This window comes from Cnephaeus nilssonii, assembly GCF_951640355.1.
Source record: "Cnephaeus nilssonii genome assembly, chromosome: 12".
Taxonomy (NCBI): Eukaryota; Metazoa; Chordata; class Mammalia; order Chiroptera; family Vespertilionidae; genus Cnephaeus; species Cnephaeus nilssonii.
The window spans coordinates 36,278,237-36,408,585 of NC_137083.1; the positions used below are offsets into that span (position 1 = coordinate 36,278,237).

Consider the following 130,349-nt stretch of genomic DNA (forward strand, 5'->3'; position numbering starts at 1 on the left):
GCCCGTCCCTCCTGCAGGGCTACGATGGAGTGGTGAATAACTTTCCGCTTAAGGATAGAGATTTTAGGTAAATATTTATTTTCTCGGACATTATGTCCTGAAATAGGACACTATACCACAGTGGCTGGGTCTGAACTCATGCTGACTTACCAGGAAGCAAAGAGCACAGAGATGTTCTTAGAGGGTAAACTCAAAATTCCACACGCTCTGCCTCCCAGCAGCTGATCATAGAGTAAACTTTGCTGCCCTGCTGCAAATTGCCTAAAAGTTTAATAAAACCAAGTGTTCTTGAGGATGTGAATAAACTGCAAGGTTTATAAAATGCTGTAGGAGTACAAATAGTTACACCTTCCCTGAGAAACTATTTCACATCAAGATGTGAATATGCTTGTACTCAGTACTTCTACTCCTTAAGTATATGCTCAAGATGAGAGTATGCATGGCAGCATTGGCAAAAGAAAGGGAAATGATTGAGATGCTCAGCAATGGAGCATGACTACATAAATTATGTCATACAATGGATTAAAATTCATCAGTGAAAATAAATGAACAAGAACTACACATGTCAACATGAATAAATCTCATAATCCTACCTAATAATAGACAAATGTGCAAATTGACCGTACCTTCGCTATGCCCGCGATTGGCCAGGAGGCGCGGGGGGGCGGGACTCGGGGTGGCTGGGGTGGCCGATTGGGCCGGCGGGACGCTGAGCTTGCATTGCCAGTGGCGGCTCGAGCTCAGCGTCTGCACCATGGCTGTGCTGTGGCACAGAAGGGGCCTCTGGGGCAGCGAGCTCACGTCCCGCTGCGCGGACCATCAAAAGCGGGGGAGCTGGGTGCCTGTCCGCTCAGGCACCAGGCCTTTCAGAAGCCGCTGGCAGGGCGGAGGCTTCTGAAAGTCCTGGTGCACCAGCGATCAAAAGCAAAAGCGTGGGAGCTGGGTGCCTGTCTGCTCAGGCACCAGGTCTTTCAGAAGCCTTTGCCGCGCCAGAGGCTTCTGAAAGGCCTGGTGCACCAGCGGACAGGCACCCAGCTCCCCCATGATCGAAAGCGAAAGCGTGTAGGGGACCCTACACGTGCATGATTCAATCATGCACTGGGCCTCTAGTATTAAATAACAACAAAAGAAAGTCATAGAAAAACACAGTTTGAAGCTGTGACAGTAGGTAGGTATTAACAAAGAAAGGGAACAAGTGGAATTAGATATTAAGCCTCATTAAGTCGGGAAGCTTCCAGATACTCCGGGGATAATCCCATTGCCCTGCTGAAGGGATTAACATCTTTCCCTCCCAAGTAGAGAGCAAGACTGGCTTCCCAATCTTCACAGGAAACAAGTGTCTCCTTCCCATAGACTACCAGGGGAGGGGGGACCAATAAAGGGGAAATTCCTTTGCTGGGCACAAGCACAGTAGAAGTCGAGATGATGTAGGAGGACGTCCTTCTACTTTGAGGCACGAGCAGTAGGAGCCAAAATGGCAACACAAAGGGAGGAGTCTAGCCTGGGAAAATGTGGGAAAGAATCAGATAGGATAAGGGTACAAAAACCCAGAAGATCTAGGAAATGGATTGGTTTGGGGGAGGGCTCAGCACAAGCCCTTGAAGAATTAGAAGATTGGTTAGTGTGAAAGAAAGCTTAGCCCTTCCCAAACCCAAGGAGATAAAATCAAATTTTAACAAAGGCCTGGGGCTTGCTTGTTTACATGCTTACTCTCCATATCAGCCATGCAGGCCCAAGCACCATTGGGCCTTCAGTAGACATACAGATGGGGAAATGAGATACAGAGAAGTTCTGTATCTCTGGGTGTTGGACCTCCTGGACCTAACAAGCACAGGTGTGGGTCTGAGGCTCCAGTTGCTGGACTTCTTCTGCAGCAAGATGGAGCTGAGCCACCTGCTTGTGGATGAGACATCAGCACGTGGGGCAGTCCTTTGTTTTTGCTCCAATAAATCTTGCCAGTATTGCTCACATTCTCCTATGTAAATTAACAAAGGATCCTGGTTAGCTCTGGAGGGGAGGAGAGCTATGTGATCAGAGACAGGCATATTGGGGGGAGGCGTGCTCCAAAGATCTATATATATATAAAAGCCTAAGTGACAGTTTGCCTGTTTGACCAGTAGTGCACTGACCACCAGAGGGCAGATGCTCAATGCACAGGCATAGAAACATGGAACAGACTGATGAATCTCAGAGGGAAGTGGGGGCAGGTGGGAAGAGATTAACCAAAGATCTTATATGCATACTAGAGGCCCGGTGCATGGATTCATGCACCAGTGGGGGTCCCTTGGCCTGGCCTGTGGGGATTGGGCCAAAACCCGAGGGGTCCCAGATTGTGAGAGGGTGCAGGCCAGGCTGAAGGACCCCATCGGTGCACAAATTTGTTTTGTTATATCAAAGATATATATTACAGAGAAACATGTTTGTTTCATTCTTTAAACCAGACATATGTTTTGTGCATACCCATCTACATTCTCACACACATATATTTTCATGATTAAATTACTTTAAAGAATCATTTAAGTGGGCTCTGTAGTTATATAAAAGCAAGTCTAGTCAATAGATCATGACTCTCTCTTGCCTCTTAGCAAAATTCTAGAAAAATGAAGAATTATTTACATAACAATCTCAGGGGATTTCTGAGAGAGGATAGGCCAAAATACCAGCTCCTCCCTAGATTTTCACAGCCAACAACCAGAGACAATTGTGATTTTTTAGTCCCAAACTATTTTTTTCCCAAATTATTAAAATTTGTCATGGAGAATACAGGATTTAATGCAATTAGTAAAAATGATAAAAAATCCCATAAAGAAATGAAGATCTATCAGAATAAAATTGTTAACAAAATCGCCTTGGCCATTGTGGCTCAGTTGGCTATAGCATCCTCCTGTGTACTAGAAGGTCGCAGGTTCAAATTCCCAGTCAAGGCACACACCTAGGTTGCCCTTTGATCCCCAGTCAGGGCATATGGAAGGCAACTGATCTATGTATCTCTCTCACATTGACATATCTTTCTCTCCTCTCTCTCTCTCTCTCTTGTCTCCTTCCTCCCTCTCTAAAATCTTATCTAATAAAAGAGTAATATGCAAATTGACCATACCTCCGCTACACCCACAAGCCACACCCACCAGCCAATCAGGAGCGAGTATGCAAATTAACCCAACCAAGATGGCTATGGCCACGGAGCGAACAGGAGGCTTGGGTTTCCCCGGCAATGAAGGAAGCCAAGCTTCCTGCACACCCTGGCCAGCCCAGGCCTCTGCTCAAGGCTACAAACTTTCAATTATAGAAGATAAATAAATCCCAGATACCAGGGCCTCTGCTTGGGTCGCCAGGGGGCATGGCTGGCCTGAAAACCACCACAGGCCCCTCGCCTAGGCTGCCCCATGCCCCAAGTGAACCCCCACCCTGGTCTGGGACACCCTTCAGGGAAAACCAGCTGGCCCCCACCCATGCAGCAGGCCTCTATCCTATCTAATAAAAGAGTAATATGCAAATTGACCATCACTCCAACACACAAGATGGCTGCACCCATGTGGACACAAGATGGCTGTCACAAGATCGCCAGCAGGGGAGGGCAGTTGGGAGGGATCAGGCCAGCAGGGGAGGGCAATTGTGAGCGATCAGGCCAGCAGGGGAGGGCAGTTGGGAGGGACCAGGCTTGTAAGGGAGGGCAGTTGGGGGAGATCAAGCCTGCAGGGGAGGGCAGTTAGGGGCAATCAGGCTGGCAGTGAGTGGTTAGGGGGTGATCAGGCTGGCAGGCAGAAGTGGTTAGGGGCAATCAGGCAGGCAGGCAGGTGAGCAGTTGGGAGCCAGCAGTCCTGGATTGTGAGAGGGATGTCCGACTGCCCGTTTAGGCCCGATCCTGGTAGGATCGGGCCTAAACGGGCAGTCGGACATCCCATGAGGGGTCCCAGATTGGAGAGGGTGCAGGCTGGGCTGAGGGACCCCCCCCCCCCATGCACAAATTTCATGCAATGGGCCTCTAGTTATTTATATATATACATATATATATATATATATATATATATATATATATATATATATAATAAAAAGTGTTAACAAATAAATATAAGAATGATAATAGAAAGGAATATTCAGAAGTAAATCATTAAAATTTAGTTAAGATGGCAGAGTAGCTGGAAAAGACAAGGAAACATATTCTACCCTAGAGCCTCGGGTATGAAGGCTAACGAGCTGGCATGCAGTCCTGCAGACCAATTTTAGAGTTCTGACCTCCAGAATTGTAAGAGAATATAGTTGTGTTGCTATAAGTCACTATTTTTGTGGTGATTTGCTACAGCAGCAAGAGGAAACCAATATAGTCTTGTTTGGATGTTTCTACTAGTATTTTCTGCTCTGCTGAAAACCAAAGGATAACTTGGCTTTCACCCTTCCAGTTCCGTTTCAGGAGGAACTTGGCCAGGAAGAGAGAAATGGCGTAACCTTTCTTACCATTTCTTTTCGGGGTCAGTTTAAAAGTCTTCTTTCATGAGGCCTTAAGTTCATCCCAGCTTCTTAGATGAGGTTGCTCTTATTTACAGGGACCATAGGTCAGTTCTGAAGATGCAATGGGATGACGTTAATAGCTAAGCTAGGAAAATGGGTAAACAGTATCTGTGCTAGGATAGGTGGCCACCCTGCTTATACTATTCTCTCTGCAGTACTCATTTTGTTTTTCTTATCAATTATAAGTAAATCCTTACTTCTCTGTCTCCCATAAACCCTTCCTCCTTCTGACAGAGGTAAGAGAATTTTTCCTCTGTCTCTATTCTCCATAATATATTTATCATCATCATTACCATCATCATCATCATTACCATCACTCTCATGATTGTTTACAATAGTTAAAACTTCCATCTTCCTATGTATTGGGTACATCGTGCACATTATGTGTAATAACTGATTTAATCCTTGCAACACCTAGAGGGAAATAGCACTAATGTTATCATTTTATAGAAAAATCACTGAAGCATAGAGGCTAAATAACCTGCTCTAGTTCACACAATGGGATTTGGCAGGACCAGAATCCAGCTTTAGTCAGTCCTGCTTCATTGTCACTATTGCCTCCCCAAATAGGACTTTTCACAGAGAAGGTGTAATTGGTCTTTTGAAAAGTTAAGAACACCTATGTTCACACACTTATACCCCTAATTCTAAATACCAATGGGAAAAAAAGCCTTTAGAAAACAAACAATAATCTCAACATAGTAATTTGTGTTCTACTTAGACCTTTGTCTATAAAGAGGGGCTGGCAGCTCTGTTTTCGTTAAGAGGTCAAATGCTTGCCTTTTATAATAACTCTGTCTTTTATAATAACTAAACAGAAAGGGCACTTTTGTCATAGGCTTAAGGAAAAGAGGGATAACATTTAATTACAAAAATATGGAACATTTATGTGGCTTATAAGGTAAACTCTTTTGCCAAATTTGAGATAAGTCATGTTGAGAAGTAGCCCTGGGCTCGGGCTGCCAGCCAACTATGTAAAGCCTTCTGCTGCTTAGTAAACAGAATAACTATTGATTTTGATTATCGGCACACTTATGCCAAGAAAAACCACAGGCCTAAAAGATAAAGTTGGAGTTTAAGAAATTAGGTAGCGAGATTGCTGCTGCTGCTGCTTCTTTATGGAAAATTACTGGTCCAGTGTGACCATGATGTAGTTAAGCAAAGGTAAGTGCGTTCTACTGATCTAGTGACATGAGGGTTTCACATCACCAGAGTGAAGATAGGACTTGTATTACTATAAGCATGATGATTTCATTTTTTAAAAACCGATTCCTTCAAACATTAGATTATTTGATATAAAAATTATGGATATAAGTTTATGTGAATCTTTATGCCTTTATTGGACACATTGTCATTAAATCAAGTGATAATTAAGTTGATATAAAACCTAGCCTTTTCTTCTTCATAATTGTCAGAGCAACTAATAATTTAGGCTCTTCCAAACTTAAAAAAACACATTAGAGATATTTCTAAAATGTGTCTGGATAATTTCAACTAATTGTAAATGAAATTATAAACATATTTCAATATAGTTAACTTCTATTTGGTGCATATTGTGCCAAGTAGAAAATTGTCATATTTCTCATGGAAAAAATATATATGTATACTCTCATGAGAAGTATAGATAAAATATGTACATATATAATCCCTTTCTCAGATTGATAATATTAAACTAATGAACTCAAATCCTGAGGGAAGTTTGAGAATCTAGAAAGCTTAAATTATACAGATAAACAGATGTGATTTTAGTGAACCTTAAAGAACAGATGTGATTATATTGCTGCTTTCTTTATCAAAAGCCAGAACATGAATCTAAGGCTTTGGAATATTTGATACCCTGTGCTGAATCCAGTCCCACAGAATGTGAAATTCCTGTCCTCCTCCACAGTTCCAGGGAGCTGCTCTTCCTGAAAAAGTTTGGAAGCTTTTTAATGCCTGACTGTGCTCAGCCAGTCCTGTGGGAGGTATGGAGGAAGAAAGGAATCTGGCTGGGGGAATTGTAACATATTAAAAACACAACACAACACAATAACAACATAAAACAAACAAACAAAACAACAACTAATCTTGTACTTTGGCTAAACAACACCAAAGTGATGGGTTAGTAATTTTGTAGTACCCTCATGGGTCTACTCTTACTCTATGCATTGGAACTAAAAATAATGATACAGCTAATTTAACCCCCAGTTTTAGAGTATGTATTTTAAAAAGTATATGGTTCTCTTTCATTACAGCTGACATATTTGAAGTGTGAATGAAACTCCTTATCCCCACAGTAAATACCATATTATATCAAAACAGTACAGCATTTTAGAACTGGATAGTTTTCAAATATTAACTTTTTATTCATGGTATCTCCTTCTCTAAGACTTGGGAACTTTTCCATTAAATACAAATAGAGTTATGCAAGACAAAAAAGTTATTTGGTTTTCAAATCGAAAATATCATGCAAGACGTTTGAGTGTTTTATATATTCTAGTATCCAAAATGTAAGAAGACACAGGTGGAATTTAATTTATTTTATTATTTTTTATTTCCTCACCCAAGGCGATGTTTATTGATTTTATAGAGCAGAGGGAAGGGGGGGAGAGATAGAGATAGAGATAGAGATAGATAGAGATAGAGATAGAGATAGAGATAGAGAGAGAGAGAGAGAGAGAGAGAGAAACATTGATGTGAGAAACACAACCAGTTGCATTCCAAACGCACCCTTTGTTGTTTCATGGGAAAGTAACCGAGGATAGAAGCAACCTAGGTATGTGCCCTGACTAGGAATTGAACCCACAACCTTTTGTTGTACCAGACAATGCTCCAACCAACTGAGCAGCCCAGCCAGGGTGACACAGGTGGAATTTAAGATATATTTAATTGAACCCACTATATCCAAAATATTAGTTTACCATGCACCTTCTTTGTTTATATGTCTTTGAATTCCTGTGTGCATTTCACACTAGCAGTTCATCTCTATTTGGACTGGCTACATTTCAAGAGCTCCATGGTCACATGTAGGCAGTGGCTGCTGTGCTAGAGCAGTTCTAGTGTGTGTGAGGCTGTAGATGAACACATACAGGCTTCTTGACTGCAGGGCTTTTCATAGCTATTGGCATGCCGACATACACCAGGCACCCTTATCAACTTGGGCTTAGGCAATGCCATTTGGGACCTGCTGAGCTACACCATGTGGCACTTGGGCAAAACTTGTGTAAGCCACTGGATTTTGAAGACAAAGCTAACAAATGACTTACAACCCTTGCTTTTACTCCCGTCTCTGCCACTTGGTAGTAAACATTATTCCAGATATTTAGTGTTTCTTAATTTGTCGCCTCCTCTGAAAAATAAAACTTCTACTGATGTCTAAATGAGAGCATTAATAAAACACCATGAGGAGGGCCTGCACACAGTAGGCACTTAATAAGTGTATTACATATGCATTTTTCCACATATTTATGATATTAGAAGGGACATTATCTGTAATATATTTGAAACTATATGCGAGTTTATAGTTTTGAATGAAAAATTTCAGTAGGATTTTTCAAGGGACATATTTCTAAAATGTTTCAAGAGCACGTACCTGGTTTGCAGGCTAGATCCCCAGCCCTAGTTCGGACTCATGCAGGAGGAAACTGATAGATGTGTCTCAGATGTAGGTCTTAAAAGTTGGGGTGTCTGATGTGGAACTCAAATCCTTTGTTCCTCAGCAGATGCTCAGGGTTTGAGTTCTCTTGGGATTGTGGATCACTGGTTTTGGGGTTATGGTAAGATTGTGTCTCAGTTTCTCCTGCCCATGTCTATGTGGGTGCTGTTGTTCTTTCCTTATTCACTTGATGCGTAGAAGGCACTAAGCTAGTTTTGAGAGTTTTTACAAAAAAAATTATTCCATATGCAGTTGTACCTGGGGTGCATGGGAAGAGGTGTGAGGTCAGGATCTTCCTACATTGCCATCTTAAACTGGAACCCAGCACTATTTACTAAAAATAAAGCCAGTGTTGTGGAAGTAACTTTGACTTCACTCGTTTTTTATCTTTAAAAGTAAGAAAAGGGTCAAAGGTGAAATTACTGTTACCGAACAGAAACAATTCATTTCCCTGGCACTAGTGGAGTCAAACACTAACCACAGGGAATGGCAGTGGAGAAATATTGGCTATTTTACTATGAATGGCACTGTTCAGGAGAATGGGAAGCTAATGCTCAAAAGCCTGAACTCCCCCATGGTGGGTAGATTACAGATTCTTCACGGCAAAATCACAGGGCACTGGGGTAGGAGTTTTGGGGTTGTGCTGGGAACTGATTAGTCTGAGGCGAGGTAAGGGTAAGAAAGCATTTCTTTAGGTCTCGGGGCCAGTTCAGACGTCGGTTCCAGGTCCCTCTGTCATTTCACGGGAAAGTAGCCAGGGGATCATTTATCTTGGAACTCAGGAGCTTAAACGTAACTTAAGTGAAGATGTTATGTTTAGCCTGCTAGAAGTCGAGATCTTGTGATCATTAGTCAGGTCTCTGCTACTGTCTTATGCTGGCTTGAGACTTGCTAATGGGTTATCAGTGAGAAAGACTAGGTATCTCAGGGGTTCAGACAGAAAAGAGATGATTTCTAGAGTAGGATTTAAAGCTAAATTTAATTAAAAGCATAAGGACCTTTGGTTTCATTACTGTAAAGTTTTCACAGGAAATAATTAAAATTCAAGAATGCATAACAGAAAGTTCCAGGTAATAGCCAATCTTCACAATGGCTTATGTTTCAAGACCAGCTTTACACTGAATTGTAAAAAACATCTGTCAATTTTTTAAAAAAATATATTTTTATTGATTTTAGAGAGCAAGGGAGAGGGAGAGAGAGAGAGAGAGAGAGAGACATCAATGAGAGAGAATCACTGCTCGGCTGCCTCCTGCACATCCTCCACTGGGGATCAAGCCCACTACCCAGACACATGCCCTTGACTGGAACCGAACCCGGGACCCTTCAGTCCGCAGGTCGACGCTCTATCCACTGAGCCAAACCGGCTAGAGCAACATCTGTCAATTTAGTAACAATAAACTGCAAAATCGTAGATCAAAATTAATTTTTAAAATCCTAGTAAGGTAGAGAATACATATATAGCGTGTGCAGGAATAAAAAGAATTTTAAGAATACTTTCATGAATACGGCAGTGCAAAAGGAATTTCTTTGGTCTTGATTCTTAGGTTCTCAAGAGTCCTTCTTCAGGTACTTCCTTTAGACGAAGCACTACGCAGTTCAGGAGGAAACAGCACCTTCCTTTACTAACAGTGGCACTCTATCACCTGCTAAAATAGTAGTGAAAACCTGCTTTGGTCTTCTATGCATGTTTTGCCCATCATATTTTTTTTTTTATCAATTACAATGCACTCATTGTTTAAAGAACTACTTTGCAATGGCAGTGTCCAGTTCACTTTGTTGGTATGGAGACCCAGGAAGATGGCCAGTAAACAAAAAAGCTGGAAACATTTGAACTATTTATGGTGCTTGAGAAGGTTTATCTGATGGTAGGACTGTCCCAAGGCAGACCTCCTCAGCCCTCGTCTGCATGATTGCAGCACATTCATACTTGTGCATATTTGGGTGTTTCTGGACTTGTTGAAATGTGTTTCATAACTTTTAAAGTAACTAAAAAATTGAAGTAAATAATAGAAATCACAACAGACACCAAAGCCAGGGGTTACGGGTTAAGAGAAAATCCCTGAGAAATAGGTCAATGGAGTTGTGAAATATAAAACTCTTCATATAAAGGCATTTTAACTAGGAAGATAGGATTTTAAAAAGAAACCACAAGAGAACTTCCAAAACTAACTTGAAAATGACATAAACCTCCCATTCTCAGGTTCTTGATCCATATCTTTGTCAGCACTTATTTCTTTTCATTTTTGTAATAGTCATTCTAACAAGTATGAGGTGATAGTTCATTGTGGTTTTCATTTACATTCCCCTGATGATTAGTGATGTTGAGTGTTGAGTACCTTCTCATGAACCTGTTGGCCTTTAGTATGTCTTTGAAAAAATGTCTATTCAGATCCTCTAACCATTTTAAAATCTCATTGTGTTTTCTTGCTATTGAATTTTATGAGTTCTTTACATTTCTTATATATTAACCCCTTAGCAGATATATGGTTTGCAAATATTTTTTTTTCCATTCTGTACGTTGCCTTTTCATTTAGTTGAAGATTTTTTTTTCTTTCTGTGCAGAAATCTTTGTTTGATGTAGTCCTGTTTATTTCTGCTTTTGTTGCCTTTTGGTGTCATTCTAAAAAAATCATCACCAAGACTGATGTCAAGGAGCTTATGACCTATGTTTTGTTCTAGTTTTATGGTTTCAGGTCTTATGTTTAAACTTTTAATTCATCTAAGTAAATTTTAAATCCTCTGAATTAATTTTTGTGTATGATGTAAGATAGTGGTCAAGTTTTTCCAACATTTATTGAAGAGGAATTCCTTCCCCTATTTTATATTGTTGGCTCCTTTGTCATAAATTAATTGACCATATACGGTATATGTCAGTTTATTTCTGGGTTATCTATTCTGTTCCATTGATTTATATGCCTGATTTTATGCCACTATCAGACTCTCTTGATTATTATAGCCTTGCAGTATAATTTGAAATTAGGGAGTTTGATACCTTCAGCTTCATTCTATCTTATTTTTACAGTTGACACTAAATAGCATAATATGGGGGTTAGGGATATTGATCCCCCACACTCTGTGCAGTCAAATGTCCACATATACATTTTCATCCTAAAAAAAACCTTTACTAAAATCCTACTGATGACCAGAAGTCTCATGAGAAAACTTGGGGCAGGGAAAAATCAATCTTCTGGGATAGATGAGATGATAAAAAGCTGGCAAAGATGAAGAAGAAATGAACATACTATCAACTGATACTTAAATCCTAATGCAAAAACATGTGTTTAGTCAATAGATTTATAAAATTTTAAAAATTTAAATTTATTAGGATTTATTAATAACAGTTACACAGAATAAAGTTCAGAAATTCATCAACTATGATCACCAATATGTGCTTCTTTGTGGCTTTTTAAACTATTTGTCATGATTCAAATTTATTCATTATAGTTGAAATTCATACATAGCTTCACAATATGGATATTACAGGTCTCCCATCAGTAAAATTAATGAAAACATATCTTTCATGATAAAGGCACATAAAGAATCTAAACTAACACATTTAAGAAATTTTGATAATTTTGAATTTCTTCACATTACAAAGAAGAAAAACAAATCCCCAAGATGAAACAGATATAAATGCAGTTTGTGGTTACCCACCCCCTCACACACATATTTCAACAAATATACTTCAACAAAATGACAGAAACAACTTACCCACAGCTTACTGAAAGGCTAACTCGTTCAAGATGAGAGAAAAAGACAAGTAGGGTGGGGAATGCTGTTCATTTTGATGAAGCAAGGTCACAAGATACATCATGAGTAATCAAAAGAAAAATGACTATTGACATTCAACATCTAGCTGATATGTAACACTTGTTTGAACAGACATACAATCACTGACTTTATTAAATACTATTACTCATTTTCTAAGTGTAATTGCCTGCTTCATTATCAGAAATAATAGTACAATTAAAAAAATAATATAGACTTAAGCAAGTGGAGGAAATTTGAATAACCTAAGGGAAAAAAGTAATTTTTGTCAAGTGTGATAATTAAATTTGAAACTAGTTACATATATGAATTAAAAGCTTGCATTATACCAGCAGCAGAATATTTAAAGATCTTTCTTGTTATCTTCCAAACAAGGAGCTATCAATATATGCTAGGTACAAGGGATTTCCCAAAGGAAATACACAAATGAATGTCACAAATTCATTATGCTGATATATTTTTTACCCCAAAATGCTCTCATCATCCACCTAAACTTAGTTATAAATAAAAAGGTAATTATTTAAAGTGTATAAAAATTAATTTGGCATCATCTTTAAGTCAATGCCTGAATATCATCCAAATATTAAAATTCAAAGTGAAAACAAACCAACTGAATAAAAATTAAGTATTTATAAGTCTAAGAATAGTAAAATATGCAATTTTAGTTCTTCAAACCAAATCTACTGTAGAAGATCAGCATGAAATCTTAAAAGAAAAAAAATGTGTATGATGTTTAAATAATTAATCCAAAGGAAGTTATATTCATCCTCTTTAAGAACATTTCAGTAAAGCATTAAATTTAAAGAACAAATCATGTTATTAAAATAGTCTGTGCAATATTTATACAAATGACATTTTTAGGATTACAAGATAATCAAGATAAGGGCTGCAATGTTTCCTAATATTAATTGCTATACTTAAAATTTACAGGGCATGAATATAAATAAAGCTGTTCAAAACTGGTTAACGTGGCAATAGTCTGGCACTGAGTACAAAGTACTTAATATTTCTGTTACTCCCAAAGCAATCACACTAGAATTGTAAGTGGCGACTCTTAAAACCTAAAAGTAATGTGGAAAACTAAAGTTATAAATACATGTATACATACATTTGCATATTTACACTTACACAGAAATCATCAATACACTAGAGCCCAGCTTTAACACTGCCCTTAGGTTCACAATGCAGGACCACCTTTCACATTTTTACTTAGGTTATAAAACAAAACAGAACAACTTTGGTCAGGTCCAGATGTATTTGCCGTATACTACATTCTGTGTTGCTGCAAGACCCTAGTCTAGAGAGATCCACATATAAGTACTCATTTGGTTTGAGAATGCATTTTAACCATTCACGGCAAAACTTAGAAGAGACCACAATCTTTTAGATTATTTTTTATGATGACATCTGTTACGGCATCAAAAACAAACTGCACATTCTTAGTATCTGTGGCACATGTGAAGTGGGTGTATATTTCCTTTGTGTCCTTTCTCTTATTGAGGTCTTCAAACTGACATTGAATGTATGCAGCTGCCTCTTCATATGTGTTCGAGCCTGAGATGGGAAAGGAAAAAGCATAAGGAGAAAAGTTAAAATGTGTATACAGCTAAGAAAAATGGGCCTTAAATATTGAAATCAGTTATTTAAAACAGTTGGACTCCATAACTGTATTTTTTCCTTATAGAATAAGAGAAACTATTTATTCTAAATGAAAAACACCCCATGTTAACTATCTTTTAATGACTAGGTTACCCTTTAAGGAAAACCCTGAAACAAAAAGCATTCCACATGATTTTTGTTCCTGCTTCAATCTCCAAATACCAGATCCCTCCTTTTTCTTATTCCTTATACTCTATAAATCCCAACACAGAACCACTCAGTTCCATGATGGTGGCATGTATGTCAGTTACAGCCTAGTGGCTGATCAAGAAATGCTGGCTGAATGCTGATGAATATTTTTATTCCCTTTCCTTATTAAAAAACTGTACAAGGGTCTACAATGTGGTTTATGGCTATCTCGTTAAAAAAAGGGAATGACACACTCCACCTTTCAGGTAACTGACTGACTAAAGACTTGTGAGTACAAACATGCCAGAAATTGTTTGGCAGTATCTAAAGATGATCACATGCATAGTTTGTGACCCAATAATTCAGTTTCTAAATGTGCCCTTGACATAATTATATTCATATGTTCACCAGAAAACATATGAAGACTCTTAATAGCAGAAATTCTAGTTTAAGAAACAACCCAGCTAATTCTGGTATATTCATAAAACAAGTTGCCATACAGTAATGAGAAATGAGAATGAAAGTACTACTGCTACCCACAATAACATGGATGCGTTTCATAAACACACTATTGATCAAGTAAGCCAGATACAAAAAGACTATATACTGTATGATTCAATTGATGTTTAGAAAACAGTTAAAGAAGGTTGATACCTATCAAAATTAATCAATGAGGATAAGTCATAATAATAGTTACTCTGTGTGTGTGGGCGGGGCGGGGGGAGCATGATGGTTCTTCTGGGAACCTGGAAATATTCTACCCCTTGACCTGAGTGATAAAACATCAGTATTTCTACTTTTAAAAATTCAATGAACTTCACATTAAATGCTGAGTATTTGTGTATGTATATATTTTTACATGTACATAGTTAATACTTCAATCAAATGCTCATTTGAAAATAATTATTAAATCTCTCTCTTGCAGTAATAACACAACACTATTTGCCTGGCTTTCAAGGTCCTTTATACTCAGCCTGCTCTCTCCCACATTTGAGGTTCACTTTATGGCATGAGAACGCAATATACAAACACCATCTGTGTTACTGCAGCTTTCACTGAGTGCCTAGCTCAATTTCCTGTATATATTCTGGGTAGCTAGTTATATTATTCAATCTGATTTTAGGTCTTACTAGTAAGAAAAGAATGGCTAGTGACTTTGAGCATGTGTTCATATGCCTCTGGGCCTTCTGTATGTCTTCTTCCAAAAAGTGTCTATTTCGATCCTTTGACCATTTTTTGATTGGATCGTTTATCTTCCTTTTGTTAAGTTGTATGAGTTCTCTGTGAATTTTGGAGATTAAGCCCTTATCGGAAATATCATTGGCAAATATGTTCTCCCATGCAGTGGGCTTTCTTGTTGTTTTGTTGATGGTTTCTTTTGCTGTGCAGAAGCTTTTTATTTTGATGTAGTCCCATTTGTTTATTTTCTCTTTAGTCTCCATTGCCCTAGGATCTGTTTCTATAAAGATACTGTTATGACATATGTCTGCTATTTTGCTGCCTATGGAGTCTTGTAGGATTTTTATGGTTTCCCATCTTACATGTAAGTTCTTTAGCCATTTTGAGTTTGTTTTTGTGTATGGTGTAAGTTGGTGATCTAGTTTCATTTTTTTGCATGAATCTGGCCAAATTTCCCAACACCATTTATTAAAGAGACTGTTTTGACTCTATTGTATGCTCTTGCCTCCTTTGTCAAATATTAATTGAGCATAATGGCTTGGGTCAATTTCTGGGTTCTCTGTTCTGTTCCATTGGTCTATATGTCTGTTCTTGTGCCAGTACCAGGCAGTTTTGAGAACCGTGGCTTGGTAATATAGCTTAATATCTGGTAATGTGATCCCTCCAACTTTGTTCTTCTTTCTCAGGATTGCTGTGGCTATTCGGGGTCTTTTTTTATTCCAGATGAATTTTTGGAGAGTTTGTTCTAGATCTTTGAAATATGCCGTTGGTATTTTAATGGGGATTGCATTGAATCTGTAGATTGCTTTGGGTAGTATGGACATTTTAATGATGTTGATTCTACCAATCCATGAACATGGTATGTTCTTCCATTTGTTTATGTCCTCCTCGATCTCTTTTTTCAAAGTATGAAGTTTCCTCAAAAAGTTAAAAATGGAACTCCCATTTGACCCAGTAATCCCACTTCTAGGACTATATCCCAAGAAACCAGAAACACCAATCAGAAAGGATATATGCACCCCTATGTTCACAGCAGCACAATTTACAATAGCTAAGATTTGGAAACAGCCTAAGCGCCCATCAGCAGATGAGTGGATTAAAAAACTGGGGTACATCTACACAATGGAATACTATGCCGCTATAAAAAAGAAGGAACTTTCATCATTTGCAACATGGATGGAACTGGAGAGCATTATGCTAAGCGAAATAAGCCAGTTGGAGAAAGATAAATATCACATGATCTCACTCATATGTGGGATATAATGATCAACATAATTTGATGAACAAGAATAGATCGATCTAGAGACAAATGGTAGGGGAGGGGAGTTAGAGAGCAACCAAAGGACTTGTATGCATGCATATTAGCATAACCAATGGACACAGACACTGGGGCAGTGGGGGCTTGCCTGGGGTGGGAATGGCTGGGAGGGCGGTCAATTGGGGAAAAAGGAGACATATGTAAAACTTCAGACAATAAGAAAATAAATAAATAAAATAAATTTAAAAAAAAGAACCAAAAAAAAGAATGGCAAGTATGGGGGTAGGAGAGAATGTATTAGATATTTTCTAACATGTGACAGAAGTGTCCTAAACAAAGCTAAGTATAGATGATAACCTGGTTCAAGAATGGAGAATTGGGCCCTAGCTGGTTTGGCTCAGTGGATAGAGCGTTGGCCTGCAAATTGAAGGGTCCCAGGTTCAATTCCAGTCAAATGTATGTACCTCAGTTGCAGGCTCCTCCCCGGCCTGGGCCCTGGTCGGGGTGAGTGCAGGAGGCAACCAATCGATGCTCCTCTCAAATCGATATTTCCCTCTGTCTTTCCCTCTCTCTTAAAATCAATGGAAAAAATATCCTCAGGTGAGGATTAAAAAAAAAAAAATGAAGAATTGGGAGGTTTATGATATAATTCAAGGGAGATAGAAATTTGAGAAAAACAAAATACACTGAGTTTAGTTTGAGTTTCACGTGCTAAAAAACAAGACTGTGCTCAACAAGTAGTGGGAAATGCAAGCCCAAGGCTCTAGAGAGAAATTCAGTTGACAACAGAATTTCACCTGAGAATAAATATGACCATAAAAGGATGGAGCGCTAAATGATTAAAGGATGGCAGCTAGAATGTGGTGAACTGCCAACATGTAGATTGAAAAGCAGAGGGGAAGATAGAAGCAGATGGAGATAGACATGAACTGAGTAGTTGAAGTCTACATAGGTTTCTTCTATAAAAAGCAATAGCCATAGGAATTGAGAGTTGAGGCTGAAGCAAGAGGCACCTAAGTCAATAATTAGGGCATGCAGTGAAGATTAAATTATTATATTAACACTAGGAATGATAAAAAATTCTGAGATTAGCGATTCTTATCAACTTGACAACCTAAGGGAAATTCTTGTACATACTGTATACCTGGCAAAGAAAGAGCTAACAAGCATATTCCTTGTTGCTCTGAAATCCCTGTAGGTATGTGATTTCTATCAATGCATTTGGGTACTCTGGTAATATTAGTACAACATGGCTACTTCACAGTAGAAAATGACAAAAATAATCTAAAACACAGATGAAAGTAAGGGCAAAACTAAGCCACCTTGATTCTAGATAACTTCAATCTTGGAATTAGTACTATAAATAATTTTATTCATAATAAACACTAAAAGTGTTTCGTTATAAGGGGACTTAGGATACTATAACTTTCAAAAAGAAAATAGAAGTTTTAAAATAAGAAAATGTGTGAAATTATTTTGAATTGAAGTATAACTTTGCAGTATACAAAAAAGGGCTATAATAATTAGTGTGCTTATATGTATTGCAACACCCTCTGCCCCCGACCCCTGGTTCCAATGAGAATTTAATTAATGTTAGTCTGGTGGTTAATGATGCTGGTCTGGATTTGGACTCTGTTACTTCCTTTAAGTCCTGGGAAGTAAGAGCACTGATACCACAGGGTTGTTTTAACATCACCTGTGAAAAGGCAGTGAATACTTACCATACAATTTCCTCAATACAAGACCAACTACATTTTTGTTTATAACCAAACAAATTCTTGAGACTTATTTTAAAACAGGAAGAATGGGATGAAGGTAACTTGAATAAATTAGCTACCTTAACCAAACTCTTCAGAAATTTTAGATTTAGAGACCCTATAAACCAGTGATAGTCAAACTGTTTCTAAGGCACAGAATTCTCTTCATTAAAATATTATTCAGATGAAAGCCAAGTTACTCTGCTTTATTTCCCTTCCTTGCACCCACTTTCAATAGCAGGAGTCCAGGTGTTCCAAAAATCAAACTGAACCATAACCAATGCTTTAGCCCACTTCTGATTGTAAAGACGGGGACTGAGAGCCAGCTACATTAACTGCTTTGTTCAAGATCAAAGAGCTCATTGTGGAAAAGCCAGGACTCTCTCAGTCGCCTTTTCTCACTGCAGATCATTTTCTTTAGTCGTAAAAGTAAAATGCCATTAATTACCTCATTACCCAAGTTTTGGATTGCATATGAAACCTTCCCTGACTCCTGCTTTGTTAACTCACAAATTCCTTCTTCATTTTTACCCCTTACATTTATTGTTCGTGTGCGTGGCCGCATGCTGCACTGCTATTGTTTGTCTATCGTACATCTGTCTTTGAGATGAGACAAGAAGCAAGACATGTCAACTAGATGAAGAAATCCTTACTGTAAATGTATGAAGAACAGAAGTCATCACAAAAAAATGATTATACAGCTTTTCCATAAAATGAATATGTTAGTTTCAATAATCTAATCCACATCCCAAATAACTACTTGTGCTTGAATGTAGTATGGTAAGTAATTTCTTTTAAAGGAAAGAATTACTAAACCAAGGGATTAAATCAACAATTGAAATCTTGTCTTAGGGGAACTTTCACTTGGATCTGTATGACTTGACAAGTTATTCACAGAAAGTAAAATACCTGCATATTCTGGGTAGCATATAGTGAGAGGGCTCTTTTTGATTTTTTCTTCGAAGAGATCCTTCTTGTTTAGAAAAAGTATAATGGATGTTTCTGTAAACCATTTGTTGTTACATATGGAATCGAACAACTTCATGCTTTCATGCATTCGATTCTGTAGTAAAAAGGATACAATCAGTTTGTCATAATGGCAAGAATTTTGAGAAATACTACTTTAAAAAAAAATGACAGATATTGTAACAAGATAGAACTTAGCTATAAAATAGATAACATACTCCAAAAATATTTTTCTGGCATTTAAGAACAAGCACCCTTTGATTTGGGGCGAGATGAGTATCTACCTCAGTCGTTAATTACTTTTGCATTCAACAGTACTCGCTGGGTACCCGCCATGTGTCCCTGTGCCTGCGAATGCCCTGCCGGGGGGCCTTGCTATCTATCTAGGGATGCCAAGTGCAAACATTTGAAAAGATCTGATAATTACAGAGTTAACTGAACTTTCCATTAAGAGATAAGTAAAGTCTTTTAAAGATTAGTAAATTAAACTGAATAAGCTGAACCACAATTAGCCTAATACCCTGACGATAAAGGTATGGTAGGGGAAGGAAACATTCCCGTTTCCTGCCTCCCGGTATGTGCGGTTCCTAAAAGGGCACTGGTGTATTTCGTAGTGCCGCCGGAAAGAGGGAACTCCTGTATGAGGCGCACTGCACCCACTGCGCTGTGACTGCGTACACCTGATTTTAAACAACAGAAAACTGACATTTCTATCTTCTTTTTTCCAGTTTGTACTAAACTTAACTCTTTCGTTTAAAATTAAGTTTCTACTTGAGTTGATACTTAAAAAACACTTTCCCCAGATTAACAGTATACTGGAATACATCTGAAAATTACACAAAATATAACATGGATCAAAGATTACTGAGCTAGAACTGGCAGAAGTAATACGTTAAGGAAATTAAGCCTTGACTATTATGAAACAAAGTTTATTTTCATTCAGTGTGTACATACTGCCAGACAGAGGAAATGCAGGTAAGCACAGAGGGTTAAGGGAAGATAAACTCTGTCTTTTCTTTTTTCTCATGGTCCACCTGTGTTTCTTTATTATAGTTCCCATTTAGGATGGAAACAGAAAAATTAAGAGAAAGGAGCCCAAACTTTCAAATAATTCAGACATGCACAAGAATTTTTCTTAGAGAAATTCCTGCCAACATCTTCAGCCTTTCCTATTTCATGCTCAATCTCCAACAGGGGTTGTACTTGCCATTTCTTCGTCTTCAGCTAGAACCAGGTCGTAGTCACTCAGTGCCACACAGAAAATGATGGCGGTCACTCCTTCAAAGCAGTGAATCCATTTCTTTCGCTCGGACCTCTGTCCTCCCACATCAAACATTCTGGAAGAGGAAAACAATGACTTAGACATCACATTAAGTGTCCAAAAGCTCTGAGTTCTACAGCATCCACAAAGACTGCAGGGAGAACGTGGGATGGGGAGAAAGGAGGAAAGGACTTCATGGGAGGAAAAGAATGTCAGAAATGAAAAAAAAGTCTGATTTTTAAAAACTTTTGAGTCAAGAGAAACAAAACAACTCAAAATACCTTCAAAAATCAACATATTAACATATAAGAACACTTAGAAGAGAACATTAAAACAAATCCATATGAATGGGCTGTACTATGTGTAAACACTAAAAATTCACATGAAGCAACGAGGAAATGCAGAGAGAACAGAGTATATTCAATTTGCCAATGTCACGAAAGATTAGAGGCAGAGGACACGGTCCCCTCCTCCCACCACAAAACGCTGTTTTCTCTCAGAGGCAAGAAGCAGCACTTTGACGTGAAGGAGAAACCATTCCAGGTAAGAAAAAGCTGAACAAGCAAGTCATATTTAGAGTGGGGCCAACAGGTTGCCTCAATTAAAAAGTAAAATCAGGGGATAAAAGAAAAGGTGAGATGCAATCTGCAATAAATGGGCGGCCCTAATGAATAGTCCTAAAAATTGGAGTGAAAAAAAAAATACACCATTTTTACATAATATATGACAGCAGACCATTGTAGGTTAGTGTACAGGGTAGCAACATAATTAAATAGTATAAAGACAGTGATTCTTTCCTCTTTTCCTTGTAGGAGTTTATTAAGTTAAGCAAAAGTTGAAATGCACATAGGGTATGTTATGCAACATAGCAATGACCACTTATATAATGGAAACACTATGCAAAATGGTACATTTCTAAAGCCTCCATTTATCTAGATGGTGAACTAATTAAAATGGTCTCTATTTAAATCTCAGGCAGCAAAAAGAATTTTCCCTGCAGAGCAGTATTGGCCTATAAACCAAATCTGAGTACATCAACCAGTCTTGTTTCTTTTATCATCATTTAAGGGGCCTGCATTCTATTGGTTTAGCTAATAAATTGTTGAGTTTAAGGATACTATATAAATATTATTCTATGATAAATGAAAATGAGTAAGATACAAAAAGAACAGCTGGTGATAAAGATCAAACAAGAACAAAATAAAATTAAGTAAAATGATTACACATTTGTTAAATTGCCAAGAAACACAATCTGAAAAGAACTTTACCAAAAAGTTAATATATTTTTAAAAACTTCTCTGATCAAATGTCACATATTTCCTGACCACTCAATACATACTAACAATCACTTATGTAATGGAAACACTATGCAAAATGGTACATTTTCACTATAGTAATTATCATCCCCTGAATATTAAATATTTATATCACCTCCCCTAACAATGTAATTTTATTTTAAACTCTTTATATCCCCTACACTGAACACAGACAAGTACTTATTTGTTGAATAAATAAGTGAACTGTGTCTACAGAATATTTTTAAATGCTTTCAAATAATAATAGACTAGCTTTACCATGTTAAAGTACCAGATCTTCCAGTTATGCTGTGGGAATGTTCAATAAAAAAAAGCTGTAACACGATAATTAGGACAGCTCACAAGAAATATCTTCAATTTGTTTAAAGCAGAAGTGAATGAGGGTCACTCATATGCTGGTCATAAACAAAGATCCTTTACTCTAAGCCAGTGCTTCTCAAACTTCAGTGCTCAAATCGCCTGCTGCTGATCCCAGGACCCTGCTTTGAAAACCACTTGCCTAATTCTCAAGCCAAGGAGAAAAATGACTAAGAACTGATACTATAAGCGATAGGATTGTGCAGAGAGCATTAGTCATTGTTTCACACATACATTAGAATTACCTTCAAATTCTAAACTTCTGTTATAAAAAATGTATAATACGTTCTTCATATGAAAAGATGAGGCCTCTGACAAGCATCAAATAGGGATGGAATCTGAATTTTCTTCCATGTGTTTTAGGAGAGGGAGGAGAGGGAAGGACCCTGGAGATCCTGAGAGGTGCCTGCCGGACTCCCTCAGACTCATCAGATACCATTATGACCGAGACTGAGTGCAGAGCTAGTGGGCCATACATGGATAGCAACCCTATAAATAGGACACTGCAAAACCTATTACACATTCATATTACTATAAAAAATAGAAATTTGTCATATTATGATCATTTTATAATAGAAGGGATGCTTTAGTTCTATATTTGGCAAAAAATTCTTATATAATTAACAGTTAATATGCAAACTGACCCTCACAACCTCACATCACAAGATGGCTGCCCCCATGTCATCACAAGATGGCCGCCCCACGTCATCACAAGATTGCCACTCCCACATCATTACAAGATGGGCGTTCCACATCACAGGATGGGTGCCCCCATGTTGTTACAAGATGGGCGCCCCACATCGTCACAATATGGCCACCACCACATCATCACAAGATGGCTGCCACCATTTCATCACAAGATGGCCACCCCCACATTGTCACAAGATGGCTGGCAGGGGAGGGCAGTTGTGGGGGACCAGGCCTGCAGGGGAATGGTTAGGCATCAATCAGGCCAACAGGGGAATGGTTAGGGGCAATCAGGCAGGCAAGCAAGTGGTTAGGAGCCAGCAGTCCCAAATTGTGAAAGAAATGTCCCAGATTGAAGAGGGTGCAGGCTGGGCTGAGGGACACACCCCGCCCCCCAGTGCATGAATTTCATGCACCGGGCCTCTAGTAGTAAAATAAACCTGTTGATTCCTTCAAACAAAATAATCCACGTATGCCTGCCTCATCACAGAGGTGGTAAGATAAATTCTTAAAGAATTATGTCTTATTGCTTCATTTTAAATTTAATTCCAATCATACCACAAAATAAGTGAAATTTAAATTTTACAACAGCTGTTAAAATCAGACAATGAATTACAACACAAACACACCCCACTCCCAGCCAGGTATCGAGCCTGCAACTGAGGTACGTGCCCTTGATTGGAATGAAACCTGGTTCCATTCAACCTGTGGGCCGACACTCTAGCCACTGAGCCAAACTGGACAGGGCAGATGCCCTAGTTTCCGTACCATGTGTTAAAGCACAAAGTTACATGATCAGATAAACTAATTAGGATCTGTATCTTGGTTTAAGAAGCAGGGCAATGTTTGTTTTTTGGAGGGAAGCTGCTATGGAAAGTTGAAATTAAATTTTAGTTTTCTGGAAAACTCAATTATGTGAACCACTGAATGTGGGATAAATTAGTGACAAATGATAATAACAAATGTATTTGAAATACTGAAGGAGGGACTCAAAGGTATTAACTGTGCTGCCCACAGCTGCCAATGTCAGCTTCTTCAGGAGGTGAGCTGATGTTTATTTATCTTTGACTTGGAACCCTTTAATAAGATGCTTTCAGAAATTCTGCTTTATCGTCATTACTGTTTCAGATCATTATAGTCACCTGAGGCAAAGTGCAGCAGTTTTTGACATTTTGAAAACTGTTACTGGAAAAAGAAAAACATAATTCTGTAAATCTGAATGTAATGTTTACCTGAACTTCCCTGAGCCTGTTTCATTATAAAATGAGAAAACTGGACAAAATGAATTTCAAGATCCCTCTATTTCCAAAAGCCACTGTAATTCAGTGCTTCCCTGCTCAGACCACAGGACACTCTTAAGTTAAATAAACATTTTTCATCACATCAGTTTGCATGAATAAAAACGTTCATGAAAATTTTTAAAAATGTACTCTTCTTTTGTAATATTTCCACAAATAAACATATATCCTACCAATAAAACTCTCTCTTTTCCTACCTAAAACTGGATGGCAGAACTTGCTCAAAATATACAGTGTTAGAAAATATCTTCTATTCAGAAATAAGCGCCAAAAACTATTTTTATTTAAATCCCTGTGGAAAATATAGGCAAAAGGAATTTGCACAGCTATTTGTTCTCAAATAAATATATAAATATTCCTAAGAAGTTTTTTGCCCTCTTTCACCCAAACATTCTTTTGTCCATTATCTGAGAACATTTTTTAATAATTTCCAACTCTAAGTTTTTAAAAATTTTTATAATTATACTTTTTTCCCCCTAAACAATGGGATTTATCTCTTAATTTATAAAACATATGCTTTGAAGCTACTCACTTAAAGTGAAGATCTTTGAAAGTAAAATGGGTTTCAACAATTCCTGTAGTTTTCACTCGAGTTCTGAGGACATCTTGTTGAGTTGGAATGTAATTTGGCTGTGCTATTCTGTCCAGGTCATTCAAGTAGCTGAAAACAAACAATAAAACAACATGCTAATAGTTAATATGGCCAATACAGATGTTTAAGTTTCTATCTTACACAACTCCCACTGAAATCGAAGTGTTTATACTTTTCCAGCCACAAAACTCTTCTACCGTTTTTTAAATGTTATATACTTTGTTTCTGAAGGACAGTACTTAGTAATTCTTGTTGAGAAAGAAAACAGACTAGTAATAACTTCTTAAAAATCATCCAGAATAACTGCACACCGTGTGTTTGTTTCTTAAAATTCTTTATTTCACTTTTTTTTTTTTTGAGGTAGCACTGTTTACGTTCCAGATGTTATTCTTTTGTTGAGATTTAGGAAGTTAGTTTTTACGATGATAGTGAGAAAACCTGTGACCAAAGGCGGAATTCGATGTTGTTCCCTTTCAACTAGCCTTCAGTTACACATAGGAAAACACTACATGTGACACTTTACTCTGAATTTTACTGGCTTTCTAAGTCAATTTTCACATCTTATTTCTTGCTGATTTTAACTACTCATTCAACACTCTTGGTCAATAATGCCAAATACATTGTGATATCAAAATGTGGTGGTGTCATACAATGCAATTATTTTGTATAATTTGTGTCAAATTATATGGTATAGTCCATGATGTTACAGAAAGTCCGTGTATGCAGACATTAATGTGAACCTGAGTAGTTAAAGAAGGATTCAAGGATAGTGAGGCATGTAGCTAGAAATCTGAACGATGGGACAGAAAAAAGGAAATGTCATTCCCATCAGGACAAGCAGTACAACAGTATGGAGGCAGGATCCGGTTTCTCAGAAAGTAAGGTTGCTAATAGGCCATGCACAACCTAAATTGAGAATCTGGAATTAATCCTTCAGTCAGCTGAACGTGAGAGTGTCCCTGCAGTGCTCGGCAATAATTAGGGCAGAATGTGAAGGATAATTTAGAAAATAAGTTCAGGTACAGGAGGCACCAACTATTTCAACTTTGATGCTATCCTCTGAAACTGTTCCTTAGCTATTGAGAATGGGTCTTGCAAACAAAAGAACTCAATAAATACTTGACTTGTTGCAGAATAAGCTGGAAAACAATCCAAACACTGAATTAGTGACCAAAAATGTTTTAGACATTTAGGTACATGTATCTGGTGTTGACATACAAGAATACACAGAGATATAACAGCTTGAGTTATCTGTATTGTACTTACTTAAAATTTAAAAGAATCTTGTTATCTATAATCACCCAGTACTTTATCTGTTTTTAATTTCACATACATAATGTTATACCTTATTGTAAATAATAACCTGATTCAATAAACAAACCAAACAGGCCATGGCAAAATTTTACTGTGCCTATAAAATACAAAGCTACTCTTATTTAAAATGTGCTCTGATGACTCATAAATACATTTCTTTGCTTAAAACTGCTATAATTCTAATAGTCTGAAAATAATGCACATTTATATTTCAACAAGATAATGAAGATAGAATGCAGGGCAAAAACAGACTTTGCTGCATTGCCAGTGTAGTGACAGAGAGAGAAAATAATCAAATACTTTCAATACAAGTAGAAATTAAGTGAATTCAAAATAAATGTAAATCTGTGAGTGCTCGGAAAGAAAATATATCATAATATGACTACATAAAACATGGAGGCAAGCTACTCACTGAGTCAAGGAATATTTATTTCCTAGTAGAAGTGACACCAGTTGGAGAGATGGGCTACGTATTCAGTAAGAAATGTCATATATATATACGTATATGTATATATATATACATATACATATATATATAAGCTACATATGTAATAATATATATGGTTTACATACTTGTAAAATGTTTAAAATACAGAGTAAGAAATATAGTGTTATAAAAATGCTAAGGGTTACACAGTAACATGTATCATTTATTCATTCACACTAAATCATTTGTGTAACACACACTGAATACTCTGAAGTGCAATAAATGACATGCTATACAATAAGCCTAGCATGCTTTTCACTGTGGCAAAATGTATTCATCTAGACCAGCGGTCGGCAACCGGTGGTCCACGGACCACAGGTGATCCGTGAGGTCCTAAAGGTTGGCGACCGCTGATCTAGACTCTGGTTAGATTGCCAGTCACCTTCAATCTAACCTCACTTGTGTCCCTCAGAGCCCCTAGCTCTGTCAAAACAATGGAACAAACTTGGAAAGTAAAGAAGGTGCACAGCACACAGTTTTAAGGCCAATTAATGTTACTCATATCGTATCTGGCATTGCTGAGTATGTGTGCCAATTATGGAAACAAATACTTGACTTTTTATTCTCTGTAGATCACCAAGCAGAATGCTCCCCGATTAGCTCTTATCACAACTTGCTTTACAAACTTTCTGGGACACCATCTGGAAAATCAGGGCAGACTTTTCTTCAAAAAACCGACTTAGGTATCTGTAAGCAATGTCCAATGCAACAGGGCACATACAAGGACAATTTTCAAGCACAGAGCGATGTTACTCAGAGAGAAGCTATCTTGGAATCACCATGCGCCCCTTCAAAGGGTGCATGTCATTCCGCTGCCCGACACTGGACAAGTCACTGTTGTCAGGCACTATCAGTATAATGGAAAAAACCCAAATAAGTCACCCTCCCCTTTGGCTAGTCTCAGGCAAACTCGAGAGACACCCACATTGAGAACAAGCTTCGGGAAGTTCCAATTACTTTCTTGGAAATATATTGGAAACCGTCCCATTTTACATGTTTCAGTTTGAGTTACATAAGCATGAGTCTCTTGAAACACTTTTAAACACAAAGGAAATAACAATATTGCTATCTACAAACACACACAAAAGACAGAAAGTTTTCACACATTGTCATTCTGAGTATCCTGAGTTTTACACGAATGTGTTAGCCAATTCTGCAATAAAACTGACTTGGAGGTATACTTAATTTGCAAGTATTTACTCATGATAGTTTACTCCGGAAGTTATGATTACTTACTATGCTGCAGAATCGTTCAGCTGGTACTCTCGGGATCTGTTGAAACAGGCTTGCACACCACTATCTTTCCACAATCTCTTTATAACTCCGGCAAGTTCTGCAGTCATGAAACCTTCTTCAGCGGCTCCAGCAAGCACAAAGAGTTGGCGTGCATCATCCTGAACATTCAAAGACCGTATTTTTTTTAAAAAAGGAAAAAGAACACTTTGCAAATAAAAAGTACAAAGGGAACATCGTAGATGACTAAAAGTGCAACAGGGAATTTCCTTTCTGTTTTTTATTGGTTATTATAACTTTTATTTCTCTAAAGCACCACTTTAAAAAGTTGGTTCACTCAAAAGAGCATAATCTTGACTCATGTGTCTATGTTTTTTTGGGCTTTTTTTGTGACAGCTATCAAGGCACGAGGGAGCTGGAAGAAAGACTGCACTCACAGCTCCTGAGGGGACAGAGTAACCAACCGTCCACTGGCAGTCTGTGGTACACCGAAGATTATCCGTTTTGAGGAAACAAAGGGAGAATGTATGCCTTGCCACTTCTTCCCCAGAATGTGTCTAATCTAAGAAACACAGGAACACTGCTAGAGATCATTTTAAAATAGAATTTAATTAAATGTTAGCTTTCTGATGTTCTGTGTAGAAGCACATGAAGTTCAGAGAAGAGAGAAATCAATGTGGAAATAAGCAAGAATAATTCCACAGAATGATCTGAGACTTTCAGAAGATTTTGAAGGTGTATACAGTAGCCCCCCCTTATCTGCAGTTATTTCTCTGCAGTTTCAGTTACTCAAGGTCAACTGAGACCCCAAAATATTAAACTTCTCCATATACTGACACAGTCATTACTCCATGATCCAGGATCACCTGAAGCAGATGATCCTCCTTCTGAAATATCACCAGAAGGTCAGTAGTAGCCTAGCGCTAGATCACAGCGTCTACGCGATTCACCTCCCTCCATCTCAGCACATAGGCATTTTATCATCTCACGGCATCACAAGAAGGATGAGTGCAGTACCATCAGATTTTTGAGAGGTAGAGAGACACTACATTCACACAATTTTTACTATAGTATATTGTTATAAGTGTTCTGTTTTATTATTAATTATTGTGTCAATCACTTACTGTGGCTAAATTATAAGTTAAACTTCATCTCAGGTATGTGCACAGGAAAAACACAGAATGTAAATATATAAATACATGTAAATGATTCAATACTATTCCTGATTGCAGGTATCCACTGGGGGTCTTGGAACATAACCCCACAGATAAGGGGAGACCACTGCACATTAAAATCAATGGGCCAGGAAGCAGGGGCAGGTGTTTGCTAATGCAGCTATAGGAAACAAAATAAGGACAGCTTTGGAATAGAAAAAAATCATGATGCATATAGAAGACAACATGGAAAAAATTTAAATAAAGGAATACTATATGTAAAGTTAATTAAACTTCCTTAGGTTCTAAGATTATAAATGTGTACCGTTATTCTTTATCCACAGGTAATCAAGCACCAGAGGCCAGTGCAATCCAAAAAAAAAACAACAAAAAAAACAAACAAAAAAACTAACTTGAGCTGCTCATAAAATTCTAAGATTTCAAAATGTGATAAAGGTGAAATTAACTTGTCAATATATTTTATTTAAACTATATATAAAATATCACTTCAACATGCTGTCAAGACATTTCACAGTCTTTTTTTAAATATATGTCTAGTCTTCAAAATCTGTTTATTTTATACAGACAGCGCATCTCAATTCAGACTAGACACTTTTCAGATACTCAATAGCCACGTGTGGGTTGTAGTTACAGTGCTGGATAACACAACACTAGTCTTTAGGTTTTAACATAGTTCACCAAAAATGGGGGAGATGGGAAGCTGCTATCTTCACAGAGATTCTCCTTAGCCTGAGACTTGTAGCTTGATGTTAGCTGGATGGATAATCCCTACTTTTCTCAATGGGCATTTTTTTCAAAGTACTGTAGTAGATGTTTATTAAGTGATGGTACACATTATGACAAGGTGTACAGAAGAGAAGCGTTTGGTGACACAGACTAGCAGAGAGTACTAGCTATCAATATAAATTCATTCTGCTGCCAATTTGTGAAGCATTTTCAGATGGAGCCATCATGAAAAATAATTAAGTCTCTCAGCATGGGAACATATTAGTCAGCATATGTTTCCCTTTTTAGTAAATCACAAGAGAAATGCATGCAAGCAAGTAACACATGTAAAATATCCTTAATACACCCCAACATAACATGGTTTCAAGTAATTCTTAGCACTAATTCCAGTAAACAATTATTCATTTTTCCTAATAATTACCTACATATATATGAGAAATTTCTAAATTTTGTCACTTTTATTAAACATCAAACAATGTTCACCATCCATTTTAGAAAAAGTACTTTTTACTTAGTGAGTTTTTTAAATGAGTTTTCATTATGACATATTTATTAAATTGCAATAAAATGTCTTAAGAGAAAAGACCAATATCTTTTAATATGGGTTATAAAATCACATTCTCTTCACACTTTCTAGGAAGAAGACTGAAGAAAAGACATGAGAAAATTTGGAAGCTATATTTATGAACTGTACTCTCTGTGACATTCAAAAATGTCTCTTCCTCATCAAATGTAAAATAGTCTCTTTCCCTTGAAAAAATAATTGGAATTATTCATTTCCATGTCATTAGCAGGGCATTCAGCTATCTGGAGATGAGGTGATAAATTTAAGCAGGAAGGTACTTTAGAAATTATTCTACATATTTTTTGGTTTTGTATAAAAAGAACTCAAGACATAGAGAGGTTAAACAACTTATTTAAAGTTCCACAGATAATTAGTCACCCAATTACACATATTAGTCAGTCAACAATGAGTAAATAGCCATGGCCTAAGACAGGATAAATTAAAAATAGCAAAATAATGACAATGATCCTATGTTGCCATGGAATGATGTTTCTCAAGATTCGGGTAAATTAATGTTACTCAGAAATATTTATAAACAAGAGTAGCATGTACCCAAACAGTGTGACATAGGGTGGAAAAGGATAGGGACTATTGAAGTAAAGACTGGAATTTAGTCAGAAGGGCCACAGGTTGGTGGAGCTTTTAACAGGAACTCATTTGTGATGTTAAAAAGAAGTGTTATTTGCCAGGCAACTGTAAGTAGCAAGACAATTCTTTGGATTATAGCCAAGTTACTGTTTTCAGAACTAAATGAAAATAAGATGGTTTAGAAACTGTAAGTTCCAGTTCATGTAACTGCATGCTTTGATAACTCAGCAAAAGAACTAAAATGCTAGTGTGTCAAGAGACATGACATGGCCCCATTCCCCACTGGTGGTCAGGGAACACTTGACATGCTGCATTTATTGAGTGAGAGCACATTTTATTTGAAGCTGGCAGCCACTCTATGAGAACTCAGAAGAATCTGTCCAGGATGGGGAAGGGAGATTTTGAGGGATCATGGTGGCTGTCCTCTGACATATTAAGTAAGGGTCATTAAAGGTAAGAAAGAGCCAATTTTGTATTTGGAAACAGTGCAGAAAAAGGAGAATTCTTAGGGTAGAAGATAACCAGATTTCAATTCCATAAGAAGAACACTTTTTATAATCAAAGCTACCTAAAACAAAGGCGAGGAATGAGATTGCAATTTTTATACACAGGCTAAATGATTCTTTACTGTGATAGAGCAGACAGATTTATTAATGAGATTAAGAGTTTAAGGAGAAAATACCAGAAAGCACTTCTACAATACAAACTAAAAAATATGATAAAGTCTTACAATATACTGATGTAATGATTGATATAGGTATGTATGGAAATCTTTAGATTTAATGGTTGAACTCAATCATTTCATTAATAACTTTGCCAACAATCCTGGACAGCACATCTGAAAACTATTCATATATTTAATACACCACAACTCTATAACACATAACAACTCCTGCAATTTGAAGATGGCTATACGGCTTCCATCAGAGTTAGTGTGCCCCTAAGGAAATCCTGAGAACTTGAATGGGGTCACCATTTCATGGTAGCAATCCCAGACTTTAAAGAATTGCTCTGAATAAGAAATACATAAATGTAAAACATTTTTCTCTAAAAATGCAAATGTAATCAAAGTAAAAATGACAGGAAAGGAGAAACCAAGATGGCGGCATAAGGTATACACCTGTACGTGCTGCCTCTCACAACCACACCAAAACTACAATTAAAAGACAAAACGATTATCACCCAGAACGATGGGAAAGCTGACTGAGTGGAAGTTCTACAACTAGAAGAAAAAAGCGCATTGAGACTGTGTAGGACGTGCAGAGCCATGGAAAAGCAGAGGTACAGAGGTGCACGCAGAGAGGGCTGGCAACTGAGGACGCGGTTGTCTTTTTCAATCCGGAGGGAGACACAAGCTCCCGACTGCTCTGAACTCCAGTTTCCGGCGAGACTCTGGGGACCCAGACTCCTACAGGGAGAAGCTGGACTGTCTGGCATGGGGTCAGAAAGTGAGGGTAGCTTTCTCGCAGAGATGCACGCAGGAATCATTGCTTACTGCGCTGGGGTGTGGGACGCAGGGACGCGGAAACGCGGGGATGAAGACAGGGCTGACTGGCAGCCATTGCTGTTTGCCACTCCCTAGTGATTCCCTAGACCCCACCCCACCCAATTTATAAACCTACCCAAACTCTGTGCAGCGGCTTTTGCATATGAATGGCCTGCCCTATCGCAGCTTAACCTAACAAACTGCAGCTGGGTCAGCTCCAAATTTTCCAGACCCCAAGCAAAAAGGAGAAATCTGCAGATCTTGCTGTAGCTCCTGCTGGGTGGCCTCAGACAGGAGCTGACTTGCACCTCCTTGGAGATCCAGGAGCCAGTGTACCTAGTGGTCAGTGTGAGACGACATCAGATTTCAACTCTTCACATCCATAAGCGACACACTCAAGAGGCAGACTCAGTGAGCACCAAAGCCCCACTGAAGCAGGTCCTGCCCCATAAGCGTGTCTCCAGCACAGCAGTTCTTCCATTATAGACACAGCTGATCCTCAAAGCCAATTGGCCTGAAGCTCAATTCCTCCCAGTGTACCAACAGCAATCAAGGCTTAACTACATGCAACAAGACTGTGCACCCAGCCCACAAAGGGATGCATCAAGAATGTCTACCTCAGGTGATTGGGAGGCTGAGCCACTGGGCCCTATAGATCACCTACCACACAAAGCCACTCCATCAACACAGTGAAGCAGCCAAAATGCGGAGACAAAGAAACATGTCACAAATGAAAGGAATGGAGGAAAACAAACTAATGGATATAGAGTTCAAAATCACAGTTAGAAGGTTACTCAAGAATCTTCTAGAAACCGCCAAGAAACTTAGTGAGACCTCCGAGGAACTTAGTGAGACCTTCAATGATCTTAATGAGAATGCCAAAAAAATGGAAAAGGACCAGTCAGAAATTAAGTATACACTGTCTGAAATAAAGAATATACAGAAATCCAACAGTAGACTAGAGGACCCCAAGAATCAAACCAAAGATTTGAAATATGATGAAGCAAAAAACACCCAAACAGAAAAACAAAAAGAAAAAATAATAAAAAAATATGAAGATAGCGTAAGGAGCCTCTGGAACAACTTCAAGCATACCAATATCAGAATTATGGGGGTGCCAGAGAAGAGAGAGAGCAAGACATTGAAAACCTATTTGAAGAAATAATGACAGAAAACTTTCCCTACCTGGTGAAAGAAATAGACTTACAAGTCCAGGAAGCGCAGAGAACCCCAAACAAAAGGAATCCAAAGAGGACCACACCAAGACACATCATAATTAAAATACCAAGGGCAAAAGACAAGGAGAGAATCTTGAAAGCAGCAAGAGAAAAACAGTTAGTTACCTACAAGGGAGTACCCCTACGACTGTCAGCTGATTTCTCAACAGAAACTATGCAGGCCAGAAGGGAGTGGCAAGAAATATTCAAAGTGATGAACTGCAAGAACCTACAACCAAGATTACTCTACTCAGCAAAGCTATCATTCAGAATTGAAGGACAGATAAAGAGCTTCACAGACAAGAAAAAGGTAAAAGAGTTCATCACCACCAAACCAGGATTATATGAAATGCTGAAGAGTATTCTTTAAGAAGAGGAAGAAGAAGAAAAAGGTAAATACAAAAATTATGAACAACAAAGTGACAACAAATACATATCTATCAACAAGTGAATCTAAAAATCAAGTCATTAAAAAAAATCTGAGGAACAGAATAAACTGGTAAATATAATAGAATCAGGGGCATAGAAAGAAAGTGGACTGACAATTCTTGGGGGAAAGGGGGCGTGAGGGGTGCGGGAAGAGATTGGACAAAAACTTACACCTATGGATGAGGACAGTGGTGGGGGGTAAGGGCATGGTGTGGGGGAATCAGGTGGAGGGTAGCTATGGGGAGAAAAAAGAGGAACATCTGTAATAATCTGAACAATAAATATTTATTTAAAAAAATAAAAAAAAAATAAAGGGAAATAAAAAAAATGATAGGAAAGGAAGTTATTTTTCTTTTTTTCCTAGAGCACCGCTTAAAAGGGGTGAAAAGCCTAAAATTAAAATAATCTAAGTTAATTTTAACGGAACAGCAATGGCAAAAATTCTTACTCAACTGAAGTGAGCATGCGCTTCATTGTGTCAGAAAGGGAGATTACAATAAATGTGTTATTCAAATACAACTTCTATGCATCTTATAATTTTTTATTTTCAAGTTAATAAAATAAAAAATGTTGAAGTGTTCTTTATATGGACAATAGAACCTTTTGCTAAAAGAGATATGGAAATATGATAATCGATCCATGAATTGGGGGAAATAGAAAAAGAGTGTGCTGGAGGCACATATTACATTTCCAATGAAGGTTAACATCCCTTTGCTATATACATCAATCAATATTTCTCAAAATCAAAAACAATATAATCCTATATAATCTTAGTTCTCAAACATAAGCCAGAAGGCAAAACCAAAGACTCCCTTGGAAAAATAACAAGTAAAAATAACTAGGAACATTTTGAAAAATACTGGGGAGAGTGGGCTAAAATGATCAGATATGAAAAGCCTGCAATGTGTATAACAATGGTGTTAATGTAGTTCAACAGGATAAAGAATCCTAAATCTGAACTTACTCTATGATAGTTGGCAAGGTAAATTAGTAGGAAAGAATATGACTTTTCAAAAAAATTAATAAATAATTAAGATAGCCATCTGAAGAAAATAGTAATGTCAACCCTTACTCCATACATATAACCAAATGAGTTTCAGAGGCATTAAAGAACAAACACAAAAAGCAAAGTTAAAATTGACTCCCCTAAAATACTTTTAAAATAGCATGAAAATCTATTTGGTTTAAAGATTTTTCTAAATGTAAACATAATGGAAGAAATAATAAGGAAAGATTTAAAAAATAAAAACCATAGATTAAGGCAAGCAAAATGGGAGAGAATATACTATATATTAGTGGGCAAAGGGTTAATACAAATGTCCATACAAACAAGCAGATAACGGAAACACCAAGACTGCAATAAGTAAATGAATAAGGGATAAAATCAGTAATACTTTCAACAATAAGGATTTTTAAAAAATTAAATGCTTTAAGCCCTTAAAAAATAGTCAATAAAGATAATAAAACCATAAAATTGTACTAAAAATTGAAACTGTAAATGAAATTGAAAGAAAATTTAATAAATTACCCAGTAATTTTTCAGTGTAACACTCATAAATTTTTACTACTTAGAGTGCTAAGAAAAGGTCTTGTCCTAAACTGCTGCTAGGAAGGCAAATTGGTACAACCTTTCTTAAAAGCAATCTGCAAAACCTGGCAACCTGGCAGACAGACAAAAACTAACTAAAGAAATTATTTACAAATGAGAGGAACAGAGAAGTAGCCATTGGGCAAGAGCAAGCTGAGGCATTAGGGAGAATGGGAGCTTGTTTAAGTCAACTCAAGGCAAAGTTTTCAGCTCCTTATAGCCCAAGTTATTCTGACTTAAGTACTTGTCAAACTATCTGTGATGAAGGCCGGTCTGTGTTTTGATTTGTTTTTATTTCCAAACTATTTCAGAACTAACACTATTAGAAAAATAAAATTTAAATGACAAAGTACTATATAAACCCATTTTCTTAAACTATCAGAGTTAATATATAAGTTAGTTACTTTACCAATGCTTAGAAATCTGTCTAAATGCTGACTCTTAATTCTGTACTCATCCTGTGCTTGTGGACAGAAACTGGTCCATGGGCCACTTAGAGCCACACTGGTTTAAGCAATGCAGTGTCTTGGACATGCTAATATGCCCATACATAATGCTTCCCTAGCTTCACACTACTAGAAGAATCTAATTTATCAATACATTATCATCCAGAGACTGAATACACGAATTCTGAGAGAGTTTTGAAAGGATATTAGGTACAAAATTTGATTGCTCTAAGTCACCCTTAAAAACAATTTTGTTTCCTCTCATTTTAAATAACTAATGTGTAATATGCTTTGCAAATCTAGTAGTTGCCAAAAATGAAGCAAACCACAGCAAATAAGTCATCATCTCTTAAAATGTTCATTCTTCTTAGGCAATTTTCACCCAATTAACCTACATATTAAGATGTAATTCTAAACAAGATACCAACAGGCTTTTTGTTTCTTTTGTCTCAACAGGGATGTGGGGAAGCAGATTCTCAAGTTCAGAGACACATAATAACCTTAGTATTTTGGTAAAAGAACAACAATGGGATGCATGCTCTTAACCTACCAAATACCAATCCTATGAAGCAACAGAGACTAAAATAATGTGATTCTGACAAGAATAATAATAGTGGTATAATAATTATAAATAATCACAATAGCAGCAGCAAACATCTATTGAGTATCTATTATGACCAAAGCATGTGGTAAACATTTGATGTTCATTATGTCATTACTGTTCACTACCTTCCGAAGTAGATGTTATTATTATTTCCATCTTATTATAATGAAATAATCTCATAGAGGTTAAAAAATTTAATAAGTGACTGACCTAAGAAAGAAAACAATATATCAGTGGGAAAAAAGAATGCAGCCCAGAAACACAGATAATTTGATGCGAATGGTCACATTTTCAAGTCACTAAGAAATGGAGTATTTAATAAATGGTTATAAGGCAAGAGATGATCAGATTATAAAATACACTTAGATGGTACAATCTCACATTTCCAGGTGGGTGAAGATATAAATCTAAAGAAATAAAACTGAACATTCTAGAAAAATAAGAGTAGTTTTAAAGTAATTTTAAGTTGAAGAATATTTGTCTAACAAGACACAACATAGAAGTCAGAATCAATTGCAAAAACAAAATTAAGAGTTCTGTAATAAGAAAAATACTATTTAAAAAAGGAAAATAAATATATTGAGAAAAATATCTGCAAAATATAAAAAGGGTTAATATCCTTGATATTTCAAGAGACACAATGTGAGTAGAACAAGTAATTTAACAGAATTGAGTGAAGAACATTAAGAGGAGTGCATGGAAAAAAAAAAGTTTTCTCACCTCACTAAAAATCGGGAAAACAAAAACTAAAAAAGAAAAAGAGAAATACTTTTCACTCATGAGATACTAAAAATTAAAATGCTGATAATATCTAAATTGGCCAGACTGTGGTAGACACTGATGCACAATTTCTAGAAAAGACTATTCACGTTGCTTTTCTACTAAAAGCAAATCTGTGGTACTTATCAAAATTAAAAATCTAGTTATCCTTCAACTCAACGATGATACTTCCAGGAATTAATTTTTTAGAAATAGAAATATATTCATGCTTTGAATATATTGTTTCTTATTTTATAAAATGCTCTTTCCCTATTTTTGTCTAGAAAATTTTCACACGTTTCATTACCAAGCTCCAAGGTCCCTTCCTCAGGCCCAGGCCATGTTTAATTCATCTCTGTATTTCTTAACACACTTCCAAAAGCCTCGCAGTTATGTGTAAGCTTGTGTTGAAGCAAGTCAACAGAAGACAGAGTGAACTCATCAAAACAAACTGGAAGAATGAACACATTTGCATGAAGTGGTTAACAATAGCTATCGTAAACAGAGCAGGCTGAAGGTGAACAGTGACTAGGGTACAACTAGAGTCCAAAAGGAGTGGTGAGAGCAGTTACTCTCAGTCAGTCCTGAAACAAAGTCCAAGTTATATTGTTTTTTCTTCTAAAAAGGCAGGAAATGGCAACATTCTTTGAGAGAAAAATAAGACATAAAAAGACTTCATAACAACTGCTTGCATTGAACTTTCATTACTTCCTGGAGGCCACAAAACCTTGCTCTCTAATCACATGTAAGATATGAATGCAGAATACTCTATATGAGAATTTGATAAAAGTTTTAAATTACCATAATCAGAATTAGTGTAATGTACAATTTATATAAATTCTTGACTTTTATCTAAGGGTGGTTCCCTTCTGTGTAAGACTAAGAGCTCAAAAAGCATTTGATAAAAGTTACAGACTCAATGGACAGTAGATAAAGCAAAAAATGTCTGGATATGATCCAATCTTGTTTCAGAAATGACAATTTAGAAGAAAGTTATGAATTATTATTAAAAACAATCTTGAAATCTACTTGAAAATATTAATTCATTACACTAAGCTTTTAAATTTTTGTTTAAAAGGAGATGATTAGAAAATTAATATGGCCTAGTAACGTATAAAGAAATGTTAGGGTAACAAAAAAAACACAACACCGATTTTATAGATTTATCTAATGTATATTTTCTAAGGTTGCCTTCATTCATTTTTTCCCTATTAAGTATGAATAGCCTCTATACAAAAAAATCTTCATACTATTTATTAGTAAAGAGGTGGCATACACACATTTGAATACATAAAAATACAAAGGAATTATAAAACTGTAGTCACAGCAATAATAATACATCTACTTTATACAAAAAAAAATAAAAATTAAGCTGAAGATTCAATTTATGTTTTCTAGGAAGGTCAAGTTTTATACCAGTTATTAAAAATATATATCAATGAAGAAAAAAACTATACGCAAAAAATGAAACTTGTCTCCTAAGGTCCTTGTCTGTAGCTCTGACATTCTGATATATGTTTCCTCATAGCCAGTTATTTTCCTATTCTAAAGACATGCAAGCTTTTATTCTGTTTTCATTATAAGAGATTAGATTGCTTTTTAGTCTGGGCATGAATACAAATAATTAGATCATTTCAGCATTCCAAATTATAAAAACAAATTTAGAAGAATGCCAGTGTAGGCAGTTTACTAAACTCAGCAGTAATGACTAAAATTTGTTATGGAGATAGGGAGGAACCCAATATCACATGATATATAGAAAACACTGCAACAGTTATTAAATTGTCCAAATCTTCTGATGGATAAGGAGAATATTCTAGCTATACAGGGAAGATTACACACTCTGTGTATTCTTATTTCATTCACTTCTAAAGCTTCTGACTTCACTCACCATCCTTTGATTTCTTTTATAAAATGGTCCTGAGATACCTGATAAATCTGTTTTGTGGTATGGTATTATGCAAGTTATTATTCTTTATACTCATCAGGCCTGCCCCGAAGAATTTAATAACTTACCGCCCGAGCTGAGTCACCGAAGTCTATCTTCAACCTCCCCATGGCTCTGATGATAGCAATAATGGACTGAATGGTGTTACTGTAGACCACTGCTTTGTACTGTTTACATTCTTCTTCCGAATAGCCAGCCTCATGGATAATTCTAATGAGACAAAGGGAGAAAGAAAACACTTACTTCCTCTGATGGAAGGGTACATTTTAACATAAAAATACTAATTTAATGTTTTAAATCTACTTACTTCATTTGCTTCACAATTGTACTTTTCCCAGATTCACCAGCACCTAAAAAAGGTAAAATTATACAGAATAAGGCATTTCTAACTTCATCAGATGTATATCCAACTTCCAACACACACACACACTTTGTTTTTCTTTCTCCTTCTGTCTCTTACGGTGGAATTTTATTTTATATCAAAACTATCTTTGTTATTTTCTAAACACATAGACAAGTTCCCAAAAATAAGTCCCATCTGTTTATTACTTCATAATACTTAAATTCAATAAATAAAACTTAACTGAAAAAAATGCTTTTATTGTTGTCCACATATATTCTCCAAAGCATTAAAAATTTCTATCTATAAATTAAAATAAGTTTTATTCGAGATTTTGAGCTTCCCATTAAAACATGTTTTAACTGCCTGGCCAATAATCATAATTTAACCCTTGACTTTTGGGCTGTAGATGGCAGTGATGCCAAGAAGTCACATAAAAGTAATTTTAAAATATCATACATTAAAATAGCCACGTCTCGTGCAACGTATGTTCCACCACCATTATCATCGCCAACATGATTTGTTGCACCAGGAGGCAATGGCTTATGCAGGACTGAAAAGTCTCCCCCTGTTTTTCTATCTTCCTTGTCATCCAAGTGACAAGGGCTCCTTAGCCCATTCTAAACCTCTCCTTCACTCTCTACTAATGTAGGGTCTTCACACAATCTGAGTCCCTGCCAGTATACCATCGTAACGTGAAAATGTTACTAATGAAATGGCCTTTATAAAGTAGAGCTCTCTTATCCTTCACACTTAACAGTAGCTGCTATCTTTACATAAATTAGATCAATTATTTGTCAGGTTCATCCTGATTGGTAGATACTGAGAACATCTGCATATAGAACATAAATAATATATTACAATTCTATTGTTTAGCGCTGTGATTTTAAACTGGTGTGCCCCAGCACACTGGTGAACTGCAAGAATTTTTAAATTTAGTCAGAGGCCCGGATCTCCTTAAATTGTCAAAAAAAAAAAAAAAAAAAAGGACAACAGCTAACACAATAGCTGTCCAGTATGAATAAATCAAAATTATACCCATTTTTTGTCAGATTGGCAAAAATATATATTTTTTGTTGTGCCGCAGAATTTTAGAAATTAGTTTGTGTGTGCCATGAGATGAAAAGGGCTGAAAATTGCTGGTTTAGCTGCACATTGTCTTTGGCCACAGCTACATATCATGAACATATTTACTGCCATTTGAGATAGGGCTCAGGATTTTCATTATCTGGGCTATATTCCCATTTTTCCTAGCCATTCCTCCAGTGCTTTATGCTCCCAGCATTACTGAATACAACGTATAGTTCCAAGAACACCTACTGCTGATCATGCCGCAAATCTTCAGACAGTTTCCCTTAACAAAATATGATTTGCTCTACTTCCTCTTGCCACCCTGGTGATCCTCTATCAGCCATCACACTTATCTCCATCAACCTTTCCTGACCCACTCCCCATGGGATCCCTGTTGCCTCTGACTTTGCACTTATTTCTGTTTGAATTCTCAGCAGCTATCTTGTGTTAGACACACAATCAACCAGAAATGCAGTTGAATTTATTTAAGCTATTTATGACTGATACAATTAGATGGCACATTTCTGGGCTTCCTTCTCTTTACCCTCTTCCCCCTCCAGCTACACACACACACACACACACACACACACACACACTAAATTATCAGAGGAATCTGAGAACAGGCCACAGTTAAATGTCCTATTTGAAATTCTGTGGAGGAAATATTGCTTAAATTTTACTTGTGATTTGATATTCAAATTATTTTCCCAAGATATCAGTACATTAAATAGAAAAGCAAGAGCTGAATAAAGAATGAGGGCATTCTTCATTTCCAGATAGCTTTGAATCTTTCTGGGCATCTGCCAATAAAAATAATTCCAAGATAAACAACTCATTATTTATTAATTAACAACAGTGTACTTGGTTCTGTGAAAAAGCACAATTGTAAGCATATGGCTCACACATTTCTCTAATGCGAGAGGCCCACCCAAGTATCACACCTAGGCAGTTCCCCGCAGGGCTATCTTCAAGAAGGCCTTGTGGGTTCCTAGGGCACTGTAATCTGAGTCAGCAGGAGCCACGCTATAATGGAACCATCTAGATCCCAGGATCCATACACAAAAGGGATTCCATAGGCACAGTGAGCTTCACTGAACAGCCAGCCACCCATGGTCCATTCTGTCAGTGAAACAACTCAACAATTCAAACGGCTAGAGAAGGGCTTACTACCTGAGATAGGCTAGTCGGGTCTGAGAGCCACTCAAGGAGAAACATCAGAAATAGTAGACAACATAATCATTACCAGTCAAACTACATATAACACAGATAATTTTTTTTAAAATCTTAATGAGAAAAGAAACAAAAATTTCCTGGTGTTAAACATTATCTTAAATTCTAATTCACTGCATATCTCTTAAAATAACTGGTGCTTACTTTGCAAGAGCATCTAGTCAAAGGCTTATGGCTCAAAAAAATGCTGACATCTGTTTAACATTAAAGTAGGGGGATGGCTTTCTTGTTAATTGAATTTCTACTTAATTTCTTGCTAGTCCCAAGTACTCTTTGTGGAATACATGTCCTAGAGGCAGAAGTGCCGGAAAAAAAAAAAAAAAGCTTTCAAAGCTTAGCAATTTATGTAACTAGTTTTCAATTCTCACTTCTATGCAGAGCCCTAGTAGGAACATTACAAATGCTACACAGTTATGGTTCCAACATTCTAAATACTGGCATTCTTTCAACCTAGCATAGAGGGAAGAGCTAGTTAAAGGTTGTTCTCAAGTCCACACAGTCATGTTTGAGAAACTGGCAGAAAGCAATATGTAAGAACAAAAAAACCCTCAAAGGTAGTGGAGGGGCAGGAAAGAAAGAAAAAGGGTAAATTTTCCTAACAATACTCAGCTCGGCGGCTAATGCTTTTCATCTAAACCCAGAGGTGGGTTTAAAAGGTTGGGAGCACCCTTCCTTTAAGAGGAAACAAGGACTACATAACATGTACTGGTCAGGAAAGGTCGAAGTGTGTGACCACCGCAGTCACTAGTCAGGCCGGTCAAGGTAACCATGTAAAACCGCACCTCTGAGAGCAAATATTGAGCACAGCAGGTGCACAAAGTGGAGCTCAGCATCTGATGCTAAGGGATCACAGCGATGGTGAAAGGACGAAGGAGCATCCCCCAGTCACACAGACGGAACTCCTCTGCAGTCAGGGGGGCACGAGGCAGCTATTAAAATGCTAATCTACTGTTTAAGAAATCCTACTTTTTTATGTAGAATGAACAAATTAAAAATTTTACATTCAATTAAAACGAAATTGCAATTACATCCAAATTATAAATGCATTTGAAGTCACTTCTATTTATCTATTAATCCTGCTACTATAGGAGAAAGTGAGAGTAAGGGCAAATATAAATTAAAAACAAGAGGCTTAATTATCCCTATTTAAAGAATAATACTTTCCTCCCCTCCTTTTCCTTAGAGCATTTATTTTAGAAACATTAAAAGTACTTTCTCCCTTTCAAATGTATGTATGTGTGTGAATATATATACACATACATATATGTCCATATATGTACGTATACTTTTGAAAACGAAATAGGGCGTTCTTAAAATCAGATTTACAACCCAGAATGTCTTTCACTAGGACCTGGGAGCCATTTCTTTGAAATGTAAACATAAGAGAGGGGATGGTGCCCCATCTTCCGGTTTACGTGGGAAGGTAGGATCCTAATTTGGGTGGGTACCCCTTCCAAGCTGCAAAACTGTCATAAAGTAATGAGAAGTTTATTTCTCCTCTGGATAAGGCCAATTATCTAACACAGATGGTCTCCCCAGTTAACAGGTAAAGTTAGGATGAACTATAAGGCGTGGCAAAAGGTGTTGCCAAGCCTCTTATTTAAGGACTAGTTACTGTTTATTTTGAAAACATGTATGCAATCGGTTGCATCACCTTGGATATATAAGGGGATGAGATTCTTTTGTCCCTGAAATCTTTAGTGACTGCCTGAGATGCACACCACACTCGGGATCAATGCGTATTTAATAATAAAAGTGTTTTCTTTCTCTACTACTTTTGTGAAAAGAATTCTTGGGTTGGGAGATTTTGTTTCTATTTCTAATTCCCCAACAGGGGTAAGAATCTAAAAATATATATTGTTTTAAATTTAAAGAAGAAGCTCTGAACTTATAGTTAAATGAATATACAGGGTGGGGCAAAAATAGGTTTATAGTTGTGAGTAGGTGAAACAGAGCTTATTCTTGTATTATTTATTATTGTATTTTCCATATAAACAACTGTAAACCTACTTTTGCCCCATCCTGTATTAATTATTTACTAGTCATAAATCATAAATAACTGAGCAAAAGACATGAGAACAAATAAACTTGAGCTTTAGACAAAGCAATGTATGGTTCCTTAAGGAAGGAGAACATTCTCCGCCTGAAATTATTTTCATAAATTCATGTAACTATCATTGGGAGCAAAATTCCTCATGTTTATAGGATCTATGTAAACTATAAAACAAAACATTTTTATAAATTTATATATACATATTTATAAGACATTTCTGACATTCTGGAATGTAACAATAAGCTGATGACTGTAAATATCAGAATCTCTATCGTCCAAATTCCCCACTCTCTCCAATCTTAATTTCTCATAAAACAACTACCGCCTGAGTCATTTATGCCTGAGATAGGTACCATGCTATCAGACAGAGCAAAAATGGATGCACACTCAAGGCTACTCTAGAAAGACAGGACAAAACAATGAACTGTGGGCTCTTTCCTGGCAGCCCAAAGAGACCACGCCCATCAGCTAACTGAACTGAGAAATCAGTGTGTCTACAAGTCAACATTCCCAAGGTGAGGGTGAGGAAGGATGGAGGACTGAATGCCACAAGCATATTATTGGAGGTCTACAAGTTTTCTACAATTTTTAACTCATTGTTTTAATTTGTATAATGATAAATAATTTACGAAATTCTGAGTCACTTAAATGAATCCATATGGCTGAACAAAGCCATATAATTTCAGGATCTGAAACTGAACAGCGCCATACAACTCCAGGCTCTATATTTGAATTGGTGTTTATAGGTGCCTAAGGCACCAAGTACTAGATACTGTACCTTGCTTAGGGCCCCATCCATCCACCACTCTATCTGGTTTGGGTGTCAATCACTGGACCCCTAACCACCAAGGAAGGGGTCATGTGTTTGTTTCTGGCCAATCAGAGTTTGTACGTCATAGGGACTAAAATTCTTTATGCTTATAGATGTTATATAAAGCAACATTTTCCATATATATATGTATGTGTATATATATATATATATATATATATATATATATATATATATACACACATACATATATATATAAAACTTACGAAGTAATCACTTTGGATACAGTGATTTCCCACCCCCACCCACCTCACCCAAAACATGAGATCTAGGCACCAATCAGGTACCTTCCCTGGCCTTTTGTGTGAAAGGTATCCAGAAAAATCACAGCACTAAAAGGATGCTGTATAATGTGGGCTGCAGAAGCCATTTTCCACGATCACATCACGGAGTACACCATTTGAGGAAGGAGCCCAAACAGGGAAGCAGCACCGAGACGGAGAGAACCCTAGGATGAGAGCAGCCTGACACCCTGAACCTTCTGATGAGGTCATACTTAGGGAGAGCATTCCAGTGTACCACCCAGAATGGGACCCTCTGGAGCGTTGGAGGGGGCACAAGCATACACCAGGATTGGCTTGGGCAAAGCAGGAAATATATCTCACTCTTCATAACTGAAGACAATTTCACCCTCATTTCCAAGCTATGAGAGCCAGTTATAAGTTTGCTTTCTGTGACATGGATCCAAAAAGTTTGGACTAACTCCGTGCCAAGTATATTACTTTAATTATCTTGAGCTAATGAGGGAAAAACAAAAGTTAATGATGCATTTGGGCCAAGTGATGGTCAAATGATAATCACTGAAGGCTTTACAAAAGAAAGTTAGAGAAGTCTAGATAGAGAAAAAATGTGGAAAATTATTCATTACACAGCCCACTGTAAAAGAGGTATGCTAAATCCAAAAAAATCATATTGCAAGTATAATTTATTGTAGTTAATGTATCACTACCATATTAAATTAATAATAATTTTACTTTTAAATTTATATATTTTATATATTTATATATACATAGTGGGGCAAAAGTAGATTTACAGTTGTGACTATGGAAAACAGTTTATTCTTGTATTGTTATTCATTAATTATTGTATTATTTTCCATAGAGACTATTGCAAATCTACTTTTGCCCCACCCTGTAAATTTATAAAATTGTTTAGTTTTATAGTTTACATCAGGGGTCCTCAAACTTTTTAAACAGGGGGCCAGTTCACTGTCCCTCAGACTGTTGGAGGGCCGGACTATGGTTTAAAAAAAAACTATGAACAAATTCCTATGCACACTGCACATATCTTATTTTGAAGTAAAAAAAACAAAACGGCAAAAACACCCGCATGTGGCCCGCGGGCCGTAGTTTAAGGACGCCTGGTTTACATAGATCCTATGAACATGAGGAATTTTTCTCCCAGTGATAGTTACACACGTTTATGAAAACAACTTGGAGCCACACAGGCAGAGCATGTTCTCCTTCACTAGGGAACCATATATTGCTTTGTCTAAGACTCAAGTTCATTCTCATGGCTTTTGCTCAGTTATTTATAATTTATGAACAGTAAGTAATTAATACATATGCAAACTTTTACCACTTTTCCTATGTCAACTGACAATGTTCCCTGGGTCTCTCTCACGTTTCTGAACATGTGTGGGCAGAGGTACTGCCTCTTGTTCCCATCATCTTTTCAAGGATGTTTCGCTAGAGAACAAACAGTCCTGGAAGACAATGTCTCCTCTCCCTCTGGAGCACAGGGCAGGTCTGTTTACCGTCCAGTACAGTAAAGAGAATGTGTCCTCTGGGACAGAGGTCAGGCGGGCTTACTGCACATTCTGAAAACATACATTGGGGATCCCTAAGTTCAGAGTTCCTCTACTGCCACATTACCCACTGCTTGTATAGCCATCACCTGGCGCTCCTTCTCTAGTCCTTAGGGAATTGGGCTTGGTAAATCACCGTAATAAATGCTGATTTTCTAGCAACTGCAATTGTTGTAATAAAATCCCTTTTGTCTCTGAACCAGAAGTCTCTTATCCTCTGCTAGCAACCATGAAACTGTTACAGGCTAACTTGTTAGCTTGTAAGCAGGGTAAAGCCTCAGACACTGAACATGCTGTTCTGCTCAATTTATAAATAATTCCCAAATTTCTGGTGGCTAAGGGCACTTCCAGCCATTGTCTCTATACCTGTACCCAATCTTTTTGTTGTTGTTAATCCTCACCCGAGCATATTTTTTCCATTGATTTTTAGAGAGAGTGGAAAGGAGGGAGAAGGAGGAGGAAAGGGCAGAGGAAGAGAGGGAGGAAGAGAGAGAGAGAGAGAGAGAGAGAGAGAGAGAGAGAGAGAGAGAGAGAGAGAGAGAGACATTGATATGAGAGAGACACATCAATTGGTTGCCCCTCTGCACGTGCCTGACCGGGACGGGGATCAAACCTGCAACCCAGGTACGTGCCCTTGACCTGGAATCAAACCCGCAATCCTTCGGTCTACCAGCTCACACTCTAACCCAGTGATGGGCAACCTTTTGAGCTTGGTGTGTCAAACTTCGCCAAAAAACTGAGCATAACTCGGGTAGTGTGTCACTTTGAGGAAAAAACATTATTTCGCAAATGTTTCATCCTCAGGAGCAGCAAATGTTTCATCCTCGGCATGCGGCCGCCTCAGCGGCCGCGTGTCATCAGAAATGGCTACGCGTGTCAGTGCTGACACGCGTGTCATAGGTTCGCCATCACTGAGTCTAACCACTAAGTAAAACCACCAGTGCTGTACTCAATCTTTTTATTTCTTCCCACAAATGTCAACTCAAATAGGTTTGTCCAATAAATCCAAAGAAAAAGAACAGTGGTTCTCAAGGTATGATCTAAGGATCAACTATATCAGCAACACTTAAGAAATGTACATTATCAGGCCCCACCCAGAATTCACTGAATAACAAACACTGGGAGTGGGCCCAGCAATCTGTGCTTTAACAATCCCTCCAGAGGATTCTGATGCAAGCCAGAGAATAAGAACCACTGAGGTAGAAGAAAACTCAAATAATCATAGTCACTTAGCTGTTGATTAGCTATAAAAACAACATATTACTTTAATAAAATAATTTTCCTCTTCTCTCAATAAAGTAAGACAAGTAACATTGTTTTCCATTACAACAAATAGCTTATTAAAAGGCAGCTGGGCCCTAGCTGGTTTGGCTCAGTGGATAGAGCGTCAGCCCGCGGACTGAAGGGTCCTGGGTTCGATTCTGGTCAAGAGCACATGCCCAGGTTGTGGGCTCGATCCCCAGTGGGGGTGTGCAGGAGGCAGCCGATCAATGATTCTCATCATTGATGTTTCTATCTCTCTCTCCCTCTTCCTTCCTCTCTGAAATGAAAAAAAAAAAAAAAAAGGCAGCTGGATTCTCATATCTACTTCCCCATTTAATGTGGTGCAACATATTACTTTGGCTGAAGTATATAAAGAAAATCCATTTTCATATATGTAGTTAGGATAAGAAAGACCATATCATTAGCATTTACAGATAACTGTGGATAGCCTACACCAAAATTTAAAAAGGATAAAGTTTGGTTATAATGCATTTCTATGAACTTTTCATACTTTGACACTGTAAAACCCCTTGGCCTATTCTGTACTTGGAATGGCTCTTTGACCCATGTGTGATATGGAAATTAGTTTACTGAGTTATACAGAATTGAATGTTGATGAATTTCAATATACAACCCCCCCCCCAAAAAAAAAAACAACAAAAAAAAACAACCCTGTTTTTTAATATTACCCAGAATTTCACCAGGAAAGGCCTTAAGTCTTGGGAGATGTCAAGCTCCCAGTGGTAGGGACAAGTTTTTTAAACTTTCCTTCATTTATTCAATTTTTTGTGTGCAAAGCTCACATTTTATTATTAGCAACAAATACTGTTAGCTGTTTTCCTTGACGTGACAGACTAACTCTGCCAAATTCACAAGTTCAACTAACCATAATTTATCTATCAGTCATTCTTTCAAGTAAATATGGCATTCCAGGAAAAGGGCAACCAGCTCAATTCACAACGCAATCACACAGCTTTGCCACAGATAAGCAGCATACTTCGACATACAGAGGTACTTAGGATGTGCTTCTCATTTGGTCACACGGAATATTAAAGAGTTGTGTACCTAATGATCCAGATTTAATGAAAATAATGACCTTTAGGACTTCATCATTTTTTTATCATAAGTGCATAGAAGCAAAGAATACCATGAGTACTAGAACAATTGGGTGCTACTGACTTGACCCATTATTACTTTGGTACCATTAGAGGGCATAACAACAGGATGGAAAAGCCAAACATCTTTCTAATATGAAAATGGTCTCGGGGCCTCCAGGGTCTATGGGTTATTCCCAGAACAACTGACCTCACATCTTTCTCACCCACCGGACTACAAGCTCTGAGAGAAGAGAGCCCTTGATTTTTGTCACCATGATATCCCCGAAGCTTACTCCTGGCACATAGCAGGAGAGCGAGCAATAAATATTTATTCACTGGCTGGGAGACAGAAAGGCAGGAAGGGAGGAAGGGAGGAACAGGGGGCCATGAAGAAAGTATAAGAAAATGTAAGTGAATATTTACATGAACTGTTAGAAGACCATGAGAAATAAGAAAAAGTGTGGTGACTGCCCATAAAACAGGTTCTCTCCTTCTTCTATTATCATACGAGCAGTGCCTGGGAATATGGTAACTAGTGACTGTATTTCTTATCCTCCCTTGCTGCTAACTGTCAGCCACATCACCACATTTCTCATCAAGCCATGTGTGTGTAAAAAGAAAAAGCAGCCTTGGATTATCTCTCTCCCGACCCTTCGTATGAACTGGGAAACAGGTGTGCCTAAGGTGCTGTTCCATCGGTGCCCGGGGTGGTGGGACACTGCGAAGGCAGAACGCCCACGCGAGGCAGAGCAGCCAGCACTATGGCATTTTGCCTTAGATGTGTTACATGGGAGAAATAAGCAGCTGTCTTCTTTAGGCCACGGTCAGGTTCAGTTTCTTTGACACAGAGCTTGGCTTTATGCTGACATTTTTAAATGTCATCTAGGTTTACATATACAAATATATAGATATATAAAGAAAACAAACAAAAACCGCCAAAAACTACATATGTTTTTTAAAATCACCATACATAAAGTGGAAAGGCAAACTACAGAAGAGGGAAAAATATTAGTAATTAATGAGTATCAAAGTGTAGATTTCCTTAACTCATCATGAATTAACATTAACTGACAAGAAAAATACCAATATTCTAAACAGCAAGACACAAAGGTAATTTACAGAGAAAAGGTAAACATATATAGTATTTTTAAACTGCATATATAAATACAGTTGTTGCTCCGTATCCACGGAGGATTGGTTCCAGAACCCCACCTCAGACACCAAAATCCGAGGATGCTTAAGTCTCCTATATAAAATGGCATAGTATTTCCATATGGCCTATATTTGCACACATGTGCCTGCACATCACTTCATTCACATGGATTCAGCACAGTGCTGCTCAGGGCATACATGGCAAATTCAAGTGTTGCTCTCTAGAACTTTCTGGAATTTTTTTAAATTTTCAAATATATGATCCACAGTTGGCTGAATTCATCAATGTGAAACCTGAAGATATTAAAGACTGACTATCCTATATAATAAAGAGCTAATATGTAAATGGTCATCACGTCCTCACACTGCCACACTGCAGTAACTTCTCAGACACTCAACACTGGGGAGAGAGAGGAATGGGGACCAGCCAGGCACAAATGAGCTCGTGAGAGAGGAATGGGGACCAGCCAGGCACAAATGAGCTCGTGAGAGAGGAATGGGGACCAGCCAGGCACAAATGAGCTCGTGAGAGAGGAATAGGAACCAGCCAGGCTGCGGTCTGGTAGAGAGACAAGCCGCCCACCCAGTGGTCCCGGGCATCTATGAATGCGGCCGGGGCGAAGCCTGTGGCTGTGGCCGGCCCGGGTGAAGCCAGCCTGGGTCCTGTGTGCCTGCGGCCGGTCAGAAGGAAGGAAGCCCGGGTCCCAGATGCGGGGCGAGGCAGAGGCAGTTAGGGGTGATCAGTCAGGCAGGCAGGCAGGCAGGCGAGTGTTTAGGAGTCAGCGGTCCCGGATTGCGAGAGGCAGTTGGACATCCCCTGAGAGGTCCCAGATTGGAGAGGGTGCAGGCCGGGCTGAGGGACACACACCTCCCCCCCACCCCCGTGCATGAATTTCGTGCACCAAGCCTCTAGTACACACACACACACACACACACACACACACACACACACGAGTGAAGTTCCTATAGCATCTCATCAATGTCATAACAAATGATGCTGAAGGGAAATGACATTATCCGAGGGCCTGCTGCACTACTACCTCCTTTGTCTACTTTCACCAATTCATATTAAATCAATTCTGTGTGATGCCTTGCTTTTGGCATGTATACACACACCTTAAAGTTGTAATTAGGATTCTGGTTCAAGCAACAGAAGTGATTTAAACAAGAGAGAATAAATGCCATCTCTCTCACACAGCAGTCCAAGAGTGAGCAGTTCAGGGCTCAGGGTCAGCGTGATAACAATAGACCCTTTTTCCAAGCCCCTTGTATCTTGTTGCTCTGCCATCTTCATGACATGGCTTCCAACTCAGGTGAGATATCTATTCGTGATCCCACCTGTCCGTGACCCTTACAGTCAGTGGGAAAGGATAAGTCGGGAAGTGGAGGAATGTGCTTTCCCTTCAAGGGTACACCCCAAAAGTTGTGACCATCATTTCCACTCATATCCCCATGACCAGAATCTAGCCTCCTGGCCTCACATGGCTACCAGTAAAGCGCAGAAATACAGTCACCAGCTGTGCGGCTATGTGTCCAGAAAATAGATGTCAAGGGACACTGGGGTATAACCAGAAGTCACAGCCTATTCTTTTCTTTCTTTTGCTGTCTATTCCACCTCTACGTTTAAATTTTTTTTTTAAATAAAATATGCCAGTCAACAGACACAAAATAAGAGTTGTTTTGTGTTTTGTTATTTATTTATTTTCTTTCTTTCTTTCTTTCTTTCTTTCTCCCCTAAACTAAGTTGGATGCCTTGGAAAAACTGAATAAAGCAATCTGCTAAAAAAAAAAGGCTATGGAATTAGATAAGTGTGAGACATTGTTTAGAAAGAGGGAAATTTTAACATTTGGAAGAATCCTTCATTCATAATTCATTTACAGGTTTTTTTAAATTCTCTCTTGAACAAAAGAGAAACTGGAAACAAGGGACCCATTTTGAAAATGCAAAAAGGGCAACTATGAACTGGTGAGTAAAACTAAAAAAAATAAAAGGCCATAATCCTATATCAAAAGATTGCTGAATAAAAGTATACTTATATATGACAGATAAATTCTGATCCCATCAGTACAGAGGAAACTTCCCCCTCCACGTGAGTATCTTCAAAACATATTCAATCTCCCAATTTTTACACTCCTTCCAAAACTATTTTCCAAAATGCTTAAATGTGTCAACTCTTTATTGCAAACTTTTTAGCACGGCATTCCAAGGATTCTAGGATTTGGACCCAAATGCCTTTTATCTCTTTTACGTATCTGCAACCACTCTCTAGCCACATAAGTCTTCGAAATTATCTATCAAACCCATACAGCCAGAATTCCAGCATTTTCGTGTCAACAATTATGTTAGGCAATCAGATCAAAGTTAAGTGCAGCATGGGTCCTGATTCTGGGAAGCAGTAGCCAAAAATATGAGGAGACAGTCAAGGAAATGAACAATCACAGCATTTTTTTTTCTTTCATACAAAAAATATGTATGAAGTAGCCACTGTATGGAAAGCACAACACTACGCATTGAGGACAAGTGAATGGGAGTAAGAGCTGTGCTTCCTGGTCTCCTGAGAGGGAGGAATAGGTGGCAGGAGACACCAGATTGGGTGGTAAGAAAGTAATTAATACATGCAAGATCTGCTACTTAAAATAGCAACACCTGCTACGACTGTATCTTAAAAAATGTTCAAGAACTACAGCCCTATTATACTTTCAATTGGTCCACTAACAGTCTGAAATCCCTCTTCAATCACTCTTCTAGGAAGGACGCTGATCAATGGGATTATGTCCAGAAAGGTGGCACTGAGGACTATTAACTACCATACTTCGTTTGAAGAAAGGCTGAGGAAGGGAGGAATGTTAATGAAAGAAAAGACTACGAGAAAAAAGGATGTCTAATAAGTAGCTGAAGAGTCCTCACAGGGGAAGAAAGGTTATACTGTGTGACACTCAAGGTTGAATTAAGATCAATAACAATTACACAGAAGCAAACGTGGCTCAAGTAAGAGGAAAAATCTGTTAATAATATGAGGCCAACATCTATAAAACATTATCATCTGTCAATAGGATGTTATTCCTCCAGTCCTCAATTGTAGCAGGCATATAGTTTCATTTTACATCAATGTATTAGTTAAAAAGAAATGGGACAAATCCCAATTTCCCATAGTTAACAATATTTTACATACAATTAACATTTTGTTAAGGTTAGATTTCATGTTAGGTGTTCTGACAAATAATAAATGGCGGGGGTGGTGAAGCGGGGGAGGGGAAAAAGGAAGGGAGAGAGGAAATGGAGCAATTACAGAACTCTGGATTATGCTACTAAAAATCATTAAACGTATTTGTACTATCCTCATGCATGCAGTTGTGTTAAACAATAATAAAAAAAAATGACATTGAATTCATACATTCTGCCCATAGGCAGTTTCTGCAGAGGGACAAAGTCCCATGGAGACCAATGCAAGATAGGCCTTCACTGTTTTTCTCATCAGCTCTGTTCATCAAAGAAGAGTGAGTCCAAAAAATGATAAATAATGGGGCAGCTTTATCTAATACAGAAGTCCAAAGAGTTTATACCTAGCAGATAGGTGGTGTTATGAGACAATAATATATTTCTACTACTTTAGTGGGATTCTAGTACCAGTAAAATATTCCCTCAGGAGAAACTGAGAGCCTGTAGGTCTTTCGACTTACAAAAGTTAAAAGCTTCTTGGCCATTTTAGACTTCATAAAAGAGCCAGGAGAGCGACTGCTGTGGCACGTGGATGGAAAAGCCCTCCCAAGTGCCAGGTATAGGACGTGGTATCTTCCTAACACTGTCATCTCTCAGGTCATGATTCTTGCTCTCTATTTTAAATCCAGGACTATTTTAAAGAGAAAAAATGTTATTTTTAAATTCTGACAAATCGTGAAAATAAAAATTTTAAAAACCAGGCAAAGAACTATGAAGATAATGAGAAAACTATTACTTAAAATAGGTAAGATGAAACCAACAAACTACAGATAAGATAGAAGAGCAACAATAAGGATAGAATAAGGGTAGAACAGCAACAATAAAGAAACAAAAATAGAACACGAGAACTGGCAATAGCGGAAATACACAAGCCTGTAAACATAAAAATATAGCAAATATCACTAATTATTTTTTAAAAAGTAATAAAATAGTTTCAGCCAAACCAGTATGGTAAATTGTAAGAGTGGTGTGGGAGTGTGAGTACACTGGCATGCGGTTCCTGAGAGCGGAACTGTTACAGCCTCTCAGGGGGCAACAGAAGATATACTTGAAAAGCCTTGAACAATGCCTTAAATCCCAAAGCCATGATTTTTAAAGAGATCTGTACTAAAACACTTATGCATTTAACAATACAAAAAACAAATTGTGATATTGCCATATGAATACACTTTAAATGAACATTAAAACTGTGATGACTCTGCATGAATTGATGTAGAAAATGTACAGTATACATTATGTGGGGGAAAAAGCAGGCTAGAAAAGCGTATGGACAGATTACATCCTATATAATAAAAGGCTAATATGCAAATCGACCGAACGGCAGAATGACCGGTTGCTATGACGCGCACTGGGGGCAGAGCTGCCTCCTGGTGGTCAGTGTGATCCCACAGGGGGAGCGCCACTCAGCCAGAGACCAGGCTCATGGCTGGCGAGCACAGCGGTGGTGGCGGGAGCCTCTCCTGCCTCCATGGCAGCGCTAAGGATGTCCGACTGTCGGACATCCCCCAAAGGCTCCCGAACTGTGAGAGGGTGCAGGCCAGGCTGAGGGACACCCCCCCCCCCCCACCGCCCCGAGTGCACGAATTTTGTGCACCGGGCATCTAGTATGAATATACACATATACAATCAACCAGTATCTGGAAGGATATATACCAAATTGTTACTGTTCCTTGAAGCTAGGATTATGAGTGTTTTTCATTTTCTAATTATATATATTTTTGATAAATTATTTTTATAATAATCAAATATTTTATAATAAAAATAATCTTACAATGGAAACCAAGTAAATAAAATGTCAAGTGGGCAAGTGCAAAAAGAGATAAGCTATATGATGATTAAAAAATAAGAAAGATTTAAAAGAGGACAAAGCTAAAATAATTGCAAAATATCATAAAAAATAAAATGTACGCATATTTAAGAATGCTGTAAAAAGACAAATTAGAAAATAAATATTTTAAAAAGAAAAAACTAGCAAATTAGATATCCACATGCAAAAGAAAGACGTTGGATCCTTACCTTATACCATATATAGAAATTAACTCAAAATGCATCCAAGGCCTAAACCTAAGGGATAAAGCTATGAAAAAGAAAACACAGGGGAAGCACTTTGCAGCAGGCTGCAGCCTAGATGGAGGCTATGTGTCCTTGCTCCTCGCCAGGGAACGGATTAACAGCTGAACTACAGCGCAATCAACTTGGAAAACCAAGTGAAGTGTAGCTGATTGGAAATATTACATCTGGGGAGCACTGAAGAAGCCACGGGAAGCTGGTCAGTGGAGCGGAGGAGAGGAAAGGGAGAACACCCCTGGAGCAGGTGAGGCCGCTCAGAGGCCTGAGGGCTATCCCAGTCCCAATCTCTCTCCCTCTCGGAGTGTGGGTCCCAACCCCACACAGGGATCCCAGACCCAGAGCAGCAGAGACAGGAAGAAGAGCCCAGGTGGCATCGGGCAGAGGGAACCAGGGGGATTCTGTCTGTCTGGGAAGCTGGGACCACGTCTTTCCAGCCCGGTTAGTTCATTTTGGTCTCCAACTGCTGGAGAGGCTGCGCTGCTGTGTTTGGGTCCAGCGGAGGAGTCTGCGGGCTGCACCCAGCAGTGACTTTGAGGGACCCTCTACTTTCCTGAAAGACACTGTGCAGAGCCCCAGTCAGTGACTGAACCGTTGGGCCTGAGGAAAGAGGAAAGGCGGCACCTACACTGAGTGCACAGCTGGAACCCCTCGCCCACCTGTGGAGCCGCCTGGCCTGCCTCTTCCTGCAGGGTGGGCAGCACGGGGGAGTGGCGCAGGTCTGGGATTTCTGGCTCCCAATGCAGAGTTCAGAGCTAGAGTGGAGCTGGGAATTTCGGCCTCCACTTTGCTGAGACCCACTGCACGGAGAGATCAGAGTCCTGTGCAGGGCTGACTCTCTACCCCTTCCTGCTTGGTTTGGTGGCACAGCACACTGAGGCCAGGCACAGCTGGCATTTTTCACTGAATCCCCCTAGGAGGCCTCTGGTGGGGAAACAAGCAGGCGAGTGCTGAGCTCTGTGACTGCATTGTGGGGAGGCTAAGCTGAGCTTCCTGCGAATTTCGCCAGGCAGCCCCAGGTAGGGGGAGCAGAGCCTCTTCCCCTCTCCTGAAGGCTGCAGGCACCCCCACTCCCCTAACAAGAGACCATTTGGATCATTCTTGTAAGTCCCAGATTACCCTGCTGGGTGCAGTTCTGTTGAGGATGCTAGAGCAGCTCAGAGCAGGGCATTCAAAGTGTGAGGCCCTCAGAGGCTATTGTCTGGGGCAGGGAAGAAGGACTTAGCCTCCTGCTGCAAGCAACATCCTCAACTGGAGCTGTTTGACCTATCCTCCTGAGCCCAGGGCGACTGAACCTGCTCCAGCAGAGGAGACTGTGGGCTGTACCCAACCTGAACCTGCAGCCCCCATAAGGGGAGACAAAGAAACAGGCCCCAAATGAAAGAACAGGAGGAATCTCCATAAAAAAAAAACAAAAAACACTAAATGAAATGGAGGAAGGCAATTTATCAGACAGAGTTCAAAGTAATGGCTATAAGGATGCTCAAAGAACTTAGTGAGAACAGCAGCAGCATGAAGAAGGATATAGAAACCACGAAAAATAATCAGTCCGAAATGAAGAATGCTATATCGGAACTACAGAATACACTGGAAAGAATAGCCCGTAGGCCTGACAAAGCAAAGGATTGAATCAGTAAATTGGAAGACAAGATAGGAAAAAAAAAATCACTCAGAGCAGCAAAAAGAAAATAATAATTAAAAACCCTAGCTGGTTTGGCTCAGTGGATAGAGCATCAGACCCCGGCCTGAAGGGTCCGGGTTCGATTCCAGTCAAGAGCACATGCCTGGGTTGTGGGCTCGATCCCCAGCAGGGGGCATGCAAGAGGCAGCCTATTCATGATTCTCTCTCATTGTGATGTTTCTCTCTCTCTCTCTCTCTCTCTCTCCCTCTCTCTTCATGTCTCTCTGAAATCAATAAAAAAATGTTTAAAAATAATAAATAAATAAATAAAATGAAAAGCAGGAGGACTGTTTAAGGGGACTCTGGGACAACATGAATCATAATAACATTGGCATCATAGAAAAGAAAGTGAGCAAGGGATAGAGAACCTGTTTCTAGAAATAATAACAGAAAACCTCCCTAGCCTGATGAAGGAAAATGTTACATGAGTTCAGGAAGCACAGAGAGTCCCAAAGACACAAGGAGACCCACACAAATACACATCATAATTAAAATGGCCAAGATTAAAGACAAAGAGAGAATCTTAAAGGCAGCAAGAGAGAAATAGTCAGTTATCTACAAGGGAGTTCCCTTAAGGATGTCAGCTGATTTCTCAACAGAAAGACTTGATGCCGGAAGGGGTTGGCATGAAGTATTCAAAGTACAGAAAAGCAAGAACCTGCAACAGAAACTGCTCTATCCTGCAAAGGTTTCATTTCATAGCAAAAGCAAAATAAAGAGCTTCCCAGACAAAAGAAGACTAAACGAGTTCATTACCATCAAACCAGCATTGCAAGAAATGCTAAAGGGATTGCTTTAAGAAGAAGAAATAGGGAGAGAGAGAGAGGAACATAAGCATAAAGGGGGAAAAAGGCAATAAACAAGTACCTATCAATAACAATCTTTTTTAAAAAATATTTTTTTATTGATTTTTAGAGAGGAAGTGAGAAGGAGAGAGTGATAGAAACATCAATGGTGAGAGAGTCATTGATTGGCTGCCTCCTGCACACTCCCTACTGGGGACCAAGCCGGCAACCTGGGCATGTGCCCTGACTGGGAATCGAACCCATGACCTCTTGGTTCATAGATTGATGCTCAACCACTGAGCCACACTGGCTGGGCCCTATCAATAACAATCTTAAATGTAAATGGATTAAATGCTCCAATCAAAAGTCATAGGCTAGCCAAATGGATAAGAAAATATGACCCATATATATGCTGTCTACCAGAGATGCATCTCAGAACAAAATACACACACAGGCTGAAAGTGAAGGAATGGAAAGAAAATATTCCATGCAAATGGAAATTAAAAACAAGCTGGGATAGCAATACTTATTTATATCTGACAAAACAGACTTCAAAATAAAGACCATAACTGGCAAAGAAGGTCACTACATAATAACAGAGGAATTGATCCAACAAGATGATATAACCCTTATAACATATGCACCCAACATAGGAGCACCCAAATACATTTAAAAAACGTGTGGTGGACTTTAAGGGAGAGATTGACAGCAATACAGTCACAGTAGGGGACTTTTACATCCCACTATCATCAATGGATAGATCTTCCAGACAAAAAATTAACAAGGAAATGGCAACCTTAAATGACATACCAGACCAGATGGATTTAACTGATATTTACAGAAGATTTCATCCCAAAGCAGCAGAATATACATTCTTCTCAAGTGCACATGGAACATTCTCAAACACAGACCACATGTTAGGACACAAAATAAGTCTTTACAAATTCAAGACAATTAAAATGTTATCACACATCTTTTCAGATTACAATGACATGAAACTAAAAGTCAAACATGACAAAAAAAAGCTCAAAAATATTCAGACACACGGAAGCTAAAAAGCATGTTATTAAACAATAAATGGGTTACAAAGGAAATCAAGGAAGAAATCAAAAGTTACCCAGAAACAAATGAAAATGAACACACAACCCAGGAATACAGGGGAAGCAGTCCTGAGAGGGAAGTTCATAGCATTACAGACCTACTTCAAGAAGCAAGAATAATCTCTAGTAAACACTCTAACCCTATAACCAAAAGAATTAGAAAGAGTACAGAGTAAGCAGAAGGAAGAAAATAATAAATACCAGAGTGGAAATAAATGACATCGAGCCTAAAAAAAAACACAATACGAAAGATCAATGAAACCAAGAGTTGGTTCTTTGAAAAGATGAACAGGATTGACGAACCTTCAGCTACACTCACCAAGAAACAAAGAGAATGGACCAATATAAATAAAATCAGAAATGAAAGAGGCAAAGTTGCAACTGGTATCACAGAAATGCAAATGATTATAAGAAAATACTATGAACAACTATATGCCAACAAATTAGACAACCTGGGAAAAAGAGACAAATTCCTGGAAATATATAATCTTTCAAAAGTGAATCAGGAAGAAGCAAAACAACTTAATAGACCAAGAAAAATGAATGAAATAGAAACAGTAATAAAAAACACTTCCAGCAAACAAAAGTCATGGACCAATGGCTTCACAGGAGAATTTTACCAAACATTCAAGGAAGAACTAACACCTATCCTCCTCAAACTATTCCAAAAAATTCAAGAGAAGGGAAGAGTTCCAAGCTCTTTTTACGAGACCAGCTAAAGACACAATTAATAAAGTAAGTTATAGGCCATTACCCCTGGTGAACACAGATGTTAAAATCCTAAAGAAGATATTAGCAAACAGGATCCAGCAAAATATTTTTTAAAATAATACACAATAATCAAGTGGGATTTATTCCGGGGATGCAAGGTTGGTAAAATATTTGCAAATCAATAAATGTGATCCATCACATAAACAAAAGATAAAAATCACATGATCATATTGATAGATGAAGAAAGCATTCAATCTAGCATCCATCTATGATAAAAACTCTTAGCAAAGTGGGAATAGAAGGATCATACCTCAACATAATAAAGGCCATATATGAAAAACCTACAGCCAACATCATACCCAGTGGTGTTTCCCTTAAGATGGGGCACAAGACAGGGATGTCCACTTTTAGCACTCTTAGTCAACCTAGTACTAGAAGTCCTAGCCACAGCAATCAGATAAAAAGAAGAAATAAAAGGCATCCAAATTGGAAAGAAGTAAAACTGTCATTATTGTAAATGACATGATACTTTATAGAGAGAACCTATAAGACTCCACCAAAAAATTTACTAGATCTAATAAATGAATTCCACAAAGCTGCAGGATACAAAATCAATATCCAGAAATCAATGGCATTTTCTATACCAATAATGAGCTATCAGAAAGAGAAACTAAGAAAACAATCCAATTTACTACTGCAACAAAAACAAAATAAGGTACCTAGGAATAAATTTAACTAAGGAGATAAAAAGATCTGTACTCAGAAAATGATAGGACATTGAAAAAAGAAATTAAGGAGCATATAAATAAGTGGTAGCATATACCATGTTCATTGATAGGGAAGAATTAACATTATTAAAATTTCCCTATTACTAAAAGCAATCTATAGATTCAACAAAATTCCTATTAAAATACCAATGGCATATTTCACAGATCTAGAACAAATACTCCAAAACTTTATATGGAACCAAAAACAAAACAAAAAAAACACAAAAAACACCCAAATAGCCTCAACAATCTTGAGAAAAAAGAACAAAGTTGAAGGGATCACAATACCAAATATCGAATTATATTTCAAGGCCATTATCATCAAAACAACCTGGTACTGCATAAAAACAGGCAAATAGACCAATGGAACAGAACAGAGAACCCAGAACACAACCCACGCTTTTATGGACCACTAGTATTTGACAAAGGAGGCAAGAACATACAATGAAGTAAAGATAGTCTCTTCAATAAATGGTGTTGGGAAAATTGGACAGAAATACATGCAAAAAAAAGAAAAAAAAAGGAAAGACACTAGACCATCAATGCACACCATACATAAGAATAAACTCAAAATGGATAAAAGATTTCAATATAAGTCATGAAATCATAAAAATTATGCAAGGAAACATAAGCAGTAAAATCTCAGACATCTCTCGCAGGAATATTTTTGCCTATACGTCTCTAAGAGCAAGGGAAACTCAGGAAAAGGTAAACAAATGGGACTCCAGCAAGCTAAAAATCTGCTGCACAACAAAGAAACTATCCTCAAAATGAAAAGAGAGCCCACTGTTTGGGAGAAGATATCTGCCAACGATATATCCAATAAGGAGTTAATTTCAAAAGTATATATAAACAATTTATACAACTCAACCTTAGGAAGACAAACAATCCTATTAAAAATTGGCAAAGGACTTGAATAGACACTTCTTCAAAGAGGACATATACATGGCCAATAGACATATGAAAAAATGCTCAAGGTCACTAATCATCAGAGGATTACAAATTAAAACTACTTTGAGGTATCACTTTATACCTGTCAGAATGGCTACTATCAATAAAAACAAATAAACAAACAAACAAAAAAAAACAAATGCTGGTGAAGATGTGAAGAAAAGGAAACCCTAGTGCACTGCTAGTGGGAATGCAGATGGTGCAGCTACTACTGTGGAAACAGTTTGGAGTTTCCTCAAAAAATTAAAAATGGAATTGCCTTTTGAACCAGTGATATCACTTCTGGGACTATATCGTAAGAATCCTGAAACACCAATCGGAAAGAATATATGCACTCCTATGTTCACAGCAGAGTTATTTACAATATCCAAGATCTGGAAACAGCCCAAGTGCCCATCAGCAGATGAGTGGATAAAAAAGGTGTGGTACATTTACAACCTGGAACGCTTCATGGCTGTAAAAAAGAAGGAGCTCTTACCCTTTGCGCCATCCTGGATGGACCTGGAGATTTTTATGCTAAGTGAAATATGCCAGTCAGAGAAAGACAAATACCATATGATCTCACTAATATGTGGAATCTAATGAACAAAATAAACTGAAGAACAAAATGGAACCAGAAGCATAGAACCAAGGCACAGACTGGTGGGTGCCGGAAGGGAGTGGGGGGGGCGGTGACTAGATAAAGAAGGTGAAGGGAATCGGTGAAGAACACATATGCATATCGCATGGACACGGACAATAGTGTGGTGAAGGCCAAGGGAGGGGTGAGTAGAGGTGGGTGGAGGTCCTCGGCAAAGGGCGAGGAAATAGGGGACACCTGCAATACTGTCAACATTAAAAAAATTTTAATTATAAAAAGAAAAGCTTTGTGGCATTGATTTGGCAATGATTTCTTGTATATGGCACTAAAAGCAGAAGCAACAACAAAAAAAGCTTAATGGGACTTCATCAAAATTTAAAATTTGTGTATCAAAAGACATGAAAAAGTAAATGAAAGGCAACCCATAGAATGGAGAAAATATTTTACAATTATGTACCTGATAAGACATTAATATCCAGACTGTATGTAGAATTCCTACAACTCAACAAATAACCCAATTAAAATTGGACAAAGGACTTGAATAGACATTTCTCAAAAGAATATATACAAATGACCAATAAGCACCTGAAAACATGTTGAACATCAGTAATTATTAGTGAAATGCAAATCAAAACTTCCATGAGTTACCACCTCTCACCCTTTAAGATGGCTACATGGCTACTATGAAAACACACACACACACTAACAATTGCTGGGAAAGGTGTGGAAAAATTGATACCCTGTGCACTGTTACAGGAATGTGAAATGGTACAGCCCCTATGGAAAACAGAACAGCAATTTAAAATTTTAAAAATTAGAATTTTTTATTCTAAAAAATTAAAAAAAATAGAATTACTATATGATCCAACAATTCCACTTCTGGGTATATACCCAAAGGGATCATTTCAAAAATATATTTTGTGGAATGTGCAAACAGCTGACCAAAGGAACTGAAAGCAAAGTCTCAAAGAGACATTTATACACCCATGTTCATAGCAGCATTATTAACAGTAGCCAAAAGAGGGAAACAACTGAAAAGTGTATCAATTGGTGAATGGATAAACAACTGTGGTATATACATACAATGGAATATTATTTAGCTTTAAAAAGGAAGGAAATTCTGATACATGCAATAATGTGAATGAATCTTGAAGATGAACTAACGAACAAAATGGAACCAGAAGCATGCTAAGCAAAATAAGCCAGACCCAAAAGACAAATACTGTATCATTCCACTAATATGGGGTATACAGAACAGTCAAGTTCATAGAGGCAGAAAGTAGAATGGTGGTTGCAGGGGCTGGAAATAAGGAGTTATTGTTTAATGGTACAGAGTTACAGTTTGGGAAGACATGAAAGTACCAATGATAGATAGTGGTGATGGTTGAACAACAATGTGAATGTATTTAATGCCACTGAATTGTATACTTAAAATTGGTTAAAATGGTAAATTCTATGTTAAGTATATTTTACCACCAGTCAAAGGGAATAACACTGTTCAAATGGTGCAGAAACTGTTATGGAGATATTTTACATATTTAATTTAATAGTTTGATTATACCAATGATTTATTTTATTTCCAAATCAGAAAAAAAAAAAATAGGTATGAAATTCTCAAATAGCATTTGTTCTTCTGGGATAGATAATATGACCTGCTTAACAGTACTCTAGTTTTCAAAAAGTACTATAGTGAAAAATACCTGCAGTTCTAGAATAATTTAGCTATAAGAACTAACTAGTAATGAAATATTTGAAAGAGAAAGTAAAAATAAATACATGGCATATTCAATTTCACAATAAACAGTAAAAAAACAACTCTGTCAAAACAAAGTAAACTAAAAAAATGATTGTCATTAAGAATAATTTATCAAGTATCTCCTGCCATTAAAATTACTGAATTATATGAACAATTTATGTTTTATACAGACAGAGTTTTATTTTTATACAGACTAGCACACTAAATTGCATAGTCACTTTTCCATTAGCAGATTCATGATGTTAACAGCACTTTAAATGAAGAAAAGAAATAATAAGAGTGGCTCTAATGCAACAGATCTGTGGATGTGAGGTGAGATTTGTGAAAAGACCGAAGCACTCAGCAAGAAAGGACTTCTAAAAGTCATCTAGCACCTCTGTTAGCCTTGGGGAGCACTAAAACTACACACATCATTGCTGACAGATGAAAATCTGTTATTTTTAGATTTTAGAGGGGAGGAAAAAAAAAATCCAACTTCCTTTAAAAAGTCATTCCAGAGACAAACAATATTTAGAATCATAAAATTCCTATTTATACTCAATCCAAACCCTCAAATAGTCCAGCTTAAATCTTCTTCCTCTTGTTTGGTCTTTGTGGAATGTGCAAAACAGCTGACCATTACAATACAGCCTCACCTATAAAGTCTTCAGCTTTCTCTTTTGAGGGGACAAATATGCCACCCTTTAGCTTTTCTCATAGGCTTTATATTCTACCCATTATAAATCCTTTTATCTGATGTACCTCCATTACTGTTATAAGGCCAAGGGAAGAAGTAGGTGGTATTCTCATGCTCTGAACTGTCAACCAGCTGGCATTGTCTTTATTCTTGCTTCTCCGATTGCTGGTATCTTTGTAAGGCCATCCAATGAAAGCTGAGAAATCATGGAGAAGGTTAGAAGAAGAGATGGCCAAGGAAAAGTAGGAAAATTAGATAAGCATAAAATCAATTTCTGACAATTCTGAATACAGCTCATTAAAAGGTAAATTGTGAGCATTCAGAAAAGAAATCACTGGCATGAGGAAGTAGCATACATATGTTCACTAAAAAAGGTCAGCCTGGTTTTGAAAAGACTACCAGAAAAAAAGGCATGACTATACCTGAGACCTAAAGTAGTTTAATTTCAGCAAGCCTTTAAAAATATGTCCAATAACATTATTCCATGCTCAATATGAGGACAATGCTAGTCCCTAGTTCATTTAGATGGGTAGGTATCTGGAATCTATTTAAAGAATGTTGATTAATGAATTACTATCGGTGTGTGAATAATGTGCTACAAAATACATATTTTAATCATGAAGTGGGCAAAACAACTACCTCTAAATATCTCAAAATTCAGTAATAATAGGCAAGAACAAATTATCTTTACGTATGTTAAAATGGATATAAAAAAAGCAACACATCTTTGAGATCCATATGTATTGGTTTGCACTAAGTAGTTATACAATGAGTTCCAGTGAAACAGAACTAAAGTGCCAACAGTGAAGCGTTTGCTAAACACAAAACTGAGTGATGGAGAATCTACCTTAAACAGACCCTAATACTGGAGGGCATGTAGAGTTCAATCAAGTTCTAAGTACTGGCTCATGTAGAGTTCAATCGAGGTCTAAGTACTGGCTACTGTGAAAATATATCTGGATTTTGCAAATAGGTATTGGCCCACCCACAGAAGGTCTACTAGGACACGAAGGTATGTGGGGGTAATGTGATAAAGATGATTATAGAACTAAAATTATTTAGCTTAAATAAGAGTGAGAGATTCTAGGATAGGGGCGATTCCTTACTTTAAATACCTAAAACCCTTTCCTACGGCTCTCTAAAAGGGAACTGACACATACACAGCCTAGAGGGAAATGAATACAGAGACCACAGAGACAAATACAACCGTCAGCCTCCCTTGGGTGGTCCCAGCAAGTCAGCTCTGAGTCTCCCTTGAAGCTAAGTCAGTACTCTGTCACGATCTCTAAAATAAACCCAGCTTCACAAAATTATCTTTTTTACAGTTTAATATTTTGTGGGAAGACAAGAAGTCTTACATCACTCCATGCAGACTAGAAACCAAGAAGATTACGCACACACATCCATTCTTCTTCCCCTGAATGCTGTCCCAAGGGTCCTCCATTCTCCTCCCACATGGTGTCTCAAAAACCACCAGCCATGCTCAGCCACACTAACCCCTCGGATGTAGCTGAATGAGGGCCATTTATTATTTCTCCCAGGTGTCCTGAACATTCCTCCCACAACCTCTGGGAGCTGTTCAAGTATCCCTTCAACCCAAGAAGGGTTCCTTTCTGGGTGGAGAGACTCCCAACTGCTAGTTCCAAGAGGAAACGTTCTTTGAAAACATGAAACTGAAGAGAATTCTGCGGATTTTGCATCGCCAACTCTGGAAGACATCACCTCATTCTTCTCCTGCTGTTACACTGCATTAACCTGAGCATTCAGGTGTGTACCCTCGGTTTGAGTCCTGTAAGAAGAGTTATCTGTTTCCTCATGTAGAAAACGAGTATAATAACACAGAAACTTCCTCAGCGAGTTGCTGGAGGATTTAATAAAATACCTTAGGGAGCCAGCCAAACTACCTGGCACATTCGTTTATATTGCAGAGCCATAATGTACTTCTAAAAACATATGACATTTTAAAGAAATTCATTCTCGTTGGCACAAACATAATTAAGGAGCGGAAAATTTTCACTAGCATGCCCAGTGGTAAATAGTTGACATTCTTATACTCTCATTCTCTAAATCAAGGTCTTCTAACAGATTTCTCTTTTATCGCCAACGCTGTACTCCATTAACTTCTCAAATACTTCTCAAAACATACTGTGGCTGGTTTAAGATCTAATTTCCCTCTCAACATAAACTAATCTCCAACTAGGTAATAAACATGTGCCTTCATAATACAGCCAGTGTCTCCCAACACTCTTGTGTCTGACCAATAAGACAATACCTAACTAGGTGGTGAGAATCAAATAAAGTAATAATGCAACAGTACTTTATAAACTGCAATGTACTACATATGAATGAAAATCTTTGAAGGCCACAACCAAAAGGAGCTGGGAGTTGTCTGATCAATTTCCAAACTCTGACTTGTACTGAGTTTCTCCTGGACACATAGTTATCCCATGATGGGGATAACAGAATAAATCCTACTTATATGCAAACCACCTGTCTAAAATACAAAGTTGAGCACAGTAGATATTGTCTTATAGAATAAGACGTTTTTAACCTGAAAAGTTCTTAAAAGATCAGCTAGTTCATTCCTCTCATTTTTCTTAATAATCAAACTGAGGTCCAGACAACTACAGAGAGGTTGGGCTCTGTGCACTGTTGTATTTTAATCTACACCCTGATGACTGTCACATGCGCACATCATGTGCAAACAGTTCTTTCCTCCCCCACCCCCCCACACAACATTTTAAGAAAAATTGTCTGAAGTCAGCTAATCTAAAAGAGGGGCTCCCTATTATTTGTAAAAGTTACTTGTGAGGTGTTGGTGGAATCATTTAAAAGAGAAGCAATCATCTCCCAGAGAGGCCTGCAAGGAAATGACCCTGCCTCTAAGCACAGATCCATGAAGCAAAGTAATAGAAGGGACTCTTTTATTTATTCAGGGTTAATGAGTGATCCAACCAACTTAGGGAGGTCAACACTAGCTGTCACATAAGGAGCATCTAGCATGTGCCCAGCACTTGACACATATCTAACCCTCACAACGATCCCTATGAGACAGAGGTTGTGCGCCAATTTCACAGATGAGGAGATCCGGTTCCCCAGAAATTTAGAAATGTGCCACGGTCATCCCTCCAGTTAAAGTGTCGAAGTGAGATTCGAACTGAATTCTGCCTGCTGGAAGACCAAAGTCTTTCAGCATAGAAAAGTGAACCAGAGAAATATCTACCCCGAGGTAACCATAACTAAAGATTCCTGGCCTTCCAAATAGGAAACCAAGCATATTTCGAAATGTTAGCAGTTAGCTGAGAAAGAAGACAGTAAACAGGAATGTCTCAAGTGTCTGCTATGGACCACCCACTGAGTGTTACTGCCTGAGCTTGAGCTGTGGTCACCTAGAACTTAGGTTTTTCTAGACATTAGAAGACAACATTTCAAAAGAAATAGGGCGGGGGAGGGGGGTGAGAAGGAGCCAATCCACATAGCCTGGCTCAAAACAAACGGACCAGCCACGGAGCGGTGGTTCTTAGCGTGGTGTCACTCAGCCAAGCCCATCTGGACTTGTGCCGAAATAGGGCACAAGGGCACTGCAATAAGCAAGCAAATTAAACCTGAAAAGAACCGTTTCTCAAAAGTCTCTGTGGACGGTGAGAGCACAAGGCGCAGGAGACTTGGGGAGGCCATGAGACAGAACACAACAAATGCAGATATGTGCACCAGCAGTCCCAGAGTATCTGGGGTGCTCAGTGAGCGGTGGCAGGAGCCAGGCCACCTGACTTCAACCGCTCTGGACGACACCACCCCCGTGAGCCACAGCAAGAGTGGAGGATAAGGATGGCGTCCAGGTGGAAGCCAAGAGCAAGGACAGCGGAGAGATTCTTCCTGGCAAACCCCAAGATGGACTGGGGGGAAAAATGTGAAAGAGATGGGTTTCCTGAGGCTGGCAAGAGTGGCTCGATGCACACTGAGAAAATAGTTTTTCACCATTTGCAATGTGACTTCACGTAAAGCTCACATTCTTTGGTAAAGAAAAAACGTAATTAAATATCTAGAAACAGTCTTAAATACGAGCATACTGATTTAGGACGCCAACACTTCACTAAGAGTTTTAGAAACAGGAAAAAATATGATTTCGTTTCAGTACTTCAAAAGCCCTCCTTCAGAATAAGTGTACTTTATATATTTTGGGGGGTTCGTTTCCCCTTACAGAAGGACATCTTACATCTGTCACCACTACATCTGGGGTACAAGGACCTTCTCTTTCCTTTTCTTTCACTTCTTCCAGGATAAGCACACAGTAAATGCTTACTGACTACAATACATTTATTTAAGACAGGGGAAAAGTGTTTGGGAGAATTATGCAAATGAACATGGCATCCTCCGCCACTAATGCCTGCTCCAACAGCTTTCTTTTCAATGTCACCAGGAAGACAGGCATACTTGCCTGCTCGGATGTACATTAGCTTTCTAATAGCCTGATCAGTGACACACTGAATTTTTTTCTTAAACATCTACCTGCATAACTCTGTTACCATTCCTACGGAATGCCATCGCTACTTAAAATTTCAAAACCTCAATTATAATCACTGATCTTTAATAATAAAGACTTCAGCCTACTCACTGACTTTGACACCTTAATGACTAAGAGAGCAAAGTCTTTAAAACTAGACTACATAAAACATATTTAAAGAAGGTAAGCACATAGGAGTTTTTGTTTAAGCACGATGAAATTGTTTGATTTAAGAATAAAAGCAACACCTCTAGAACCAAATTCTGAAATCACTAAAGCCTTACAGACCAGGCACATATCCCAAAAAATCATTTCTATGTTTCATACATGTATTGTTTGGTAGAAATACAGAATTAGAAATGCTCTGAGATGGATAATACTATCAAATAAAATTTTGTTTCCTTTTTTAAAAAAAATCATGATTAAAATATCCAAAAAAACTAAACAAAATAATTCATGTGTTTGATTAATGTCAACTCTAAATGGTTTGTCCTTATTCATGTAAGGAGACTATTAAAAGCATTAAACTTTTCCTTTTACCAAGAAAAGCTCAATAATTTTAAGAGTTGCATAACCTTACTTAGAGAGTCAATAATTTTGAAAATTCTCTGCACTTTAGTTGAAATACAACCTTTATAGACAATCCTCTTAAAAATGAATGTAAGGCAACAATGGAAGAATAACCAATGTATTATTTCATTTTTCCATAACATGTAAAATGAATTTTTGCTGCAGTGATAGTTCTCATTAAAGGTGAAACTCTATTTAAAAAATTGTGTCTGTAACCTAGTAAACTGCAAATGCAAGTCTGTCATAATTAGAGCCCACATGTAATTATGGGGCACAGCCCAGAAAGCTATTCCTGAGGCCCAAAGCTCTAGTTACAATCATCGAAATCTTTCTCAGTCCTTGCAACTGGGAGAAAATACCATTTTCAAGAGATATTTATAGTTTTCTCTTAATGTAAATAGGACCATCATTTGCTTGAACTATAAATAAAGAAAGCAAACCTAAAAGTGATCTAATAATTGAGCTGTGTGATATGTCAACCATGAACATAAATAAAGTTACTCCAGTAAAGGATATAAATTATGGTAAAAGCTTGTCTATCTAATTATCCAAATAAAAAACAAAAGCCAAACATAATTCCAGTCTGGAATTAATGTATACACAAGAGTTCACAGCATCGAGTTCTGTCATCCTATCCCTGCCATTCTTTCTAGGGCAAACTCCCAAAGGTTTGGGGAAGATTCGGCCTTTATTTCAAAGTCCCTGTGCACCGAGTTCAATCCTAGCTTATCATAACTGTACCAAATACAGAAGTCACCATATTGGCACAGAGGCTTAAAAATACACCCTTAACAAAACATTCGCAACCCAGAACCCAAACACAAGACATTATAACTATAAAGATAACAAAATAAAGGTGTGTCCCTCTACTTTAAAAAAAAAATCCGTTTAGTGAGAATAGAAACCTGATTTCTATAGAGACTTGCATAAGTTGACTACCTGAAACATTTCTAGAAATTATACTAAAGGAAATAAAACAAAATAGAAGTCACGAAAGATTAAGAAAGCTATACAATCTTCTAAATGCAAGAAAGAAATGTATTACTTTCAGTTCACTAATTTATTTTTCCTCTCCTTCTTGGTCATGGCACAAAGGATGTATCATTTTTAGATGGCTCCTGAGTAAAATACCTATTTCAGAATGTTAAGAGCATTTACCAATATGAACCCTCCAAATACCTGACCAGAAACATTTCTTTGGATAGTTTCAGTATTTCAGCATCTTAGATGGAGCAAGCACCCTATTGCAGGCACCCAGGCACCTCTGACTTATTTATAAACCATCTGGCTGTTTTTCTCGTACAGTCTCAGGGCAAAATAACCCTCAAAATATTTGTACTTATCCTATAGAAATGGAAGTGGTTTCAATCCCAATTCAATAACTAGACATCAGTGTTCAAATATATGTATGACATTATTGAAAAATACAAACATTAACTACAGCTTACCAATTTTTAAGATATACATTTTAGCCCTAACCAGTTTGGCTCAGTGGATAGAGCGTCAGCCTGCAGACTCAAGGGTCCCAGGTTCGATTCTAGTCAAGGGCATGTACCTTGGTTGCGGGCACATACCCAGTAGGGAGTGTGCAGGAGGCAGCTGACCGATGTTTCTCTCTCATCGATGTTTCTAACTCTCTATCCTCTCCCTTCCTCTCTGTAAAAAATCAATAAAAAATGTATATATATTTTTAAAAAGATACACATTTTATAACCAAAACTTTAATCCATAGCTGTAAAACCGTGCATTCTACCCACATAAAAAAATAAATTCTACATTAAAATGAAAACTGTTATTTTTCTTGAAGAGCACATTAGACATGACAGGCTTGACTAATCTGCCCTCGTTATCGTGTCAGGCCAGCTGGCTATCATCATGCAGGGCCAGCTTGTCAGTGACAGGGACATTTTTACATGGTGGCATATTCTTAAAAACTTATTATTTTAATTACCTTGGCTAATGAGAAAGTCATCGATGCAGACTAGAGTCTCTCTAAAATATAACAGTCCTCATTTTTTTCTTTGGTAAATATAGTCTAGCAAGTATAATTAACTCTTTCTTCAAAGATTCAGGGCATTTAATTACATCAGTTTTTTCTTTAAATCATGAATTCTTTTTTCATTTGATATACGTCAGCCCTAGATATCAAAGATCTGAGATGAGAATGAATATAGTAATACTAAGCCCAGGTTATATATATCCTGAAGTTGGTTTCTCCTACTCATTTTTTAAAAACAAAACACTATTTAAATGTATATGTATGATTTTGTCTCTGCTTAAAAAAATCTAGTTAAAATACTTGATTATGTATATCAGGTAACATTGGTGTTTTAAGTTATAATTATTAATTCTTTCAACGTAAGACATAATTATTAATTTAGTCAACTAATATTTACTGAATGCCCACTGATTATCTGGCCCTGTCACCATAATAGGGGAAAATACCCTTTAATTTCACATGAAATAACACAAGGATAGATGCTTATTTTAGATCCAAGCATAAGAAAGTACTGACAGGCAGTATACCGCAGGGGTTAACAACGTGGAATTAGGAGAGGAGATATAAAAAATCCAGCCTGGCCACTTACTAGTTGTATATCCTTGGGCAAATTACTTAGTATTTCCTAGTTTGTAACATAAGATTAATAATGTCTACCTTAGTTCTAGAAAATTTATGGAAATGGGGCCCGTGAAAAAGAAATGGAAGAGGTAATGAAAGGAGAAAGAACATCATAAATAAAAAAGTGGAGAAATCAACTCAAACAGATCGACCTAATATTCTTGCTTGTGCTCATGTGTAGGCCACAGGGCTGAACAGTTAACAGCTCTGAATTGGAAACGGCCTCCCTGTGTCAATTCAAATTCCACCCCCAGCATTTGTCCTTCCCATAAAAGACATTTCCTTTTGCATTATTTTGTCACTAAAATTCTTGAGGGCAGTATCCATGGTGATGCATGTTGGATCCACACACTTGGCATAGCCTGTAGCAGATAGTAGCTGATTTAATGGGCATTGAATGATATCTGAATTTGCTAGTAGGTCCAGAAATATTTTTTCCACATATAAACTCAGGCTACTTGGTGGAAATATTATTGAGCCTTATGATTCATGATATCACAGATGACGCCTCAATGACACACTTACGCCAATGAAGGTGGGAACACCACAGGAATGAGGGTTTTGCAATAATTCAATCAGAGAAAAGGGAGGAGAGAATTAAGACATCTATGGCATTTGGTGGTACAGGCATGCCAGATGCAGAAGCAGTCTATATCTGATTCATATTATAACCAGCACAGAGTAAGTAATGTTAATGAGAACTGCATAGTGTGTAATATTTTGGGGCTCTGTGGTTGCTTAGAAGTAAGAAATGTGATTTCTATACCTAAATATCTGTTTGCATAATTGTATACATTTAAGTGATATTGTAATATATTTAAATCAATAGCAGGAATCTATAAAAAAAATGTTTCCACTTTGTTAAGGATCCATATATTACTCAATTTTGATAAAAATTCTCCCATGGGCAGAACTGGGAATAAGTGAGAAGGGCAGGGTATTCCTGCAGAGAGAAACAACATGAGCAAGGGTATCAAATGGAAAAGCACGGAAGTACTCAGAGGCACAAGGGTCAGCCATGAAAACTAGGGGAAGGAAGGGAGAAAGCCAAACCCCAGAGGCTCTTGCATACCATGGTAACAAACAGTGTGATACTCTGTAAACAATGGGAACTACCAAGATCTCTGAGCTGTTCTTGATAAGATCAAAGCTGTCATTCAAAGGATTAATTTAGAATGAAGAGCACCAAGTGTGTAGGTTGGAAGACTAGGGAGGAGGGCATTACAACAGACTGACTATGTGAAAACTGAAGAAAGAGGATGATTGACAAGGCAAGGGAAATGAGAGTAAACAAGGCTTGGAAATAACCGGATGTGAGAGCACGGCAAAAGGAGATCCCGAATGGACATGAATTAGCCTACAGTAACAGCCATAAAAAAATATCCGGCAAGTGGGAGAATAAACATCTGCTTGTCTAGCACCCTGGTTAAGAATGAAAAAATTATGCACCCTGATACCCCTCCCCCTCATCCACTTCTCTCTCTCTTCTCAGAAATAACCAGCACTTTAACTTTGATGTTTATCCTCTCCATGCATTTCTTTCTATTTTGCTATCTATGTGTGTACCTATAAACATCTGGTATAGTTTTGAAGATTTTGTAATTTTATATGGCTACTAGCAGCCCGTCTGCACAAAGATTCGTGCAATAGACCTTCATTCACCTGGCTGCCTGCACCAGTTTTCTGCCGGCACAGGGGACCCAGGCCTTGGCTGTGGCCACCGCCTTCTGCCTTCTTTCAGGGTTGGGGCTTGGCCCCAGGCGGCGGCCTTGGGCTCGGCTGCACCCCAGCCTCCCTGCTCCGGATCGCAGGAGCCGATCCCCGGTGGTTTCCTGCAATCCGTGCAGGCTCCCCGCTGGTGCCCAAGGCCGGGAAAGCCTCCACCCGAAGCTTTCCCGGCCTTGGGCTCGGCCGCACCCCAGCGTCCCTTCAATGGTTTCCTGGTGGGCGTGGCTGGTGGGTGTAGCAAAGGTACGGTCAATTTGCATATTACTCTATTATTAGGTAGGATGTCACAGAGCATATAGTTCTGCAGAATGAAAATTTAACATTGTTAGTGAGATTAAGCATACATTCATCTTCTCTATATAATTATATCACTTGTAGAGTTGTATATAGCATTTCATTTTTAATATAGACTCTCATTTATTTATTCATTCCTGTTCACTTATTTATTAACTACTGATGATTAATGATTTTGGTATTTCCAAATTTTTCTATTTAGCAATATTGCAGGAAACATTTTTCTTGGTATGAGAGCAACACTTTCTCTGGAGTTGGCACCGATGAGTGGGAATATGGGGTCCAAGGGACGTGTATCTTTACTAGATACGGACAAAACGTTATCCACAATGGTTCCACCAACTGATGCTCCCACCAGTATTGTATTAAAGTTGTCCAAGTCAAAATTCCAACTGTCTAATTCTGATAGGTGAGAAATTATAACTCATTTTAATTTACACTTCCATGATAACAGAATGTGGTGCATATGCAATGTTAACATGAATGAATTAATCAATCTTGTCTATTATAGTTTGCATTTTTTTTTTGTTTGTTTGTTTCTGGTTTAAGAAAGTGTCAACTTCTGATGAAAAAGTTCTTAAGTTGTATATCCTGAAGGCATATAAAGTTAAGTCAATATAAAACTATCATTTGTTAAAATCACTGAAAGCATAGTTATAAGGCTAACAATTTAAACAATTCTAAATATTATTATTTAACTTGAAGTAAAGCAAGTGATCTTTGTCAAAAAGTAGTAAGACCAAGAAACACACAGTGCAGAAAATATAATACAAGTAGGCAAAGTGTTACAGGACAGGTTCTGTAATGGACCAGACTAACTATTTTTAGAAGAGAGTCTTTATATTACCCCTTAAATCCAAGATTGCAGATTACAGTAACAATGTAACATCATTTTCACCCATAAGTTAGTACATATAATTACAAAAACTCTCATACCACCTGTCCCAGTGGAAAACGTACATTTGGGGAAAGCAATCTACCTGTACATGTCATAAGCCTTAAAACATCTCAAACCTTTTAACTCAGTAATTTCAGAAAATAATGGAATACAGGCAGTGATAAATGCATAAAATATGACCATCACAGCATTATTTCAGATTATAAAACTGGAAGATCTCAATTTTCTTTCTTTCTTTTCTTTTTTTAAATGTTTTTATTGATTTCAGAGAGGAAAGAGAGGGAGAGAGATAAACATCAATGATGAGAAAGAATCATTGATTGGCTGCCTCCTGCACTCCCTCTACTGGGGATCGAGTCCACAATCTGGGCAATACCCTTGACTGGAATAGAACCAAGGACCCAGTCTGCAGGCCTGCACTCTATCCACTGAGCCAAAATGGCTAGGGCTCAATTTTCAACATCAGTGTGATTAAATAAATTTCGACAGATCTATAAAATGGATTATTATATAGCCACTAAACGAGATTTACTGAAAATGTTTAATGATAGGTAAACATTTAAGCCAAAAAGGGTGCAGTTACAGGCATAGACAGTATCATGTTAACTATTCAAAATGCAGAGAAAAGAAACTTACTCAAAGATTTATTTTTTCAAATGTGCCAAGTGTACACCTATACTAGTACTTTATAACTAGAGAATTAACATTTGAAAATAATGAAATACTAGAACAAAAGAGAGCAATGCCTATATTGTATTCCTATAACAAAATAATGCTGCATATAACTGAGGATTTTCAAGTCACACGGAGACATTAGTAATATCTTGTGTCAGACTCGAGACTGAACAACACAAAATATATGAGACAATGTACAAATATGTATATGTCATCACTGATGGAATAGTTTCATTAAAAGCTGTTTCTTTGTTGTTTAAAAGCCAATAAAACTATTTTCTGATACTGTATATATAAAGGATTTGGAAGTAGCATTACATATTTTTTCTTTTTCTTTTTTTTAACAGTCTCACAGCCTTTCCCCCGGCTTTTCCGAGGAGCAAGTTCAATGACCCTGAATCAGAGAGGAGTACCTGATCAAAAGGTAGCCCAACCCTTCATTTGCCAAAAGCCCAGGCCTCCATAGCTTGAGATGGGAAGATCGGATTTATCTAACTCTCGAAAACTAATTAAGTATTTGAGGCGGTGAGAGGTGTGAACTGAGCTTAAATCTAATGAAGCGAGGACACCAGAAAGCTAGAAGGAAGTCACTGCAGCCCGGAGCCAAGGACACCACGCTGGGTTCTGGGCCCACAGCTTCATGGACAGTGTCGCCTCAGGTTTCCTCTGAACTGTCTCTGTAGCACTGCCCTTGGCTAGAGCTAAGCTTGAGGAGTAGGGAAAGAGCCCTCCCTAAAAACAAGTGTTCTTCATACACTTAACGTTATTTACTGTATCTAACAGCACAGATGACAATTTATTTTTTATAAGAGAATGATATATAAAACATTAAATGTGAAAGTAGAGAAACAGATACCTAGAATGGAAGAAAAAAAAAATAGTTTGTATTTTATGCCCAAGAAAGTTGCAAAAAAATGTGTTATTTATAAAGTTTCTATTGTGAAGTTGTAACAGTAGATTGTATTAAATGTTGAAACAATCTTGGCTCTCTATTACATAATCCATTATTAGAAGGAATGTATTCAGAAGATTACTATAATAACAGAGATGCTCTGATTGAATGCCTTCAACTTAGGGCACATACATATCAAGTTTTGGAAACTTAATTATAGTAAACTAAACCTTGAAAATGCAACAAATGTAAATTATATATAACATTAGTAAAAACTAACCTTTCCTGGCCTGGACAGCCTGCCTCAGTGATTGAGCAGCGACCTATGAACCAGGAGGTCATGGTTCGATTCCCGGTCAGAGCACATGCCCAGGTTGTGGGCTCAATCCCCAGTGCAGGGCGTGTAGGAGGCAGCTGATCAATGATTATCTCTCATCATTGATGCTTCTCTCTCTCCCTCTCCGAAATCAATAAAAATACATTTAAAAAAACTAACCTTTCCTCAATCACAGACTACTGTATGGGGAAAATGACAAGTAAGTTACACTTCTATATTTTTACTCAAAATGTTCTATCAAATAAGATGATGATCTTGGCTGTGAACTTGCCCACATAATATTTATTGATAAAACCTATCATAAATCTAAATAGCTAATTTTAACTTCCAGAAATCTGGACACACCATTATGACAAATAAATTCTATACTATTACATAATTCTAAAAATATTAAAGTTCAACTCTCAACTTATTCCCCCATTGGATCCTTTGTAGAAGTTCCTTATGGCATTTCCTACCTTTATTAAAAAACTAGAGGCCCGGTGCATGAAAATTCATGCACTGGAGGGGGGGGGGGGGCTCCCTCAGCCCGGCCTGCCCCCTCTCACAGTCCAGGAGTCCTCAGGGGCGGGAAGCGACCCGGCGATCATGGGAAGGCGATGCCCCATCACACCTCTGCTGCTGCCACTGCCAGCAGCGCAAGTCTCAGGCAGCCCTGGTTACCTGAGCCTTGGGCGGCCCTGGGCGGCTGGGCAGCCGCCATCCGAGGCTTGCCTGCACCTCAGGCCAGCCCTGGGCGGCTGGGGGACTAGGGGACTGGGGGACTCTGGAGGCACACGCAGTGGATGGACCTGCCTGGGGGCTGGCCTGGCCTTGCCGTGCCTGGCGGGGCTGAGGGGACTGGATGCCGCCATCTTGTAGCTGTGGGTGCTACCATCTTTGAGGGCAGGGCAGTCAATTAGCATATCCCCTCTTTATTAGATAGGATATAAGTTGCTTATCTGACAAACTCATTCTAATGCTTGAATTTTCTAACATGTTTTTTTATTTAAATAACATTTGCTCACTGATGAACAAAAACATCCAGACACATAAATATATAATTCAAAATCTACACAATTCTATGAATTATAAAAGCATTAGTCTTGCTGACTGAGTCTCCAAAGGTGGTCACTATTAAGAGTCTGTTAAAAGTTTCATATTTTTCAGAATCACTGTTTTTATACTAGTTACTTTTATATTAGAGCTTAAGTTATTTCAGATGTGACTGCTAAAACTACAATGGACCACATTTTTTGGTTAAGTTTTCAGGATATTAGTTCTGAACTACTAGACATCACCATGAGCACAGTATAAATTACTGTGCAGCTCATTACTTATTTTTTGCTCTGAAAGTTTTTGAATAGCTTTTAGCAAAAAGCAATAAAATTCAACCTGATGTATAAAATGCAATCATCCAAAACAAAGTTAAAATGATATACTACAAAGGCATACTAAGACAAATGGGAAAGAGGAGAAACCCAGAACTCATTTTTTTATACTTAAACTTACAACTAAACAAGCCAAAATAGTCATATTGTTTTTATCTAATGCTTATATTCTTAAAGAAAATTTTTTCTACTTTAATTAACATCAGCTTCCCAAAAGTTATTCCATTCCCAGATACCTAGATAATGCAGACCATAGAAATGGCATTCTACAAATATTTGTTGAATGAATTTACGCATGTTTCATAAGAACCAGATGTTATAACTACCTTAAAGTAAACCCAAGCAGCAAATAATACTACAATAAAAGCAGAAGTCACAGAACATTTATGCTATATTTAACCACAAAATATTTCGTATTTTGTGGGTACTTGTCAGTAAATATTATTGTGAAGGACAGTTTTCTAAGATGGGAATTCTCTTTAAAGGCAATGGAAATTCTGTTGTATGTGCATAGAGATTAGGAGAACTGAAATTATACAGAAATAGCATGACCAATTATTTCAAGTCCAATGACTATAAACTTTCTCAGAATTTGAAGTCATTTTTGTTTACTTCTCACAAAGGAATTTCATCATGAACATTATCAGAGGAAAATGTTCATAAAGTCATTGTTATAAGGTCACAGTCAACCTAACCTGAATAATTATGTCATCAAAAGAAGAAATTCACTTTAAAAAATCTTGCTTAAATACACAGAAGATTCATTATCACTAATTACAGTTTTCGATCACTCTCCATGAAGCACACGTTTCCATGCAAGATAATATCAAATAGTTTTTCTCAAAATGCACTCTAAAACAAGGCTCCAGATCAACATTAGAAGTTTAACTATATAATAAGTATAATAGGCATTATATATGTATATGTACCTAAATGTGAATGCATGAAACATAATGAATGCTTACTTTGTGCAAGACACTGTTTTAAACAGCTGATTGATAGGCTTAGGGGAGGCTTCATGATGTAGCAAAGATGGGATAAGTCTAGAAAAAAAGCTCATGAGAGGGATACACGGAAAAGATCCAGGAAGATGGCTAGGACTCCAGGGCTTAGCTTCTCGAAGTGTGGTCTGGACTGTGGGTCATCAGCAAAGGCATCCCCTGAGAGCTTGTGAGAAAGGCGGAACCTCAGGCCCCACCCCAGACCTACTGAATGAGAACCTACATTTTATAAGATTCTGACCTATTTCTATGCATATTAAAGCTGCATAAGAGCTGCTTTATGAAAGTAAGATGAGCACACATACAGCATCAAGAATATACAATAAGGATAATTGTGACAAAAACCTAACTTCAGAGCAAGAAGGTAGACAACAGAGAATGTAATGCAAGGAATACTTTGAAAATTATTAATGTGCTTTTTATCTTTTACATAAACATGAAAAGTGGGAGAAGAGGCAGACAGGGTGAATTAGTGCTGTCCAGATGGAAATGGGTAAGTACAGGTGGCTTACTTTCCACCAGGTATCCCAAGGTAGAGACCATAAACCTGGCAGCCACAGGGTAATCAGTTACCTCCTTGAAACTGCAGAAGGCAGATGAGGATAAGGGGGCAGGGAGTCACCACTATCTTCTCCTCTTTGTTTCAGGGGTGAATGGTACGTCAGAGAAGATGAAGAGATTGCTAAAAGCAGAGAGGCCTCTTTGGGGTCCTGGGAGGAGAAAGGCACCTTGGCAGCAGCACATCTAAGCAGCCTGGGAGAGAAGTGTGGGGAAGCAGAGGGAACACTGAGCCCATCTCTCCCCAGCACCTGGGCATCACTGCAGAATAGATGCAACATATAATTTCCCACATGCTTGAGTTGAGAGGAAAAGGCAGAACACTCAAGATAGCTCAGAGCTTAGCTACACGTACTGGTTCTGCAGCAAAGGGCTGCCCAGGAAAGAAAGAGATTGGGAGGTGCGCAGCATCCATGAGAGACAAGGAGCGTCGAGATGGTAAGAGAGATGACTCTGACTGTGACCAAAATGAGATACAATGGACCAAGAAGGTAGGTGCCAGCAGATAAGAAACAAGCTGGCTACCAGGGACAAGGGCACAATGGCAGTCAATGAGGATGCCCAGGACAGTACTGGGAGACGCCCCCACCCACCGCTCTATGCCCCCCCCCCACACACACACACCTCTCAGTCACCTCTCATCCTAAGCAGAGACATATTTAAGGAGGGTATGAGCAGTTTTGCTTGGGTTTTATTGGTTTTGTTTTGTTTGTTTCATTGCACAGCAGGTTTTTTAATTTAAATAGCAAGTTTGGGATTAAAAGAAAGAGCAGGTCATTATCGGGACTAGTTGCAGTGAGAGTTCAGATATCCAGGCATACCTGCATTCTTATGTAAGTGGTTTCAGTGGAAAGTGAATTTCTTACTATGAATTGTACATTTGTAACTGGAAGATAACCTACATAGGGTAAAATGCACACATCTTAAGTGTACAGGTTAACTAGTTTTCCACACGTTTACATCTGTGTAAGCATCCCCCATAGCAAGACACATAACACTGGCTGCATCATAGAAGGTTCCCGTGTGCCCTCGCTCAGTCCACGAGCACCCGGAAGGCCACCACTGCTCTGATTCCTCCAGCCTGTCCTAGGCCCTCCTGTAAATGGAACTACAGAGTGTGTACTGGGTTTTATTGGTTTTAATGCTGGGCATGAGGGGAGAATGTTTATGAAGCAGGACACAGGAGTCGTTAAAGAAGGGTGAAGACGGCGGAGAGAATCAGGATAGATGGAAAGGTCCCGGAGGTGAGAGAGATGAGTGAGGGAGCAGGTGCAGAGTGCTGGCCTTGAGTGAGGGGAGCACCCCTTCATCAGTTCTGACAACCTGACTGACCAGCATTAGGACTTCTTACAAACACAACAAATCTCTTACATGCATTTCCTGATCTGGCTGCTGGTGACACTGAGGTGCTCAGTTTGTGAAAACTCCCTAGATCAATTTTAAATTGAATATAAATAAATGTAATTATTGAAATTAGATCACCTTAGAAATACCAGTAAGAAGGCAGTTTTCTTCTAACTCCTATTATAGTATACTAGACGCCTGGTGCACGAAATTCGTGCACGGGGGTGTGTGTGTGTGTGTCCCTCAGCCCAGCCTGCACCCTCTCCAATCTGGGACCCCTCGAGGGATGTCCGACTGCCCGTTTAGGCCTGATCCCGGTAGGATCGGGCCTAAACCGGCAGTCGGACAGCCCTCTCACAATCCAGGACTGCTGGCTCCCAACTGCTCGCCTGCCTGCCTTCCTGATTGCCCCTAACTGCTTCTGCCTGCCAGCCTAATCACCCCCTAACCACTCCCCTGCCAGCCTGATTGATGCCTAACTGCTCCCCTCCCAGCCCGATTGCCCCTAACTGCCCTCCCCTGCCAGCCTGGTCCCCCCAAACTGCCCTCCCCTGCAGGCCTGGTCCCCCCCCCAACTGCCCTCCCCTGCAGGCCTGGTCTCCCCCAACTGCCCTCCCCTGCAGGCCCGGTCGCCCCCAACTTCCCTCCTCTGCCGGCCTGGTCACCCCTAACTGCCCTCCCCTGCAGGCTTGATCGCCCCCAACTGCCCTCCCTTGCAGGCCTGGTCCCCCCCAACTGTCCCCTGCTGGCCTGATTGCCCACAACTGCCCTCCCTTGCAGGCCTGGTCCCTCCCAACTGCCCTCCCCTGCTGGCCATCTTGTGGTGGCCATCTTGTGTCCACATGGGGGCAGCCATCTTTGACCACATGGGGGCAGCCATCTTGTGTGTTGGAGTGACGGTCAATTAGCATATTACTCTTTTATTAGATAGGATTGATCTTAAGTGCAGTTTCCTTACAGGTTCCATGCCTCTTAAATACCATGAAAGGCTGTCAAATAAAAGGCATGTGCCCAACCAAGAAAAAATATGTAGATTATATAAGTAAAATCTGAACTGTTTCCTTAGAAAGGCAAGGTACACAGAAGGAATTCTAGGTAATTCAAGGCTAAGTCTTAGGGACTCCTTTGAGAAATCATTAAAAGTCATAAATACTATCACAGATTCAGTCTTTCCTTGTTTGTATATCAAGGTTACTGCCATTTTTCAAGAGATATTGTTTATCTTGTAAAAATAAATTCACAGTAATTCTGTAGTTTTATTAGAAATCTCTTTGAGTCATCAGTACAGGGAATTTCAAAAAGGTTTTGAAATTTGTAGAAAGTAATCATAACCCCCCGAGAAATGGCACATTCATTTCAATCAACTCAAATAATGTTTCATAATTTACACCAACAGCTTTGTTTTATTTTCAAAAAAAGAAAAGTCTGTAGAAATTTATTGCATTTGTTTTAAAGTTGGTCATAAAACATATAGGAAACTACTTTTAAATGTGCAATTACTTAAAAATCACTTCCTATGGAATTCTTAACATAGCACAGATATGTACCTGGTCTATTCCCAGTGGGCATTCTGCTAACAGAAATCCAAGTCCCATGAGGAAGTTTTGGTGGGATCAGGAAGTAGGAATTAAGACTGATTTTATATTTATTGAAGCCTTTGCTATGGAACACACTCTTTGCTAAGAAGAGCCAACAAAAGAATGTCAATGACCATAAATGGACCAAACTGCAAGGAGGCAGAAAAGGAGGGCTGACCCCAAAGAGTCTCTAAAGTATTTAAAACAGCTGGTATTTATAAGAACTTATGTGCCATGTCCTTCTTGTTCCTAAGTACATTACACGGATTGGCTTACTTTCCCCCCAGCACTACGAGATAGGCACACTGCCTGACATTTATAGAAAAGAAAACTGAGGCTTAAAGAACTGGGGTAACTTGCTCAAAGTCTCAAGGAAAACATTTTACTGCCAGAGTTCTGGGTCAACCACCTTTCCCTATCTGGAGAGTCTCCTTACAGAGCTAAATAAATTTTGGAAGGGTAAAATTCCTTATACATAGAGAGTGTAAGAAAGCTAGATTCGGAGATGACATGTATAACTCCTAAACTGTAAATGACCATACAATACAGAGCCTAAGGCCAATCAGGATAAAAAAAAAATAAGCTCAGAAATACATGAAGGAAATGGACAGATTTATAACCATAGTAATTTCTGAGAGACATGCTACCTATACCCTCATTCCACAAGATCAACAACTAAGACCTCAATTTTAAAGCTCACCTCCCTAGTTTCTGTTGTAATACCATTCCTTTCCTATTTGCCATTTTGAGGAATTGTTTTTATGTATATACTAGAGGCCTGGTGCACAAATTCATGCACGGGTGGTGTCTGGCCAACCTACCCCAATGGGGGCCATCGGGGCCGGGCCAGCAGAGGGGAGGGGGATGCAGGAAGTTGACCGGCCAGCCCCGCCTCCAATTGGGGTGAGGGGGGTCCTATCGGGGCTGGGCTGGCGGGGGCAGGAGGGACTGCAGGAGGTCAACCGGCCCTGCCCCCGATAGGGGGGGCGAACAGGATCGGGGCCAGCCTGGGGAATGGGCCCTGTCCCCAATTGTGGGGGCGAACATGGGCAGGGCTAGCCAGGGGGAGGGGCTGTGGGCGGTTGGCCGGCCGGCCCTGTCCTCGATTGGAGTGGAGGGACTGATCAGGGCCCTGATCGGGCCGGATGGCCGCCACAGTGCGTGCCATAGGGATGGGTTGTTCAGTCATTCTGTCATTCTGGTCACTTGGCTTTTATATATAGATATTTTATGTCCCTAAGTAGATTATAAATTCTCTTAAGGATCTGGTAAACTAAGATATAACTTGACACCAAGGACACAGAACAATCTTTACAAATGGCACCAATGGTAACTCTTACCACCTAAGGATAAGCAAGACATAAAGAATCGACTGTGGTAAGCTTGTGAGCACCACATCATCCCATGTGACAGAAAAATGACTGTGAGAATATATTTAATGTCTCATGGAATGCATTTTATGAAAGCAGTGGAGCCCTGGCTGGTGTGACTCAGTTGGTTGGAATGTTGTCCCGTATACCAAAAGGTAGCAGGTTCAATCCCAATCAGGGAACATACCCAGGTTACAGGCAACCAATCTATGTTTCTCTCTCACATCCATGCTTCTCTCTCTCTCCCTTCCTCTCTCTAAAATCAATTAAAAATATCTAAAATTAAAAAAAAGAAATCAATCAAATAACATGTGAAGTAGCAATGCAACAATCTTGTTGAAAACAAAATGTCCCGAATATTCAAATATAAAAATCACATTTCACTTTACCACTCAATATACCAAGAATCACAATATTTTTCTGATCATGCAATAAGAATGTGGTCCTCCCAGTTAATTTCATTTCTTAGAACTGTGTTAGGAATAATGCTGTAAGCTTTCATTCCACTAACAAGCAAAATATAAAAAAAGATACTAGTGGATATACTGGGTCAAGATTCACTAAAATTACCCAAGGCACAAGGCTTTTCACTTTAAAGAACTCCTAGTCAAAATTAATATTCAATCCTTGAACTAGTCATTCACTTAGTCAACATTTATGCAAGGACTACGTACCACTCCATTAGGTGATAAACAAGTTGGACAGATTCACGCGCTGATGGTGCCAAGCCCACAGACATCACAGACAATAAAAATGTAAATGCACAAGGGGATTTCAAAATGGTGTAATTATGAAGGGAGAGGTGGGAAGACTGATTTAGACTGGACGGTCAGGAAAAACTTCATTGAAGAGGAAGCAAACAAAGGAAAGTCTTCTTCTTTCACACTAGGTCTCAAGTGAAATAGCATTTGAAGCACCAGCAACTGGTAGTTCTGCTCTGACTGTGACTGGCACACACATTACAAAGGACTGAAGAGTCTAAAATTACAGTCATTATGCATTCCCTGAAGTTACACATGAGACGTCGGTAAGGATATCTGGAAGGGCAGTGCTTCTGCAACAAACAGAAAAATGTGAAAATGGCTTTGGGATGAGGCCTTAGACAGAGGCCGCTGTGGAGCACAATAGGAAAAGCAGATATACAGACGTTAACATCACTCCCAGCGAGGGCTCAGGAGGAGGTGAGGACCATGGCAGAGAAAACATATTTGCTCTTAGAAAACGCCCAAGTTGTCATGAACAGACCGACTGCGGATAGATTCATAAACTCTAAATGTGCTACTGGTGAGAACTGGGATGGAAAAGAGGATCATGTGATTAGAGACTGGAGGAAAGAGGGTCCTTGTATTCAGTGGCAGCAATCTTAAGTGAATGATGTCCTGCAGTTTTGTGGGGCAGAACTTCTAAGCTATGGACTTGGATATTAAAATGAGATTTCCAGGAAACTTGTAGAAGGTGCAGCCTGTTGTTTTTTGTTTTTTTTTTCTTGCTGGTTACAGCATAATGAATGGGAAGGAAAAAGATTAACTAAGAGAGAACAAAACGCAAGAATGCTGTCAGATCACCATAATTCTTCAGGCAAGAAACAGGCCAATAAAATGACTCAGCTGCAAACATGTGCTAACTTTCTTTAAAAAGAAAGAATGACTCCCAGGGCGGAGTCCAGGGCCCAGAAAGCTGAGAAGAGTCACCGAGGATTATCCCGAGGCCTTGAAACCTGAGGTACTATGGAGACTGTGTGGGACTGATGACTCCTTTTTTCATTTCCACTTTCTCCTCTTTTGAACAGGAAGGCCTACAACTGGTGTCCTCTTCCTGTCCCACCATTACATTCTAGAAGCAGACACTGCGTTTTCTAGTTTCACAGTGTCCCAGATGAAAAGGAGTTTTGTCCCAGTGTGATGATACCCAGAATCTCACGCAGACCTGAGTGCGGCGATCATGAAGTCTGGATGAGATACTGGACATTGACATGATGCTGTAGTGGGTTGAGATTTACGGAGATGTTGAGACAGGGTAAACGCATTTTGCATGCAGGATAGACATGAATCTTTGGGAACTACAAGAGCAGACTGTGGTAGGCAAAAGAACAGCTCTCAAAGATGCCCAGGTGCCAGTCCCTGCAACCTGTTACCCTAATGGCAAAGGGAACTTTGCAGATGTGATAAGACATAATGATCCTGAGATGAGACCATTATCCTGGATTATCTGGGTGGGCCCAATGTTATCTCGGGGTCCTAATAAGTGAATGAGGAAGACTCCATCAGCCATTGTTGGCTTTGACATGGAGAAAGGTGCCACGAGCCAATGAAACCTGGTAGCCTCTAGACAGAGGTCGGAAAAGGCAAAAGAATGGATTCTCCTCTAGGAACTCCAGACGAAAGAAACCCTGCTGACGTCCTGATTTTGACCCTGTGAAACCTATTTTGGACTTCTGGCCTCCTGAAATGTAAAATGAATAAATGTGGCATTGTTTTAAGCCACTAGGTTTATGGTAATGAACATTCATTTTTAAATTACTTTTGCCCTATTTCTGGTAAGGTTCTTAATTAGTATTTAATAAGTTATGACAGAAAGCAGCCTAACCGCTACAAAATTAGGTACAACTGACGATATTTCATATGGCTCAAATGCCATCTGGGATCTGAGCTTCACCAGCATCACACTCTGGGAAGTCACACATTGGGTAACTGCATTCCAGAACATGTGACCAAGAAATATGTGACCTAGAAATGGAACAAATTCATTCAGGTCCTCCCATGTGAATCTGTGGTATCTTGAATTTTCCAAAGCAGAGAGATGTATAACAAAGTAAAAATTAAGACAGTGATTGAAAATTCAATTTTTCTTTAAAAAAATGTATAGCAATCTTTTTCAGGTTTAAATGGTATCGCCCACTAAATCCTATAAGACAGGCATTATATTTCCTAATATCTTCCACTAAAACCTCTAACATAGGCATTATATTTCCCATCATTGATAAATTTTGCAAGACTCATGCTCTCTATTATATTTAAAAGAGGCCAAAAAGTAGAGATTAGAAAATGATATTTATCATAACAAAAAAATGTTTTTAAAGACTAGCACTCGAAGTGCAACAAAGTAGACCTTCCACCAAGGAATATCCATTGTTGTTTTCTTTAATTTATCAAATAATGTAATGGCAGTTAAAGGTCTTATAAATATGGATAAAAATTCTTAAACCAAACAATTTGTTTTTAGATAACATGCATTATTTTGTTCTTCAAATACTATTACTATTCCTTTGTTGTTTACATTGTTTGTCTGGGTAGTTATTTATTCCCATGGACACTGAAAATGGAAAAGTATCAAGTTTATAATCTAGGTAAATCCTAATCCCACACAAGATACCAACTTAAAACAATTAAGAAATAATTATGCACATGACAAAGCAAATGGGTTGTTAGGGACACAGGATGACTTACTAAGATTCTGCTCCTAAAGTGCTCACACTAGTGAGAGAAACAGGCGGGGCATAAGGCTAACCAACACTAGAAACCGGAGTGCCAATATGCTTTACCATATGCCAACTGTTTCTGATTGGAGGGGGAGAGTGCCCTGAAGAAGAGTATAAGAACCGAAGGAAGCCAGGTATAAAAGAAAGTTTTTATTCTGCAGGCAACACAGATTTCTGAACAAGGAATTTGCATGGTAACTATGGTCGGAAGAAGAGCTAGAAGCAAAGACCAGAAGCAGGAAAGCCAACTTGGAATTAATTAGGCTGCCAGAGGCAGAGGAGAACTTGAATTAAAAATGTGAGAATGAAAAACAGAAGATACAAAAAAAAAAAAAAATCAACCCTTTTAAAACACACTTTAATACCACCTGTGGCTTCTGTCAAAGTAATGCTAACACAAGGCAGGTAAATGAGCAAGAAGCACATAACCCATGTTGAAATACCAGGCTCATTTATTCAAGGAAACGCCTTCTGACATCTCAGATCCTGAGCCAATTCTACGGAAAGAGCTAAAGCAATGAAAAATCCAAAAGTTCTGCAATCCCAGAATTTCTCAACTAAAGAAGCCATAGGGCAAGTTTAAAGGGAGCAAAAAGGATTAATGATGTAGCTTCTCAAACAGCTGGTTGATGGTAGCAATGGAAAAATATTCACCAAGCAGAAGAAATCTAACCCCTCCTCTCATTTTTACTCCCACCTATAATATTTAAACCAAGCCAAAAAAGGAAGTAAGGGTGTGGATTTTTATTTGGGTTTTTGAATAAAAACTCAGAGTACTAAAGTGAAATAACCTATGAAGAATTAACAAATGTAAACTTTACTCTTATATAATCTAATCCTTGATAGCTTTAAAAACTATAAACTAATATTCAGTAAGTATTCATATGTACAATTCAGTTTTACTGAAACAACAGTCTTGGCCTAGTGATATTGCCCTTGGATGCATAATAAGTTATCCTCAAAGACATAACAATAAAAAAAAATTTTCCCTGAGACAATAAGCCACATATGATGGAAGGAAAACTGTCCTTATTTTAAATAAATTTATCTATTTAGTAGTGCTATTCTCATACTAAAATCTGAAAACTAAACCTGGAGAGTGGAAATGCCTAACCCTGACTTAATTTCCTTTAGGTCAATTGGTTAGACTAGTCCTCTCTTTTTAAATGCCTAAGTCATTGCTCCTAGTAAGGATAGTGAAATACCACCGATTAAAAAAAATTATAATAGGCACTCAGTTCCAAAATCTTTTTACAACTATTGTGCATCTCATACCTGAAACTCTCAACCCAGATGTCTAAAAACATAAGGCATGTCTTAAGAAAAAAATGCAACATAGTGAACTATTTATTTAATATACTGTTTTATTATTTTAAATACACTGTTTTTAAATGTACATTGGAGGCTTTCTGCTTTAAATTTAAACCATTTGATGAGAAAAAACAAATTAATTGAAGAGGAAGAAGACCTAATGTAAATGGAATTGACACTGGTTATAAGTTCCCTAGAAACCATTTTATATTTTTAGTTGATTCAGTTGCTGTGCTTTATAGGGAATGATTTCACTGAGCTGCTTACACGCTTTAAACATCCCAAGAACCAAAGGTCAACACTTCACTGCTCAAGTCGAATTAGGGGGGGAGGGGGAAATATTTTCAAAGATTCCAAGAATTAATATTTATGAAATAAGCAAGCCAGCATTCTGTTTACAGGAAGCAGGGTGCTGGAATTCTGGGGGAAAATGGTAGAGTGGGAGTAAGATAAGGAAGGAAGGAGGAGCACTGGGCCAACAAGACAGAATTTCTACAGAGAGATGTAGGGAAAAGCAAAAGATCAAAGCTAGAAAAGACAGCTAAGGGAATCCAGTTACTAAAGATTTTCAAAAACCATTCTGAAATCTAACATTCCTGGTATGAAGAAAACAAATTCCATAATTTCTTCTGAAAATTGCGACTCTGCTACACCTTACTCATAATTCTCACTACAGTTGGCTGTAGAGATGCAACTTTTGGTTCCACATTACACATTCAACTATATTTACTTGTTAATCTAGAACAGCAGATGTCTGCCAGAGGTTAATTTTTGCCCAGAGGGGACATTTGGAGACATCTGGAGACACTGTCGAGGGTCACAGGTTGAGGGAGCTAACGCTGGCATCTAATGGGGCAGAGGCCAAAGATGCTGCTAAACAAACTACAACTCACAAGACAGCTTGCAAAACAAAGCATTATCCTGCACAAAATGCCAATAGTGCGGAGGTGGCGAATCACTGATCTCTTCTGAATGCAAGCAAAAACCAACTCCCTGGACCTTTAACCTAGGCATCTTTCTCTAACAGACATCTAATTAAAGCATGGAAACCACACCAGGGGGCTCATTTTTCAATTGCTTTAAACACGGTGGATGGCTGGCTCCCACGAAGAGTCACCCTACAATATACTGAAACACTATGATCGGAGCAGGAGTGCAGAAATACAGGGAAAGAACTTTTTAAAATCCTTTTGTTCCACTTTTGAGTCAAGCACATTTAATTCATAAAAGAAGAACCCACATGTTCCCATATCAAGGTGTTTCTCTTCTTGCTCAATTCACTAAAAATACGCTGACCTTGGCAAAAATCAATATTTCCCATTAACGTAAAAACTTTGGTAAACAGCATTAACCGAGATTTATGTTGGGGGCGAGTGTAAAGAAAGACACCCAGGTCTTTAAAATGCAAAGTTATTTCACAGTTTGCTTGCAAAATGACTCAGGTCATTATTACTTTTAGTCATGCCAAGTTTGCTGCCTCTAAGACTACAAGTAATGGAGAGAGAGAGAAAAAAAAAGACAAAACCCACCATTTTTCCTGCAGTCATTAAACCAATGAAATAGAAGCTTACTGAACACAGGCTTGTGCAATAGTTCTTTTTTTATATATTATAACATAAAAATAAAAGCCATCTCTGGGAGTACAAATGATTCTGAGAAATCTATCAAGCTACCTAAAAACTATTGGTTGGGGGGGGGGGGGGGGGCAACAAAAGAGAACCCTAACGCAGAAACCTACAAATCGTATGCTGTGAATATTTTCCTAATGTATCCCTCAGTCAAAACCCGAGCTTACTCTTTTTATGTCATCTCCCTTGAAACAACCGGAAAGGACCCCCACACAGCGTTTCACCAGGAGAACAACGCTCAGAGCAAATAAAAGCCTTGGCGTTGTACCTGGCGAATCTCATTCATCAGAAGCCCTGGCAGCGGAGAGAGAGAGAATCCAGTTGTCCAGCCAGACAGACCCTTGGGTCCCTTCACATGGGTTTTCATCGCTCGAGTATCTTATTGGAGCAAATGTTACCCAACTTTAGTGGTTTCCATCCCCCCCCCCCCCCCCCCAACCATCATAAAAACGAAGCATCCAGCGTAGCCTACACATTTCCTTAGGCAAATACCATCAGGTGAACATAATCAGTGCCGCTGTAACACGTTCTGAGTCGCCGCAGGAAGTTCACAGGAAAGGTACATTTCAATCCCACGGAGGCCCCACAAATGGTGCACTCCGTGCACAAAACGTGGCGCTCTGGACGTGGGAAAAATCACAACCGCGACACCGACACCGCGTAAGAAGGGTTTCGGGGTGGAGGGTGTCAGGGCTTTTCTGCTCTTGTCACCCATTCATTCCCTTTCATCTTTGTAAAGCTGAGCTAACTTCAAAGAAGGGGGCAACTCCCGACCGGCTCCTGGGCTCCCCGCGGGGTCCACACCGAGGCACGCGAGGGAAGTGCGGCTCCCGCCCCCCCGCCGGCGAGTTCTCACCCGCCTGGCGGAGGGAGGGCGAGGACCGGGAGAGGGGCGCCCGCCCAGGGCTCTGCAAAGGCACCCGACCAGCTCGGGAACCATCCCGGGCGCTCCCGGGCGCGCCCTCCGCCGCTCGGCACGGCCCCTTCGGGTTTCTGGGCGCCGAGGGGCCCGTCCAGCGGCCCGACCCCCGGCTCCCGGGGCGCCCCCGCCCGCCCCCGCGCCCCCGCGCCCGGCCGCTCACCGAGCAGCAGCAGCTTGACCTCGCGCGCCGCCTTCTCGCCATCCTCGCGGAGGTTGCGGTCGATCATCTTACTCCGCTCCACCGCCGCCTTGTCCTCGGCGCTCAGCGTGCAGCCCATGGTGCCCGGCGCGAGAGCTCACCGCGCCCTCCGAGTCCCACGCGCTGGCTCCGAGCACAGGTGAGCTGTGTCCCCGGGCGCCGACCCGCGCCACCCCCACCCGCCTCCGGAACGGGAAGAGGGAGGCGAAGGAGCCAGCAGCCCCGCGCGGCTCTTCCCCCACGGCCGGGCTCCGCTCCCGCGTGCCCGAGCGCCCACCAGTCCCAGGGTTCGCGGCTCCGATTCAGCGACTGCCGCCCTCCCGCCCGTGGCCGCGCAGCAGCCTGGAGAAGCCCGGCCGAGCTGGCGTCCGCGCCGCCGCGGCCCCGCCTCTGCCCGCCCCGCCCCGCCCGCCGCGGGACCACGCCCAGGCGCGCGCCCGCGCACGTGCCCTCGGACAGCTCCCCTCGGACGGGCGCGCGCCCCGCGCGGCCGCGGACCCCGGAGCCGAGCCTCCGGCGAGGGCCCCCCCTTGGCAGCCCCCCCGGGACCCCGAACTGCCCTGCGATCTCCCCTTCCTGGCTCCCTGGGCGGGAGTAGGGTCACGTCCCCGCGTTTGCTCGCACCCAGGGATCTGTGCGGACCTGCCTGCCGTGCGGGTGGGAGCGCAGCCAAAGTTGGAAGCCTAAAGAGCCGGTTCTGGGCGTTCGAACATGCCCAGTTCCGGGAGCCTCCCCAAGGTTTTGGGAAATGTAAAACCCCTGTCCGCTGGCCTTGGGGGCTGGAGGAAATAGAGGGAGCTGGGAAAGAAACGCAGCCTTGTCAAAAGCAAAGATAGGATTTGTGGGGAACAGAAAAGTCTGGAGGGGGGTATAGGAAGTCAACTTTCTTCCTTCCTTTTTTCCTTCCTTCCTTCCATCCATCCATCCATCCATGCCCTTCTTCCATCCTCGCATTTCTTTTCACAAGCAGAGAACATTTTGAGGGATGGTCTCATAGCCGAGGAAAATGTGAGACAAAGAATCGAAGAGGATGTTTTAAAATGACAAGAGGAATAAAACACACCCACACAAACACATCTACTCCACGCCATAACCGCCCTCCTCTGGGGCCGCGTGTAAGCTTCCAAGCCCAGTTTGGAACCAATATTTATGACCATGTTAGTAAATCACAAGCCACTGAGCATGTCCTGCCTTTTTGCAGGCCTTAGCTTCCGTGCCCATAAAATGAGATGGAGTTGATCCACACTGTCCTCCATCCTTCCAGCTCTAACTGATCTGGGGGAGGTAAGCTCCTGGGGCTGCAGACCTACTTCACCCAACAGCAAATGAAGGTGCTCTTTCTTCCCCTTCCCCTTGCAGTCATCGCGGGAAATGATTGTTGAAGATGGGGCTGGTAGTAAAGAAAAACATTCTCCTTGATTTATTAAAAATTAGCAAATTGCTCTTTGGTTTACACGTCTCATTTTCTAAAATCTATAAAAACTGTGCTTGAGTTTTCCATGAAGGTAAATAAGGCTGAGCTGATGCTGCAGGCAGAGTAGCGTTAGAATGGGTCACTTAAACCAGGCTTGTGGGCTAGCAGAGATTGTAAGCTTCCTCCTTATTGGCTATTTCCTTTCCTGTTCTCCTACATTAGCCAAACCTGCTGGGCTCTAGATATGCAATTTCAAAAACTACCACAACTTTTTCTGTGCAATTTTGTATTATAACAACAGAAAAGAGCAAGCCTTAAATAGTATGCAATCACCTTGGGCTTGGACATGTGGTTTTGGTTGGAGACGCAAACATGCAGTCCATAACGGGGTATATTTTGTTTATTTGAGAGGAAAACCCAGCTACAAGAGTTAATATTCACAGTACATAATGGAGAAAGCAATTGTTTTATAACTGAAACAAACCTAGTTTGTCTGTGAAGAATGACAGAAAGTGTAGGACAATGTTGGAAGATAGCTTTACATATTAAGGGGGAGAGTTGAACTTTATACAATATGTACTAAATGTTCCTTGCATTCTCCAGAGTAGGATTTAAAAAAGAAAATCTCTTATCCAACAAAACAAATGAGTTGCTAGTGGATTATGCTAGCAGCCCAGATATGAGGTAGTAAGAGTCACTTGACTTAATAATTTACATAATTATGATGTTGTAAAATGTGACTCAACAACCCTGTCAAGAAGGTGGAGCAGGTATTATTCACTCATCTATTTTGTAGGGAGTGAAATTGAAATATAGAGGTTAAAAAAATCTACTTCACATTAGTGTTTGATTTCCTTCTGGACATCGTATTTTTTAAACAACTATATTGAGATAAAATTCACATACCATATAATTTATTTCTTTAAAGGGTACAATTCAATCGCTTTTAGTATATTTACAGAGTGGTGCAACCGTCATGACAATCAATTCCAGAACATTTTCATCATCCCCAAAAGAAAACCCGTACCTCATAGCCATTATCCCTCAATCTTCCCACCCCCTCACCCCCTGAATTCTAGGCAACCACTAATCTACTTTGTGTCTGTGTAGATATGCTCATTCTAGACTTTCTATAGTATGTGGTCTTTTGTGGCTGGCTTCTTTCACTTAGCGTATGTTTTCAAGGTTCATTCATGTGCACATGTATCAGTATTTAATTTCCTTTTAATGCTCAATAATACTGAGCATCATAATGAGGCAGGATAGTAAGAAGCTAGGAGAATTCCCAGGCAAGTGGAATGGGGAAACTGAAACGAGATAATTAAACAAGGCCAAACAATTTGAACAACTTACAGACAGCTAGTGAATCGCCAGACCTTATCTTCCCTAACCAAGGACACTTGAGAGCAAATGGTTTATACCCCCACCCCTAACCAGAGAAGATAGAGCTTAAATCACATTGGTCTGGGAGATAGAGAACAGAGACCCAATTAATACCATTTGTTTCAGCTAAACCCAAGGATGAGTGAAGTCACTCATCCTTTTGTTCAGGGAACAAATAACAAAAACCTGATTAGAGCCAGACAGCCCCAAGATAAAAATAAAACAGTAACACAGTAATCCCAAACTCTCCTATATGCTCATTTTGATGCATCAGCATATTTAAAAGGTGTGAATATAAAAGCTGATGAATATTCTGCTGAAAACCTTCCCTAAGATTTTCGCCCCCAGAAGAGAGATAAAACCCTCAAGACAAAGGATATCACTGTGGATTTGCTTTAGATCATACTCATTCCCCTTCTCAGATGTGAACTTTTTGCTTCCTCCTAAACTCTAAGAGTCCCCAGGAGACTTACAACCAGGGGAGCAGCGGGCTGCAGCAGCTCCTCCCGGGCTTACCCTCTGATCCTGTCTCCAAGGCCTCTTTTTTCCTCTGACTTTCCAGTGAGCTAACAGCAGCCCCACCTTGGCTCACTTTTTTCCTATAATGTTTCTAGGGAGCATCGCCCAGGCTCTCTCCTGTTGCTTCTTCTACCCAAAGAGTCCTTCTTTTGTTTCACTGTCCCTAGCATTAATACACGTACTCTTAAAATCACCTGGACCCAGTCCCTGTCCGGTAACAGTAAGTCAGAGAGTTAGGGACATATGTTAAAAGATAAATTGGGACACATTCAGCTGAGAGTATCTAAGTCTTAAAGTAACTCCAGTGTCATAAGGAATAACTGAACATTTGGGGTTATTTAATATAGGAATAAGAGAAGATACAAAGTGACATGATAGCTATATCCAAGTGACTGAAGAGATATCATAAATCAGAGGGAATATACATTTTCTGTCTGGATTCAAGGTGGCAGATTCAGAAGTATTGGAAGAAACCTAGTGCAAACAAATTTTACCTTGCTGTGAGGAAAAATGATGTACAACTCCCCCCAAAGAGAATGGGGAATCTCAGGAATGCATTCATTCTTGGCTCAGATATAAAAATCTAGACTGGATGATCACATATTGGGGGGAAATCCAGAGATAGGTGAACTTTTAGGATCCCCTTCAACCTTGAGATTCTATATTATTCAGAAGTCATTGGGGTTAGTGTCAGAACTGAGATTAAAATTCAGAAATTCCTCTGGCCTTCAAATGTATCCCTACTCGTCCTTCATCAGATAAACAAGCAAACAAGCACAAGTAGGAAAGGAGAGTGTATCTGAGATATGTTGGCTTAGTGTGTTGATGGATTAGTGTGGCAATCAGTAGGAATCATGGAAGAAGATAAAATCGGGACAACCACATGCGCGCGCGCACGCACATATACACACACATGCGCGACATCAGAAGGATAGTGTGTATATTGGGCTGGATAAGTTGGAGGCAGATGTGGCAGGCATATGGATACCTCTCCATGGTCTACATTGAGGGTTTTGCTTTCTAAATAAGAAGGAGAGGGTTTGGTTTGGGGAGAGGCTAGGAATAATTAGGAGAATAGAGGTCCTCGCGTGGCATCTGTACCATTCTATATTTATGGATATGAGGGCCCAAACCAAAACCATTTTGTGAGATTCTGGAAAAAGATTGAAAACCCAAAATCCATTGAATTATTACTGAGAGACTTTATAAGACAAGCAGCACTCTGAGTGTGCAGCACTCTTTGAGTGGGACAGAGATCATGCAGAGGCCATCGTCCCTGTATGGAACGTACCACCACTCAGCACCAAAGCACTGATGGACTGAACGCATCCAGAGACAGAACTTTGGGTATGGACATCTGTATCTTCCTGATGGGCATTGAACCATTGGCAATAGGGTCCTTCAAGTAGCTTCATAGACTGTGACCATGACAAAAGGGAACTGGAAAAGAAGTAGAAAAACATGGAGGATATTAGGCAGTGACTTCAACCGACAGACTGGTTTGTGAGCGCCTGTGAATGTGAGGCCATGTTGATGGACTCTCAGAAGCATTTGGAGAACATTTCTGAGAGGCTTAATTTCCTGCTTCAGCAGGTAGTTCTTGAAGTCATTGTGGATGAGGCCAGGGGGCATTGAGGAATATAATAGTGTGCTCCCCCTGTTGCAAATCTCCTGGGACCCTTAGAGTTTGGGAGAAAGGAAGTAAAAAGTTCATGCCTGAGAAGGGGCATGGGTGTGTTCTACACGGAGCCCACACCAGGTCTTTGTCTTGAGGGTTTTATTTCTCTTCTACGGGTGAGAATCTTAGGGGAGGGTTTCAGCAGAATATTTATCGGCTTTCCCAGTATGTTTTTAATATGCTAATGAATCATAATGAGTGCATAGGGGAGTTTAGGATTACTCTTTGGTCTGCATTACTACCACTTTTATCTTGGGTCTGTCTGGCTCTAATCAGGTTTTTGTTATTTGTTCCCCTGACTTCATTCATCCTTGGGTTTAGCTGGCACAAAGAGCATTCATTGGGTCTATGTTCTCTATCTCCCTGACCAGGGTGATTTAACCCAAGTAATTTCTGGTTAGGGAGGAGAAGTATAAACCATTTGCTCTCAAGTGTCCTTGGACCAATGGACTGCAACTCCCCTGATGCTGTCCTAGACCTGTCTCCTGCATGGAAAGGAATTTCTGGATACCGGCTTTGCTTCTAGCTTCACAGAAACCCCAGTTACACGTCTGTGACTGGACTAAGGGAAATGAGACTTTACAAACACAGATATTTAATTCCACACAAATAAAAAATCACTGGTTCTCCCATGCGAGTCTCAGAAAATTCTTTTCCTCAGGATATCGTAAGAACTCCACCCCTAGCAGTACCCAGTGGGGAGGAGGACCCCGCATTTTCTCTGGTAACAGTAGGAGATGAGAGAGATGAGGGCTGCAAGGTAGTCAGGAGCTAGATCCCATAGAGCTATGCAGGCCATGCTATGGTAATCAACATTTATTCTAAATTGGAATGTGCAGGCTTCCGTTTATTCCTGAAAACTGGATATATCAGCAGAAGGGTTGTGATAATTAAATAACATTATGCATAACCCAGTGCCTCGTGTATCGTGTGCTCATAATATATTTTTGTGACTTCTATCTGCCTTGTCTTTTCATGGTTCTCAAACTTCCTACTTTTCTTTTGGAGAATAAGCCAAAGAATGAGGGCATACCTTTCTTTTCCTCTCCCATTTTTGTTAGGCTACCAACACTTCAGAAATGCTGTTGGAATAAATGATCAAGCAGACCTTGGGCCAAGCCTCGAGCGTAGGCTACTTTCTCAAGGAAAGAGCTACCTGGCTTTATTAGTGTCTGTGTGTTGTTGTTTTTTTTTCTTTTACTACATTGGATTAAAAAATAGCTATCTTGACACCTCCCCCTCAGTGTGTGCTTCCTGCTGGCTCAGCTGCTTTTCTTTCACTGTAGCTCTCTGTCTAAGCTGTGAAACTGACATTTGTGTCTCTTGTTCAGCTCAGCAGGATCTGCAACAGCAGGATTGATTGATCCAGGACTGGGGTGGCAGCCAGGCCAGAGGGACTCAGAGAAGCACTGAGTGCTTTCCTGTGTTAATTACAGTTATTGGCAATAGTATTCTAAAGAATGATAGTAATGAGTTTAGCAAGCGTGTGTTGACTTATCAAGACTTTATTAGGCTATGTATGGATTCGGGGCTAAAAGGGACAACATATGTTTTATATTAGTTCTTAAGAACTCTTTGTAAGAGTTCAAGGTTAGCAAATGGGAAAAAAAAAAAAAGTCACATATGAGGAGCTTTAAGACATGAAATGATCTGGATTTTCCACATACCCAACCACAGCAGCACACAAAATGGAGAGTCAAATGCTGCAGATCAGATCCTTAATATCCTGTGAGGAAAGTGACTGGGGCAAAATGTATGTCCTGGCAGAAAATCTTTGCTCACCTTTCCTTGTGCCTGGCCTGTCCCTGCCCCCTTATTCCAAGCTTATTGGTACTCTCCCCCTAATACACAGAGATATACATTAAATAATTCATAGGCCAGCGACCTAGACACGAAATGGGTTCCAGTACATTGATTTCCTCTTCAAGGCAGGCTCCTGAGTCCATGATCTCCTTGCATATCCTGCTTCTAATCTCGGTGGGATAGGCAGCTGCAGGCAGGGCCTCTGCAGAGTTTCTCTCTACCATTTGCTGCCCCAGGGTGGGTAAATGGGCTCAAGGCCCGCCTAAGGCAGGAACACTGTTTGCACCAGCAAGCCTGAGCACGTTGGCCCACCAGTTCTTAATATGTGCTCACTGAGAGGTGCTGCTGACCGCTCACACATCAGCCACCAGTTCACCCTCATCCTTTTATCAGGCTCTCCTTGGGATGTGGGGATGCGTAGCTACTGGCAGAGGGGCACTTTGATTGCCAAAGCACTCCTGTCTCTTTCTCAACAGGTCTGTGGGAACTCCTGGATGAGAAGAGCACTTCGATTGGCAGGACACTTTCCAAGCATTTCTTGGTCCGGGAAAGTAAAATTTAAAATACTTATAATACAATCAAAGCTTTGTCCTTAACTTCTAACATTTCTCAAAGCAGAGATGGACAATTGATCTATACTACGAAGTAGAGCCATTAACAATTGTTTTTTCAGCAACAACAGAAAGTTTATTCTGAGAAAAGTAGCTGAACAGTCCAGCTTCTGCAAGATTATTGAGACTCCTTCATATCATAAAGTGGCTGACTCATGGACATTTTGGATAGCCCAGGAAAACGCTGAAAGGGAAAATGTAGCAACGGAAGAACTGTGATTGCAATGGGGTCAGTGTTTATTTTGATAGTGATTTCATTGTCCAGAATTTATACACAAGTATAAGTGTAATGTGGGTAGGTTTTTTAAAATGGGAATATAATTCACGTATAAAATTCACCCTTTTAAAGTGTATAATTCAGTGCTTTTTAATACATTTGCAAGATTGTACAACCATCACCAACAATTCCTAGACAATTTTTTCACTCCAAAAAAGAAACCTCATAACCTTGAGCAGTCATTTCCAATTCCCCACTCACCCCAGCCTTTGGTGACTACTAATCTACTTTCTGTCTTTATGGACTTGCCTTTTCTAGACATTTCATATAAATGGGAAAATACAATATATGGCTTTTTGTGTCTGCCTTCTTTAATTTAACCTTATGTTTTCAAGTTTCATCCATGTTGTAGCCTATATCAGTACTTCTTAAATTGCTGAATAATATTATCCCATTGTATGTGTATGCCAAACTTTGTCTTTCCATTCATCAGTTGGTGACATTTGGATTGTTTCCACTTTGGGACTATGGGAATAGTGCTGATATGAACATTCATATGCAAGTATTTTTATGAATACCTGTTTTTATTTATCTTGGGTGGGCATACACCTAGGAATACAATTGCTGGGTCCAATGGTAACTCTATGTGTAACTTTTTGGAGGAACTGCCAAGCTGTTTTCAAAAAAGGCTGCAGCATTACATTCCCACCAGTTGTCTGAGGGTTGATGTGGTTAGTTCTAGATTAACTACTCAGTTCCACTGCTGAAACCAGATCAGACTTGTGTGACATTGCAATTTCAAAGAGTACAGGAAAAAAAATCAAGAACAATGTGAACTGCATGATCCTCCATTTTAATTTAGTCTTTTCCTCTCGCAATTTTAAGACTTACTTTGATGAAACTATTGTTACTCATTAGCAAAGGGCTGTTACCTATCATACCGTTGGTCACAATGTAGGAATTCAACTACTCCAAAGGTGGGCAAAAGTAGGTTATAGTTGTGAGTATGCAAAATACAAAGTTTATTCTTGTATTATTATTTATTTACTAGAGGCTCGGTGCATGAAATTCGTGCACTGGAGGGGTGTCCCTCAGCCCAGCCTGCACCCTCTTCAATCTGGGACACCTCGGGGAATGTCCGACTTCTGGTTTAGGCCCCATCCCGCAATCCGGGACTGCTGGCTCCTAACAACTCCCTTGCCTGCTTGCCTGCCTGATTGCCCCTAACCGCTTCTGCCTGCCAGCCTGATAGCCTCCTAGCCACTCCTCTGCCACCCTGATTGACACCTAACTGCTCCCCTGTTGGTCCGATCACCCCCAACTGCCCTTCCCTGCCAGCCATCTTGTGACAATGTGGGGGTGGCCATCTTGTGACAACGTGGGGGCGGCCATCTTGTGATGACATGGGGGTGGCCATCTTGTGATGCAAGAGCGTGAGGGTCAATTTGCATATTACCTCTTTATTATATAGGATTATTTTTCCACATGAACAACTGTAAGCTTACTTTTGCCCACCCCTGTCTATAGCAAATGAATAGAGACATGAATAAAACGTAATCTTAATGGTTTCAGTAAAGACATTTTATTAACAGAAATATTTTGATTCTTGCCACAAGCTATGTTACCACTGTTCTGTTATTGTTAACAGTTGAAGGAAATAAAGTAAATTCGATGCAGTAACATGATCCCAGGAGGGAGGAGACATATAGGCTTTCATTCTGCTCTGAGACTAATTTGCTGTAAGACCTTGGGTAGATGATTGTCTTCACTTTCCTCATCTGTCAAACGGTAATGATATCTGTTTTAATTACATGACGGGCTGTTGGGCAGCTCACAGAAAATAACGCATTTATAACTGAGTCAGCTGCTGCCTCCCTGCCCTTGAAATCCTGGGTGGAGTATGCTCTGCCTCTGCTACTGCTTTCATACACAATTCCTTTGTTCTGTGCTGAATCAGTCCAGACATACTCAATTTACTCGCTCTCCCTCTCTCACTTGCAATGTCCGCAGAGTGGACTTATAACCCAAATTACTCAGAAACAACTAAGAATCACATATTGTTATTTTATTTTTCTTCTTAAAGTTTTTTTTTTTTTTTTTTTTTTTTTTTTTTGAGGGGGAAGAGGGCTTTGTGGGGTATCCTACCACCAGGGAGATTTTTACCAGTTCTTTGCTCCATGCAGTTACGATGCACAGCATTTCTTGGTCTCTGCCTTCCAGGCTTCTTTATTTCTTTTTCCTCTCCAATCCTCACAGGAGCAAAATCCAATGCCTTTCCTGTCCTGAATCAGAGCACCCTTAAGCACTCTCTTATTTGTGGCCCCCACAGCCTCAAGATCTCACTTCTCTTCCAGACAGCTTGTTTTCCCCCCTCAATTACAACAGTTACATCCCTCAGAGACATTCTGTTTCTACCTGTTAAGATAATACTTTATTTTTTTTATTTTTTGTTGCTCACGTGTGAAAGTGCTTTGGAAAGTTGAGGAGAGTAATGGATATTTAAGGGATGTTATATTCAACAATCCCTTTTCTTGGGAGGAAAAAATGGTATCTCTTTCCAATCTATTGAGAATAGCAGTTTTCACCAAACAGCCTTTTTGTTGATCTTATCCTTGATCATTCATCACAATACAAGACTATGGGGAGGCACATAATTCAACATAACCAGATTCCCTGTGGATTAGTAGTTGGAAATGAAAGAGAGATTAGTGCCTTTAAGTGGCTGGATCTGTACAATATATGCTCTAGATCCATGGGGTAGCTACATTTTCATTTAAGAAGCAGAAGAAATTGATCTCTAGATGTTTTTTTAAATGCTTCAGACAGAGAACAAATGGAAAAAATAGAGGAGAATTACTGGTTGTAGCCTTTTCTAAGAACTTGATAGGCTTATGGTTTAACATACCAGGAGATATTTTTATATTCTTATAATGCAATCCTTTCTTCACTTTTTGCGCCCCCCTCACCCCCACCCCTTAAGCTACTTGGAGTTGATTTCTATTGCTAATAAAAGAAATATTTACATAATGAGGGCTTGTTGTTACTTTTACTATTAAAATGTTTCTAGGTTTTAAGAAATATCTTTTTGTTTTCAAAATGTATTTATGATTTAATTTGATTCTCATGACAACCCTGTGACGTAGGTGGTATAAGATTTATTGTTCCCATATCACATATGAGGAAATAGACTTTCAGAGAGATTAATTGACATACCCTCAGCAAAATGTCCAGGAACTGGCAGAGCCAGAAAGAGACACGGAGCTTCCAGAGCTGCTTATATGTTTCTGCAGAAATGAAGTAGGGAGAAGTGGCTTCTCACTGAATTTCCAACATCTATGTGTAAATGGTGTAACTTAGAAATTTAACAATGCTTAGATCTACTTATTACCCACTTAAATTGTTTGAAATTGCAATAAAACTTTAATGTGGAACCAAGAAGGCAAAACCCATGGTAATGAAACGAACAAGCAAAGGGAAAGGACTCAACTGGACTGCTCTTAACTAAGGGGTGAGGGTATGTGCCAGGGGGTAGGGGAGGCTGGGGGAAGGTCAATTGGGAAATAAAAAAAAAAAAGGAGACATATTTACTACTATTTGTAATACTTTAAACAATAAAAGAAGAAAAAGAAATAAAATAAATAAATATAAAAAATAAAAAAAGAAAGTCATACGATTTTATTTGTAAAGTAGCACAACTGACTCAAATTTTAAAAGGCCTTTTTCTAGCAATACTGTATATGGTATTTATATTTTATTTCCATAAAATATTTCCTCTTCTGTATTTGTAATTTCCTCCATATTAAACTTGATTCTTTGTCTGTCTAGGAACTTAACAGTGGCCTGAGAACACTGGAATGTGTAATTCACACAACATTGAAACACTGAGCATATAATGTACCCAAAACATTTGGAAAAGCCAGATAAGATAGTCTTACTCTGTTCATTTCACCTAATCTTGGGTGTATTGGGAATTTTCTGGAGACAACATTGTTATAGATCCTGGTCATCTGGAGCAGATCTAACAGGTTGTAGCAGAGAGGGTAAAGGCCTCCTTGAACTGTTCCAGGAGCAAATTCATCTCACATTCCCTTGCAGATCCCTGGGGCTGGCCTAGATGGATAAATATCGGAACAGAGATGACACACATTTCCTCAGGAGGGCTGGGCCTGCTTACCTGTCTATCTAGGCTCTTTGTCTTCTGACGGTGTACTCAGGGCACCTTCTCAGAGACAGGCAAAAAGGACAGATATAGGCCAGAGCTTTGAGCCCTTATACCCTCGACTTTGTATTCTTTTTTAAATAGCAGAATTTCATTTATAAAATGATAAAGTGTTCTCAGAGAAGTGAAATCATCATATAATATATTTTTTCAGGAAATTAGAACTGCCCTAAATATAATTTTTTAAAAAATATTTAGTTGGTGATATAATCTTTATAATCTAATGTTATTTACTTTCTCTCTTAATAAACAGAAAGAATGTAACATTAGATCTCCTGTGTATTATCCTGGAAACATTCTTCCTTTACAACATTATGTGTGGAAGTTGGATCAGATTATTTGGAACGAATGTCTTTAGACATGGCGATGTCCCTGACTTTTAGCCACTTCTGTTCATCACTGCTCCCGTTGTTATTGAAAACTCATCTTTCCACTACTGTGACTGACTCTCCACATCCAATTATTTTACACACAATAATCCACTATTGCTTTTGCTTTCCATTATTCTTATTACTTAAATTATTTTCTAAAAATTTCCTTAGGCCTTCTCTAATTCTTTTAAAATTTAGCCTAGAATTGCCTTTATACCTATCCCTTACGAATAAAAATATCCCTTAATGTGTTTGCCCTAGCATGTCACGTAAAAGAGAAACTTTATACGCCATCTACATGTTCAGTAATAAAGGATATATCTAATATTCTTCACAGTAAAATAGTGATCATCTTTTAGATAAATTCAAGAATATTTTAAAACAAGATTTGATAATCAATTGGATGTTAGGGATGATGGAGTAGAACCATCATCCCTAAAAACTGAGTATGATTTTTGGTTGTTTTTTAGTTTGTGTGTTTTTCGTTTGTTTTGCTTTTTTCAGTAACAGGTAGAGCCATTGCATGAGATAGGAAAACAGGGAGAGAAGTAGGTTAGTGGAAAGAATCATCAGCTATCTTTTGAACATTTCCACTCAGATAAGCAGGTGAATGAATATGAGTTTGAATTCAAGAGTTAGAATTCAGACCTAGGAAATAGGTCTGATATAGAGAAACAGATTTGGGATGTGAGAGCATAGGATTGGTACCTAAAACTATCAGAGAGAAAAGATAACCTAGGAAGATGTGGATAATAAAGAGGAGGAGACAAACAAATCTTGGGACAGAAGTAGCAGGATGAACTAAATCGGAGATGAGTTTGAGGAGATAGTGAGATAGGAGGAAAAGCCCAAAACTATTAGTTAGGTCAAGGAATCCAGGTGGGAGGATTTTCAGAAGATCAGCATTGCCAACATGTTGAATACTGTCAAGAGGCCAAGTAGGTTAAACAGAAAATTCCTATTGGAATTGGCAACTCTGAGGTAGTTGGTGATCTTGGAAAGGACAGTCAGTAGAAAGGAAAATGAAGTCAGATAGATGTGGTTTGATGGATGAATTGGAGAAATTAAATTGGAAAGAGTAAATAAAGAACATTTGCTAAGAAGAAGAGCAGTAACTAGAGGAGATGACAGGTTAGGGAAAGGATTTAAAAATGGAAATACTGTAGTAGAGAATATCTGTATGCTGATAGAATTATTCCAGTAGAGAGGAAGAGACTGATGATAAAGAGATGAGGACATTGAGGAGGTAGGCGAGAGGAGGCATGACTGAGGAAGTGAAGTCCTTGAAAAGGCAAGAAGGGATGCAATCCAGTGCATATAAGAATAGATTTGAACAAGTGGGAGTGCAGAGAAAATAAATAGATTTGCTGCTGGGAATGTGAGGGAATTCTGCTGTAGTCACTTTTCTCAGTGAACAATGAGCTGGGATGTCTGTAGGCTGAGCATTAAAAACTGGGGGAGAGGGAGACGAGTATAAAGCAAAAGAACAAGTTGGGCCACAGTTAATTTGGCTGGCCGGGGGAAGTGGACCTTCTAAACAGAAGCAGAATGGGATATTTTCATTGTATTTTAATGTTGTACCAAATGGGCTACTTTTCAGAACATGAAAATGAGTGCTTCAAGTAAAAAGACTGACATTTTTAAAAGTTCAGGAAAGTAAGGCCCCATGTAAATTTTAGAATTAGCTTTCTAATAATGGTTAGAATCTAACTCATTTTTTTCCATTTATTTTCTGTTCAATTTTTAATGATCTGCCAGGCCTTGAAGTGGCTGTGAAAAGATACACAAACACTTTGGAGCAGTTGGCTCCTAATTGAGTTGACCCTCCCTCAATCAGTCCTTCCTTCCATTTCAAGCATTTCTCCGAAAGAAAGAAAAGAAGAAAAGGAAGTGTCAGAATGACAAACAGCAATAATATGTCTCTTGTGCTGATCAGATAAAAATTTGCTCTGGCCCTGGCCAGGTAGCTCAGTTGGTTGGAGTGTACTTCCTATACACCAAGGTTGTGGGTTTGATCCCCAGTCAGGGCGCATACAGAGCCAACCAATGAATGCATAAATAAGTGCAACAACAAATCTCTTCTCTCTCTCTCTCTCTCTCTCTCTCTCTCTCTCTCTCTCTCTCTCTCTCTCGCTTTCTCTCTCTCCCTCTGTCTCTAAAAATCAATAAATTGTTATTTTTTTAATTTGCTCTGAACCCAGAAAATCACATATCTATTCTGTGGGTTTAGTATATTCTAATAGTAAAAAGCTATGTGTTAGTTTTTCAGGCTTGATAGCAGCAGCCATTAGAATCATCCATCTAATGTCTGTAGCTCACAATAGCTTTCTGATTATAATATTGCTTCCCACAAATATTTGCCCCAGGAAGAGAATGTGCTGATCAGCAAACAGGAGTATCCTTTCTTTTTGATAATATAATTTTTTATTTTAAAATAGCAAATTGCTTTTCTGGTTCCATATACAGTCAAACAAAAACACTTTATATCTTCTTTTGTATATTACCCTATATACAGGGTGTCCCCCCAAAAAATAATGTATGCACACTTTGAATAATTATAAAGGCAGTGTTTATTAAAATACATTTCATTTCCAAGATGTAATAGAATCAGCTGTTAAAGTGTGAATATACTTTTTGGGACATCCTGTATTTTTCTGTCACAGTCTATTCTAGAGAAAACAGTCTTTGTCTCTAATTTAGCCTCAATTCATTCATTCAACAAATCTTTGTAGTGGACTCAATACATAAAAGGAGGAAACTTAGCAATACAATTAGTCATTTGTCAAAATAGAACCAGGTCCTGTGTACTTTTTACACTATTATAGGTTCTTTCGATTTTGAAATCATTTCAAGTCATGCAAAGAAAGTGAATAGCATGCTCAATCACTCTAATACTTAAAGATTTTTACATGTTGTTTAGTGACATATTGAATATTATTGAAATTATGATTTTAAATGATAAAGAAATTAACCAGAAAAATATATCACTAATAATCACTTGATAGATTTTTCTATTTTCTTTTATATTTTCGTCCTAGAGTATTATGCAAATAAAATTTCTTATTTCCACCCAATTCTGGACTATGCCTATTTGTTTAAAATGACTCACTCAACCTGTCTGGCATGGCTCAGTGGTTGAGGGTCAATTACGAACCAGGAGGTCACAGTTTGATTCCCAGTCAGGGCACATGCTGGGGTGTGGGCTCAATCCCCAGTGTGGGGTGTGCAGGAGGCAGCCAATCAATGATTCTCTCTCATCATTGATGTTTCTATCTCTCTCTCCCTCTCCCTTCCTCTCTGAAATCAATAAAAATATATTTAAAGAAATAAAATGGCTCACTCAATAGCCAATTGTAACATTGATGCTAAAAGAAAACTCAAGATATGAAAAAGTAAAGTTGAATATAATCTATATATTTTTGGAATTTATTTTTGTTTCCACACCACCTAGGACTTTTAAAGCTTCCAGCATACTAAGATTAAAAACCTTGAGTATTTTTGCTCAAATTCTAATGTGGCTACCAATCACATGAGGATCTTGTTAAATGAAATCATGATTCAGAAAATCTGAGGTGGTGGTTGAGATTCTCCATTTCTGACAAGCTTCCTGGCAATGTGAATAGTGCTGATACAGGGACTACATTTGAGTAACAGGGCCCTATACGTCAGCCCAAGATACTAATAACCTGTAATGTTTTATAAAGAGAATTCTTACAAATAAAAACATGCAAATTGTGATAAATTGTCTTGATAATATAGGTTGACGTGTCCTTAAGATCTAAGCAGTGGGCCAAACATTGCGCGGGAGGCAGACCATGGAAATTGGTTTTCTTTGGTGTAAAAACTGAGTGTAGCTAAAATTACTGCAAACTGGTAAGTTAATCATGCTGTATATGATAAGAAATGTAGGTATGTACAACTATGCTAATCAGTATAAGTAATACAATTATAACTTATCTAGGCTTCTTAGCTGCGTACACAGAACTCAGTTTGCCTACCACGGTTGTGGAAATTTTTTTGAACATGAAAAATAGTCAAGGTTCTAGAACAATAGCATTATTAATCTCCTATGTGTGTGCTCTTGTTCTATTACAAACTATTTAACACATTACTATAATACTTATTACTTTTCCCTTTCATTCAACTATTATATTTTTAAAAGATAATTTCTATTTCTATTGTGCATCATAAATGCTTGAAAGGTTTCCTGTTTTTAAAGAAAAATAACAAATCTAATATAAAAGTACAAAATATAAAATATCATGAATATAATGTTTTATTATCAATTAATTATGTTGAGTAAAGTATGTAAGATCTATCATACCACATACCGCTTCTACCTCTCAATAAACCTTGAAATGCCTTGGTAGTGCCTTGCTGTATTAAGAAAAGGGGTATTTAAAAAAATGTTGTTATTCTATTTCTATGGTAATCAGAAACCTCAATTTCTATCAGAGTTTTGAGTTAAAGCAGTGTTATTTACATGCTCACAATAAACATGTTTAAGTGTGGCTGAGATCATTTCTATAATTCTCTATTTTTTATCTTCCTTAGTCTTTTAACCTGATGTTGTGCTATAATTTGTAAAATAAAAATTCATTCAAAAATAAAAATTCTTGGGAGAAAATGTAAAGACCAAAAAGTCAGGCACCACATTTAACATAACTTTGCTCTTTCATTGTTAACGCCATCATAAGGGCAGGAATGATTAATCTGCTAGAAATAGACATTGTTTGATTCAGGTTCAGATTGGCTCAGACCAAGTACTGTGGGATTTCACTGGAAATGGAACCAGCTCTGAACCTGAGCTGACTATAGAAATTACACCTGTACCATTACTCTTCCTTTTAGCCTAGAATACTCCTATGAACATAATGATAAAAGCAGAGAGAAATGTCACAAATACTAACAGCAGTACTAAAACACAATATTTTAAATTTTCTCTCTTGAATTTATGTGCTTCACAATGTCTCTATGTAATTTTTTTCCCCCCAAACAAGAGTCTTATTCTGTGTCTCTTGGCATTCTAGCAAACATTGGTGTCATGCTCAATTATGAATGTGTTCACTTAATTGAGAGGGTGGAATAAATTATATGTTGAGCTGAGGAAAGCACTGTCTTTTCCAAATAAGCAGATTGACATAAGTCACTTCATTAAGTCACTTATCTATATTTTACTGATTTTGACATTTGTATCAGGAACTTTCAGCTTATGTACAATAGCTACATACTTAACTATTTATCAGTCGCGCCCCTCCCCCGCCCCCGCAAAATAAGGCAATGTTACCAGATGAAGTACAATAAAATTTCCATGCAGCTTTTTCTTACACCCTGAAAAGCAAGCACTTAGGCAAAGAAAGTGAAAGTGGCCTCAAAAAGCCACATCCTCAGTGGATGTCTCTTAGAGGAAGCACTTTTTTTTTTTTTTTTAAATCGAAACAGGATACTTAGAGCCTTCGGAGATAAAATTGAACCTACTGGTCTCTTAGGATCTGAAACCACAGTCTGTACCTGTCATTTATTGTTTTGTAAAGAACTAAAAATAAAAGATTGATGAGCTGTGTGAAATCCATAATTTCTGTTAATGGCCTACTAAGAAGCCATGTGTTTAGGACACTTGATGTTACTCAATGATTTTCTCTCCAGGTTGTTTCAAAAAGAGCTCTTAGGGCACTTGTTCATTTGGTCCCTCCTCCTCACCGCCCCCCCCCCCCCCCACTTATTTTGATTTTGAAGTAACATACTTTTAGCTTATAAAATTTAGTTTCTTTCTATAAATACACTCAGCACATGATTTTGTTTTCAACTTCACAAAAAGATAAAACGAAGAGTTCTCAATTTTCTTTGCCTCCCCATTTAACTTGCTGAAAACAAAGCTTCATCTACGTCAGTTATTTTTCTTTTCTAGCCTCAGGAGCTGTGTTTATGTCCTATCACTAATATGCATTGTTGTCTGAATATTAGTGCCCCCTAATATCTATCTATCTATCTATCTATCTAATCTATCTATCATCTCCCTATCTGTAACTCTCCATACTTGTCTATCTCCTCTCTATATTTCCCTCTCACCTGCTCTTCCCTTTCAGGCTCTTTTCTTTCTGAATATAAACACTTCTAATCTTTTGTTCTAAAAATAATATCCTATAACTGCCATCTCTTTCCTTCCTTTCAAAACCAAACTTCTTGATAGAGCAGAGCACTCTCCACTCTATTTCCTCACCTCTCATTCATTCATGAGCTACTGCAGTTTGCTTTCTGCTCACAGAACTCCTTGAAGTACTAAAGATATCAAGGACTCCCTCCACACAAAACAATTTTGAGCCAGTATTTTACTCGGAGTCTGTGGCATTTGATATAGTTGACTCTTCCCTTATTGAACACATTCCTTTCTTGATTTACCTTTTTTGTTTCTACATTTCCTCCTATCTCTCCCTATTCTTAAACCAAAATATATATATATATATTTTTTTAACCCTTTGCACTCGCTTGCTTTTTTCTCGATTCCTTTATTCTAATGCTAACTGTGTCGAGTCATACTCGACATCCGAGTGCAAAAGGTTAATATATTTTTATTGACTTCAGAGAGGAAGGGAAAGGGAGAGAGAGATAGAAATATCAATGATGAGAGAGAATCATTGATTGGCCACCTCCTGCACGCCCCCTACTGTAGATTGAGCATGTGCCCTTGACTGGAATCAAACCTGGGACCCTTCAGTCCACAGGCCAACACTCTATCCACTGAGCCAAACTGGCTAGGGCAAACCAAAAATATTTAAATAAAGATATATGCAGAGTTGAACAAATTCTTAGGTATAAAAGAAAATGAATGCCAATCTGATTGTACAGAAAAAAGGCATCAAAATGCCCAGACCCCAAAATTATATATGAAAAGTAGTTATTCTCTACAGTTCTAATTAGCTAAATATATAAAACTATAATTGTATGTTCAGTTATCAGCATAGGAGAAACTGTTTTGTTCTCTGCACTTATCATTGGGTGATGGAACGACCTGGCCCAGAAAAACCACTGAGTAGGAAGGAACAACCCTGCCTTCGTCAACATTGTGTGATTACAGGGAATAGATTCTGCACTGTCTGGGTTTTCTGCTTCTCAAAAAGGAAGGTTTAAAGGACACTAATCTGAGACAAGCCTTTAAAAAACTATTTAAACTTTCTGCTTCTGCTAAATTCTACATTCATCCTTATGGGGAAAGATGTATTAATTTCTTAGGGCTGCTGTAACCAAGTACCAAAAACTTGTGACTTAAAAGAACACATTTATTCTTTCACAGTTCTGAAGGGTAGATATTTGAAATCAGGGGGTCAGCAGCGTATAGTCCCTCAGAAGACTCTAGGGAAGAGTCCTTCCTATCTCTTCTAGCTTCTGGTAGTTGCCAGCCATCTTTGGTAGTTCCTGGTTCTTACATGTAGTGCTCCAATTTCTGTCCCTGACTTTACATCCCTTCTTTCTGTGTATGTGACTCTGAGAAAAAAATTTCCTCTTCTTATAAGACACCAGCCATATTAGATTTCGGGCCCACCCTAATCCAGTATGACCTCACCTTAAATTGATTACATCAGCAAAGACCCTATCTCCAAATCAGGCCACATTCACAGATTCTAAAAGGACATAAAATGACTGAGTTGTTTGTGGGTGTGTTTTCAAGAACCACCCTTGATATTGCTAAGTGTGATTTAAAAAATAATAATTATATTAGGTTGTTCTGTGGCTTTTTTTTTTTAAGCGGATATAGTCAGTTTACCTGCCAAAGTAAAATAATTTTGCCTTTCAGGATCTTTACCTGCAGTGAATACTACCAAGATTTTTTTCCTAATTGTTCCTAAGAAGGGGAGATAATTTCAGGAGAGCCAGGGAAGGAAGGTGGACATCTGCCAGTCCTTGAAATGACTGTGAAAGGACACAAAGGCTCTACCTCCTTCCCAAAAGAATGGTAGCCCTGCGCTAGCTGGTATGGCTCAGTGGACAGAGCATGGGCATGAGGACTGAAGGGTCCCAGGTTCGATTCCAGTCAAGGGCACATACCTCGGTTGCAAGCTTGATCCCCTGAAGTATCTCACATCGATTGTTTCTCCCTCTGTCTCTCCTCCTCCCTTCCACTCTCCAAAAAAATCAACAGAAAAATGTCCTAGGGTGAGGATTAACAACAACAACAAAAAGAATGGTAGCCCTCTTTGCATGGTTGTTTGTATGTGTTTCTTGTGTATCATTACATCTGGTCTGAACCTGCTTGGACTTTGCTAACTTTGGGTACAAATTTGCTGTAACTGGTTTAGACACAGGAGGCAAGGACCAGAGGAACACTGCTGTTCTTTCTCACCCTTGCCCAACTTAGCTCCTGTGACATTTATAACTACCCGGAGATATTTACAACATCCAGGAGGTAGGGGCAAATGTTATCCCTTCCAGCCTATGCCCTTCCAGCTTTCCCTAGTTTTGTGAGGTCATAAAAAAATCCATATTTATATTGTGTGGTAGAGGAGCTGCTGGGATATCCAGATGTTTATATAGGAAGATATACTTTGAAACTATAGCAACTATCAAACAAACAAAAGTCATAGAGGATGTTTTCAAAAGAATGTTTGTTAAAGGTCCTTTAAAAGAAAGGGAAGCAAATGTATGCGTGGTCAAATTGGTCCTCAGGTTTGCATGTTTAGTCATTCCACAGAGTTATTGTGTATCTGTTATATGACGAAGTCATAACTGTACTAGTTTCCTTAGAGATTATTAGGACTTGGGAAATTATTTCATATGAATCACCAGAGATAAATAAAATACAATGTAAAAGTTTTAATTTGCCCTTTCTGGAAATATTATCTCCTTCAATCCAGGTCACAGCTTGAGGAGGCAATATCCAAAGGCTACAACAGTCCAATCAGTGGAACTGATTATGGGAAAATAGATAATGCAGCCAGATCTCCCTCATTCTAGTTTAAGAAATAAAGCTGTTAAATGCTCAATTTAAGAGGGTTCATTGGGAATTTTCATGCTATTCAGATAAAATACAAATACATAGATAGCACTGCAATGGACCATCACTTTGCCAAGATTTTATTGTTTGACAATATGTAATATATAGAGTCATGGTAAAGCGTGACCAGCGATTTCAGGAAACAATGTCATCAAATTAATATATCCTAATTCAGCTATTTACTTCCGTTAGTTGTGGAACCTGTGTGGATAATACGAAGATACAATGACAAAATCAACTCACAGTTGTTGTTTTTTAATATATATGTTATTGATTTCAGAGAGGGAAGGAGAGGGAGAGAGAGAGATAGAAGCATCAATGATGAGAATCATTGACTGACTGCCTCCTGTACACCCCACACTGGGGATCAAACTCGCAACCTGTGCATATGCCCCGACCGGGTTCATAGGTCCCTGTTCAACCACTGAGCCATGCCGGCTGGGCTCACTGTTTCTTTTTTAAAGACTCCATGAAATTAGTACCCTTATGCTATGACATTATTTTGAATATTTAAAAATTAAATTAGCTGTCAAATAATCAGATGACAGCTTCATAATTAATATCAGTTTTGGAAAACCTTTTAGTCACTTTAAGAGGTACTTGATAGATAGTTTAGATTTGGGTGTCAGTTGATGCCATAGGCAGCTTGCAAGGTGACTGCCAATGATCTCTACCTCCTGGTATTTGTGCCACTGTGCAACCGCCTCCCCTTGATTGTGGGCTGGACTTAATGACACATATCTAATGATTAAAATATGAAAGAAATAATGGTATCTTGCTTCTGGGACTTGGTTATAAATAGACCGTGACTTCTTCTTAGGGTGCCCAATCTCTCTTATATCACTCACTCTCAGGGAAGCAAGTTACCTACCATATTATGAGCAATACTATGGGGAGGCCTATGTCCTGAGAAACGGAAGTCTCTGGCCAACAGGCAGAAAAAAACTGCAGCTTGCAAACAACATGTAAATGAACATGGACATGGACATGGACCCTTCTTTCCCAGTTGAGTCTTGAGATGACTGCAGCCCTGGCTGACAGATTAACTAGAACCTGAGCCAGGCCCACTAGCTACACTGCTGGATTCCTCAGAAACCGAGATAATAGTAAATATTTGTTATTTTTAACCTGCTAAATTTTGTGGTAAAATGTTGCTAGCAATAGATAAATAAAGAGTACCTTGTGATATGACATTATCTTGAATATTTAAAAAATTAATTAGATGACAGCTTATTAGACAATTGTTTAATAAGATTATAACTTATTAGGTGCTGTAATGACCTTGTTAGATATGGAAAACCCTTAGTCTGTTTAAAGGAATATTTCCCCAATAACTCTGGACTTCAGAGTTATTGGGAAAATATCAAACTCATCTATTTACAACTTTCCACTGAGCTTTCATAGGTATTGAAATACTATGTTAGAAACCTTGGGGAACAAATAGTCAGCCCTTAGAACTCAGAATAAGGAAAGGGTCTTCTATGTCTGGATATCAGTGGGTTGGTATGTTCTGAAGTTAATCTCACCCTCTTTAGTTTCGATGCTGGTCCATTTATATCCAAGTTTGGGTCAATGCCAATTGATGGATTAAAGAGAGTTGCTTTAAACAAATTTTCTTACATTAATTTATATATGATCTCATTCCTAACTTCCTATAAGCAATCATGTTGGAAAAGAAAGTATTTTTGGACCAAGCCATATGCCACAGTATAAATATGCTTGTGCAACTTACTACATGTATTACAATTACTTAAGTTTCCAGTTCATAAATCCCCTGATTATTGATTAATGATGGTTCAATTCTAATAGCCAAAAGAAGAAACACAAATTTAAATTTAAGGAAATCATGCTTAATCTTACTGGTAAGCAAAATATTGTAAAGTAAACTATGAGTTTCCCTTTGTTGACAAACAAAAATAACCCAACATTGGGATGCAAGTTAGTCTAACTTTCCTGAGGGGCTGTTGGGGAATATGTATGGTAATGTAAATTTCCAAATGTAAATTGTTTACATTGATTCATATGTTTAATGTTTAGGAATTTTATTTTATTTTATTCCACTTTGTATACTTTTTCCTTTTTTTAATTTCTTTATTGATTAAGGTGTTACATATGAGCCCTTATCCCTCCATTACCCCCCCCCCATTACCCCCACTCATGCCCTCACCCCCCAGGTGTCTGTGTCCATTGGTTAGGCTTATATGCATGCATACAAGTCCTTTGGTTGTAAACATATGCACATAGATGTGAATAAATATCTAGATGTGAACAAATATTTAGCTATGAGATCTTAGCTATTGGATGCTATTTATATTACCAAAACTGTTATAATTAGAATGTGACTTTTAATGCTAATAATGATGGTTATTAATGCTAATAAATTATTGCTGATTTGTAGTGCTCATACATTAATGGATCTAGGCATTGATTGGCAATGGCTGCTAGCATCAGAAAAAGACAGACAATCCAATATTATGTACACCTGAGGACTGCCCAACTATCCTAGCTATGAAATATTATTGCCAAAACATGGAAACTGAATCTGAGCAAAATTCTAGCTCTAAGAAATGATTTCTAGGAAATACAGTTTATAGAGGAAAATGTTAAGTGGCACCATGATGACACAATCAGCAAAATGCAGGACATGAAAAATATTGTAGGTTCACTGACCTATTTTTTTCATTTTATTTTTCCAACAATTAAATGCAAGGGTATAAAAAGAGAGAGGCAGAGTAATCTATTGAATAAAGAAGACGTTTTGTCCATTTGCAGTGTATGGATCTTATTTGGATGCTGAGTTGAACAATTTGGAGAGAAAAAGAAAAGAGAGAATATTAAAAATTTTGAAGTACTGCTTGGGTATTTGGTATTTGATGTTCAGACAGAATTATTTTAATTTTTTGAGGTGTGATAATGGTATTGTGGTTGTATTTTAAAGAGTACTTATCTCTCAAAGGTAGAGTGGGGAATGGGTAAGGGGGGAGATGAAGTAAGACTGACCATGATAATTGTTAAAATTTGGGTCATGGGTGATTCATTATACCAATCTTTCTTAAAAACAACAACAACCTTTAATGTTTAACAATTTGCTTAAATAATTGATGGTATAGCTATGAGATAAAACAATATTCAGCCATTAAAATGTTCTTTATATTATATATTATGTAGAATGTTTAAAAATACTCAGGCATTCAAAATGTTCATAAAATATTAATAAATGTAAAAAGGTTACAAAGCAGCATGCACAGAATTATCCCATTTAAATTAATAGAATGAAAAATAAAGACTCCCAAATTAGCATTAATTAACTCTGGGAGGGAAATGCTTGATTGTGAAAGGAATGTCATATAGAGGAAAATATAGGGTCATGGGACATTTCATGTTTAGATAAGAAAACTTCAAATATTACTTTAGTTAATTTTTATTTTGCACTCTTACTATTTATCAGACATTATGCTAGCACTTTACAAACTCATGAAACATCTATGAGATGACTATTCTTATTTTTAAAAGAAGCTAAGTAAAGAACAGAAATTTTAAGACAATTGCCTAAATTAACTAGCTAAAAAGCAAGCCAGTATTCAAACCCAGGAAGTTTGACTCAAGAGCCTTCAAGCCTAACCAATTCCTCTTCAGAAAAAGTTAGGAAAGTCTTAGAGAGAAAAATAAAAATAGATGGAGCACCAGGCCAGTGTTGCTCAGTGGTTGAGCATCGACCCATAAGCCAGGAGGTCACAGTTTAATTCCCACAACATGCCTGAGGTTGTGGGCTCGATCCCCAGTAGGGGTCGGGCAGGAGGCAGCCAATCAATGATGTTTCTATCTATCCCTCTCCCTTCCTCTCTCTCTAAAAATCAATAAAATAAAAAAAAAAAAAGGAGTAAAAGCTCTGAGTACACAGAAATGGAGGAGCCCAACCCAGAGCAGAAGTCGAGAGTCATTTCTGCAGTTAAGGAAAGGGAGCATTAGTTCAATGGCAGATGTTTGTCAAGTAGGGGTTTCTATCTAAGTAGAAAAAAACTTATTTGCACATAAAAGGTTTAATATAAATATATAGTTTTTTTTAAATTTTAATTTTTTTCAGTTAAATAAGCTATCTTTTTCCTTTTGCAGAAACTATATTTCTATATACTAAATATTGACAAATCTTACAGAGCTCCTGCATTTTCTTTCTTTTTTTGTTTTCGTTAATCCTCATTAGAGTATATTTTTTCCATTGATTTTCTTTTTTAGAAAGAGTGGAAGGGAGAACGGCAGAGAGGGGGCAGGGAGTGAAAGAGTGTGTGAGGGAGAGCGAGAGACATCAATGTGAGAGAGACACATCAATTAGTTGCCTTCTGCACGAGCTACAACTGAGCTGGGGAATCTGCAACCCAGGTATGTGCCCTTGACCAGGAATCGAATCAGTGACCTTTCGGTATGCGGGCCGATGCTCTAACCACTTAGCAACATCAGCTAGGACAGAGCTGCATTTTCTATTCTGAAAATAGAAATCATTTGATTGCTCTGTCTTTTCATGTGCAATACCATACTTTATTAGTTACTGTGGTTTTATTTTTTACTCTAATATCCATACACCAAATATTAAGCATCTATTCTATGCTTGGCATAATGTTTAAATATTCATGGTGGACAAGATGTATAGACAGAGCATCCCCAGCCCTCATGAAGCTCATGAAGTAAAGGGATCAGCAAATTTTTTTCATAAATAGACAGTATATATTTTGTGATTTGCAAGCCACTCTGTGTCTGTTGAAAGTATGCAACTCTGCTTTTGTAGGTGAAATCAGCCAAACAATATATAAAGGAAGAGCTTGGCTGTGTTCTGCTACAAATTTATTTACCAAAACAGGCAGTAGGCTGGATATCACCTGATAGCTGTCATTGCCAACCCCAGTTCTAGGCTGGTGATGCAGTCATCTGGGTGATAAATTATTAAGTAATAATGGAAAAAAATATTTTGGAAGTGACAATGGAATTTAAACAACTACATTTTGTTCTTACACTGCTCTAGTCCCATGTTATTTGGAGTTGAGGTACAGTAACAGGCATTCTTGTTTGCCCAGAAAGTTTAAGTTTATGTCTGTTTTGCTGGTATAGTAAACAGAGCCGCTGCCCCTCTTTTTAAACTCCCCGAAGTATTCCAGTTAGGACAGAAAACTGTGTGGTTATCCTAAGTTCAAGAGCTAAAACAATGATCTCCCTCAGTAGAAAAAAGGAATCAGATCTCAGGGCAAAACTATAGAAGGAAGATATAAAGAAGTTTCTTTTTCTGGAGGAGGTTTTCCAAAGGGCGCATTTGAAAGGGTTGGGAAGGAGGAATAGAGGCATTCTTATTTAATGACGTCTTAGTCCAGTGGTCGGCAAACTCACTAGTCAACAGAGCCAAATATCAACAGTACAACGATTGAAATTTCTTTTGAGACCCAAATTTTTTAAACTTAAACTTCTTCTAATACCACTTCTTCAAAATAGACTCGCCCAGGTCGTGGTATTTTGTGGAAGAGCCACACTCTAGGGGCCAAAGAGCTGAATGTGGCTCGCGAGCCGCAGTTTGCCAACCACAGTCTTAGTCCATTTGGGCTGCTGTAAGGAGTACCAGAGACTGGGTGCCTTATAAATAACAGAAATTTATTTCTCATAGCTCTAGAGGCTGGAAGTTCAAGATCAGAGGGCCAGCATGGTCAGGTTCTGGTGAGAGCTCTCTTTTGGGCTGCAGACTGCTGACTTCCCACTGGGACCTCACGTGGAGGAAAGATACAGAGCTACCTCTAGGGCTTCTTCTTACAAGGGCACTAATTTCACTCCTGAGGGCTCCACCCTCATGACCTAGTTACCTCCCAAAAGCCTCACCTCCGTGGACATCACATTGAGGATTTGAATTTGAGGGAGAACACAAACATTCAGTCCATAACAAAGAGTGTTTATTAGAAAGGAAGGAAATAGGTGGAGGACAGGAAGGAAAGACACTAGAACAGTTAAACAACAAGAAATAAATGAAAAATATACTGATTTATTTGATTCATATAACAAATGGCATTGATAATGTGTATCTTCTTTAAAAAAAAAAAATCTAGCCTAGAAATACTTAGGTTCTTTCTTACTATGAAGCAAGACAAGTATTCCTCAGGCAAAATTTCATAGAGGAAGTAATAATCTAATGAAAGAATCTATTCTCAGAATATTTACATTTGTATTTTCAGAAAACAGCTAGAGTTGAGATGAACATTCAAATTCAGAATGTTTATCCACACCAGATATTTAAAGATGCATCCATTATAAGTGTTTCCTGTTGCTTTTTAAGACCATTATTTTCTCTCTACCTGCTGCCTCCTCTTCGCCTGAAAGATCAAATATCTCCTTGGTAAAGTATGTCTCTTATTCCCTCAGGCAGGATTAGTCACTCTATCTTCTGTACTCCCTTATGACACCACATTCATACATATACTTGGAAACAGATTGGCTGTGAGGAGAATGATGAGTTTAAGTTTCAAGATGAGCCCCTACAAAGCCATCGGGAAGGACCCTCCCTACCACATGTTCATGTGGTTATATGTTTTTGTCATATTGGCAAATATAAGATTTTTTAAAAACTGCAGTTGGATAAATCACATCTCTTTTTACTCCAACTTCTCCTTTGCACTTTCTAATGGTTTGGGGGAAGCTGTAGGCAGTTCTGGGACCTGGGTGAGGAGACATGTTGAGTCTGGAATTAGCAGGCTATATGTATGTGCTTCACAGTCATTTTCAAGTGCAGTTGTGTTATTGTCAGCCTAGTAGTTCCAGGTAGAAATAGCTTCCAGCTGCCTCTTGTGTAGGCTCACCCAACCTTGTGAAACACCCTAAGAGTGCAGACCAGAAGTTAGATGGTGGTATATAGGTGTCTTCTGGTCAAGTCTATGTATGTGGAAGAGGAAGAAGGACCCATGTAGGGTCTGCACCCATGGCAGAGAGCCCCCTCGGTTGACACCTCCCTCAGCACAGCCTGCATCCAGTGATTGAGGCAGCGGGAGGTAAGTGTCCAGCCAGTGTAGGACTCTTTAGAGGGCTAACCACCAGGTTGGTAGAGGCAAAATGGTAAAATCATGACTGATACAAGATATAAAAGTGAACATATTTTAAATAACGTATTTGACTCATGGTGAGGCAGAGGCTATGACTGATTCAAAGTAAAAGTCAAAACAGTACAAATTAAAGTGTGGAATAAAAGTTTGTCCAATGAATTGCAAATGAAGACAAAACTAGCTTTTCCACAGGGCAGAGAAAACCGATTAAATCACTTCTGGAGGAGACACAATGTACAATTATCAGTACCTACAATTTATATAAAGAATTGCAAAATAGCTCAAAGACGATCAGCAGGGTTGGAATCTGATAACCTGGAAGAGGATACCACAGAAGATGCATAGTTTTCCATTTTCTTGTTTATCTCTTATTTGTAAAAGTGCTTTTCATCCTGCCTCCTTTTACTTTCAAAAGAAATAACAAGTGAAGGTTAGTTGCCAAATTCTGTTGGGCTTTCAGCATACACATAGATAAAAATGAGTTTTTCAATATAAACGGTTAATAGTTATAAATTAAATAATAAGAAAAATTCAACAACCTTAAATGACTATAAATAACTCTCTATAATTAAAAATCAAACACAATCATTATTTAGTCTAGTATTTGATTTTTATTCAAACAGAAGCTTTCGACTAACACAAATAAAACCGAAGCAGGCTCACTGAACAATTAAATAGAAAAAATATTATGAACATGTTTTGTGTCTTGCAAAGATAAATACTGAATTACATACGGACAGGAGTAGAAAATATGAAATATAAATGCATAATCTATAATAACATTATCAATATTCTGCTGACCTAGAAAGGAGGTTTATACATTTATAAAATTATGTTCGATTAGACATCGCTTCAGGCCCCACTTCATTTGTTTCTTGGAAGAGTGTTACAAATTCACAAATGAGATCAGCTTCTAGTGAGTCTTCTATTTTCAAGTTTCATTTTAAGTATAAATTCTGCCATAATTAAAAACTTTTTAAAAATGTAAAGCTTTCTGGAAATATTGGACTTTATAAAATTATAGTTTTAAGGTGGGAAATTGTTCATACTGGATATTTTATTAATATTCTACAATGTTAATGCTTAAATTTTCCAATTCAAATGTTTGAAGTGTGACAATAGATTTTAAATGACTGATGTGAGTAATTTTAAATGATGTGTTTGATATTTTAAGGGTGCTATTTATGCTTCACCATCCAGTGATGTGTATGGGTGGTTATTTGTACAATTCCTTCTCATTGAATGGAAGAATAGAGTTCTTTGTGTTCAAGAAGTATTTGGAATCCTGTTCTAAAGACACAAAATTGTCCTCGGAAAACACTAAGAGAAAACAGGATGTTTCTCAGAGTATAAAAGGCAACCAAACAAGTGTACTAGAATATGGTAATTATTGAGAATGTCGATGGTACACTTAAAAGGATTAAGCCACGGAAGAGAAATGTTTTTCTGGGGATGAATTTTTGGAGAAATCTATTGGGTGGGTGGGTGGGAGGCATATGTTTGCTTCTCTCTCACACAAAACAATCCATTTGTGTAATCTACCAAATCACATTTCTTGATTTAGTTTATAGAGCATGGAAGGCATAATCAATCACTGGAGAGATAATAAATAAACACAAGGAAAAGAAAAAAAAAGATAGGTAACATGAAGATAATAAAGGTATTATTTCCAGAAGAGTTCTGTATGTCAGAATTTGAAGAAGTGGGAACCTATATATTTTTTTTAGCTTACAAGGCAACCTCCAACAATGAAGGTGAATTACTCAGGAAACAAATGTCCTTGGTGTTAATTCCCTTGCAGTTATCTTTCCCTCAGAAATACCTTGGAGATCAGATGGATAAGACCTAATCTTTATATGCATGTTTTTGTAACTTTAAAATGAATTTTTCTCTCTCTGCTATTTCTTAGACACTGATAACTAAATCCATAATACAAATACTCAGAATGCTGGATTTTGAAAGAAATAAAGTAACAAAGCAAAAACCTTCATTCTAGGTTTATTAAAAAATAGATTTATATGTATATTAATCAGTAATTGTAATGGTTAAATAATCACATTCGAATTTACAATTGTAGTTTTACTGTAGGGAACAACTTGCTGGCATGTGAAGTACCCTTGTGTTGGCTTCAAGTGATACATTTTTATTGACTATTATTAATTAAAACATCAATGTGGCTCTTCAGTAGGTTGTAAAATATTGTGACAATTTTAAATTGCCATGATTCTTTTTACTTTTCCAGCCTTCCAAAACCAAGTGCCATGGTGGGAATGTCTGTGGAAGGGTGGGTGGGGGGCTGAGGTGGATGGATTAGTGGGTTGTTCAAGGGTCAACTGTAGTCTCTTAAGTCACCTAGTTCATACCATTTACTAATTATAAATATTATCATAGCCCATGACTTAAAAATAAGTATGAAATATGAGGAATAAAACATTTTTAGCCTCAAACATATGTGTATTTATCATAAGCACAGTGAATTGTCGCTATTTCATGCAATGTAATAACAAAGCAACTTTATTATTTGTACTCCCACCACCCCTTTAAATTTATTCAGTAGGACTATGTCCTCCCTTGCGCATGGATGCAACTTTATACTGAACTACGACTTAATTTCTGTTTGTTTTTTTGGTATTTGAAACCCCTGCTGGCATTTTCCCATTTTAATTCCAAAATTAAGCAAACTTTATTTCAGTCTGAAATTTCTTCTTTTCCTCCAGCTGTTTTCCTGTTGTCTTACTGCGACCTTGGCTATAATAACACTGCTTCACTCATTCAAGGAATTTTGGGGGCATCTCTTCTGTACTGGTCACTATTCCAGGCAAACCAGACTCAAATGATTCCTACTTTCAAGGCGCTTACAATCTCAGTCTGCTCAGGGGAGGAAGACAATAAATATTAAACACATAAATATAAAGTAATAAATAATTACCATGAAACACACAAATGAAAGAAACATGTAAAAAGCAGTGATTGATCTCTCTGTAGGGACAACCAAAATCTGATGGTGATCGCTGCAGATATTTCCATTTCAACTTCCTAGAGGTAGCAATGTTGCCTATTCACCATAGTACAACTTAAATGAGGCTGTGATCTTTCCTGTTTCGCAGTAGGCTTAGGAACAACCTGAGTGTATCACCTGGAATGTACAGCCTCCTGCGATAAGTGGTGAGTCATGGGTAAAAGCTGTGCACAGAGTCTCTATCTACAAAGTGAGGGCCAGTTTCCACCAGTGTGAAGCAGCAGGCATTTCTACATTTAACAACCTAGGCCCAACTGCTCTGTCTGAGATGCCAGACTGTAGGTCTATCCTCTTCCTTCTGGGAAATGTGTTCTCACCATTGTGAATTGATCAACACACACACAATTATTACCGGGGAGTCAGCTGAGTCCAAGTGGACTAAGCTCTCCCCTCCTTGGCTCTTGTCATACTCACAAAAAATAATTCAGATGAGAGACAGAAATCAGTATTGAAACAAAGCAAGCGCATTTTTAAGGAAGCAAAGCAAGTGAATTCATTAAGATACATTTGACATAAAGCACAAGCAGGCAATTCAACTGAGTGCTCTGCCTGGTGGAGGTTCAAGGGTTTTATATATATATTTTCTCTTATAGGTCTCAAAGTTCCCTTGAAAGAGACTAGATTTCAAAGTCCCCCTTTTACATTATTGTAAATTTCCCCAGAATTTACTAGTATGAGAATATCTGGCAATTTTATTTTGGCAAGTCCCAAATCTGGACTACTTTGTTCACTGGGTGAGATAAACTCTCCTTTTTTTATTCCCTCCTCCTCCTCATGCCTTAGAAGTTATTTATTCTGCCACATCCCCCCTCAAGAGATACCATCCAAATATTTTTTTGGGTTTTATTTCTCCCTGAAATGTTTGGGGTTAGCTGGTTCAAATGGCATTAATTGGGGTTTTGTTCTCTATTTGCCCAGGCCAGGGTGATTTAAACTATGTATTCTCTGGTTAGGAAAGAGATATATAAACCATTTGCTCTCAAGTGTCTTTGGTTGGGGAAGATATAGTCCAGCAACTCACAAGCAGGCTGCAAGCTGCCCAAACTGTTTGGCCTTATTAAATGTTCTTATCTCAGTTTCCCCATTCCACTCAACCAGGATTTTTTCTAGTTTCTTAACTATACTGCCAGAATATATTTGTGAAAGATGGATGCTTTTAAAAACACATGTTACAAGGAGAATATTTCTTTATGTCAAATACAACTTCCTTTCTTTTTCCACCTTATTCTAGTTTCCCCTTAGACATGGCCCATAAACATTGTTGAGAAAAGAATCGTCCAAACCTGTAGACAATGTTTATGCGTTTATTTGAGCCAAACTGATGACAATTGTTGGGAGCAAAATCTCAACTGATTGAGAAAATGTTCCTGAAAATGGCAGTTTTACCGCTTATTTTATACATCAGAATGAAAGGGGGAGACGTAGGTGGTTACATAAAATCCATTAGTGATAGATTAGGGAAGCAGGAAAAAACAAAGTGGGGAAATCTTCTGAGATTGGATAACAGGTGAAATGGATAGAGACATGTTTCTTTAGTGGGTACAGGATAGTCAACAATGAACATTTACAGAACATAGAGATGATAATGCCCGAGAACAAGATAACAAGGAGGGGTTCTGTGGTCTTATGCTCTGATGGGAGATTGTGCCCTGAAGGGTATGGCAAAGGGGATTACTCTGATATCTCAAAGGTATGTTATAAATAGAGGCAAAAAGACAACAGATAGGCTCAGCTAAGGTAAAGATTGACCCTTGTCAAGGAGGACACTGCCCTAGGACATGACTACCCACCATGACTTGCTTTTAGTTAGAAAGTTTATTTTCAGGCCACATTGTGTGGTTACTGTTTGTAAGTAATGCCTGCCATACAGGCTTTCCCTGAACCTGTCAGGCTTAGTATGTGGCCCCTTTTTGTTCACAACACCTAGGATAAAAATGGATGACTGGGTGATGGTTGTGGAACATTACTATGCTTAATGCTACTGAACTGTATACTCAAAAATGGTTGAAATAGAGGCCCAGCCGGTGTGGCTCAGTGATTGGGCATCGACCCAGGAACCAGGAGGTCATAGTTTGATTTCCAGTTGGAGCACACGCCTGGGTTGCAGGCTTGATTCCCAGTGGGGAGCATGCAGGAGGCAGCCGATCAATGATTCTCTCTCATCATTAATCAGTTTCTATCTCTCTTCCCTCTCCCTTCCTCTCTGAAATCAATTAAAAAATAAAATATATATTTTTTAAAGAGAAAAAAAAGTTGAAATTGAAAATTTTATTCAATGTGTATTACCATAATTTGAAAAAATGGATTACTGAATATAGAAGTTATAGATTTCTGTATAAAGATGATTGTGCTAAATAATGAAGCCTGTATTTATTTTTATTTTTTTAAATACTGGATTAGTTCATGCGGCTGCAGAAAATGAGAAAACATCAGTATCTCCCTTCTCTCTCTTTCTCTGGACCAGCTCTCATTAGCTACCCACTGCCTACTCTTCTGAGTCCAATCTCAAAGCTAAGATTGTGGGCTTTTAAAAAATATATATACTTAATCTGAGTCACTTGAATTGCTGCCTGCCTCTGGCTGAGATGGAGGAGCAAGACCTTAGATGAAGGGTTCCTTTGAAGCACTATGAAATTTCTGGTTGGTATATGCTAAAATAACCCCAACAAATTTAAATGCCAATATTTTTGCTCATCAACAAGCTGTAGGTATCAGGCTAAGCTTACATTTTTCTATGTAAACAAAAATTTATATTTTAGTGGGAAATTCAATTGTCTAGATCCTAAAGGATACATCCTCTGTAGTTTATCTCATTCTAATTGCAACTGTGTAAACTATGCAGAGCTAATAACAATGCAAAATAATTCTTGTCTATAGACATACAATTTTTTTTCTGTCTGGGTAGAAGTTCATTTGACTCCATTCTCTCTTTCTTCCCTTGTTGAAAAACCAGTTTTGCATCCATCTGCATATTTACTTCAACATTTCTGATCTATAAGTGTGTCTAAGCTTTGGATTCTTATCTGAATGAGTTATAACATCTCTCATTGATTACGAGTTAAATAACATCCTTAACATCTGTTCATTTTTATATCTTTATGATTCATGATTTTATCTTTTTTGAAAATTATCTATTAACAAGGACAAGTGAATCAATTTGTTTTTCTTTAGACACAAGAGAGAGAAAAAGAGTTAGTTTTTAAGTGTCATTTATAGAACCCTGTTTATCAGGAGAAGATTCACATCAAAAAGTTTATTCTGTAATAAGGATTATGTTGTTGACTGAAGTTTATATACAGAATGACTAGTTTTCTCAAATTTATGTTGCTTCTGGAGTCCTTCTTTAGTAAAAATTTAACCCTGTGGCTTATCTGTTACCAAAATTCCAAAGACTGTGCAAAACGAACCATAGGCAACATTTTTTTATTATTTTTTCTACATAAAAATGTATCTATATATCTACTTATCTATTGATCTATCAGGTGCCAGGTGTTAGACCAGTGGGGTCAAACTAGACCTTGGTTCAGCAACCTTCATACTTGAGTTTAGACTAGGAAAGAATTCAGTCAAGACTGTAACTACAAGAGAAAGTTTATTTAGAAAGTCACAGAGGTAGAAGAAGTGAGTGGTAGAAATGAATTCAGGAAAAAAAATTACAGAGGTGAAAGAATGGCTCTTGGAGTTTAGAAGAAAGCAAAAAGGAAAATTCTTCTGGAGGGGAAGAGGGGAGAGGGGAAAGGCACTGGCATACCACGGGTGGGAAAGGTGCTGGGTCCTCCAGTTTTCCATCCTAAGAGCTTTTAGGGGTAGAGACTGTAGGGGAGGTGGAAGGGGAGGATCTCAATAGAATATTCATCAGCTATCCAGGTGTGTCTTTTTAGTGTTGTGGTCTCCACTGATTGGGCGGGGCCAGGGCAGGGGTCATTTAGTTAATGCAGCCATGGCTTTTCTTGTCTGGTTTTGAAGCTTTTTGGGGCATGGAGCAGAAACACTGAAACTGAGGCCTAGATGTGTTTGATATGAATCAGAACCTCATTGTCCTGGGAGCTTAATGCTTAATGGCTATTATCCCAGCTCCCTTAGTTTTTCTCTCTCTAAGGCAGTCTAACCCGCATGACAAGTCAGGATATGGTCTAAAGAAACCATTGCTATAAAAGGTCAGGGCATCTAAACCACATGACCAGTGATATGCTAGGGAAGAAAGATTACACTGGGGGCAAGGTCCTTGTTTTCCCAGTTTTGCCCATTGCTAGGCACCTGGGGTTTTTTGCCTTGGTGACTTTCTGTACCTGGCCCATTGCCTTTGCTCTGCTCATATCGGTCTAACTGCCTACCACATATCTGTCTAGAATTTATTACAAGGAATTTGCTTATGCCATTATAGAGGCTGATAAGTCCCCAAGTCTCCAGTTGGCAGGTTGGAGATCCAGTAAGAGCTGATATTTCAGTTTGAGTCTGAATGCAGGAAAGAATTGATGCCCCAGGTCATGGCAATCAGGAAAGAGAAGTTCCCTTTAGCTCAAGATAGGGTTAGCCTTTTTGTTCTATTCAGTCTCTGATGAGATGAGGCTAACCCACATTAAGGAGAGAAATCTCCTTTACTCAACTTACCAGTTCAAATGTTAACTTCATCCTCAGAGAGGCACTCAAGATAATGTTTAATCAAGTGTCTGGGCACCCTGTTACCCAGTCAGGTTGACATATAAAATCAACCATCGCAGTAGGTTAGTGAGGATCAGAGCTTGAGAGACTTTGTGTTAACACATCCTCTACAACAATGTGCTTGCAAAGTCTGCCTCTCAAGAAAAAAAAAAAAGGCCTAGAATATTTACAAATATATTTATGATCTGGGCTTGAAGGCAGGTAGGATCAGTTGGTTGTATATTTATTTACATTTTATTTTGAATGTGGAAGGTGATGCTTGCTTTTCTGTTACACCAGCGTCTCTGGAATTTGCTACTTCAAAGATTTGAAAATATGTTGATAGATAAAATAATATTTCAGCTAGAAAATAATGTGAAGAGAATAAGAAATAACCATTTATTCATATAAATGGGAAATTGGGGAAAGGACATATAATATCTATATACATAAAAGCCTGAGCGACCTTTACAGCAGAACGACCAAACGACCAGAATGACTGGTCGCTAAGACACACACTGACCACCCTGACCACCTGATCAGGGCCTGCCAGCCAACCTCCCAGTCCCTCCCCGCCAGCCGGCAGGCGCCGAGCACCTGATGGGGAACAGGGAACCGGGAACCACCGGGGGTGGGTGGCAGCAGATGTGGGCGGTGCCAGGCCAAGGCGGGTGCAGTCAGAGGGCTGGGCCAGCTGCTGGCTGCTGGAAGCCGGGGGAAGGAAGGCCCCAGCCGGCCAACCTCCTGGTCCCTGAAGCCTTTTGAAAAACCTCTTTCTGGGGAGGCTTTTCTTTCCCCCCCCCCAGCAGCACGCAATTCAAAGGCACTAGCCACAGAGCCGCCCGCTGCAGAACCACCCAATCTCTCCCCACACTTAGTTGTGCACTGGGCCTTTAGTATTGAAATAAAACAAGGACATGAGAGTCAATATTTATATTATATCTCATCCTATATAATAAAGAGCTATTATGCTAATAAGACCTAACAGCAGAACGACCAACTGGACGATCCTCCAGATGACTGTCTGGACAACCTTCCAGACGAAGCCAGGGCTGCGAGGGCCGAGCCCCTTGCACGAATTTCATGCATCGGGCCTCTAGTAATATTATAGATAGCAATCTAGGGACTTTTAATAAATTGACTCATTTAATTGTCATAATAACTCTTTGGTAGTATTTGTTATTCCTGGTTCCTAGATAAAGAAGCTTATAAGAAGCACAGGTGCATTGGTACCCTGGTCTGTTTGATTTCAAAAACACTAGGTTCCCTTCCCACTTCATCATGTGGTCTCACTGTATCTACAGATTCTGTTTTCTCTCTCACTTCTTTTCTCTTGGTTAAAACATAATATAAACATCATGTAAAAGCTGAATATTAATAAATATTAATATACTTGAGGCCCGGTGCATGAAATTCATGCATGGGTAGGGTCTCTAGGCATGGCCAGAGATCAGGGCTGATCAGGTTCCCCGCCTCCCTGCCTTCTCCTTCCCTCACTCCCTCAGCACCTGCCTCTGCCACTGGTCGCCCTCCATGTTCCGCACCGCCTCCTGGTGGTCAGCACACATCATAGCGAGTGATCAAACTCCCGGTCTCCTGGTCGAACTCCCAAGGGGACACTTTGCATATTAGCCTTTTATTTATTTGTTTGTTTGTTTGTTTATTTTATTTATTTGTTTATTTATTTTATTGTCTAAAGTTTTACATACGTCTCCTTTCCCCCCAATTGATTGCCTCCCCCATCCCTTCCCAGCCTGGGCAAGCCCCCACCACCCCAGTGTCTGTGTCCATTGTTTATGCTATGCATATTAGCCTTTTATATATACAGTATATACATATATACATATATATGTATATATGTATATATATAATTTTTTGTGTTTCATAATAATGCAAACTATTCTTCAATTTGGAATATTGAACACATAAATGTGTATTATCTTTAGAGTATGTATGTATATATGTGGTAGGCAGTTAGACAGACATGAGCAGAGCAAGGACAATGTACCAGGAAGAAAACCCTCGGTGCCTAGCAACAGGCAAAACTGAGAAAACAAAGACCTTGCCCCTAGAGTAACCTTTCGTCCCCTAGCATATTGTCATGCAGTTTGGAGTCTCCTGATCTATCCTCCCTAGAGATAACATCTAGGCCTCAGTTGTGTTTTACCTCCAAGCCCAGAAAAGCAGCAAAACTAGAGAAGCGATGTCATGGCTGACATTAGGATGACTTAATGATCCCCTGTCCTGACACTGACCAATTAGTGGAAACCATAACCTTTAAAGGCCACACCTGGAAAGCTGGTGAATATTCTATTGAGATCCTCCCAATGGATCTTTCCTAAAATCCCACCGTTAAAAGCCCTTAGGATGGAGGACCCAGTGTGCTCTTTCCTTTCCCCTTCACTCCCCACTTTTTTCCCCCTCGGGTACCTTGTCTTTGCCTCTCTCTCTCCTAAGATCCAAGGGCCTTTATTTTGTCCCTGTAACTTGTTTCCTGAGCCCATTTCTTCTACCACTCGAGTCTTCTACCTCTGTACTATTCTAAATAAACTCTCTTATAGTTTGAGTCTTGGCTCTGAATTATTTCTTAGCCAGAACTTAAGTACAAAGGTTGCTGATCCAAGGTCAGGTTTGACCCCAGAGGTCTAACACTTGGTGCTGTTTTTGTCACCTTTTTGGTAAACTTGGTTGCTGTGAATGGAACCTGGCCACCACTAGATTAACTGGTGAAATTAAGATCCTTGACTTAAAAATTGAGGAGCAGAACTTGTATCCATGGTGACTTCACAAATGTTCTAACACCTGGCAAAGCTCACTCAAGAACATTTTGTCAGCCTCTTTCAGAAATGCACATAAAAAGAGAAACAGGATAATGAGAAATCCATTGAAAAGCAACTCATGAGTAACAGGAAATTAAGTAAATAAAACGAAACACATATTTGTTTCCCATGTGCAAGTCATTGTGAATGCAAAGATGAACAAAATATGATCCTCACCCTCAGAGAGCTAATATTTTTATAGGGAGAATAAAAGTAAGTATAGAAATCACATTATACATTAAAAGTATTAGTTGATGT

The 130,349-nt window shown here is 38.7% G+C and overlaps 1 protein-coding gene across 1 annotated transcript; it reads right to left on the reverse strand.

Moving 5' to 3' along the window:
• Positions 1–11,435: 11,435 nt before the first annotated feature.
• GNAI1 (G protein subunit alpha i1) lies at positions 11,436–91,713 on the reverse strand. Its single transcript, XM_079785393.1, has 8 exons — positions 91,306–91,713; positions 39,240–39,282; positions 39,001–39,142; positions 27,405–27,562; positions 24,308–24,436; positions 20,064–20,193; positions 18,800–18,953; positions 11,436–13,462 (listed from the first exon to the last, which is right to left on the reverse strand). The coding sequence occupies exons 1-8, from the start codon at positions 91,421–91,423 to the stop codon at positions 13,272–13,274; spliced, it is 1,065 nt and encodes a 354-aa protein (XP_079641519.1). The 5' UTR covers positions 91,424–91,713; the 3' UTR covers positions 11,436–13,271.
• Positions 91,714–130,349: the final 38,636 nt, after the last annotated feature.

Bases quoted from the DNA above. Each gene is read 5' to 3' on its own strand.
- GNAI1 (XM_079785393.1), bottom strand. From the start codon at position 91,423: ATGGGCTGCACGCTGAGCGCCGAGGACAAGGCGGCGGTGGAGCGGAGT. The intron at 24,437-27,404 runs GTAAGTAATCAT...GTTTGTTTTCAG, and splicing joins CTGAACGATTCTGCAGCATA to CTACTTGAATGACCTGGACA. The intron at 18,954-20,063 runs GCAAGTACAACC...TTTTTACTACAG, and splicing joins TAGCTGAAGACGAAGAAATG to AATCGAATGCATGAAAGCAT.